The 144,179-nt window shown below is 45.6% G+C and overlaps 1 protein-coding gene across 1 annotated transcript; it reads left to right on the plus strand.

Moving 5' to 3' along the window:
• The first annotated feature begins 12,829 nt into the window (after positions 1-12,829).
• tespa1 (thymocyte expressed, positive selection associated 1) lies at positions 12,830-84,694 on the plus strand. Its single transcript, XM_080214704.1, has 10 exons — positions 12,830-12,950; positions 17,259-17,402; positions 28,359-28,401; positions 42,781-42,830; positions 54,686-54,745; positions 63,167-63,206; positions 65,658-65,708; positions 67,736-67,831; positions 81,859-82,067; positions 83,521-84,694. The coding sequence occupies exons 2-10, from the start codon at positions 17,270-17,272 to the stop codon at positions 84,264-84,266; spliced, it is 1,428 nt and encodes a 475-aa protein (XP_080070830.1). The 5' UTR covers positions 12,830-12,950; positions 17,259-17,269; the 3' UTR covers positions 84,267-84,694.
• Positions 84,695-144,179: the final 59,485 nt, after the last annotated feature.

Below are 144,179 nucleotides of genomic sequence, written 5' to 3' on the forward strand. Positions count from 1 at the left end.
GAGCTTGCAGGTGGTGGTGTTCCCATGTGTCTGCTGCTCTTGTCCTTCTAGGTGGTACAGGTCAGGGGTTTGGGGGGGTGACATTGAAGGAGCCTTGGCCAGTTGCTGCAGGGCAGTTTCACACCCTAGCAGAAGGGTTGTATGTTTAAGATAGTGAACAAAATGCCAGTCAAAGGGGTTACTTTGTTTTGGATGGTGTTAAGATTCTTGAATATTGCTATATGTCTAGACATAGAATCCCTATAGTGCAGAAAGGGGCCATTCAGCCCATTAAATCTGCACCAACTCTTCAACAAAGCATCTCATCAAGACCTATCCCTATAACCCCATTTATTTATCCTGCTAATCCTCCTAACCCTCACGTCTTGGGACACTAAGGGCCAATTTAGCATAGCCAATCTATGCAACTTGCACATTTTTGGACTGCGGGAGGAAGCAGTGCTGGCCACTGTGCCACCCAGAGATTGCAACCATCAAGGTCCTGCTTTTTAATCTACTGCCTAGATCCCTGAATTCTTGATGCAAGATCACATTCCTCACTTTGCCCATATCATTGGTACCAAAACGTACCACGACCTCTAACTCATCACCCTCCCCATTCAGGATGCAGCCATTCACGACATCCCTGACCCTAGCACTAGGGAGGCAACGCACCATCCTGGAGTCATGTCTTCAGCCACGGAAATTACATAAGAAATAAGAAATAGGAGCAGGAGTAGGCCATCTAGCCCCTCGAGCCTGCCCCGCCATTCAATAAGATCATGGCTGATCTGTCGTGGCTCAGTTCCACTTTCCCGCCCTCTCCCCATAACCCTCAATCCCTTCTCTTATCAAAAACCCATCAACCCGCTTCTTAAAAATATTTAGCGAGGCAGCCTCCACCACTTCAACGGGCAGAGAATTCCAGAGATTCACCACCCTTTGAGTGAAGAAGTTCCTCCTCAACTCCGTTCTAAACCGCCTCCCCTTTATCTTGAGGCTGTGCCCCCTAGTCCTACTGTCTTTTTTGAGCGGGAAGAGTCTCTCCACCTCTATCCTATCCATCCCATTCATCATCTTATACGTCTCAATGAGATCTCCCCTCATTCTTCTAAACTCTAACGAGTACAAGCCTAGTTTATTCAGCCTCTCCTCATAGCTCAATCCCCTCAACTCCGGTATCAGCCTAGTAAACCTCCTCTGCACTCCCTCCAGGGCCAAAATATCCTTGCGCAGGTGCGGCGCCCAAAACTGCACACAGTACTCCAGCTGCGGCCTCACCAATGCCCTATACAGCTGCAGCAAGACCTCCCTACTTTTATATTCAATCCCCCTCGCTATGAAGGCCAGCATCCCATTCGCCTTCCTGACCACCTGCTGCACCTGCAAGCTGGGTTTTTGCGACTCATGCACAAGGACCCCGAGGTCCCTCTGCACCGTCGCCTGCTGCAGTTTTTCGCCACGTAAGTAATAGTCCTTCCTACCATTCTTCCTACCAAAGTGGACCACCTCACACTTGCCAACATTAAATTCCATTTGCCATTTCCTGGCCCATTCGCCCAGCCTATCTAGATCCTTCTGCAGACTCTCCACACCCTCCGCACAATTTGCCGTTCCCCCAATCTTGGTGTCATCAGCAAATTTCGACACCCTGCACTCGGTTCCCTCCTCCAGATCATCTATATAAATGGTAAATAGCTGAGGCCCCAGCACCGACCCCTGAGGCACTCCACTAGTCACCATCCGCCAATCCGAATAGCACCCATTGACCCCCACTCTCTGCCTGCTATTTGACAACCAATCCTCTATCCACGCTAACACCCTACCCCCAACTCCATGTCCCCTGACCTTCTGCAATAACCTCTTGTGAGGTACCTTGTCAAACGCCTTCTGTTCCTGTCTGTTCTCCTGACAAATGAAACTTCCTATCACTATTGTGCATCCTCTAGTCCCTTGAGCTGCATTGTGAGCACCTCTCTAACCCTGCTATCCATGTAACTCTCAGCCTCACAGATACTCCATAGTGTCTCCAGCTCCTGCTCCGAATCCTGGAGTTCCAGCGTCTGCAGCTGGGAGCAGTTCCTGTACATGTGACATCCAGGATTCTGCACATGTGACAAGCTGCATGTTCCGATTGGCTGTCCTTACCTGATATGTCTTAAATTTACAATGAATGTCTTAGACTATGACAATCATAGAGATAGATAATAAATAACACTTTCCCAATAAATCATGCTGGAATTCTCCCAAAAAAATTCAAAGTTCCCAACGTGCAGGAAAATGGGAGTAAATCCTGCTTTTTTTTTAGTGTGATTTCCAGAATGAATCTCGATACTTTGTGCATCAGACCCTCAGTGGGAGTCACTCTGGAGAGTAGTGGGCCGAGAGGCCAGCTGCATAGCGCTGAGTGGGTCACTGCACCTGCGCCGATTTGTCAGCTTGGAAATTGGCGCATGCGCAATGGCCCCCCGTTGCCAGCCTGCAGACTGGCCAGCCCCATAATCCCCTCCACCCCCTGAGCGCTGGCCTCCCGACTTCCCAGGGCCAGCCATGACCCTTCCTCCCTCTCCCAGTGATTCCAATTAGAAAGTCGCTGTGGGTCCTCTCCCTCTGCCAATCGCACCACCGCCCCCCCATACCCAAGCAGGGCAGCAGACTGAGTGGATTGCCCCAATATGTTTCTTTTAGGTTCAGCTATCAGCTGTCCTTATTATCAGTTACTCACCAATCTGAGGGACTTATATAGAAGGTAAATGCACATGGGATACAGGGTAATTTTGATAAAGTGGATTTGCAATTGGCTCAGGGTAAATTGAGCTTGTGCCGATATGTGCCCTGTTTGTGAACACAACTCCCACTCACAACCGTTATGAGATTTCTTACTCAGTTGTAGGGCACAGAGAGTGAAGGCTGCTTTAGTGACTGGAAGCCAGTGTCCGGTGACATACCACAGGGATCTGTGATGGGCCCCCTGTTATTCGTCACTCATATATATGACATAGATGACTATGTGGGATAGGATTAGTAAGTTTGCTGATGACACAAAAATTGGACAGGTGGTTAACAGTGAGGCAGCATGTCCTGGGCTACAGGAAGATATAAACAGAACGGTCAAATAGGAAATAAGAGGAAGATGTAATTTAACCCTGGAAAGTTTGAGGTACTTGGAAGAAGCAACTTGACAATGAACAATAGGACACTAGGAAGTTCTGTGGAACAAAGAGGCCTTGGCATGTTTGCCCAAAGATCACTGAAGGCAGAAGGACTTGCTAATAAGTTGGTGACAAAGACATATGGGGTACTTGCCTTTATAATCAAGACATAGATTACAAAAGCAGTGAAGACCCTGTTGGAGTTGTAGAGAACTTTGGTGAGTCTTCAGCTAGAGTACTATGTGCAGTTCTGGTTGCCACATTATTGGAAGGATGTGGTTACGTTGGAGGGGGTGCAGAGGAAGTTCACCAGGATGCTACCTGGAATGGAACATTTACATTATGAAGAGAAGCTGGACAGGCTTGGGTTGTTTTCATTGGAGCCGAGAAGACTGAGATGGTGACCTGATCGAGGAGTACAAGAACAAGTACAAGTACAAGGACATGGACAGAGTGGATAAAGAGCAGCTGTTCCCTTAGTTAAAGGGTCAGTCACAAGGGGACACTAGTTCATTGTGAGGGTTAGGAGGCTTAGGAGGGATGTGAAGGAAAACATTTTTACCCAGAGGGTGGTTCAATGAGGGAGCCTCATCTGCTTCACTGGGCAGGGAATTCCACAGATTCACAACTCTTTGTGTGAAGAAGTTCCTCCTCAACTCAGTCCCAAATCTGTTTCCCCCTTACTTTGAGGCCGTGCCCCCTAGTTCTAGTTTTACCCTCCAATGGAAACAACTTCCTGCTTCTATCTTATCTATTCCCTTCATAATCTTATATGTTTCTATAAGATCTCCCCTCATTCTTCTGAATTCCAATGAGTATAGTCCCAGTCTACTCAGTCTCTCCTCATAAACCAAACCTCTCAACTCCAGAATCAACCTAGTGAATCTCCTCTGCACCCCCTCCAGTGCCTGTATATCCTTTCTCAAGTAAGGAGACCAAAACTGTACACAGTACTCTAGGTGTGGCCTCACCAGCACCTTATCCAGCTGCAACATAACCTCACTGTTTTTAAACTCCATCCCTCCAGCAATGAAGGACAAAATTCCATTTGCTTCTTAATTAGCGGCTGCACCTACAAACCAACTCCTTGTGATTCTTGTGCAACGACAGCCAGGTCCCTCTGCACAGCAGCATGCTGTAATTTTTTACCATTTAAATAATAATCCATTTTGCTGTTATTTCTACCAAAATCGATGACCTCACATTTACCAACGTTGTACTCCATCTGCCAGACCCTCGCCCACTCACTTCGACTATCTATATCCCTTTGCAGACTTTCAGCATCCTCTGCACACTTTGCTCTTCCACCCATCTTAGTGTCATCTGTGAATTTGGACACATTACACTTGGTCCCCATCTCCAAATCATCGATGTAAATCATAAACAATTGCGGTCCAATACTGACCCCTGAGGCACATCACTAGTCACTGATCGCCAACCAGAAAAACATCCATTTACCCCCACTGTTTACTTTCTGTAGTTAACTAATCCTCTATCCATGCTAATAACTTACTAACTTAATAACTTACTAACCTTATTGAGTTTTTTGAAAAAGTGACCAAAGAGGTGGATGGGGGTAAGGCAGTTGACGTGGTATATATGGACTTTAGTAAGGCGTTTGATAAGGTTCACCATGGTATGCTTCTGCAGAAAATGCAGATGTATGGGATTGGGGGTGATTTAGGTAATTGGATCAGGAATTGGCTAGCAGATAGGAGACAGAGGGTGGTGGTTGATGGGAAGTATTCGTCATGGAGTTCAGTTACGAGTGGTGTGCCTCAGGGATCTGTTTTGGGGCCACTGCTGTTTGTAATTTTTATAAATGATCTGGATGAGGGTATAGAAGGATGGATTAGTAAATTTGCTGATGACACCAAAGTCGGAGGAGTGGTAGATAGTGAAGAGGGGTATCATAGTTTACAGAGAGAGATATAGATAGGGTGGACAGTGATAGCCTTTTTCCTCGGATGGAGAAAGCTAGCATGAGGGGACATAGCTTTAAATTAAGGGGTGGTAGTTATAGGACGGATGTCAGAGGTAGGTTCTTTACCCAGAGGGTGGTGGGGGAATGGAATGCCCTGCCTGCTGCAGTTGTAGATGCGCCTAGTTTGGGGGCGTTTAAGAGGTCCGTGGATAGGTTTATGGATGGAAAGGGATTGGTTTAGGATAGAGGGTCATTGCTTCTCTCTTAATTGGTCCGCACAACATTGTGGGCCGAAGGGCCTGTTCTGCGCTGTAACGTTCTATGTTCTATGTTCTATGTTCTAATACATTACCCGTAACACTGCACCTTTATCTTATGTAGCAGTCTTTGGTGCAGCACTTTGTCAAATGCTTTCCTGAAATCCAGATACACCACATCCACAGGTTCCCCATTGTCCACTGCACATGTAATGTTCTCAAAGAATTCCACTAAATTAGTCAAACATGACCTGCCACATATTATGTACATGAATAGCAAAAAAATGCCCTGGAAGTGTCATTCAGTTCCAAGTGCTGGTATGCATGACTCACATCTAACTTGATATATTGTGGCTCCCCAGCCAACTTTGTGTACAAGTCCCCAGTTTTAATATAGGGAATCTGTCTAATTTCTCTGCCTGGTTTACTGTTATTTTGCAGTCCCTGTATATTTGAATAATCTTATCAGGTTTGACTACTGGCACAATGGGAGCTGCCCACCCTTCAAATTGCATGAGTTTTATGATGCCCAAATCTTCTAATTGTCTAAGTTCAGTCTCCATCTCTTTGTACAACAAATAAATCACAGGCCTATCTTATAGAATTTTGGTGCAGTTTCTGGATCCACATGAACTTTGGTTTCCAAGCCTCAGATTTTGCTCAATTCATCCTCTAATAAATCCTTATATCTTCTGAGGATTTTATGTGGACCATCCCCTCCCCCGTTATTAATTTTAAACATTTCTAACCAATAATATTTAATTTCCTGAAGCCAATCTCAGCCTATCAAGCTTGGCCCTTTGACACAACTGCAGTTAAAGGCTGTCTGTCTCTTATGGGGGCTATTGTTGTTCCAGCGATCCACATGGCCTTATTCATGCATGTAGCCAGCTTGATTTTAATCTCGATTGAAAACTTCCCTGTAGGTATCAATAAGTTTGTTCTCCCACAGAGTGCTTGACTGTTAACCCATCAGTATTATTGAGTGAGGGACTACTTTGCCAACTTAATATTATTCAACATACATGCAAATGGTTCTCCTTCAGAATTACTCTCCACAGCGTAAACTGAAGCTGGAATCTTGACCCTGCTGGCACCAAGCTGACCCTGCTTGACCCTACATCTGCTATGGACATTCCCCTTTCTGCCACAGGGATGACACACAGCTTCCTTCAACCTGGGGTGCTTTCCCCGACACTGATAACATCTCAACATCTCATTAAGGGAAGGCTCAAATCCACAATGTTCAGATATTTGCTTCAATCTCGCCACAAAATAAAGCTGCTGTTGTTTCCCTGGGTGTTCTTGCTGTTAAGCTGAAATTATATCTCTGTATGATTACTGAGAGCTTTGAGAGATAATGTCCTGGTATTATTACTACCAGCTTGTCTGAGGTTTTAAACTCGGGGAGATCCAGAGAAACAAAACTTATTATTAAATTGAATGTTTGGGAACTGCAGGCTGTTATCAGGATTGTTTTCCTCTTCTCCTCCCCCCATTCCATTTACTTTGAAAAAAATATTGTAATTGTTTGTTACATTGAACCCAAATCTCCAAATTAGGGTCAAAGGCCTCTAATTATCCTAATAAAGACATCACTGTAACTTATTGTAATAAGTCCACAGAAGTTTCTTCACCAAATTCCCTTTATTTACAATTCGAACAGCAGTCCATAAAGTGCTATTAGTTAACAACCTACAGAGGAACGATACTCTGGTTAAATACATAGAACATAGAACATAGAACATTACAGCGCAGAACAGGCCCTTCGGCCCACGATGTTGCGCCGACCAGTTACAAAAACAATGACCCACTAGCCTATACCAATCCCTTTTCGTCCGTAGACCTATCCATAGATCTCTTAAACAAAGACAAAGACTCCCTGATTAGCCCATCAGTTGGATCCTTAACTGGGGAATTCATACTCCAATGGGCCAACCTCAGTGGCCTGATTGGAATCTGTGTGGGGTTTGCACATTCTCCTCATGTCTGCATGGGTTTCCTCTGGGTGCTCCAGTTTCCTCCCACAGTCCAAAGATGTGTGGGTTAGATTGATTGGCCATGCTAAAATTGCCCCTTAGTGTCGTGAGATGTGTAGGTTAGATGGATTAGTGGGTAAATATGTAGGAGTATGGGGGTAGAGCCTGGGTGGGATTGTGGTCAGTGCAGACTTGATGGGCCAAATGGCCTCCTTCTGCATTGTAGAATTTCTATGACTTCTTTGACACTTATTGATCCTTGAATGGATCTGGCCTGAATGATTTACACATGAGGTCTGCTCTGTCTTTCTTTCTGGTAATTTGAAGGTGTTCCCTATACAGAGTGTACAGAGTGCAAGAAACGTGGTACCGACTGATTTGACTTTAGTGTCACACAGACAGGGAAAACCTGGGCTCAGCCCCGGATTCACATTCTTCAGCCCAATTGGCCTATTGGTTTACAATATTCCTTCTGAAACTTCACCCCTGAAAGCTTCTCGTTATTACAGTGATGGAATACTCACCGTTAGGGCAAAGCAGCTCACTTAATTGGTGCCTCATCCACCAGCTTAAACTCCCATTTCCTCCACCATGCCGTGCCTGCTGTGAGATGCAGTGATGCCACTTGCCACAGTTCCTCTCTCAGCAAATATGTAGCGTCTAGCACCTAGAAGGGCAAAGGCAGTAGATGCATGGGAACACTATCACCTGAAATCTTATTTCTGAGCCACACGCAATCCTAACTTGGAACAACAGGCTGAATTTTAGTCTACTTTGGGAGCAGTTTGGCAGGTGGGCAGGGATGTGAAATTGGGTGCAATGTTATGGATACTGTTCCTGGTGCCTACTCCAATCACACTCATAATGCTGCAATTTTACAAGCAGCAAGTCAGGTGATCAGTCAGGTGTGCTGAACAGATGATCAATCTCAGCCTCTTCGACAGTCCCCAGCATCACAGGTATCAGTTTTCAGCTAATCTGATTCACTCTGTGTGATATCAAGAAATAATTGAACTCAGTGGATACTGCAAAGGCTGTGGACTCTTACAATACTGTGCAGTCATATTGAAGACTAGTTCTTCAGTACTAATCGTGTCCCTAGTCATACAACATAGGACATAGAACATTACAGCGCAGTACAGGCCCTTCGGCCCTCGATGTTGCACCGACCAGTGGAACCAATCTAATGACCCTCCAACCTAAACTATCCCAATGTTATCCATATGCCTATCCACTGACCATTTGAACGCTCTTAAAGTTGGCGAGTCCACAACTGCTGCAGGCAGGGCATTCCACGCCCTTACTACCCTCTGAGTAAAGAACCTACCTCTGACATCCATCTTATAATTACCACCCCTCAATTTAAAGCTATGTCCCCTCATGCTAGCCATCACCATCCGAGGGAAAAGGCCCTCACTGTCCACCCTATCTAATCCTCTGATCATCTTGGATGCCTCAATTAGGTCACCTTTTAACCTTCTTCTCTCCAACAAAAACAACCTCAAGTCCCTCAGCCTTTCCTCATAAGACCTTCCCACCATACCAGGCAACATCCTGGTAAACCTCCTCTGCACCCTTTCCAATGCCTCCACATCTTTCTTATAATGCGGTGACCAGAACTGTACGCAATGCTCCAAGTCCAAAGATGTGCGGGTTAGGTTGATTGGCCATGCTAAAATTGCCCCTTAGTGTCCTGGGATGTGTAGGTTAGAGGGATTAGTGGGTAAATGTATGGGGATAGGGCCTGGGTGGGATTGTGGTTGGTGCAGACTCGACGGGCTGAAGGGCCTGTTTCTGCACTGTAGGGTTCTGAGTGCGGCCGCACCAGAGTTTTGTACAGTTGCAACATGACCTCATGGCTCCGAAATTCAATCCCTCTACCAATAAAAGCTAACACACCATACGCCTTCTTAACAACCTTATCAACCTGGGTGCCAACTTTCGGGGAGCTATGCACATGTACCCCGAGATCTCTCTGCTCGTCAACACTACCAAGAGGCCTTCCATTAGCCCTATATTCTGTACTCCTGTTACTCTTACCAAAGTGAATCACCTCACAAGTTTATGTATTAAACTCCATTTGCCACCTCTCAGCCCAGCTCTGCAGCTTATCTGTGTCCCTCTGCAAACTGTAACATCCATCCTCACTGTCTACAACTCCACCGACTTTAGTGTCGTCAGCAAATTTACTAATCCACCCTTCTACACCCTCATCTAGGTCACTTATAAAAATGACAAACAGCAGTGGCCCCAAAACAGATCCTTGAGGTACACCACTTGTAACTGAACTCCAGGTTGAATATTTCCCATCACCCACCACCCTCTGTCTTCTATCAGCTCGCCAACTCCTGATCCTAGTCAAGCTGTTCGAATACAGATACATCACTGGCATCTAACTGACATTGTGGGAAATTGTCCAGATGAGGCCTGTCCACAAAAAGCAGGACAGATCCTGAAGATGATCATTCATGTCCCCTCAGATATAGAAATATTACATGTCCATACGCAGCAAGACTTGGAGCAGATGCAGACTTGGGTTGCTAAGTTGCCAGTAACATTTGCACCAGACACGCTTTGTATTAGTTCAAAGGATATGACTGGGACTGGCTGGGCCAGCATTTTTGCCCATCCCTAATTGCTCACCTTCTCAGTAAGGGACGGACAGTAAATGTTAGCCTAGACACATCTTGTCAAAGAGTGAATTTTAAAAAGTCACATGTGTCACTGTGCAGTGGTAGAGCAGAGGACTTGCCAATGGAGTTTGTGTACTGACTGGAAGAAAGAGGCTCCCCTTTTCACAATGTTAGTCACAATGGTATCAGCTGAAAACTGGAGAGTGGGGAATACTGGGTGGGTCATAAGGGGAAATGATCAGTTGAGTGCAGTTAGATGGAATAGGTTATTATAGGAACTGTAATTAAATAGGATGAAATAACAAAGAGTGGGCAATGAGAATGAGACTAAGATTAGACAAGTTGAGATATTAAAGGGTGTTGGAAATTAGTGGGAGAGGAGGATTTGAATGTCAACGCCTGAAGCTGCTGATAAGACTGATTGAGTGATATCGGCAGGAAATACACGTCACTGCCCCAATAGCAGCAGATCTTAATTACCAATAATTCCTATTGGAAGGGCATCAGAGTGAGACCCAACCAGAGTGAGACCCAGCCAGAGTGAGACCCAACCAGAGTGAGACCCAGCCAGAGTGAGACCCAACCAGAGTGAGACCCAGCCAGAGTGAGACCCAACCAGAGTGAGACCCAACCAGAGTGAGACCCAACCAGAGTGAGACCCAGCCAGAGTGAGACCCAACCAGAGTGAGACCCAGCCAGAGTGAGACCCAACCAGAGTGAGACCCAACCAGAGTGAGACCCAACCAGAGTGAGACCCAGCCAGAGTGAGACCCAGCCAGAGTGAGACCCAGCCAGAGTGAGACCCAACCAGAGTGAGACCCAGCCAGAGTGAGACCCAACCAGAGTGAGACCCAGCCAGAGTGAGACCCAACCAGAGTGAGACCCAGCCAGGGTGAGTGTGTGTGTTTTTAGGGAATTTAAAGCACAGTGGAACCGGCTGCTGAATGGAAAGAGATGCTTTCTACTCTTTTTTGCCTTTCTAACTTTTTAACCTTCAGAGAGAGATGTTGCCCTGCTTCAGGAGTAGAGGCTACAAGGGAGAGAGCTGATTGGTAAGGAGAGGGTAAGTTCAGGTAAGTATTTACTACTTTTACAGTTTATAAAGTCTTTTGTAGTTTATAGTTTGTAAAGGCTGCATTCTATAGTAATGAGACTCCAGGATGGTTTGTTGCCTCCCTGATGCTGGGATCAAGGACGTCTCAGAGTGAATACAGGATATTATGGTGCGAAGGGTGAACAGCCAGTGGTCATGGCGCACAGGGGTCCAAATAATATCGATAAAAAAGTGATGAGGTTCTAAAAGCAGAATATGGGGAGCTCGGAAGTAAGTTGAAAAGTAGGACCTCAAATGTAGTGAACTATTCATCTGGAATGTACTGCCTGGGATGGTCGTGGAACTGGAATCCTTACAACCTTTACAAAGTATTTTGATGAATACCTGAGACATCAGAACATTCAAGGATATGGAATCTGTGTGCCGTATGCGGGAGTTATTGTTGGTGCAGATTCGATGGACTGACTCAGTGACTTTATTATGATCAATTCAATATCCTGAACCCACCTTCCCCCTATGTTTTTGGTCCCTTCACCTCAAGCACTGTATCTAATTCTTCCTTGAAAAGACACTCTGCGGGCAGTTTTACCTTTTCTTGTCTAATTGCTGAGTGGACCTGAAAGCAGACGAGTTTCAGATCCACCTTTTGGCTGTGTTTTCAGCCCCCCACCCACCAGCCCCCCCGCAATCACAGGGGCCCACAGCCTGAGATGCAGCCCCCACAGATCCTCTTCTCCCAGTCACCCAGACCAATCACAGACCCCCTCCCTTCCCCCATCGATCTGCTGCCTCCCCCTCCAACCCCAGAGTGCAGCAGGCCCCCTTTCCCTCCCCCCCCCACCAATCGCTGCAGAGTGCCCCCATTCGCCTCTCTCCCACTGACCCTGTCCCCATTGACACCACCCCCATTAACCCCACCCCCTGATGCTGCCCACTGGGTATTTCCTAGGTGCCAGTTTGATACTGCCCAAGGTCCAATTACCTTGCCTCCTTGGGGGGGGGCCTCAATGGTCTCTGGTTCTACCAGCGAGACCTAGTTGATGGCTCCCCATTCATAGGGAGCCTTGCCAATGTGAACCTTTCCCAAAGAGGTTTTAAGGGGGGGGGTGAGGCTGGACAGTTGAGCACCGAGCTCACTGAACGGATGTTAAGCAATATCAAAATAAAGTTCCGTACGTTAACCGTCTCTCACCCGAAGAGCGCAAAGCTGATCTCTTCAGAAATCCGGTGTTTGTGAAATGGCACTGGTTGTGAAAACCCGTGCCAATCGCGCTCATTGCTTTACACCCCACTTTATGGCTGTGTCACACCCGAAAACGGGCGCAGTGTAACAGTAAAATCACCCCCAGTATTTTAGCCTCAAATGTGGCAGCAAATTCCAGAGGCTGACCACTCTCTGGGTGGAGAAGTTTCTCCTCATCTGAGTCCCGTATCCTCAGACAATAATTCCGTGTCAGTCAGATTATGAAAAACACCAGCACAGTTTTGATGAGCGAGCAGAATGACGTCTTTTTGTCCCACTAAATTTAACAATTGGGCAGGAAAACGGCTTGATGTGTTTGAGCTCCGAGAAACTGAAACCAAAACACTGGCTGGTGCAAAGTGTCAGGCCAGTAACAGCAGATAACAGTTTTTTATTTGAGATATAATCCATAATTGATTTCCTCACCGACATGAAGACAATTCTTCAGCAGATCAATAAATGCCAAAGCACTCATGTTTGATCGGAATTGTGTGTATCGGTGTTGTACGTCACATCGAAGCTGGTATATACACAGGAAGTGGTTTAGCCGCAGTTAGACTGTTGAACTCACACAGCTTCCCCTTTCCCACTCACACTGTGAGAGTCTCAGGACTGAAATTAGTGTCTGTTAGAGCAAACCAATCACTGGACACCATGTCAGAGAGCTCGCGGCTCCGATTATTGAAATAAATGAGTCTGATTAATCGGTATGAGCATTGGAAACATTGGGTAAGTGGAACACTTGGTGTGAAATGCCGTGTATAAGGTCAGAAGTTAGACAGGCCTTTATCTGCTCAAACTAACATGGTGTAAAGAGGCCTGTATATCCTATATGTACAGAACTTACTGAGAAATGTTCTTTAAACTTTATTCCTTTTGGTCTCCAACTTTCTTTCCATCTGTCCTCATGTTGATTCTTTCTAATCTTTGTCTTTGTCCCATTTGACCAAATTGCTTATAATTTCTGTTTGAGAATCATTTTTTGTCTCTGCTCCTAATATATTGCATCGAGTTATAATTTGGTTTGATACAATCAGGGGAAGGAGTTTCAACCTGTCGGAAATCCCTGACATTGGGTGCAACGGAGGAAACCAATCAGAAAACGTTGGAGGAAAGTAGGCAAGCTGACTCCAATCGGCTGCCTCACAGTGCCAGGGACCCGGGTTCAATCGTAGTCTTGAGTTTGCACATTCTCCTCGTGACTGCGTGGGTTTCCTCCGGGTGCTCTGTGTTCCTCCCACATTAGGTGGATTGTGCGGGGTTATGGTGCAAGGTAGGGATGTTAGTCTGGGTAAGATGCTCTTTCGGTGCAGACTTGATGGGCTGAATGGCCTCTTCCTGTACTCTATAGGGATTCCACCCTTGTTTAATTTGAGTGGTCTGGGAACAGGGTTCTACATTTAATATCACACACATTGGTTTCATGAGATTCCTGAAACTCACTGTAAAAACATGAAGAAACCAATGGCAAAAGAGCGAGTCAATCAAATGGTCAGAACCACTGCAATAAATACTGAATATTAACAGGGGTTTTATTGCTGACTGGTGGGAAGATTTTGTTCACAGTAATCCTGAGTGTTTACTTGTGTTATATGTTAGATGTTTTGACCAGTAGTCTGAACAAGACAAAAGATGTGTGACACGGAGTACATAAAGTAGAGAGGTCGACACATGGCTCAGAGACGAGTGTGGGAGAAGTGAGTTTCAATTTGTGGGTGTAATAATCTGACCAAGTCTCCTGTCACCCGTTATTTATACTGATATCGGGATGCCATTCAGTGATTACAGAGTGCAGATTAGTCCCGTATCTATCGACTGCCACCTGAGTGCAGACATCTGGATTTAAACTTCCTGCTCCCCATTCCCTATTGGGAGAGCTTCCATTCACCTAATCAGGGAGCTTGTATTCAGCATGTGGCCATCGTAACATACCCCACCCCCACACCGTGTCCGTGTCTTCCCTGTACTATTGCTATGGGGGGGTGGCGGGAGGGTGGTGGGGGAGAGGTGAGGATCTTCTCCGCTGCATAGTGACCTGGGCTCGGCTGGAGGCAGGACTGGATCAGGCCTGTGAAGCGGGTGGGGACCTTTTCTTCTGAAGGAGGAGCTGTAAAGCCACTGACTCTGCTCCTTTGTACTGGCATTGGGTTCCCTACTCCTGAGATGGTCCAGGTGCTTCCTGACTACTTTCCCTTTGGACTTTATATGACATGGGCCTCATTTTCTCTGTTACGATCTCGGAGACCCACTGAGGCCATCCCGGAAGTCCCTCATGTGGACTGGGTTGCCGTTTTTGAATGTTGTGTCTGTCTTTACAGAATCATAGTTCTTCTGGTTCTCTTGTTCGGATTCCATCTTCTTGGCCAGGTTTGGGAACAGTCCGCTTAATCCTCCGTCCCATTAATAATTCTGCTGGGCAATTCCTGTCCTTTTGTGAGGGGTAGTCCTATAGTGGAATAAAACTCACACCAGTTTGGTTTCTATAGCTTTCTTCTACATATCGAGCTTAAAAGTCTGCGTTCAGCCCAGTAGGGGAGCTGATATTTAACAAAGCTCATGGAGAGATCTATTGATGGATTCAGCTAATGCTTTGATAACAGGAGACAGGGAGTTATCCTAATGTGTTAGATTCCAATGGAAAGCACGTAAGTCTGAAAATCAATGCCATTGTGGTGAGGGATTGGAATGCCCTGCCTGCTGCAGTTGTAAATGAGCCTAGTTTGGGGGCGTTTAAGAGATCCGTGGATAGGTTTATGGATGGAAAGGGTTTGGTTTAGGTTAGAGGGTCATTGCTTTTTAACTGGTCGGTGCAACATCGTGGGCCGAAGGGCCTGTTCTGTGCTGTAATGTTCTATGTTCTATTCTATGTTCTATGGTCAGAGACGAGGACTCCAAGTATCCCATGCGCGCAGAAAATTTGTCCTAGTTTCTCAATGGTAGTAAGGGAAGTGATGATGCTCACATGATGTGGCTCCAATAATTTGGAGAGCGCGTTGACCAAAATCAGGAACATGGAACCACAAAAAGCTTGGTGAAGTCTACCCAAGATATACAAGGCCATCCTATGATGTCAGGAGGCTGAGGGGGAGGGGATTTTTGATTCTCTTGGCACGGCTCACACTGTCTGTCCAAGTCGGTAATGTCTACATCAATACCACCATACGTAACTCCTGGCTAGCATTTTCAATCAAAATCCCAGGGTGGACATGGTATAATTTGGTAAGTAGTGGATGTCGCCCTGGGCGAGGGACAGTCAGAGATGGAGCATTTGAGGAATACAGTGAAAGTAGGAAGGAACTTAAATGTGGAATCAGGAGAGTGAAAAGGGATTATGAAATGTCTTTCGCAAATGATAAGAAGTCTCACAACACCAGGTTAAAGTTCAACAGGTTTATTTGGAATCACGGGCTTTCAGAGCACTGCTCCTTCATCAGGTGACCCACCTCAAGTCCAATGCTGGCACCTCCACATCTTTAGCAAACGGGGTGAAGGAGAATCCCAAAGCTTTTTATGCATATATTAGGAGCAAGAGGGTAGCATGAGCAAGAGAAAACTTGGCCCATTAAAGGACAATGGAGGGAGTTATGTATGGAGCTACAGGAAGTGGGTGAAATCATTAATGAGTACTTTGTATCGGTATTCAATGAGGAGAAGTATATGATGGATGTTGAGGTCAGGGATAGGTGTGTGAACATAGAATATAGAACAGTACAGCACAGTACAGGCCCTTCAGCCCTCGATGTTGTGCCAATCTTTGTCTGAAACTAAGATCAAGCTATCCCCTCCCTATCATTCTGGAGTGCTCCATGTGCCTATCCAATAACCGCTTGAAAGTTCCTAAAGTGTCCGACTCCACTATCACAGCAGGCAGTCCATTCCACACCCCATCCACTCTCTGAGTAAAGAATCTACCTCGGACATCCCTCCTATATCTCCCACCTTATAGTTATGCCCCCTAGTAACAGCTACATCCACCCGAGGAAATAGTCTCTACACATCCACTCTATTAATTCCTCTCATCATCTTATAAACCTCTATTAAGTCGCCTCTCCTTCTCCTCCACTCTAAAGAGAAAAGTCGTAGCTTTCCTCATAAGACCTACCCTCCAAACCAGGCAGCATCCTGGTAAACCTCCTCTGCACTCTCTCCAATGCTTCCACATCCTTCTTATAGTGAGGTGACCAGAACTGCACACAATATTCCAAATGTGCTCTCACCAAGGTCCTGTACAGTTGCAGCATAACCTCACAGCCCTTAAACTCAAACCCCCTGTTAATAAACGTTAACACACGATAGGCCTTCTTCACGGCTCTATCCACTTGAGTGGCAACCTTCAGAGATCTGTGGATACAACAGCCTACAACAGCCACTACTCCACCAACCTTGCTGGCATCTCTCTGTTCCTCCACATTCCTCAGAACCCTGCCATTGACCCTGTAGACTGACTCTGTTAGAATTATGTGAGTACAATGGGTATAGAGAGATATGGGCCAAATGTAGGCAATTGAGATTAGTTTAGAGGTTTAAAAAAACGGATGACATAGACAAGTTGGGCCGAATGGCCTGTTTCCATGTGACTGTATGAGACAGATAGGATTCTCAGGGGACTTGACAGGGTAGGTGCCGGGAGATTGTTTCCCCTTGTACGAGGGTCTAAGGCCAGAGGCCATAATCTCAGAATAAGGGATCACCCATTTAAGACGGAGATGAAGAGAAATTTCTTCTCTCAGTGGATCAGTGGAATTCTTTGCTGGAGAGGTTGGGTTGTTAAATATGTTCAAGGCTGAGATAGACAGATTTTTAATCAGGGATTGAAGGGTAATGGGGATAAGGCGGGGAAGTGGAGCTGAGGATGATCATATCAGATCAATCATGATCTCATTGAACGGTGGAGTAGATTTAATGGGCCAGATGGACTATTTCTGCTCTTATGATGTTATGCATTGTAAACGTGGCTGTTGTGAAGTTGTGCAAAGTGCTCTGGAGGTGGGAATTAATTGATTGTTTTTCCAAATTCCTTTCCCTGATGGTCTGTAGTGAGTGACAGGATGGAGCTTTCATCTCCTCAAAGCCTGTCTTGCTGGGAGAAGAGCTCATCTCGAAAACGCAGAGCGTGGGCCCGCAGCAGAGCTCAGTGGCAGACTGTGGATGAAAACCTCACAGATACAATCTCTCATTCAGGTAAGAGCTTTTCAGGTGGAAGTTACTCTCAATGCAGTAAGGTGCTTGGATTGTGCAGCTTCTGATGTTCCTGGATCTCTCTGCTCTTCCATTAAATCGATGTCAACTGAACAGAATCTCCCCTCTTCTTGAAATTCATCCACTTTCCAACCACTTCATCCTCCCCACAATCACCCCATTCCACCCCTCCCAATCACCCCATCCTCTCTCCTTTAACTTCATAAATATTGACTGGAGAAGCTATAGTTCAAGTACTTCTGGTCGTCTCACTGCAGGAAGGATGTGGAAGCTATTGAGAGGGTGCAGAGGAGATTTACAAGGATGTTGCCTGGATTAGGAGGCATGCCTTATGAAGATAGGTTGAGGGAGCTGGGACTCTTCTCCCTGGAGACACGAAGGTTGAGAGGTGACCTGATAGAGGTTTATAAAATGTTGAGAGGAATAGATAGGGTGGATTCTCGGAGGCTATTTCCCAGGGCTGAAATGGTCGCTACGAGAGGACACAGATTTAAGGTGCAGGGAAGCAAGTACAGAGGAGATGTCAGGGGTAAGTTTTTCACTCAGAGGGTGGTGAGTGAGTGGAATCGGCTGCCGTCGGTGGTGGTAGAGGCGAACTCGCTGGGGTCTTTTAAAAGACTTCTGGATGAGTATATGGGATTGGGAGTTATAAATAAGTCTGGTAGGTTGGGATATGATCGGTGCAGCTTGTGGACCGAAGGGCCTGTTTGTGCTGTAGAGTTCTATGTTCTATGTTCTACTTTAGAGGGGTCAGTTTTTGTCCAATGTGTACAGGAGGGTTTCCTGACACAGTGTGTAGATAGGCCAACAAGAGGCGAGGCCACATTGGATTTGGTACTGCGTAATGAACCAGGCCGGGTGTTAGATTTGGAGGTAGGCGAACACTTTGGTGATAGTGACCACAATTCAGTTACATTTACATTAGCAATGAAAAGGGATAGGTATATACTGCAGAGCAAGAGTTATAGCTGAGGGAAAGGAAATTATGATGCGATTAGGCAAGATTTAGGATGCATGGGATGTGGAAGGAAACTGCAGGGGATAGGCACAATTGAAATGTGGAGCTTGTTCAAGGAACAGCTGCTGTGTGTCCTTGATAAATATGTACCTGTCAGGCAGGGAGGAAGTGGTCGAGCGAGGAAAACATGGTGCTCTAAGGAAGTTGAATCTCTGGTGAAGAGGAAGAAGGAGACTTATGTCAAGGTGAGATGTGAAGGCTCAGTTAGGGCACTTGAGGGTTACAAGTTAGCCAGGAAGGAGCTAAAGAGAGAGTTAAGAAGAGCCAGAAGAGGACACGAGAAGTCTTTGGCGGATAGGATCAAGGAAAACTCTAAAACTTTCTACAGGTATGTCAGGAATAAAAGAATGATTACGGCAAGATTAGGGCCAGTCAGGGACAGTAGTGGGAAGTTGTGTGTGGTGTCCGGAGAGATAGGAGAGGCACTAAATGGATATTTTTCATCAGTATTCACACAGGAAAAAGACAACGTTGTCGAGGAGAATACTGAGATACAGCCTGTTAGACTAGATGGGATTGAGGTTCATAAGGAGAAGGTGTTAGCAATTCTGGAAAGTGTGAAAATAGATAAGTCCCCTGGGCCGGATGGGGTTTACCCTAGGATTCTCTGGGAGGCTAGGGAGGAAATTGCAGATTCTTTGGTTTTGATCTTTATGTCATCATTGTCTACAGGAATAGTGCCGGAAGACTGGAGGATAGCAAATGTTGTCCCCTTGTTCAAAAAGGGAAGTAGTGACCATCCTGGGAATTATAGACCAGTGAGCCTTACTTCTGTTGTGGGCAAAGTTTTGGAAAGGATTATAAGAGATAGGATTTATAAACATCTAGAAAGGAATAATTTGATTAGGGATAGTCAGCACGGTTTTGTGAAGGGTAGGTCATGCCTCACAAACCTTATCGAGTTTTTTGAAAAAGTGACCAAAGAGGTGGATAAGGGTTGACGTGGTGTATATGGATTTTAGCACAGCGTTTGATAAGGTTCTCCATGGTAGGCTACTGCAGAAAATACAGAGGCATCAGAGTGAGGGTGATTTAGCAGTTTGGATCAGGAATTTGCTAACTGATAGAACACGATGTGGGTATGCCGGCATGGGCGGCATGGGCCCAGGATCCCTGTTGAGACCGTCCTCATGTGTGCGGAACTGTTGTGAGTATATTATCAAATAAATAGGTTGGACTAAAACCTGGTGTTGTCAGACTTTTAACTGATAGAAGACAGAGGGTGCTGGTTGATGGGAAATATTCAACCTGGGGTTCAGTTACAAGTGGTGTACCTCAAAGATCTATTTTGGGGCCACTGCTGTTTGTCATTTTTATAAATGACCTAGATGAGGGCGTAGAAGGATGGGTTAGTAAATTTGTGGATGACACTTAAGTCGGTGGAATTGTGGACAGTGCAGAAGGAAGTTGCAGGTTACAGAGGGACATAGATAAGCTGCAGAGCTGGGCCAGGAGGTGGCAAATGGAGTTTAATGCGGAAAAGTATGAAGTGATTCACTTTGGAAGGAGTAACAGGAATACAGAGTACTGGTAAGGTACTTGGTAATGTGGATGAGCAGAGAGATCTTGGTGTGCATGTGCATAGATCTCTAGAAGTTGGCACTCAGGTTGACAAGGTTGTTAAGAAGGTGTACGGTGTGTTAGCTTTTATTGGTAGGGGAATTGAATTTCGGAGCCGTGAGGTCATGTTGCAGCTATACAAAACTCTGGTGCGGCCGCACTTGGAATATTGCGTACAACTCTGGTCGCTGCATTATAAGAAAGATGTGGAGGCATTGGAAAGGGTGCAGAGGAGGTTTACCAGGATGTTGCCTGGTATGGTGGGAAGGTCTTATGAGGAAAGGCTGAGGGACTCGAGGTTATTTTCATTAGAGTGAAGAAGGTTAAGAGGTGCCTTAATAGAGGCATACAAGATGATCAGAGGATTAGATAGGGTGGACAATGAGAGCCTTTTTCTTCAGATTGAGATGGCTAGCACGAGGGGACATAGTTTTAAACTGAGGGTTGATAGATATAGGACGGATGTCAGAGGTAGGTTCTTTACTCAGAGAGTAGTAAGGGCGTGGAATGCCCTGCCTGCAACAGTAGTGGAGTCATTAAAATTGGATAAAGATATGGATGATACTGGAATAGTGTAGGTTAGATGGGCTTTAAATTGGTTGCACAGGTCAGTGCAACATTAGTCGTCCCTCAATCTGGTTAAGGTTCCTTTATTGTGGAGTTCAATAGGCGTAGACAAAGGTCATGGGTAGAAGAGGGCACTCACAATGTTAAAATGGCGGCGTGGGCTCGTTGGGCCGAAGGGCCTGTTTCCTGGGTTGTGATGTTCTTTGTTCCTTTGTTTTGTAACATCGAGGGCTGAAGGGCCTGTACTGTGCTGGAATGTTCTATGTTCTATCCCCCGCTCCCCCCCCCCACCCCCATTCTCCCTCCTCCATCCTCACTGTTTCACCTTGTCTTCCCTGGAGATTACAGTCTCAACCTATTCAGTTTTTGCTGATGGGTGTAATTCCTTCGAACGTCTCGCCCAGAATCACAGAATGACACAGTGCAAAAGATGACTTTCACCCATGGAGTCTGCACCAAAAAACATGTGAGAGCAGCTAGCCTCCCCCCGAATCCTATTTACCAGCACGTGGAATGTTCTGACGTGCCAAGTGATCATCCAGATACCTTTTAAAGGATGTGAGGCAATCTGTCCTTACCACCCTCCTGGCAGCACATTCCAGATTTCTGGATAAAAATGATTTTTCTCACATCCCCCTAAACCCCTGCCCCTCACTTTGAACCCTTGTCCCCTTGTGACTGACCCTTCAACTAAGGGGAACAGCTCTTTAACCATTCTGCCATATCTCTCATAATCTTGTTCACCTCGATCAGGTCGCTCCTCAGTCTTCTCTGCTCCAACAAAGACAGTAAGAAGTCTCACAACATCGGGTTAAAGTCCAACAGGTTTATTTGGCAGCACAAGTTTTCAGAGTCTCAGCTCCTTCATCAGGTGAGTGGGACTTGTGTTCACAAACAGGGTATATAAAGACACAAACTCAATTTACAAGATAATGGTTGGAATGTGAGTCTTTACAGGTAATCAAATCTTTACAGGTACAGACAATATGAATGGAGAGAGGGTTAAGCACAGGTTAAAGAGATGAGTATTGTCACCAGCCAGAACAGTTAGTGAGATTTTGCACTGGGGAGACCATGCAGACACTACGACAGTGAATGAAAGAACATTACTCAACAATCCCCAGATAGGGGTGTTTCCTTCCAGTCGGGGAACACTTCAGTGGTCACGGGCATTCAGCCTCTGATCTTTGGGTAAGCGTTCTCCAAGGCGGCCTTCACGACACACAACAACGCAGAATCGTTGAGCAGAGACTGATAGCCAAGTTCCGCACACACGAGGACAGCCTCAACCGGGATCTTGGGTTCATGTCGCACTATCTGTAACCCCCGTGACTTGCCTGGACTTGCAAAATCTCATTAACTGTCCTGTCTGGAGACAATACACATCTCTTTAACCTGTGCTTAACCCTCTCTCCACTCACACTGTCTGTACTTTTAAGACTTGATTACCTGTAAAGACTCGCATTCCAACTATTATCTTGTAAATTGAGCTTGTATCTTTATATGCCCTCTTTGTGAACACAAGTCCTCGCTCACTGGATGAAGGAGAGAGACTCCAAAAGCTCGTGCTGCCAAATAAACCTGTCGGATTTAACCTGGTGTTTGTGAGACAACTTCTTGTCCTTACCCCAGTCCAACACCGGCATCTCCACATCATGGCCAACAAAAACAACCAGAGCTTCTCTTCATAATGTAAATGCTCGATCCCAGACAGCATGCCAGTGAATCTCCACTGTACCCGCTCCAGGGCAATCACATCTTTTCTATAATGTGGCAACCAGAACTGCACGCAGTGCTCCAGCTGTGGCCTCACCAAAGTTCCACACAACTCCAACATGACCTCCCTGCTTTTGTAGTCTGTGTCTTGATTGTTAAAGGCCCATATGCCTTTCTCTCCACCCTATTAACATTTCATTCTGCCTTCAGAGATCTGTGGACAAATTCTTCCTCACGTCCTACCATTCCATTGAGTACTTTCTTGCCAAATTACCTCTTCCAAAGTGTATCACCTCACACTTTTCAGGGTTAAATTCCATCTGCCATTTATCTGCCCGTTTGACCATTCTGTCTATATCTACTTGTAGCCCAAGACACTCTGCCAATCTCTATGTTATCCACAAAGTTACTGATCCTAATCCCCAAATAGTCATCAATGTCATTTATATAAATGACAAATAATAGGAGATCCCTGTGGCACACCACTGGACACTGGCTTCCAGTCACTTCCATCATCACTCCCTGTCTCCTACAACTGAGTCAATTTTGAATCCACTTTATCAAGTTCCCCTGGATCCCTTTTGTCTTCTTTGTAAGTCTCCCTGTCAAAGACTTTGCTGAACTCCATATAAACTGCATCAACTGCACTGTCCTCATCTACACAACTGGGTGGAACTCTCCCCTCCCCAGGAAAAATTCCAAATGTTGAATTTGTGTCAAAACTGGAGAAATTCACGTTTTTTTTCAGTGAGAGCTCCCACTGGACTCAATGAGGTAAGAGTCTCTCAGGTGAAGGTTGCTGTCAACACATTAAGGTGCTTGGATCGTGCTGTGGACAGTGTGCTTTGGGATCATTCTTGTGTACCTTTTATTTTGAGGAATTTGCTTGTTGTGTGATTTTCTCTGCTAGCTTCTGGTGTTCCTGGATCTCTCTGCTCTTCCATCAAATTGATGTCAGCTGAACAGAATCTTCCCGCTTCTTGAAATTCATCCGTTTCCCAACCACCCCATTTCCCCCCTCCCAAAATCACCCTGCCCCCACACACAACCACTCTGTCCTCCCCACAACCACCTCATCCCCTACAACCACTCCATTCCCCCCACCAAAATCACCTCCTCCCCCCCCCCCCCCCCACCCGCCCCCGCACAATCAGCCTGTCCTTTCACAATCTCCCACACTCTGTGTACTGCAGAGGTCACCAGTGTGAATAGCATTAAATTTCAGGGGGTGGGGCCTATTCCGACTGGAGAGGCTGAAACCAGTGCGCTGAGGGAGCCATTGTGCATGCGCCGATCTGTCAGTGTCGAGGTTGGTGCATGCGCAGTGGGCCTGCACTGATGGCCTTCCAATTGTTGGCCAGCCCTGTGACCCCGATGTTCTGATCGTTGGCCCCCCCAACCATTCCTGGGCCCAGGCCCCACCCCACAACAATAAACCGCATCCCCCCCCCAAGCAGGCTGACTGTACCCCGCCTCCTGTTAGCCTATCACCACCCCGATTGTTGGCCTCCCTCCTTCCCCCACTGATCCCTATGCAGATTTTTAGTGGGATTCCCCCACCTTCACTGATCATCCTCTTGGCACTGCTCCATGCCCGATGGGCAGTGTCAATGTGTCCCTGTGCATTGGCACTTTGCTCTTTAGGCAGTGCCAGGGGACCTGGGCTGGCACTGTCAATGTGGCAATGCCCAAGGGGCAACCCCCTGGTGTCTGACCTTCTGGGGTACCTTGATTAACCCCTCTTCACTCCAGAGGGTTTGGGCCATTATTTCCCCAAATGTGGGCAGCTACTGTAATCCCAGCTCAGATGATGAGTGGGCAGTGCTCTGAAAGCTTGTGTCTTGTGTTACCAAATAAACCTGTTGGATTTTAACCTGGTATTGTGAGACTTCTTACTGTGCCCACACCAGTCCAACACTGGCATCTCCACATCACAACTTGAAGACACAAGAAACTGGTGATTTATTGGCCAGTAAGTGCTCAGTTTAAAGGCTCTGTGTGAAAAACTCACATCTGAAATAAGGGAAAGTTAAGGCCAATATAGTAAGATAATACAAGTAATCCAAAATAGAAGAGTTCACACAGGTGGACTGAAGTTAAGACATGGCAGGGCAACTCAGTGGAGTGGAATGTGTGTCTTGTGAAGTCATGGGCACTATCGATGTCTGAGATGACCACGTGTGGGGGAAGTGCTCCCAGCTGCACAAACTGGAGCTCCGGATTTCAGAGCTGGAGCAGCACCTGGAGTCACTGTGGGTCATCCGTGGGGCTAACAGTTACGTGGACAGCACATTCAGCCCAGTGGTCACACCGCCTTCTCTGCCTGCAGCAGAGAAAATGGGTGATCACCAGGCAGACCAAGAGCACCAGGCAGATAGTTCAAAAATACCCTGAGGTCCCTCTCCGAAATCAGCTTTCTGTTTTGGAAGCTGGTGAAAGCTTTGGTTACTCAGAGAAGCGCAGTCAGAACCAGGTCTCCAGCACCACCAGAGACTGGACTGAACAGAAGGGGAGGAAGGAGAAGGGAAGAACAGTTGGTTAGTTAGAGGGGTAGACAGGTGTTTCCGTGGCTATATTGCTGTCACAGTGCAGCTGCAGGACATTCTTCTGGCGAGGGTGAACAGCCAGAGTCATGGCTCATATTGCTTCAAATGACTTAGCGAGGAAGGGGATGGGGGCTTGCAATTTGAATTTGGGGAGTTAGGTGGGCAATTAGCAAGCAGAACTTCAAATGTAGTGACCTCCAGATTGCTCCCAATGTCTCGTGAAAGTAAGTACAGAAATAGGAGGATAAGGAAGATGACTGTGTGGCTGAAAAGATGGTGCAGGAGGGAGGGCTTTACATTCTCGGGAAGCTGATACTGGCTCTGGGGAAGCCCTACCTGTACAAGCCGATGGATTGTGTCTGAACAGAGCTGGAACTGAGTTCCTTGTGGGGAGTTTTGCTGTTGGGAGGGTTTAGACTAACTCAACAGGGGGGTGGCAACCAAGAGGAAATATTGGATAGAAGTACCAGAATGGACAAAATACTGGGAGAGCCAGGAAGCACTAATAAGTGATAGTAAGTTAATCAATGAAATCGGAGTAAGGGAGAAAGTAATGATGTCTAAATCAGGATTATTGTGAGTGCACAGAGTAGAGTAACTAAGATTGGTGAGTTATAAGTGCAAATTGCAACATGGAAATATGTTGTGGTGATAAGAGAAACCAGGCTCAGGGAAGGTCAGGACAGGGTGTTAAATATACCTGGGTACAAGGTGTTCAGGAAAAGATAGAAACGGAATGAAAGGGGGTGGTATTGGTTAGGGAGAGCGTTGAAATGCTGGAGAAAGAGGATGTCCCAGGAGGTTCAAGGACAGAATCAATTTGGCTCGAGCTAAGGAACACAGAGTGAATTCACATTGCTCAGTGTGATCTATAGACTGCCCACTAGTGAGAAGGAAGAAGAAAAACCGGGAAAGTACAGAGATATAAACATTATAGAGTACTTATAATGGGGAACTTTAATTACCCAAATACCGACTGGACTGTGAAAGTGTAAAGGATGGAGAGGGGCAAACGTTCCAAGAATGTGTCCAGGAAAACAGCAGTATGTGTCCAGTCCAAGAAAGGAAGCTCTGTGGGATTTGGTTTTTGGAAATGAGGTGGGCCAAGTAGATGAAACGTCATTGGGGGAACATTTAGGAGACAGTGATCATTGCATTGTGAGATTTAGGATGATGATCAAAATGATTAACAGGCAATCCAGAATAAAAATAATTAACTGGGGGAGAGCTGACTTCAATGCGGCAGGAATGGAGCTGGGTTAGAGTGGGAGGAAAGGTTATGGGAAAAACTGTAATTGAACATATGGATAACATTGGAATAGTTTAGGTTAGAGGGTCATTAGATTGGTTCCACTGGTCGGCGCAACATCGAGGGCCGAAGGGCCTGTACTGCGCTGTAACGTTCTATGTTCTATGTTCTAACAATGGGCTACCTTCAAAACAGAAATGGTCTGGAAACAGCCCAGGTACATTCCTCAAAAAGGGAAAAGTAATGAAAACAAATCAAGAGCTTTCTGGTTGAAAAAGCAGATTGAAATTAAGAAAGGGAATAAAAAGTATGCATATGGTTTGTGTCAGATAGAAAATACAACTGAGAGCCAAGAGGAATCCAGGAGGTTCCGATGGGAGGTGAAAAAACGTACGGAAGCAAAAAGGGTAAAGACTGGCAGCCAACAAAAAGGTGGAGTCCCAAAGTCTTCGACAGGCAAATAAATAGTAAAAGGGCTCATTAGGGACCTAAAAGGGAATTTACACAGGGAGACGGGGGCATGGTGAGATATTAAATGAATACTTTTCATCTGTCTTTACTAAGGAAGTGGATGCTACCAAGGACATAGTGACAGCTGAGGAAATTCTGTTCTTGGAAAAGGTCAAAATTGATAAGGAGGAAGTGCTAAAAATACTGAACATTGGTCCAACGCAAGTTCTGGGACATTGGTATTGAAAGTTGACAAGACGCTGGAACTGAATGAGATGCATCCAAGGATGTTGAAGGAAGTGAGAATCCAAATATCACTCTTGACATTCAGTGGCATTACCATTGCTGAATCCCCTAGTATCAACATCCTGGGGGTTACCATTGACAGGAAACTGAACTGGACCAGCCATATAGATACTGCGGCTACAAGAATAGGTCAGAGGCTAGGAATCCTGAATAGTGTCACTTCCTGACTTCCCAAAGCTTGTCGGACACTTTAAGACTTGAACAGCAGGTTAGGTGTAAAGATTCGCATTCTAATCAGTAATCTGTAAATTGTCTGCGCTTTACATGCTCTGTCTGAGGCCAGAACTCTCCATTCACCTGACGAAGGGGCTAACCCGAAAGCTTGTGAGTTTACTATCAAATAAATCGGTTGGACTTAAACCTGGTGTTGTCAGACTTTTTACTGTGTTTCCCAAAGCTTACCCAATGCACAAGTGGGGAGTGTGATGGAATACACTCCACTGGCCTGGATGGGTGCAGCTCCAACAACACTCTAAAAACTCAACACCATCCAGGACAAAGCAGCCCATTGAATTGGCACAACATCTACAAATATCCACTCCCTCCACCAACGATGCTCAGTAGCAGCAGTGTGTACCATCTACACTGCAGCACCTCCCAAACCTGTGACCTCTATCGCAAAGAAAGACAAGAGCAGCAGATACCTGGGAACAGCCCCACCTGGAAGTTCCCCTCCAAATCACTCACCACCCTGACTTGGAAATATATCGCCACTCCTTCACTTTTGCCAGGTCAAGATCTTTGAACTCCCTCCCTAACAGCATTGTGGGTGGAGAGACGATGTAGGAGAGATTCCAAATCCTGGGACATTGGAACTGGTTCTGGGGAAAGTGGGACTGGAGCCAATGTCCTCGGGGCTGGGGGGGTGGTGGTGATATTTGCTCGTGCTGTCAGGGAAGGTTTAAACTAGAATGGCTTGGGAATGGGATGTTGAACCTAACTCTCAGGCACTCTATTCTAAGTTGCACTTCTTGCAGTAAGTATTACCAAAAACACCTCTTTGGACCAAATTCCCAATTTGAACCAAATTCCCAAATATAAACCAGAACTTTGTGGCTGTTCACTCCGATGGGATCTTCCAGTCCTGTTGATGGTGCACCCCTGGGATTTCCATAGCGAGGGGCAAAGTCAATGGGAAAACTTGTTGACAGTAGTAGGAACTTCTGGTGCCCCCGCTGGCCAGTGGCAGTCCGTCCACCTCCTGCCGCTGTGATGGGTAAATGCCAGCCTGGCCTCTGTCTCACCAAGGATGAAGTTTCTCCTCACTGATTGCTCCCTTTGTAGAATGTCCTGCATCTATTCAATAATAACAATCAGAATAAGTTGTTAATGTCGTGAAAACTGAACTGCTTATTTGGAATTTGTAAATCTTACAATGAACCAACACTGATCCAGAGGAATCTCAGGAGTATCCAAGACACAGGGAGCAAGGAGGAAGTAACTGAGCCTGAGGAATGGAGCAGGGGAGGTGATGGTCCACTGTTTTTCTGAAACTGGCTCTGACTGTTTCCTGTTTATTTTCACAGGATGTTCTGTTGATAAAATCAAGAGTTGGCTGGAGGATTGTGGGTAAGATGATGTTTGAATTCTGAAGCTTTTCCTGTTCTGAAATTGGAATAAATAAAAGCAGAAACTACTCAGCAAGTCTGGCATCTGTACAGAGAAAAGAGCAAACGTCTCTGGGTATTTTAGAACATCGCATACACTGTACTGGAGTTACTTTTGGCTTACACTGTCGAAAGGCGCCCATTGTCTCTGCTCGTTGAAAGAAGATCCAACTAATCCTTGTCACTTAGTTTCTGGGTAAACAGGCAAAGGTTTAAGAGATGTTGATGGGAAGCTCCCTTCTTCTGGCCAATCAGTCAGTAGTCATGATGTGGGTGTGCCGGCATTGGACTGGGGTAAACACAGTAAAAAGTCTTAAACCTGGTGTTGTCAGACTTTTTACAATCAGTCAGTAACCAGAGGTCATAGATTGAAAAATCTACGGGAAAAGATCTTGAGGGGAAATGAGGAATGTTTTTTCAGATATGTCAGGACTTTAACTGTGCTGCTTGAGCAAGGGTTCAAGGCAATTCCCTAAGTTATCCTGAAGGGAGTTGGACAGCTTCCTGAGATTGTGGACAAGTAGCAGAGATTTTGGATAAGGGACAACCAGTCTTTCAGAGCATCAACGCAGTACAAAGAAAGGAGAACAAAGAGTATTACAGACAGGAAAAGGCCCTTCAGCCTATCAAATCTACACTAACACAATACCTTCCTAAAGTGCTCCCAATTGCAGCTCCTTGCAGACCACGTGGATTGGTTGGAGCAGCAGTTGGACGCACTTAGGAGGATAAAGATGGCGGAAAGCATCTTAGATAAGAGCTTTAGAGATGTGGTCACACCCAAGATGCAGATAGATAGACCACCAGAAGGGGCAGGCAGGCAGTGTAGGAATCCCCTGTTGTCGTCCCCCTCTCTGACAAGTGTACCATTTTGGATACGGTTGGGGGGATTGGCCTATCAGGTGTTAAGAGCAGCAGCTGACTGGTTCTGTTGTTCAGCAGGGGGATCAAGGCACAGAAGAGCGATAGTTAGAGGGGACTCTATTGTCAGGGGCGCAGACTGGTGTTTCTGTGGCCTGGAAAGAGACTCCAGGATGGTATGTTGCCTCCCTGGTGCCAGGGCCCAGGAGGTCTCTGAACGGGCATGGGGCATTGTGAAAGGGGAGGGTGAACAGCCAGAGATCATGGTGCACATTGGTACTAATGACATAGGCAGGAAGAGTGAAAAGATCCTGCAATGGGAGTTCAGGGAATTAGGTAGTAAGTTAAAAAAAAGGACAAACTAGGCCTGTATTCTTAGGATTACTTCCTGTGCCACATGCCAATGAGGCTAGAAACAGGAAGATAGTGCAGCTCAACACATGCTAAAGAGCTGGTGTAGGAGAGAGGGGCTCAGATATCCTGATCATTGGGATCTCTTCCAGGAGAAGTGGAACCTGTACAAGAAGGACGGGTTGCACCTAAACCAATATCCCAGCGGGTAGATTTGCTAGAGTCACTCGGGAGGGTTTAAACTAGTGCGGCAGAGGAATGGAAAGCAGAGCAGTAGGTCAGAGGGAATTAAAACTGAGGGAGAGCTACAGAGTAAGGGCAGTAAGATGAAGAGGAAGAGCAGGCAGGGAATAGCTGTTGAACACAGCGGGACTGGTGGTCTTAGTGCATTTGTTTCAACGCCAGGAGTGTAACAGGTAAGACAGATGGCCTTAGAGCTTAGATTAGTATTTATATTAGTATGATGTTGTTGCTATTACAGAGACTTGGTTGAAAGAGGAAAAGATTGGCAACTAAACATTCCAGGATTTAGATGTTTCAGGCAGGATAAAGGGGGATGTAAAAGGGATGGGGGAGTTGTATGGCTGGTTAAGGAGAACATCACAGCTGTTCTGCTAGAGAACACTTTGGAGGGTTCAGGCAGCGAGGCAGTGTGTGTAGAGCTCAGGAACAAGCAGGGTGCAGTCACAATGTTGGGGGTTTATTACAGGCCACCCAACAGCCAGTGGGAGATAGAGGAGCAGATATACAGACAGATTTTGGAAAGATGCAAAAACAACAAGGTTGTTGTGGTGGGGATTTTAACTTTCCCGATATCGATTGGGACTCACTTACTGCGAGCGGCTCGGGTGGGGCAGAATTAGTAAGCAGCATCAGGAGGGTTTCTTGAAACAGTGTGTAAATAACTCAGGAAGGAGCCGTATTGGAGCTGGTATTGGGAAATGAGCCCAGCCAGGTGATTGAAATTTCTGTAGGAGAGGATTTTGGGAACAATAATCATAAATCCGTAAGTTTTAAGGTGATTGTGGATAAGGATAAGAGTGGTCCTCGGGCGAAGGTGTTAAATTGGGGGAAGACTGTCGTCTTAGGCAGGATCTGGTGAGTGTAGATTGGGGGAGGCTGTTTGAGGGGAAATTAACATCCAACATGTGGGAGTCTTTCAAATGTCAATTGATTGGAACTCAGGACCGGCATGTAACTGTTAGGATGAAGGATACGTGTGGCAAGTATCGGGAACCCTGGATAACAAGGGATATTATGAGCCTTGTCAAAAAGAGAAAGGAAGGATTTGTAACATCTAAAAGGCTTAGGACAGATGAAGCCTTTGAAGGAATATAAAGAACATAAGAAGGAACTTAAGGGAGGAGCTAGGAAGGTTAAAAGGAATCGTTGGCAAACAGGATTAAGGAAAGTTCTAAGGCATTTTATACGTATGTGAAGAGAGTAACCGGGGAAAGGGTTGGTCCACTGAAGGATAATGAAGGGAATCTATACACAAAACCAGAGGAAATGGGCAAGATACAAAATGACTATTTTGCCTCAGTATTCACCGAAGAGAGGGACTTGATGGATGAGGAGCTGAAGGTTGGGTGTGTAGATAATCTGGGTCATATCGATGTCAAAAAGGAGTGTCTTAAATAGCATTAAAGTAAATAAATAAAACCTTTAACAAGGTACCTCACAGTAGACTGGTATGAAAGGTGAAGTTACGCAGGATCAGAGGAGAGCTGGCAAAGTGGATACAGAACCGGCTTGGCCACAGAAGACAAGGTGTAGCCATCGAGGGAGGTTTTTCTGAATGGAAGGCTGTGACTCGCAGTGTTCCACAGGGATCAGTTCTGGGCCCTTTGTTGTTTGTAGTTTATATAAATGACTGGGAGGAAAATATAGCTGGTCTGATTGGTAAGTTTGTAGATGACACAAAAATTGCTGGAGTTGCAGCTAGTGAAGAGGATTGTCAGAGGATACAGCAAGATGTAGACCAATAAGAGACTTGGGTGGAGAAATGGCAGATGGAGTTTAATCCGGGCAAATGTGAGGTAATGCATTTTGGAAGGTCTAATGCATGTAGGAATTTTGCAGTAAATGGTAGAACCCTTAGGATAATTGACAGGCAGAGAGATCTAAGTGTACATGACCACCAATCACTGGGAGTGGCTATGCAGGTGGATAAAGTAGTCAAGAAGGCATACAGTATGCTTGTCTTCATCGATCGGGGCATTGAGTATAAAAATTGGCAGGTCATGCTGCAGCTGTGTAGAACCTTAGTTAGGCTCATTTAGAATATTGTGTACAATTCTGGTCACCACACCACCAGAAGGATGTGAATGCTTTGGAGAGGGTACAGAAGAGGTTTACTGGGATATTGCCTGGTCTGGAGGGTATGAGCTATGAGAAGAGGATGGATAAACTCAGTTTGTTCTCACTGGAACGACGGAGGTTGAGGGGAGACCTGATAGAAGTCTACAAGATTATGAGTGACATGGACAGAGTGGATAGTCCCTTCCTCTGGCAGCGCATTCCAGGCCCTTAACTCTGTCTGTGTAAAAAACCTGCCTCTCACATCTCCTTTAAACTTTCCCCCTTTTGCCTTAAACCTATGTCCTCTAGTAATTGACATTTCTATCCTGGGAAAAAGACTCCATCTATCCATCTACGTAGCCCCTCAACCTCCAATGTAAAAACAAACTAAGTTTGTCCAATCTCTCCTCATAGCTAATAGCCTTAAAACCTGAAAACATCTTCTCCAAAGCCTCCACATCCTTCTGGTGGTGAGGTGACCAAAACTGTACACAATATTCCAAAGTAGTCTAACTAAAGTTCTGTACAGCTGCAACATGACTTGCTAATTTTTATATTCTATACACTGACCAATGAAGATAAACATGCCACACTTATATTGCCTCTTTCCAGGAACTGTAAACCTGCATGCCTAGTTCCCTCTGTATGTTAATGCTTCTAAGGGTTCTACCATTTACTATATACTTCCCTCCTGCGTTAGACCTTCCAAAATGCATCACCTCACATTTTTCTGGATTAAATTCCATCTGCCATTTCTCTGCCCATGTCCCCAGCCTACCTATAGCCTGCTGTATCCCCCCACAATCCTCCTCACTATCCACAGCTCCCCCAATCTTTGTGTTATCCGCAAACTTACAAATCAAACCATCTACAGTCCCCTCTAGATCATTTATATATATGTTATCTGCAACATGGGTCCCACCACTCATCCCCGTGGAATATCACTGGTCACGGATCTCCAGTCCGAAGAACATCTTTCTGGCGCTACTCTCTGTCTTCTATGACCAAGCCCGTTCTGTATCCATCTTACCAGCTCACCACAGATCCCAGGTGACTTTACATTCTGTATCAGCCTGCCCTGGGGCACATGTGTTGGACATTGAGTTGAATGGCTCTTTGTTGCATTTTTCTATTTTTCTATTTATACAACTGAGGGATGAGCTCCCATCATCCTTTCAGGCACAATATTCCAGACCACACAAAAAAATAAGTAAATAAATTCTCAATACCCCTTTGTTTTTTAAAGAACAAAGAAAATTGCAGCACAGGAACAGGCCTTGAGCCCTCCAAGCCTGAAGCAACCAAGCTGTCCAACTGAACTGAAACCTTTTACCCTTCAATGGACAACATCTCTCTATTCCCATCTTATTCATGTATTTGTCCAGACGCCTCTTAAAACTCACTATCGTATTGGCTTCCACCACCTCTCCCAGCAACGAGTTCCAGATACCCAGTGCTCTCTGTGTAAAAAACTTGCCTCATACATTTTCTTTAAACCTTGCCCCACACACCTTATACCTGTGCCCCCCTGTAATTGACTCTTCCATCCTGGGAAAAAGCTTCTGACTATCCACTCTGTCCGTGCCTCTCATAATCCTATAGACTTCTATCAGGTCTCCCCTCGACTCCTCTCATTTCAATGAGAACAAACCAAGTTTCTCTAACCTCTCCTCTTAGCTAATGCCCTCCAAACCAGGCAACATCCTGGTAAATCTTTCCTGTACCCTCTTCAAAGCCTCCACAACTTTCTAATAGTGCGGTGACCAGAATTGAACACTATATTCCAAGTGCTGCCGAGCTAAGATTCTATAAAGCTGCAATATAGAACCAAAGAACCATCGAAAATTACAGCTCAGACACAGGCCTTTTGGCCCTTCTTGTCTGTACTGAACCATTTTTTGCCTAGTCCCACTGACCTGCACTTGAACCATATCCCTCCACACCCCTCTCATCCATGAACCCGTCCAAGTTTTTCTTAAATGTTAAAAGTGACCCCATATTTACCACTTTATCCAGCAGCTCATTCCACTCTCCCTCCACTCTCTGTGTGAAGAAGCCCCCCTAATATTCCCTTTAAATTTTTCTCCTTTCACCCTTAACCCATGCCCTCTGGTTTTTTTCTCCCCTAGCCTCAGTGGAAAAAGTCTGCTTGCATTCACTCTATCTATACCCATCAAAATCTTATACACCTCTATCAAATCTCCCCTCATTCTTCTACGCTCCAGGGAATAAAGTCCTAACCTATTCAATCTCTCTCTGTAACTCCGCTTCTCAAGTCCCGGCAACATCCTTGTGAACCTTCTCTGCACTCTTTCAACCTTATTTACATCCTTCCTGTAACTAGGTGACCAAAACTGTGCACAATACTCTAAATTCAGCCTCACCAATGCCTTATATAACCTTACCATAACACTCCAACTTTTATACTCGATATTCCGATTTATAAAGACCAATGTACCAAAAGCACCCTTTATGACCCTATCCACCTGTGGCATCAATGACTTGCCAATTTTTAAACTCAATGCCGTATGCCTTCTTGACTACCTTCTCCACCTGCGTTGCCACTTTCAGTGACCTGTGTACCTGTACACCCAGATCCCTCTGCCTATCAATACTGTTAAGGGTTCTGCCATTTACTGTGTATTTCCCATTTTGTATTAGTCCTTCCAAAATGTATCATCTCACATTTGTCAGATTAAAGACCATCTGCCATCTTTCTGCCCAAGTCTCCAACCGTTCTGTATCCTGCTGATCCTTTGATGGGCCTCATCAGTATCCACATATCCACCAACCTTTGTGTCGTCCACAAACTTACTAATCAAACCAGTTACAGTTTCCTCCAATATACATTACAAACAGCACTGATCCCTGAGGAATGCCGCTTGTCACAGCCCTCCATTCAGAAACACACCCTTCCACTGCCAGTTCTGTATTCATCTTGCCAGCTCATATCTGATCCCATGTAACTTCACCTTCTGCACCAGTCTGTCATGAGGGACCTTGTCAAAGGCCTTATGAAAGTCCATGTAGATCAATCATCTTCGTCACTTCCTCGAAAAACGCAATCAAGTTCGTGAGACACGACCTTCCCTTCACAAAACCATGTTGTCTCTTGCTAATACATCTACTTATTTCCAAATAGGAGTAAATTCTGTTTCAAAGAACAACAACAAAGAACAACACAGCACGGGAAACAGGCCCTTCGGCCCAACGAGCCCGCGCCGCCGTCCCATTGTCTCAGTGACCTATTCATGATTTTAGTCTACGCCTAATGTGCGAGGATCAGGGAGGTCCAATATAGGGACAATTTGTTACCCAATCAATCAGCCTAAAAGCGCATCTTTGGGATGCGGGAGGAAACCGGAGCACCCGGAGGAAACCCACGCAACCACGGGGAGAACGTGCAAACTCCCACAGACACAGGCCCAAATCCATGTGTCCGCACAGCAACAGAGATAGTCTCTGAGCTGTCATGTTGCTCTCGAGATGGTCCAGTTTAAGCACACTAACGACATGAAGCAATAGACAACTCCCGAAGCAACGTCCAAGAGCAGCCCACTACAACCTGCCACATGCATGCCCCTTGCTGGTCAACAAGGTGGACTTAAATGCCTGTGGAGACAAAAAATTCATTATTAAACAGGCAAAGACTGTAACATCCCTGAGGCAAAAACGTAATCCCAAGCCTACAATGTTTAGTAAGGCCTGCTATATCCCCCTATATGTAGCCCGCTCATGTGGCTGTCTAAGTGACTCTTAAACAACCCTAGCGTGCCTGCTTCCACCACCTTACTCGGCAGTGCATTCCACACCCCCACTACCCTTTGCGTGAAAAACTGCCCTCTAATATTTGTCTTATACCTAGCCCCCCTCACCCTAAGCCCGTGACCCCTCGTTCTATCCATTTCTAATAGCGGAAAAAGCTTACCACCATTTACTCTATCTATCCCCTTCATAATCTTATAAACCTCTATTAGATCCCCCCTCAGCCGACGTCTCTCAAGGGAAAACAGCCCAAGTTCGTTCAATCTTTCCTCGTAAGACAGCCCTTCCATACCAGGCAGCATCCTGGTAAATCTCCTCTGCACTCTCTCCAGGATCTCTACATCCTTCCGGTAGTACGGCGACCAGAACTGGACGCAGTACTCCAAGTGAGGCCTAACCAACGTTCTATACAACTGCAACATCAGACTCCTACTCTTATATTCTATACCCCTTCCTATGAAGGCTAACATACCATACGCTTTCCTCATCACATTCTGCACCTGCACCGACACCTTCAGGGACTTGTGCACCTGCACCCCCAGGTCTCTCTGCGTATCTATACTCCGGATAGTTCTACCTTTTATCGTATAACTCCCCTCCACATTATTCCGGCCAAAGTGCATCACCTCGCATTTCTCCGGATTAAATTCCATTTGCCATCTATCTGCCCAATCTACCAGCCTGTCTATGTCCTGTTGCATTGCCAGGCACTGCTCCTCAGTACCCGCCAATCCAACCATCTTAGTGTCATCAGCAAATTTGCTGATCACACCACCTACCCCCTCTTCCAAGTCATTAATATATACCACAAATAGAAGAGGTCCTAGTACCGAGCCCTGCGGCACACCACTGGTGACAGACCTCCAATTGGAAAAGGAGCCTTCCACTACTACCCGCTGTCTCCTCTTCCCAAGCCAGTTCTCCACCCATCTACATACCTGGCCTTGTATCCCATAAGCCTTCACCTTTTCTATCAGCCTACCATGAGGGACCTTGTCAAACGCCTTACTGAAATCCATATAGACGACATCAACGGCTTGTCCTTCGTCAACCGTTTTTGTCACCTCTTCAAAAAATTCCACTAGATTCGTAAGGCACGACCTCCCTGTAACGAAGCCATGCTGCGTATCCCTGATCAGATTGCAGCGCTCCAGATGTTCATACATCCTATCCTTGAGGATCCTCTCCATTAGCTTGCCTATAACTGAAGTCAAGCTCACCGGCCTATAATTCCCTGGGTTATCCCTCTGACTCTTTTTAAACAACGGTACTACATTTGCAATCCGCCAATCCTCTGGGACCTCACCTGTGTCCAAAGAAGAGACAAAGATTTGCATCAGAGGCCCAGCAATTTCATCCCTCACCTCCCTTAACAGCCTGGGATAGATGCCATCAGGCCCCGGAGATTTATCCGTCTTTATACTGTCTAAAAGTCCCAACACCTCTTCCCTCGTGATGACTATTTCCCTCAATGGATCCTCAAACTCCTCAAGCACAGCACCAGACATCAGGCCCCTCTCCTGCGTGAATACCGACGCAAAGTATTCATTCAAGATCTCCCCCATTCCCCCAGGCTCCAAGCATAGTTCCCCTCCTCTGTCCCTGAGAGGACCAATCTTCCCTCTAACCATCCTTTTGTTTCTAACATAGGAGTAAAATGCCTTAGGATTTTCCTTAATCCTACCCGCCAAAGCCATTTCGTGGCCCCTTTTTGCCTTTCTGATGCCCCTTTTAAGTTCTCTCCTACATTCTCTGTATTCTTCTAACGCTATCTCTGTCCTCAAATGCCTAGATCTAATGTACGCCTCCCTCTTCCTCCTGACCAGGTCCTCAATATCCCTAGTTACCCACGGCTCTCTAATCCTACCCTTCCCATCCTTCCTCTTGACCGGCACGTGTCTTTCCTGCAAAGATTTTAGTTTTCCCTTGAGAGACTCCCACATACCCAGCGTCGACCTGCCATCAAGCAGCTTACCCCAGTCCGTATCTTTAAGATCCTGCCTAATCCGGTTGTATCTAGCCCTCCCCCAGTTTAACACCCTCCCCTTAGGACAGGCTTCATCTTTATCCATTAATATCTTAAACCAGACAGAGTTGTGGTCACTGTTAGCCACATGCTCTCCTACTTCAATGTCAACCACCTGCCCAGGCTCATTCCCCAGAACCAAGTCCAGTATAGCCCCCTCTCTGGTTGGGCTATCCACATACTGCTCCAGGGATCCTTCCATTACACACTGTACAAATTCCTCCCCGTCAGCACCCTCTGATCTCGGCACCTTCCAATCTACCCCGGGGAGATTAAAATCTCCCACTACCACCACCCTATTCTTCCTGCACTTATCTAGAATGTCCCTGCTTATCCCTTCTTCCACAGCCCTCGGGCTGTTGGGCGGTCTGTAGTACACACCCAACATAGTAACATCTCCCTTCCTATTCCTCAACTCCACCCATAGCGACTCGATTCCTATATCCTCTATACCTCCCTCCCTCTGCACTGCTATGATGCAATCCTTAACTAACAACGCCACTCCCCCACCTCTCAGCGACCCACCCCTATCACGCCTGAAGCACTTATACCCAGGAACATTCAACTGCCAGTCCTGCCCTTTCTTTAACCAAGTCTCTGTCACCGCCACCACTTCCAACTTCCTTTCGAACATTAATGCCTTCAGTTCATCTGTTTTGCCAGTCACACTCCTAGCATTGAAACACACGCACCGAAGACCCTCAGAAACAATCCGATCCTTCTTCCTACCCTCCGGGCTTACCCTATCCCCAATCCCGGTTCTGTCCACCTCCCCACCCCCCCTCCATATTAGTTTAAACCCTGCCGAAACACTCCAGCTAACCTTCCAGCTAAGATATGCATGCCCTTCCCATCCCTCTTGTATATTTGCCCCTCTTTCATAAAGACTTCCCAGTGGTCTACGAATCTAAAACCCTCTGCCCTACACCAATCCTTCAACCACGCATTTAGTTGGAGTATCTCATTATTTCTAGCCCTGCTAGCCCCAGGCACCGGCAGCAGCCCAGAGAACGCCACCCTGGAGGCCCTACATTTCAGCCTAGCCCCCAACTCCCTGAACTGCCTACGTATGTCCCCCCTGCACTTTGTTCCTACATCCTTCTCTCCTACGTGCACTATCACATCAGACTCAGTCCCTCCACCCTTCAAAATTCCCTCTACCCTTTCTGAACCATCCTGTACCCCTGCTCCAGGGAGGCAGACTACCATCCTGGAGTCCCGCTTTTGCCCACAGAACCGCCTGTCAATCCCTTTGACTTTCCCATCCCCCACCACTATCTCACACCCTGCACTCTTCCCTTCCTCTGAGGTATTCTGATCTCCCTCCCTTGCCTTCTCTACCCCAGCTGTCACCCCACCCTTGATATTCCGGGGTAATTCCTCCGGGGCGGTCCTAGTGCCATGACTCCTTTTCTTTTCGCTCTTCCTAACTGTAACCCATCCATCTCTCCTCCTAGGTCCTGGTATCTGCTCAGTGTTACTGTCCCTATCCATTATTTCCTCATTTTCCCTAACTAAAAACATATCCTCCAGCCTCAGTTCCAGCTGCCTCACCCGGGCCCTTAATCGCTGCACCTCTAGACATTTCCCGCATATGTGGGCTTTCGGGAGATGTGCTGTCTCCAGAAATGTCCACATATGACAACGAACACAGTGAACCCGTGTAATCCTAGACCCTGCCATTATGTTTGCCCCCTTTTAAAGTGTCCTATTAATTCCTGTTACCGAGCCTGCGCTCGCCCAAGCCCAGTGAGCTTAAGCCCTTTTACCTCTCACTCTGCTTCCCGCCTCACTCCGCTGCCCGCTATCTACCTTGGCCGCCTTTTTATACTCCCGTGCTCCCTTCCCAGCAGCCCCCGCGCCTATCACCCGCTACGGAGCACCAAAATAAACAAAAACCCTCCCGAACTAGAATTAAGTCAAAATGCAGTAATTACAATGCAGCACACTCACCAAAAGGCAGCCACTCGTCGAAATCACAGCTCCAGAGAACAGTTTCCAATAATCCTCTCCAATAATTTCCCAACCACTGACGTAAGGATCACCGGCCTGTAATTACCTGGATTATTCTTGCGACCCTTCTTAAACAAAGAAACAACATTGGCTATTCTCCAATCCTCTGGGATCTCCCCTGTAGACAGTGAGGATACAAAGATCTGTCTCAAGGCCCCAGTAATTTCCTCCTTTGCCTCTCTCAGCATTCTGGGGTATGTCCCATCAGGCCCTGGGGACTTGTCGACTTTACTGTTTCTCATGAACTCCAATACTTTCTTCTTTTTGATCTCACCATGACCCAAACTATCTACACATCCTTTCCCAGATTCATCATCCACCAAGACCTTCTCTTTGGTGAATACTGACACAAAGTACTCGTTAATACTTCACCTATTTCCTCTGGCTCCACATATAGATTCCCTCCCCTGTCCTCAAGGATAACTTTTTCCCTGGCAACCTCTTACTCTTTATACGTAGCCTTGGGATTTTATAAAATCCTGCTGGCCAATGGTTGTTCCTGACCCCTATTAGCCCTTCTTACTCTAATCTAAATAATCACTTTAAATCTGTTTCCTTCCAGATTATGAAAACTGCTTTTCCTTATTTGCTCCATCAAAGTTCTCATTCTTTTGAACAGTTCTATTAGAGTCAGAGTCACATTGACCAGCCAATGCAAACCACTTCCTGCAGAGCAACTTAGTCAGTCTGATTTTCCTGCTCTATCCCTCTAACCCTGGAAATGTTAATTCAAGTTTCTTTTCAAATCATTAATTATCTCTGTTTCCTGCACCCATGTGGGTAGTGAGTTTTAATTCTTTACCACTCACTGTAGAACTTCTGTCTGACATCCTCCTCGTATCTCTTCTCAAAACTTTAACTCTACGTCTCTTTGTCTTCATACCATTGGCTAATGGTAATAGTTTCTCTCTGTTCCTCACTGTGTTGTAGATCCCAATCAAGTATCCTATTAGTCTCCTTTGCTCTAAGGAGAACATTCCAGATTTTCCAATCCAACCTTGTAACTAAAATCTCTCATCCCTGGTTCCATTCTGGTAAGTCTCCATCTGTATTCTCTCAAGACACTCACTTCCTTTCCAATGTGTGATGACAGAAACTGAACTAGCTCTGAACCTCAACAGAGTAAATAAAATAAAGGTTCAGTCAGACTTCCCTAATTTTGTACTCGGCGACCTTGATTTATGAAGCTAAAGATCCCACATGCTATGTGAAGTTTTCTCCCAGTATGTCCTGTCACTGTCAACAATCTGTGCACATTGACTCTGCACACATTCTAGAACCTGTGCCATAAAGTCTATGTTGCCTCTTCCTATTCTTTCTGCCAGTCAGTTCAAGGTAGCACCTTCCAAACACATGACCACTATCATCTCGAAGAACAAGATCAGCAGATACTTGGGAACACCACGACCTGGAGGTTCCCCTCCCATTTAATCACCATTCCGACTTGGAAATATATCACCGTTCCTTCACTGTCACTGGATCAACATCCTGGAATTGCCTCTCTAACAGCACTGTGGGTGTACCTTCACCTCGGACTGCAGCGGTTCAAGAAGGCAGCTCCTCACCACCTTCTGAAGGGTGATTAGGGATGCGCCCAGTCAGCAATGGTGACATCTCATTAATGAACTCTTGAGAATACTATCATCACCTCTCTTCATTCTGACTATGCAAATTATTTCACACTTGTTAAATCTGTGTTGAATTTTTTTATTCATTCATGGGATGTGAGTGTCACTGGCTGGGCCAACATTTGTTGCCCATCCTTGAGGGCAATAATTAGTCAATCACATTGCTGTGGCTCTGGAGTCAAATGTAGGCCAAACCCAGTAAATACACCAGATTTAATTCCCTTTTGTGAACCAGGCGGGTTTATATCATCAGCATTAGACTTTTAATTCCAGAATTTTTTATTGAATTCAAATATCACAATCTGCCGTGCTGGGATTTGAACCCAGGTCCCCAGAATATTCACCAGCCTATATCCTTCTGAAGTGTATTACTATCTTCCTCAATGCTTGCTGCACTTCCCAGTTTTGTGTCATCCAGGCATTTTGAAATTCCACCCTTTATATCCATTTCAGATCACTAATATATAATCCAAAAAAGCATTGGCCCGAACACTGACCCAGGGTAACGTGTCCTTTGCTCCAATCTGAAAAAGAAACTCTGGAAGAGTCACGACCTGAAACATTAACTTCTTTTCTTGACAGAAGCTGCCTGACCCGCTGGTTCTTATTACAAATTTCCAGCCACAGTAACATTCACTTTTGGATTCATGTCAACTTTCTGCTTCATGTTCTTTCTCCAATTTTACCAGTATCTCTTTAATTCCATAAACTTTTCATTTGCTAATATTATAATTTGTTGATGTTTTTTAAAAGTCAATTAATCACGTTGTTCTCATTAATTCTTTCCATTACTTCATCAAGAAATAAAATCTAATTAATCAAACTCTAGGCCTTGAAGGGCTGAATAACTTTCTTTGCCATAATGACACTAATGACTAACATTTTTTAACAAAGCTGTGTTGCTTTTAATTATTAAACCTAGATTTTTCCAAATTCTAATTAATTTACTACGGTGGTTAGCATCGCTGCCTCAAAGCACCAGGGTCCAGGGTTTGATTCCCGGCTCGGGTCACTGTCTGTGTGGAGTTTGCACGTTCTCCCAGAGAATGGGTGGGTTTCCTCAGGATGCTCCAGTTTCCTCCCACAGTCCAAAGATGTGCAGGTTGGGTGGATAGGCCATGCTAAATTGTCCCTTAGTATCCGAAGGTGTGTAGATTGTTGGGTAAATACATGGGGTTATGGGAATAGGGGAGGGGGTAAGCCATATGAAAGAGGCAATGCAGTTTTGATGGGCCAAATGCACTATAGGGATTCCCTCTGCACTGTTAGGGATTCCCTCTGCACTGTAGGGATTCTATGATCATTGTCTCTAAACATTTCCCGAAATTGATCTTAAGTTTGCAATTGCAAATATCTTGGGTGATTAATTGTGATTTTCACTATTTCTTTTATATAGGTCCCGTCAGCCCAGCCTACAGGAGGAGAACAACCCACCCGGATTAAATGGTATAATTTATCCCACGTGAGCTAATTCTTCATATAGTGTAGGCCTGTTCGCTAGTTCCTGTGTGTAATGTCTTCATTATTTTGGAGGTTGTGGGTCTTAAACAAATAGAATTGTGTTTTGTGCACCAAGATTCCAAATAACAACAGATTTATTGTGGGATTTGCTGCCTTTACATTGTAGAAAATTAAACTAAGACACCCCAATGTGTGAAGCAACCCAATGACATCATCATCAAATCATGCAACCTGCTCTTAAAGCAATCATGAAACCACTTAAATATTTAACATCCATTGAGTCGGAGAGGTTACAACATGCAAATTAAGCCTTTGGCCCAATTTGTCCATGCCACCCTTTTTTTAAACTCCTAATCTAATGCCAGTTGCCTACATTTGGCCCATATCCCTCTATACCCATCTTACCCATGTAACTGTCTAAATGCTTTTTAAAAGACAAATTTAAAAGACACCTCTACTACTGCCTCTGGCAGCTTGTTCCAGACACTCACCACCCTGTGTGTTAAACAGTTACCCTTCTGGATATCTTGTATCTCTCCCTTCTCACCTTAAACAGCCTTTAGCTTTAGACTCCCCTAGCTCTGGAAAAAGATATTGACTAATAGAACATAGAACATAGAACACTACAGCACAAACAGGCCCTTCGGCCCACAAGTTGCGCCGATCACATCACCTACCAACCTACAGACCTATCTATAACCCTCAATCTCATTAAACCCCATATACTCATCCAGAAGTCTTTTAAAAGACCCCAGCGAGTTCGCCTCCACCACCACTGACGGCAGCCGATTCCATTCACTCACCACCCTCTGAGTGAAAAACTTACCCCTAACATCACTTCTGAACCTCCCTCCCCGCACCTTAAATCTGTGTCCTCTCGTAGCAACCATTTCAAACCGGGGAAATAGCCTCTGAGAGTCCACCCTATCTATTCCTCTCAACATTTTGTAAACTTCTATCAGGTCGCCTCTCAACCTTCGTCTCTCCAGGGAAAAGAGTCCCAGCTCCCTCAACCTAACTTCATAAGGCATGCCTCCCAGTCCAGGCAACATCCTTGTAAATCTCCTCTGCACCCTCTCAATAGCTTCTACATCTTTCCTATAGTGAGGCGACCAGAACTGCGCACAATACTCCAAATGAGGCCTGACAAGGGTCTTATAAAGTTCCAGCATTACCTCCCGACTCCTAAACTCAATCCCTCGATTAATGAAGGCCAGTACACCATACGCCTTCTTGACCACCTCCTCCACCTGCGAGGCCGATTTAAGAGTCCTGTGGACCCGGACCCCAAGATCCTTCTGCTCCTCAACACTACTCAGACTTCTGCCCTTGATAGTGTACTCGTTCATCCCGTTGGTTCTGCCAAAATGGACGACTACACATTTATCCGCGTTGAAGTCCATCTGCCACTTCTCCGCCCAGTCCTGCATCCTATCTATGTCCTGCTGCAACTTTTGCCATCCTTCCAGATCATCCACAACACCACCGACCTTCGTGTCATCAGCGAACTTACTTACCCATCCCTCCACTTCCTCATCCAGGTCATTTATGAAAATGACAAACAACAAGGGTCCCAGAACAGATCCTTGAGGCACTCCGCTGGTGACTGACCTCCATTCAGAAAAAGCCCCATCCACAACCACTCTCTGCCTTCTGCAGGCAAGCCAGTTCTGGATCCACAAGGCCAAAGGCCCTTGGATCCCATGCCCTCTCACCTTCTCAAGAAGTCTTGCATGGGGGACCTTATCATAATCTCCATAAGAATTACGTGTGGTTAGACACAAGCAAATAAAGGTCTCATGGGTGAGCAGGGAGTTACTGTATCAGTTTGCTTAAGCAGAGGACACACAGTTGACACGATTTAACCTATGGTAAATACATTAAAATCCTGTGGGAGCAAAAACATTTAAATCTCTGGAATTTACATGGTGAGTACGAATGGGGAGCTTTATTGTTCTTCTAGCAAAGAAAGGTCCATTTTAGGTGGTTTTAAGTTTGAACAATCCTCATCTGTGCCCCTCATTATTTTATAGACCTCTATAAGATCACCCCTCAGCCTCCTACACTCCAGAGGAAAAAGTCCCAGTCTATTCAACCTCTGCTTCTAACTCAATCCATCAAGTCCCAGTAGCATCCTAGTAAATCTTTTCTACACTCTTTCTAGTTTAATAATATCCTTTCTATAATAGGGTGACCAGAACTGTACACAGTATTCCCCATTTACTTCAGTGATCATGACAGGAAATGACTATGAGATTATACATAGGATCAATAATACTCTAGATTCATTCTATGCACCATTCATCATTACGTACAGTCAGTTAGAAAGTTGATCAGATGGACACCTATTCCTCTTTGGTTATGTACAACATTCCAGTGGAACAAAAGCTATTGGTCATGATATATGAAACAACTGTGAAGTGTTGCAAAGCAAGCAGTAGCTTCAGATTCAAATGAACTTCAGATTTCTGCAAAGTATCTTTGACATCTGTGTATGTTTTCTTACAGCCTGTTGTCCAGTCTCATAACTGTTTCACACAGAGTAAATTATGCAATGGCTTCAATAATGTCACTAAGATAGGACCAAATTTGCTGTAATAACTTCCTAATCCTAGGAAGGACCCCAATTGCATCTTCAGACGCGTTCCTTCTAAAATATTGTCCATCATTTTAGGTGGTCTTTGTATGTCTTTACTAACATGTTGTTTATTTGGACAACAATTTAATAACAGGATCCATCAAAGAGGAACGTTCAGCCAATTTGGAAGCAATTTTGAAAAGATTCCAGAAGGCAGGTGTGCACCTAAAAAGAGAAAAGGTGCACCTTCTGAGGTGGCTTATCTTTGTTGCCAGGTCAATGCTCAAGGACTACCCCCAACGGAAGACAAAGTGAATGTGGTTACAGAGGCACCAGCCCCGAGGAACACCTCCAAACTCAGATCCTCCTTTCAGATGAATCGTAGAATCCCTAGTGCAGAAGGAGGCCATTCGGCCCATTGAGTGTACACCGACCACAATCCCATCTAGGCCTTATCCCCATAACCCCACTTATTTACTCTGCTAACCCTTGACACTAAGGGGCAATTTAGCATGGCCAGTCAACCTAATCCATAGGGGAGGAAACCGGAGCACCCAGAGGCGACCCACACAGACACGGGGAGAATGTGCAAACTCCACACAGACAGGGATCTGAGACCGAAATTGAACTCGGATCCCTGTCACTGTGAGGCAGTAGTGCTGAAGACTGTTCCACCATGCCACCCCTAAAATCAAATCCATCCTGACAGTAGATGGTTAACTATTTCAGACGGTTCCTCCCAAATCTATCAACGTTCCTAACACCATTACATGTGCTGTTAAAGAAACACCAGGGATGATGTTGGAAAATATCACAAAAAGAGGCTTTTAACCAAGTAAGCCTGTTTATTCGTGTATTTTGACAGCTCTGGGAAGATAGTACTTACATGCGATGCATCACCACATGGAGTTGGGCTGTGTTACCCACACAGTGGCGGCTCCCAGAGACCCATCGGATATGTATCAATAACCGTATCAGATGTGGAAAAAGGATACTCCCAGATAGAAAAAGACCCAGCTGCTTTCTTCAGCATTAAGAAGTTTCGTTAATACATTTATGGAGACATTCTGTGACCATCACGGACTATAAGACATGAACAGGGCTTTTCGAGCAGAACAGGGTGATTCCAATTGTTTCTGCCAGTATACAGAGATGGGCACTGTGTCAGCTTATTAATAAACCTTTGAACATTAGCCAGGGGTTCACTAGCTAACACAGACACTTTAAACCACCTTCTGTTACCACCAGAAAGCTGGCCAGCCCTTCTAATGCTGCAAGAGATTGTAATGGCCTTAAACTTTCTGGACTCAATGAATGGAGGTGTTGGTGTTGTGGTACTGTCTCTAGAATCCAGAAATCTAAAGTAATTTTCTGGGGATCCTGGTTCAAATCCTGCCACAACAGGTGGTGCAATTTAAATTCAAATTTTAAAAATTTGCAATTAGAAGTTTACTAACGACTAATTGTCGTTAAAAACACATCTGAATTTACTAATGTCGGGGATGAATTACTGTAGTCTACTGGACCAGCGATCAAGAGGCCAGGATAATATTCTGGGAACATGGGATCAAATCCCACTGTGGCACTTAGAAAGATAAATTAATTAATAAAATCTAGAATCTTCTAGCAGCATTTAAAATATTCAATAGCAGAATTTAGATGGAATTTTATTAACAGTGGTTAGCGCTGCTGCCTCACATTACCAGGGACCCGAGTTCAATTCCCGGTTTGGGTCAGTGTGTGGAGTTTACACATTCTCCCCATGGGTATCCTTCTGGTTGCTTCAGTTTCCTCCTGCAGTCCAAAAGATCTGCTGGTTAAATGCATTGGCCATTCTAAAAATTCTCCCTCGGCGTAACCCGGACAGGCACCGGAGTTTTGTGATTAGGGGATTTTCACAGTAACTTCATTGCAGTGCTAATGTAAGCCTATTTGTGACACTAAAAAATAAACTTAAAAACAATTTGGGCAGCAGAGTGGCACAATGGTTGGTACTGCTGCCTCACAGCACCTGGGTTTGATTCCCCGCCCAGGGCGTATTCTCCCTGTGTCTGCATGGGTTTCCTCCTGCTTCATCTCTTAGTACAAAGATGAGCAGGTTAGGCTGATTGGCTATGTTAAGTTGACTCGAGTGTCAGAGGGATTAGCAGGGTGAATATGTGGGAATAAGGCCTGACTGGGATTGTGGTCGGTACAGATTTGATGGGCCAAATGGCCTCCTTCTGCACTGCAGGATTCTATCCTATGAAATTAAGCACTGGACTAATAGACACCCACTGTTATTGAAGATTAAATATATGATACTGTGTGGATGGCAGAATGAGAGAACTTCAGAGGAAATGAAGCTTTAACATCTCCGGAGACCTGAGCTTGGTTGTGAGGCTGGTGTCAGCCTTTGAGGAGCAGGGGTGGTTGTCCTCACACACTGAGAGAGTTACTGCCTGAGGAATTACATCATGCCAATCCAGGCACAACAATGATGAAAGTGTTAATGAGAAGCTCTATCTGCTGGCTTCACATCAATACTGATGTAGAAAAGATTGTATAATAATGTGACCAGTGGCAGCGACAGCAGAAATTACCTACTCCAGCCCCCTTGAGAATGGTCAGGTTGGCCATGGGTGAGAGTTCACATTGTTTACATTGGCCCAATTTTGGGCAAAATGTCCCTTTTGTTAGTGGACACCCATTCAAAATGGATGGAGGTATTCAAAATGAAGTCCACAACTTCTTAGGCTATAGTTGATAAACTGCATCAATGTTTCTCCACCCACAGCGTACCAGAAGTACTCGTCTCAGACAATGGAATGGCATTCACAAGGGCCAAATTCCAGAAGTACATGGCATCTAATGAATAAAGCATATCTGAACAGTATCACATCACCACACTTCCAATGACTGCCAAGTGTACAGTGCAGACTTCCAAGGCTGGTCTGGAGAAACAGTAACCTGCATCACTAGAAACCAAAATAGTCTGGTTCCTGTTAGCTTATAGAACAACCCCACATACAACCACTCAAATATCTCCAGCCAAGCTGCTGATGGATCAATACTTGGGAATGTCAAAGATGGTTCAACTGAGTTCTTTAAGGACCACACAGACACATTCCTGTAAATCCAAGCAATAACATTTACTTGTACAAGGATTGGTTATCCTACTGACAGCAAGATTATTGAGACTCTAACTGCCAGCATGAGATGAGCAAAGGGCAAATACATATTCAGTATTTATACATATCTGGATAAATTCTGTTTGACAATTGGATCAGGCGATGGGCATGTGACACATAGTCACAAAATCATAACGAGATTTACAGAGAACTGAGCAAACAAGATGTGGTTACAAATGGAGTAACACCACACCGAGAAAAGGAACAAAGCTTGACCTAATGAGATTAAATTTCGACCCATTAAGTGTTCAGGTAAACAAGAACAATGATCACAGCTGCTTGGCTTCATGAAGTTACAATTTCAACCCATTAACCATTAGTTAACAGGATTGCTCCCACAGGAACCAGGTTGAACCTGGTAGCTCTGAATTTGGCGAGGAAGGTGGAGATAAAGTCAAGTTGTCAGAAAAGGAACCAAAATTCATCAAAAGTGGAAAGAAACTTTGAGATAAACAATCCAACTTCATAGAATCTACATTGCAGAAGGAGGCCATTTAGAATATAGAACCGTACAGCAAACTCCACACAGACAGTGACTCAAGCTGAGAACTGAACTCCGTTCCCTAGCACTGCGAGGCAACAGTGCCAACCACTGTGTTACTCTATAAGGAATTTTGGAAGCAGACCAAGTTGGGTCCCAGAGATCATTGAAGCCAGGGCAAGACGACTGTCCTATGAATTGAGTGCAGAACAAGTTAACTGGGGGAGTCTGGGGGAAGGCTAAGGGGTGTCTGATAAGTGATACACTTTCAAAGGTGTGTTAACCGGGGTTCAGAGTAAACACATTCCTCTAAGAGTGAAGGACAAGACTGGGCAGAAGTAGGCAACCCTGGATGACTCGGGATATTGAGGCCCTGGTCAAGAAGGAGAAGGAGGCAGATATCATGCATAGGCAGCTGGGATCAAGTGAATCCTTGAAAAATACAGGGAGTGTAGGAGTAGAGTTAAGAGAGAAATCAGGAGGGAGAAAAGGGGACACAAAATTGTTTTGGCAGATAAGACAAAGGAGAATCCAAAGAACTTCTACAAATACATAAAGGGCAAAAGGGAGAGAGTAGGGCCTCTTAAGGATCAACAAGGTCATCTATGTGTGGACCCACAAGAGATGAGTGAGATCCTAAATGACTATTTCTCAACAGTATTTACAGTTGAGAAAATCATAGATGTTAGGAAACTTGGGGAAATTAATATCTTGAGAAGTATACATATTACAGAGAAGGAGTGCTGGAAGTCTTAAAGCACATCAAGGTAGATAAATCCCTGGAGGACCTGATGGAGTGTATCGCAGGACATTGTGGGAGGCTAGGGCAAAAATTGCGGGTCCCCGAGCGAGATATTTGAATTATTGATAAACATGGGTGGGGTGCCTGAAGATTGGAGAGTGGAAACTGTTGTGCCTTTGTTTAAAAAGGGCTGCAGGGAAAAGCCTGGGAACTACCGGCCAGTGAGCCTCACATCTGTGGTGGGTAAATTGTTGGAACGTAAATCTCACGGATCCAGGGTGAGTTAACTAAATGGAATCAAAATTGGCCTGATGACAGAAGCCAGAGGGTGGCTGTAGAGGGTTGTTTTTCAAACTGGAGGCCTGTGACCAGCGGTGTGCTTCAGGGATCAGTGCTGGGTTCACTGTCATTTGTCATTTATATTAATGATTTGGATGAGAATATAGGGGGAATGGTTGATAAGTTTGCAGATGACACCAAGATTGGTGGCATAGTGGACAGTGAAGAAAGTTATCTCCAATTGCAACTGGATCTTGATCAATTGGGCCAGTGAGCTGACGAATGGCAGATGGAGTTTAATTTAGATAAATGTGAGGTGATGCATTTTGGTAGATTGAACCAGGGCAGGACTTACTCAGTTAATGGTAGGGCGTTGGAGAGAGTTACAGAACAAAGAGATCTAGGGGTACAGGTTCATAGATCCTTGAAAGTGGAGTCACAGGTGGACAGAGTGGTGAAGAAGGCATTCAGCATGCTTGGTTTCATCGGTCAGAACATTGAATACAGGAGTTGGGACGTCTTGTTGAAGTTGTACAAGACCACTTGGAATACTGTGTACAGTTGTGGTCACCCTATTATAGGAAGGATATTATTAAACTAGAAAGATTTACTAGGATGCAACCGGGACTTGATGGATTGAGTTATAAGGAGAGGCTGGATAGACTGGGACGTTTTTCCTCTGGAGCGTAGGAGGCTGAGGGGTGATCATATTGTGATCTATAAAATAATGACGGGCACAGATCAGCTCAATAGTCAACATCTTTTCCCAAAGGTAGGGGAGTCTAAACCTAGAGGGCATAAGTTTAAGGTGAGAGGGGAGAGATACAAAAGTGTCCAGAGGGGCAATTTTTTCCACACAGAGGGCAGTGAGTGTCTGGAACAAGCTGCCAGAGCTAGTAGTAGAGGTGGGAACAATTCTGCCTTTTAAAAAGCATGTAGATAGTTACGTGGGTACAAAGGGCATCGAGGGAGATGGGCCGAATGCAGGCAACTGTGACTAGCCTAGGGGTTTAAAAAAAGGACAGCAGGGACAAGTTGGGCTGAAGGGTCTGTTTCCATGCTATAAACTTCTATGACTCTATGACTCAAAGTTTCTATTGAAACAGATGAATCATTTGTGGTGACAGAGCCATCTCTGATCCAATTTGTACTGTGGTGTTGTTTGTCTGATCAGCCAATGGCAGTCCAAGGTGCTGCTCCCAGTGAAAGTGAGGAGGTGGTGGGGAGTGATGTGCTGGAACCAGGAAAGAGTGCGAGTAAAGTGAGTCCAACCCAAAACACCTCTACGGTTCAACCTCATCCAGTTGAGCTGCATCACACACAATAGCAGGACACCAGGAATGGTTCAATTAAGCAGATGCAGCATGGATTCATAAAGGGAAAGTCATGTTTGATGAATTTACTGGATTTTTATGAAGATGTAGTGAGTGTGGTAGACAGAGAGGAACCAGTGGATGTGGTGTTTTTAGATTTCCAGAAGGCATTCGATAAGGTGCCTCACAAAAGGTTGCTGCATAAGGTTAAGGTACGTGGAGTTGGGGGTGAAGTGTTAGCGTGGATTGAGGATTGGTTATCGAACAGAAAGCAGAGAGTCGGAATAAATGGGTGCTTTTCTGTTTGGCAGTTGGTGACGAGTGGTGTGCCGCAGGGCTGGGGCCTCAACTGTTTACCATTTATATAGACAATCTGGAGGAGGGGACCGAGTGTAGGGTAACAAAATTTGCGGATGACATGAAAGATAAGTGGGAAAGTGAATTGCATGGAGGATGCAGAAAGTCTGCAGAAAGATTTGGATAGGGCAAAGATCTGGTAGATGGAGTATAACGTTGGCAAGTGTGAGGTTATCCACTTTGGAAGGAATAATAGTAAAATGGGCTATTACTTAAATAGTGAAAAATTACAACATGCTACAGTGCAGAGGGACCTGGGGGTCCTTGTGCACGAGTCGCAAAAACCCAGTCTGCAGGTGCAGCAGGTGATCAAGAAGGCGAATGGAATGTTGGCCTTTATAGCGAGGGGGATTGAATATAAAAGCAGGGAGGTCTTGCTGCAACTGTACAGGGTACTGGTGAGGCTGCAACTGGAGTACTGTGTGCAGTTTTGGTCCCCTTATTTGAGAAAGGAAATATTGGCCTTGGAGGGAGTACAGAGAAGGTTCACCAGGTTGATTCCAGAGATGACGGGGTTAGCTCACAAGGAGAGATTGAGTAGATTGGGCCTGTACTCGTTGGAGTTTAGAAGGTGAGGGGAGATCTTATACAGACATATAAGATCATGAAGGGGCTCGACAGAGTAGAAACAGAGAGATTGTTTCCACTTAGAATGGAAACAAGAACTAGGGGGCACAGCTTCAAAATAAGGGAGAGTCAATTTAGAACAGAGTCGATGAGGAACTTCTTCTCCCAGAGGGTAGTGAATCTTTGGAATTCTCTGCCTATTGAAGCAGTGGAGGCTGCCTCGTTAAATGTGTTTAAGTCACAGATAGATAGATTTTTGATCAATAAGGGAATTAAGGGTTATGGGGAGCAGCCATGACCTTATTGAATGGCGGGGCAGGCTCGAAGGGGCTAGATGGCCTACTCCTGCTCCTAGTTCTTTTGTTCTAATGTTCCCTGCTGGACCTGTCCTGCCAGTAGGACAGGATATATCCAGAGATGGTAATGGTGGTGTCTGGAGGATGACTATGTCAGGCCGTTGTTTGACTAGTCTGTGAGATAGCTCTCCCAGTTTTGGCATGAGCCCCCAGATGATAGTAAGGAGGACTTTGCAGTGTTAACAGGACTTTGCTGTTTGCTTTGTCATTATCTTTTCCCGTGCCTCGGTCGATGCCGGGTGGTCTGCCTGGTTAATTTCTTTGCTGAGACTTTGTAGCGATCGTTACATTTCAGAGGGCAGTTGAGAGTCACCCACATTGCTGTGGCTCTGGAGACACACGTAGGCCAGACCGGGTAAGGACGGCAGATTTCCTTCCCTAAAGGACATCAGTGAACCAGATGGGTTTTTCAGACAATCAACAACAGTTTCATGTAGATTCTTAATTCCAGATATTTTTTATTGAATTCAAACTCCACCATCTGCCATGGCGGGATTCGAACCCGGGTCCCCAGAACATTATCTAGGTTTCTGGATTAATAGTGGAGTGATAATACCACTAGACCATCACCTCCCCATGTTAATGATCTATGCTGTATACACCAGGTCATATTTGGAATCAAATGCCAACAATGGGTGCCATAATTGTACTCGGACCTTTCCAGATTCTTTGGTCAATTGATCGGTGAATCCTGAAAGGAAATAAAATAACAGGCGCAACTGAGTGGAAGGTTGAAGAACAAGGACAGGATGGAGGATAATGGGCCCAGAGACAGGAGAAGCAGCAGGGTACAGGATTTCTCAGCCTGGCCTGGTGGGTGCTGGTCAGTCACCGACACCGCAAACTGTCGGCTCTAAGTGGAGACGATCTCCAAGAAGATTGCGCATATCGACACAGGCATCAAGTTTTCACAAAGGTGCAAGAAAGCAGACTATCAAATAAACTTGTTGGACTTTATTCTGGTGCTGTGAGACTTCTTACTGGATACTGGTCAGGTCAGAGAGCCTCAGCTGGTAGGACTTGTCAGGTTGTGTCTTCAGAGTCAAGTAGTTATGGGGGGAGAGGGGGGATATACTTGACTGCCACTCAGAGTTTCTTGGAGGGAACAGGGAAATTGCTTATTGGAGGTTCAAAGATCCCAGGCAATTCCAAGGAGTCAGGAAGTTAAGACTTCCAAGAAGTTCCACAGTGTGTCTTTGGGATATATCCAGAGTCTGGGAAATCTGGGCCATTGTCTCTGATCTCCATTATCATCTTTTCTCCCCCCCGACACTGACTATCCTTCTCACTGACTGAGGCCGGACCACATTATTTGGAATCTTGGTGTTTTGCTTGTAGAGCAAGACAAGAATCAATATATTCATGTCACCAGGAACTGGTTCAGCGCTTCCCATAAGCTCTGAGGCACTGTGTATAAAAGGTATTTATTAAGTTGTGTAATACAGTGCAGGGTTCTTTATTTTAACCAAAATATAGTGGCATAGTGTTCAGCATTACTGCCTCACAGCTCCAAGAACCTGGGATCAATTCTAGCCTTGGGTGACTATCTGTGTGGAGTTTGCAAGTTCTCCCTGTGTCTGCATGGGTTTCCTCTGGGTACTCCAGTTTCCTCCCACAGTCCAAAGGTGTGCAGTTTAGGTGGTTTGGCTATGTTAAATTGCCCCTTTGTGTCCCAAGATGTGTAGGTTAAGGGGGTAGGTGGGATGAATGTGTGGGGTTACGGGAATGGGCTGGAGGTGGGCCCGGGTAAGATGCTCTATTGGAGAGTCAGTGCAGGTTTGATGGCCGAATGGCCTCTTTATGCACTGTAGGGATTCTATAATTTGATTTTATCCTAAGGCTGAGCCCCTCCTTGAGTAATCATGCTGATATCTCCATATCCCATAATATCATTAAAGAACTTGTGGGAAAGCACTGGGAGATTTTTTCTGTCTTAAAGGTGTAGAAATACACATTGGAGTTGTATTCAATTGAAAGTCTATCCCTGTTTTTTTCAGACACCATTGGTTTGAGTGCTGGGAACAGTTTTGAGGATGACCTGAGTCTTGGGGCTGAGGGTAAGTTGACATTTTCCTTTTTGCTGAAGAGTTTGAATCTGTAGCTCGGTGAATCCACATTCCTCACTCCTCCACCTAAATCTAAGGTTTGTGTTGAGTCCAACTCAAGCTGGAGAAAATAGTGAAGGCTCAGATTTATAAAATAAACAAGTCTCCATCTTTCTCTTAACATCAACCAGTACCATACTCACAAAGACTGTTCCCATGACTCCTGAGCTGCAGTTATACTGCAAAAAACCTTGGAATGTTATTGCTTTTGTTCCTTTAATTTCCTTTCCCATTTTAATTCATCCAGTGCCTTTTCTGAGAAACTCTATCCTGTATCATGCTGCTACTGCTGCCTCTCTAACTGTGAATCATATTTCTTAAAACTACCAGAACTGGGACAATGACAAATCACAAAATACTCAAACCTGATTCTTACATATTGCAACAATCTGTATTTAAGAATCTCCAATATCATATGAAGGTGTTTCAATCTGGAAGATCTGGCTTCCACATCAGCAGAGTTCATGCTAATCAAACAGTTCTTTGGGATTAGCATTTACTGGGAATATGGTGGTACATTCAGACATAGTGTTCCAAATACCACGTTAGTCTGGAGGTATTATTTACAGTTGTAAAGTTTGCACAGCAATTCAATGTCAAGGCAAATCATTGAACTGAATCAATGTGATAACCATTGTGCCTGATGATTTCTGCCATCTCTTCACCACTGGAAGAGTCAGCATCTCATCAATGTCAGGATTGCAGGGCTGTATTTACTCGGGTCAAACTCAAAGACTCCATGGAATGCTGGGAGACAAGGTTTGGCAGCATTTCTGCAAATTTGTTAATCCCCTTTACCTCACATGGTAACCTGGTAGAAATATTTGGCAATGTGTTAACTGTTCTTAAGTAATGTTTAGATTCATTAACACAAGGCCTGAATAATTAACAAGGTGAGGTATCTTATTTAAATAACTAGGAAATTTAACTAAACATATAACATTTTAACTAAGGTCTGTTTCGACTGAAACACTGTTCGAATAATACAAGGAATGTTCATTACCAGAACAGTAATAATGGAAGAATAATATATACCCGGGTCTGATAGCATTCAGAAGCCTTGAAGTTCTTTGGTAGTTTCCGCTGTCTGTAAGGTCTTTCTGACTCAATACCCTTCTGTTATCTATATCCAGACAGCTGGATAATTCTCTTAAGAGATGTTTAAACCGGCAGAGGGGGACAGCTACTCTTACAGATGAATGTTGGTGTTTTTTGATTGGCTGTCCTGATCTCTGGAGATGTTTTTCGAAGATGTTCTCCCAAGATGTTCTTATAGAGCCATAGAGGTTTATAGCATAGAAACAGGCCCTTCGGCCCAGCTTGTCCATGCAGCCCTTTTTTTTTAAACGCTTAAGCTTATCCCAGTTGCCCACATTTAGAACATAGAACATAGAACATTACAGCACAGAACAGGCCCTTCGGCCCACGATGTTGCGCCGACCAGGTACAAAACAATGACCCACTAACCTAAACCAATCCCTTTTCGTCCATAAACCTATCCACGGATCTCTTAAACGCCCCCAAACTAGGCGCATTTACAACTGCAGCAGGCAGGGCATTCCAATCCCTCACCACCCTCTGGGTAAAGAACCTATCCCTGACATCCGTCCTATAACTACCCCCCCTTAATTTAAAGCCATGCCCCCTCGTGCTAGATTTCTCCATCAGAGGAAAAAGGCTATCACTGTCCACCCTATCTAAACCTCTAATCATCTTATATGTTTCAATAAGATCCCCTCTTAGCCGCCTTCTTTCCAGCGAAAACAACCCCAAATCCCTCAGCCTCTCCTCATAGGACCTCCCCTCCATACCAGGCAACATCCTGGTAAACCTCCTCTGCACCCTCTCCAAAGCCTCCACGTCCTTCCTGTAATGTGGGGACCAGAACTGCACACAATACTCCAAGTGCGGCCGCACCAGAGTTGTGTACAGTTGCAACATGACGCTGCGACTCCTAAATTCAATCCCCCTACCAATAAACGCCAAGACACCGTATGCCTTCTTAACAACCTTATCTACTTGATTCCCAACTTTCAGGGATCTATGTACACATACACCTAGATCCCTCTGCTCATCCACACTATTCAAAGTCCTCCCGTTAGCCCTATACTCGACACATCTGTTATTCCTACCAAAGTGAATTACCTCACACTTCTCCGCATTAAACTCCATCTGCCACCTCTCGGCCCAGCTCTGCAACCTGTCTAAGTCTTCCTGCAAACTATGACACCCTTCCTCACTATCTACCACACCTCCGACTTTGGTGTCATCAGCAAATTTACTAATCCACCCAACTATACCCTCATCCAGATCATTAATAAAAATTACAAACAGCAGTGGCCCCAAAACAGATCCCTGAGGCACATCACTCGTAACCGAACTCCATGATGAATATTTACCATCAACCACCACCCTCTGTCTCCTATCCGCTAGCCAATTCCTGATCCAATTCCCTAGATCACCCCCAATCCCATACATCTGCATTTTCTGCAGAAGCCTACCATGGTGAACCTTATCAAACGCCTTACTAAAATCCATATACACCACGTCCACTGCCTTACCCCCATCCACCTCTTTGGTCACTTTCTCAAAAAACTCAATAAGGTTAGTAAGGCACGACCTACCGGCTACAAAACCATGCTGACTATCTCCAATCAATTCATTACTCTCCAAATAACTATAAATCCTATCCCTAATAATTTTTTCTAAAACCTTGCCCACAACAGAAGTGAGACTCACCGGTCTATAATTCCCGGGGAAGTCTCTGTTCCCCTTCTTAAACAATGGGACAACATTCGCTATCCTCCAATCTTCCGGTACTATACCAGAGGCCAACGACGACCTAAAGATCAGAGCCAGAGGCTCTGCAATCACTTCTCTTGCCTCCCAGAGAATCCTGGGGTAAATCCCATCCGGACCAGGGGACTTATCTATTTTCAGACCCTCCAGAATATCCAGCACATCCTCCTTATCAACTGTAACACTGTCAATTCTACTCCCCTGCAACCCAGTGTCCTCCTCAGCTATATCCATGTCCCCCTGCGTGAACACCGAAGAGAAATATTGGTTCAATGCCTCTCCAACCTCCTCCGGTTCCACACATAACTTCCCTCTGCTGTCTATAACTGGCCCTAATCTTGCCCTAACCAACCTTCTGTTCTTGACATACCTATAGAACGCTTTAGGATTCTCCTTAACCCTATCAGCCAAAGTCTTCTCATGTCCTCTTTTAGCCCTTCTTAGCTCACTCTTCAACTCCCTCCTAGCCAATCTAAAGCTTTCTAATGCACTACCCGAGCCCTCACGTCTCATCTGAACATAAGCCTCCTTTTTCCTCTTAACCAACGAAACTACTTTTTTGGTGCACCACGGTTCCCTAGCCCTACCAATTCCTCCTTGCCTGACAGGGACATACCTATCATGGACTCGCAGTAGCTGCTCCTTGAAAAAACTCCACATTTCGGACGTTCCCAGTCCCTGTAATCTCCTAGTCCAACCTATGCTTCCTAATTCTCTCCTAATAGCCTCATAATTACCCTTCCCCCAGCTAAAACCACTGGCCCGAGATTCATGCCTATCCCTTTCCATCACTAAGGTGAATGTAACCGAATTGTGGTCACTATCACCAAAATGCACACCAACTTCCAAGTCTAGCACCTGGTCCGGCTCATTTCCCAGCACCAAATCCAATATAGCCTCACCTCTAGTTGGCCTATCTACATACTGAGTCAAAAAACCCTCCTGCACACTTTGAACAAAAACTGACCCCTCTAATGAGCTAGAGCTATAACAATTCCAATCAATATTAGTAAAGTTAAAATCCCCCATAACAATTACCCTATTATTTTCACTCCTAACCAGGATCGTCTCCGCAATCCTTTCCTCATATCCTTGGCCCATATCCTTCTAGAACCATCTTGGTATCGAGCTTCTTGAGTGTTGTTGAAGCTGCATCCAACCAGGCGAGTGAGGAGTATCCCATCACACTCCTGATTGTGCCTGTAGATGGTGGACAGGCTCTGGGCAGTCAGGAAGTGAGTTACTCGCCGCAGTATCCCAGCCTCTGACCTGCTCTTGTAGCCACTGTGTTTATGTGATGAGTCCAGTTGAGTTTCTGGTCAATGGTAACTCCCAGCATGTTGACAGTGAGGAATTCAGTGATGGTAACACCATTGAATGTCAAGGAGTGGTGGTTAGAATGTTATTGGTGATGGTCATTACCTGGCATTTGTGCGACATGAGTGTTATTTAGCACTTGTCAGCCCAAACCTGGATATTGCCCAGATCTTGTTGCATTTGACCATGGACCGCTTCAGTATCTGAGGAGTCCCGAATGGTGCTGAACATTGGAACAATTTTACTTTGATTACGCAATGTGAATGAAGTATTTGTTTAACACCTTTACCATTTCCTGGTTCCTCATTATTTCCCCAGTCTCATTCTCTAAGAGGCCAATGTTCACTTTGGCCCCTCTTCTTCTTTTTATATATTTAACAAAGCTCTTTCTTTCTGCTTTAATATTACTTACTGGTTTATCCTCACACTTCGTCTTCTCCATCTTTATTTTTGGTCTTTGTTGGTTTTTAAAACTTTCCTAATCTTATGGTTTTCTGCTAATCTTTGCCACATTTTATGCTTTTTCTTTCAGCTTAACATAATCTTTAACTTTCTCAGTTAAGGAAGGTTGATTTATCCCCTTCCTAGAAATATCCTTGTTGTGAATCATGAACTAATTTCAGAAACGTCTGCCATTGTTGATCAATCACCTTTCCTGCTAAATTCCTTTCCCAGCCCACTTTGGCCAACTCTGTTCCCATTCCTTTATAATTATCCTTATTTAAATGTAGTACAATTGTTTCTGATCCAAGTTTCAAACTGCATGCTAAATTTTACCATGTTATGGACATGGTTTCCAAGGGAATCTTTTACTCTGAGGTTGTTTATGAAACCTGCCTCACACATTACCACAAAACCATCTGACCCAGGGTGGGACCCACACCATATTGATCTAGGAAATTGTCCTGAAAACATGTCTATTCCTTACTCCTGGCTACCTCTGCCAGTTTGATTTTCCCAATCTGCATGAAGGTTAAATCACCCATGATTAATGTATTGCCTTTTTAAAATGACCTTATTGTCTTCTGACTTATTCTCTGTCCTGCACTATAATTCCTGTTAGGGACCTAAAGATCACTCCCACCAGTGTCTTCTTCCCCTTGTTATTTCTTACCTCCACCCCTATGGATTATACATTTTCTGATTCAAGATCATTTCTTGCCCCCGTACTTACTGTATCTCACATTATCAAAGCTATCCCACCATTCTCTCCTTCCTGCTAGCCCTTACAGAAAATCACGTAATCCTGAATATTTAGTTCCCAGTTTCGATTTCCTTGTAGCCATGCCTGTATAATGGCAATAACATCATGCCCATTAGCCCAATTAGTGTGGTTAATTCATTTATTTTGTGCTGAATACTACGTGCATTTAAGTAGAGTCATTAATTTTGCCTTGCCATGATTTCCCCTTTGACCCTGTTTGTTGCTGTTTTTAATGTTTGTGTGCTCTGTATCTTCCCATCACACTCTGGGTATCATTGTGTAAATAGCTGCCTTGTAATGCTGCCATATCCTTTTGCTTTGTAAGCCTACTTATCCCATCTCCAGAACCTTCCCCCACTATATTTCGTTTAAAGCCCTCTCTATTTCCCCAGTGATGTGGTTTGTAGGAACACTGGTCCCAACATGGTTCAGGTATAGGCCATCCCAACGGTACAGCCCCCAATTTTCCCCAGTACTGAGACCAGTGCCCCACAAACCCAAACCCATTTCCCCCACACCAGTCTCAGAGCCCTGATTTCATCTCTCTAATTTTCTGCACCCGATGCTAATTCACATGCGGCTCAGGTAATAATCCAGAGATTATATCCTTGGAGATTCTGTTGTTTAATCTAGTGCAAAGCTTCTCAAACTCTCTCTGCAGAAACTCTTTCCTCATTCTCCCACGACAATGGGATCCTGCCCCCCCGCACTGCAAGTTCCCCTTCCACCTGGAGCAGATGTCCCAAACCCTGGCATCGAACAGGGAACACAGCCTGTGGGACTCTCAAATCTTCCCAGAGAGCAGTGTCTATTCCCCTAACTGTGCCACTTCCACCTACTTTCCACCCCCCCCACCCCCCACCCCGAGTGGCTCCCTGTATCACGGTTCTGGGGTCAGTTTGCTCATTTTCCCTACAGCGTTCCACTCTCACCCACACAGGGAACAAGAATCTCAAACCTTTTGGACAAGGGCAGGGGCTGAGATTCCTGCAGTGTTACCTGTTGGATTCCTCTACCTGCCTCACTCATAGTCACTCCCTCCTCTCCCTGACCACTGGCCAAGTTAAAGGTTGTTAATCCAAGGGGCGTGACTGCCTTTTGAAACGCAGCATCCAGGGAACTCTGCCCCTCTCTGATGTATCACAATGCCTGAAGCTCAGATTCCAGCTTATTGACTCTGAACCAAAGTTCCGATAATCATCTCAGAACTCAGAGCAGGAATGGGCCATCTGGCCCCTCGAGCCTGCTCCGCCTTTCAATAAAATCATGGCTGGCCTTTTTGTGGACTCAGCTCCACTTACCCGTTCACCATAACCCTTAATTCCTTTACTGTTCAAAAATTTATCTATCTTTGCCTTAAAAACATTTAATGAGGGAGCCTCAACTGCTTCACTGGGCAGGGAATTCCACAGATTCACAACCCTTTGTGTGAAGAGATTCCTCCTCAACTCAGTCCTAAATCTGCTTCCCCTTATTTTGAGGCCATGACCCTTAGTTCTAGTTTCATGTGCCAGTGGAAACAACTTCCCTGCTTCTATCTTATCTATTCCCTTCATAATCGCATATGTTTCTGTAAGATCTCCCCTCATTCTTCTGAGTTCCAATGAGTATAGCCCCCAGTCTACTCAGTCTCTCCTCATAAACCGATCTTCTCAACTTCAGAATCAACCGAGTGAATCTCCTCTGCACCCCCTCCAGTGCCAATATATCCTTTCTCAGGTAAAGAGACCAGAACTGTACACAGCACTCCAGCTGTGGCTTCATCAGCACCTTATCCAGCTGCAGCATAACCTCACTGTTTTTAAACTCCATCCCTCTGGCAATGAAGGACAAAATTCCATTTGCTTCTTAATTACCTGCTGTACCTGCAAACCAACTCCTTCTGATTCCTGCACAAGGACACCCAGGTCCCTCTGCACAGAAGCATGCTGCAATTTTTTACCGTTTAAATAATTGTTCATTTTGTTGTTATTTCACCCAAAATGGATGACCTCACACTTACCAACATTGTACTCCATCTGCCAGACCCTCGCCCACTCACTTCGACTATCTATATCCCTTTGCAGACTTTCAGCATCCTCTGCACACTTTGCTCTGCCGCCCATCTTAATGTCACTATGCCACATACGGCATGCTTACCTTCATCAGCCAGGGTATTGAGTTTTAAAATTGGCAAGTCATGTTGCAGCTTTATAGAACCTTAGTGAGGCCGCATTTGGAATATAGAGTTCAATTCTGGTCGCCCACACTAACAGAAGGATGTGGAGGCTTTGGAAAGGGTACAGAAAAGATTTACCAGGATGTTGCCCTGGTACGGAGGGCATTAGCTATGAGGAGAGGTTGGAGAAACTCGGTTTGTTCTCACTGGAGCGACAGAGGTTGAGGGGAGACCTGGTTGAAGTCTACAAGATTATGAGGGACATGGACAGAGTGGATAGTCAGAAGCTTTTTCCCAGGGTGGAAAAGTCAATTACTAGGGTGCACAGGTTTAAGGGAGGTGTACGAGACAAGCTTTTCACACAGAGAATGGTGAGTGCCTGGAACTTGCTGCCAGAGGAGGTAGTGGAAGCGGATACAGTAGTGACTTTTAAGGGGCATCTGGACAAACATATGAATAAGATGGGAATAGAGGGATATGTTGCCAGACAGGTAGGGGGTTTTAGTTCACTTGGACAGCATGGTTGGTGCAGGCTTGGAGGGCTGAAGGGTCTGTAATTTTCTTTTTTTGTTGTTCTGGGAAATCACAAATTTCCAAATCAAGCAGAAAAACTCATATTTTATTTCAAACATAATGATTTGGATGCTTGAAATGTGTACTAAAAGCAGATATTTCTGGGAATCTATAGCAGGTCAGGTAGCTCCTGTGCATGGAGAACGGCTGGAATTTTACCACCTAGCCTGCCCTCGAATTGGGCAGAATGGAATTCTCCGCTGACCTCGGGTGGGATTTTACAAGCCGTGCCCAAGCAATTTCATAGTTTCATGTCTGTGATCTTTCATCTGAATGTTTCTCTCCAAAAGTATTGAATAATGTTGTTCTTTCTCATCCCTAGCTATCCTGCTGGAGAGTCCAACCCAGCCAGTCTCATCACCGTAAGTACCTGCAGCTCTGCTCTCACACTGCACACTCTGTACAGCTGGGAACTCATTCGAGCTGCAGTTATATTGGCTGCTGCTTATTCTGTATGGTTATTACAAGGCTGAGTGAAGAAACAGAGGAACATAGAAATTAGGGGCAGAAGTTGGCAAATTCAGTCCTTCAAGCCTGCTCCACCGTTCAATCAGATCATTGCTGTTCGCTCCCTGGTCTCAAACTCACCTCCCCAGCTGTCCCATTTATCTGATTTTTATCAGACATACATCTGTCCGCTTCTTGAAACCATTCAGTGATTCAAACTCCACCGCGCTATGGGGCAGTGAGTCCCACTGTGAGAAGTAATCCCTCCTCATCTCAGTTTTAAATCTACCGCCTCTCACCCTATACCTGTGACCTTCTTGTTCTAGATTGCCCCATAAATGGAAACATTCAGTCTATCAATCCCTTTTAAAATTTTATAAACCTCAGTTAGATCCCCTCTCATTCTTCTAAACTCCAGCCAGTAAAAGCCCAAACTGTTCCATCTCGCCTCATACGTCAACCCTGTAAGAAGAAATGTGGGCTAAGTGTTGAAGATTTAACAATAGGAGATCTTTATTGAAGGTATGTCCTGTTCCAAAGTCAATCCTCGACTGACTCCCTGTAACCCCTGAGGTCACATGGCCCTCACTCTTAAATGGCGGCACACAATCTGTCAAACTCAAATTATCACTGGGACTCAGAAACAATTAGCTGTCAACCCTACCATTGTAGGCACTAAACATGTCTGAATCAAACGGACCAGGGCGTCAGTGCTGAGGGAGCGCTGCACTGTCAGAGGGTCAGTGCTGAGGGAGTGCCGCACTGTCAGAGGGTCAGTGCTGAGGGAGCGCCGCACTGTCAGAGGGTCAGTGCTGAGGGAGTGCCGCACTGTTAGAGGGTCAGTGCTGAGGGAGTGCCACACTGTCAGAGGGTCAGTGCTGAGGGAGTGCCGCACTGTCAGAGGGTCAGTGCTGAGGGAGCGCCGCACTGTCAGAGGGTCAGTGCTGAGGGAGTGCCGCACTGTCAGAGGGTCAATGCTGAGGGAGTGCCACACTGTCAGAGGGTCAGTGCTGAGGGAGTGACACACTGTCAGAGGGTCAATGCTGAGGGAGTGCCGCACTGTCAGAGGGTCAGTGCTGAGGGAGCGCCGCACTGTCAGAGGGTCAGTACTGAGGGAGTGCCGCACTGTCAGAGGGTCAATGCTGAGGGAGTGCCGCACTGTCAGAGGGTCAGTACTGAGGGAGTGCCGCACTGTCAGAGGGTCAGTACTGAGGGAGTGCCGCATTGTCAGAGGGTCAGTGCTGAGGGAGTGCCGCACTGTTAGAGGGTCAGTGCTGAGGGAGTGCCGCATTGTCAGAGGGTCAGTGCTGAGGGAGCGCCGCACTGTCAGAGGGTCAGTACTGAGGGAGTGCCGCACTGTCAGAGGGTCAATGCTGAGGGAGTGCCGCACTGTCAGAGGGTCAGTGCTGAGGGAGCGCCGCACTGTCAGAGGGTCAGTACTGAGGGAGTGCCGCACTGTCAGAGGGTCAGTGCTGAGGGAGTGCCGCACTGTCAGAGGGTCAGTGCTGAGGGAGCGCCGCACTGTCAGAGGGTCAGTGCTGAGGGAGTGCCGCACTGTCAGAGGGTCAGTGCTGAGGGAGCGCCGCACTGTCAGAGGGTCAGTACTGAGGGAGTGCCGCACTGTCAGAGGGTCAGTGCTGAGGGAGTGCCGCACTGTCAGAGGGTCAGTACTGAGGGAGTGCCGCATTGTCAGAGGGTCAGTGCTGAGGGAGTGCCGCACTGTTAGAGGGTCAGTGCTGAGGGAGTGCCGCATTGTCAGAGGGTCAGTGCTGAGGGAGCGCCGCACTGTCAGAGGGTCAGTACTGAGGGAGTGCCGCACTGTCAGAGGGTCAATGCTGAGGGAGTGCCGCACTGTCAGAGGGTCAGTGCTGAGGGAGCGCCGCACTGTCAGAGGGTCAGTACTGAGGGAGTGCCGCACTGTCAGAGGGTCAATGCTGAGGGAGTGCCGCACTGTCAGAGGGTCAGTGCTGAGGGAGCGCCGCACTGTCAGAGGGTCAGTACTGAGGGAGTGCCGCACTGTCAGAGGGTCAGTGCTGACGGAGTGCCGCACTGTTAGAGGGTCAGTACTGAGGGAGTGCCGCATTGTCAGAGGGTCAGTGCTGAGGGAGTGCCGCACTGTTAGAGGGTCAGTGCTGAGGGAGTGCCGCATTGTCAGAGGGTCAGTGCTGAGGGAGTGCCGCACTGTTAGAGGGTCAGTGCTGAGGGAGTGCCGCATTGTCAGAGGGTCAGTACTGAGGGAGTGCCGCATTGTCAGAGGGTCAGTATTTTGGGATGATGCACTGTGGTTGTAATGAAAATAATTTTTTAATGATTCTGCATGTTTCTGAGCATTGGTCTCATTTCACCCATTCTCCTGTTGTTTATAGGATTGAGGAAAGTACAAGGCCATTAAGAGGCCTCAGGCATTCAAACTCCAGGTATGAATGTTGGGAGAAATTCCAATCTTCATGATTCACGTACTGACTCTGTGTACACACACTGACTCTGTATACACACACTGACTCTGTGTACACACACTGACTCTGTACACACACTGACTCTGTTTACACACACTGACTCTGTTTACACACACTGACTCTGTGTACACACACTGACTCTGTACACACACTGACTCTGTAAACACACACTGACTCTGTGTACACACACTGACTCTGTATACACACACTGACTCTGTGTACACACACTGACTCTGTGTACACACACTGACTCTGTACACACACTGACTCTGTATACACACACTGACTCTGTGTGCACACGCTGACTCTGTATACACACACTGACTCTGTACACACACTGACTCTGTTTACACACACTGACTCTGTTTACACACACTGACTCTGTGTACACACACTGACTCTGTACACACACTGACTCTGTAAACACACACTGACTCTGTGTACACACACTGACTCTGTATACACACACTGACTCTGTGTACACACACTGACTCTGTGTACACACACTGACTCTGTACACACACTGACTCTGTGTACACACACTGACTCTGCGTGCACACGCTGACTCTGTATACACACACTGACTCTGTACACACACTGACTCTGTTTATACACACTGACTCTGTGTACACACACTGACTCTGTACACACACTGACTCTGTAAACACACACTGACTCTGTGTACACACACTGACTCTGTATACACACACCGATGTATACACACACTGACTCTGTGTACACACACTGACCCTGTATACACACACTCACTCTGTATACACACACTTACTCTGTGTGCACACACTGACTCTGTGTACACACACACTGACTCTGTATACACACACTGACTGTATACAAACACTCACTCTGTGTACGCACACTCACTCTGTATACACAAACTGACTCTGTGTACACACACTCACTCTGTATACACACACTGACTCTGTGTACACACACTCACTCTGTATACACAAACTGACTCTGTGTACACACACTCACTCTGTATACACACACTGACTCCATCTGTATAATCATGGTTTGGAGATGCTGGCATTCGACTGGGGTAAATACAGTAAGAAGTCTCACAACACCATATAGAGTTGTGATCACAACTCCCCACTAACATGATGAAGGGGCAGAGCCCCGAAAGCTAGGGGTTTTGCTACCAAATAAATTTCATAGAAATCCACAGCACAGAAAGAGGCCATTCAGCCCATCGTGTCTGCACCGACCACAGGCCCTGCCCCCATATCCCTACATATTTACGCACTAATCCCTCTAACTTATGCATCTCAGGACACTAAGGGGCAATATTTTAAGCACGGCCAATCAACCTAACCTGCACAGCTTTGGACTGTGGGAGGAAACTGGAGCACCCGGAGGAAACCCACACAGACACAGGGAGAATGTGCAATTTCCACACAGACAGCGACTCAAGCTGGGAATCAAACCCAGGTCCCTGGAGCTGTGAAGCAGCAGTGCTAACCACTGTGCTACCATGCCACCCCTGTTGGACTTTAACCTGTTGTTGTGAGGCTTCTTACTCCATCTGTATACACACACAGACTCTATCTGTATACACACACAGACTCTATCTGTATACACACACAGACTCTATCTGTATACACACACAGACTCTATCTGTGTACACACACAGACTCTATCTGTATACACACACAGACTCTATCTGTGAGCACACACTGATTCCATCTACATGTACACTCTGCCTCCATCTGCATGCACGGTGGCACAGTGGTTAGTACTGCTGCCTCACAGCGCCAGGGACCCAGGTTCGATTTCCAGCTTGGGTCACTGTGTGGAGTTTGCATGTTCTGTGTGGCACACACTGACTCTATCTTTGTACACACACTGACTCTATCTTTGTACACACACTGACTCTATGTACACACACTGACTCTATGTACACACACTGACTCTATGTACACACACTGACTCTATCTATGTACTGATCGACTCTCTACATTACGCAGGAGTTCCCAAGGCAACAAAGAGCAGCAGATCTTTCACCTGGGGAGAAGCAAGGCCTCCACCAGTGTTTCCGAAGGGACAGTTGGAACGGTTTCTAGGTAGGAGAATGTTACTCATCATTTGCATGCAATTTAGATTCATAATATGTAACAACCCTAAAATCATCTAATGCTTTAACAACAATGATGATAACACAGATTTGAGCCTGTGCAGGAATACCACTGGATAAGTCAGTAAATTTTGCATGGCCAATCCATCAACGTGCACATCCTTGGAGTGTGGGAGAAACAGGAGCGTGCGGAAGAAATCCATGCAGACACGGGGAGAATGTACAAACTCCACACAGTCATCCAAGCCAGGAATTGAACCCAGGTCCTTGGTGCTCTGAGGCAGCTTGGTGCTAACCTGGAGCTGCACTCATCCATGCAAGCAGAGACTATTTCAAGAGACTCCTGACTTGTGCCAAGTAGATGGTGAAAAGATTTTTGTTGCATTTGTGCTTCCTGTGTCATGTCAATCTGAGTGTGAGTGACAGTGAGTGAGGGACAGTCTGACAATGATCACTCCTCAGCCTTTTGTGTAGGATCAAGGCTAAGGGATCGGATTTTGCAAAGAGCTACTGGATTTCAATGTGATCATGGATTGAAAAAACAGAAGACACAAAAAGATAACCCTGAGTTCTGCTACTGTTGATGGATCTTCTGCTGATTTAAGTCTCTGGTTTGGACCTAACGCTGGTACAGCTCGTTTCGGTGTTTGAGCTATGGCTACAGCTGCTGGCCCAGCACCAGGCCAAGGAATATCGAACACTGTGGTGGTGAAGACTTTGGGGGCAGTCTTGCCTATGGATTGGGGCTACTTTGTGAAGTGAATGCTGATGAAGTGCTGCAGAATTGAAGCAACAGACATCTCCAGCCTACAAGGCATCCCCAGCAGTGAGTGTTTTGACATGACCTTCAAGAGCATTGCTGAATGGATCAAGCTTTTCAGGCCCTGGTCAAGAAGGAGGCACACAACATGTACAGGCAGCTGGGATCAAGTGGATCCCTTTAAGAGTCTCAGGGTGTAGGAGGAGAGTTAAGAGAGAAATCAGGAGGGCAAAAAGGGGACACGAGATTGTTTTGGCAGATAAGGCAAAGGAGAATCCAAAGAGCTTCTACAAATACATAAAGGGCAAAAGGATAACAAGGGAGAGAGTAGGGCATCATAAAGATCAACAAGGTCATCTATGTGTGGATCCACAAGAGATGGGTGAGATCCTAAATGAATATTTCTCATCAGCATTCACTGTTGAGAAAAGCATGGATGTTAGGGAACTTGGGGAAATAAATGGTGATGTCTTGAGGAGTGTACATATTACAGAGAAGGAGGTGCTGGAGGTCTTAAAGTGCATCAAGGTAGATAATCCCCGGGAGCTGATGATACGTATCCCAGGACATTGTGAGAGGCTAGGAAGGAAATTGTGGGTCCCCTAGCAGAGATATTTCAATCATCGATAGTCACGGGTGAGGGGCCTGAAGGTTGGAGAGTAGCAAATGTTGTGCCTTTGTTTAAAAAGAGCTGGGAACTACAGGCCAGTGAGCTTCACATCTGTGGTGGGTAAATTGTTGGAAAGTATTTTGAGACTCGGCATGCAAGTACTGGGACTTGTCAGCATGGCTTTGTGAGGGGAAAATCATGTTCCAAAAATTTAATTGAGTTTTTTGAAGGGGTAACCAAAAAGGTAGATGAGGGCAATGCAGTTGACGTTGTCTACATGGACTTTAGCAAGGCCTTTGACAAGGTACCGCATGGTAGGTTGTTGCATTAGGTTAAATCTCACGGATCCAGGGTGAGGTATCTAAATGGATACAAAATTGGCTTCTTGACAGAAGCCAGAGGGGGTTGGATGTGACCAGCGGTGTGCCTCAGGGGCCCACTGTTATTTGTCATTTATATTAATGATTTGGATGAGAATATAGGAGACATGGTTAGTAAGTTTGCAGATGACACCAAGATTGGTGGAATAGTGGACAGTGAAGAAGGTTATCTCAGATTGCAAAGGGATCTCGATCAATTGGACAGTGGGCTGACAAAAGGCAGATGGAGTTTAATTTAGATAAATGCAAGGTGATGCATTTTGGTCGATTGAACCAGGGCAGGACTTACTCAGTTAATGGTAAGGCGTTGGGGAGAGTTACAGAATAAAGAGATCTTTGGGGACATGTTCATAGCTCCTTGAAAGTGGAGTCACAGGTGGACAGAGTGATAAAGAAAGCTTTCAGCATGCTTAGTTTCATCGGTTAGAACATTGAATACAGGAGTTGGGACGTCTTGCTGAAGTTGTACAAGACATTGGTAAGGCCACACTTGGGATACTGTGTACAGTTCTGGTTGCCTTATTATAGAAAGGATATTATTAAACTAGAAAGAGTGCAGAAGAGATTTACTAGGATGCTACCAGTACTTGATGGATTGAGTTATTAGGAGAGGCTGGATAGATTGGGATTTTTTTCTCTGGAGCGTAGGAGGCTGAGGGGTGATCTTATAGAGGTCTATAAAATAATGAGGGGCACAGATCAGCTAGATAGTCAATATCTTTTCCCAAAGGTAGGTGAGTCTAAAACTAGAGGGCTTAAGTTGAGGTTTAATGAGAGAGGAGAGAGATACACAAGTATCCAGAGGGGCAATTTTTTCACACAGAGGGTGGTGAGTGTCTGGAACAAGCTGCCAGAGGTAGTAGTAGAGGCGGGAACAATTTTGTCTTTTAAAAAGCATTTTAGACAGTTACATGGGTAAGATAGAGGGATATGGGCCAAATGGAGGCAATTGGGATTACCTTAGGGGTTCAAAAAGAAAGGGTGGTGTGGACAAGTTTGGCTGAAGAGCCTGTTTCCCCGCTCTAACTCTGATTCTATGACTTTCGAAGGTCCTCAAGGGAAAAGGAAACCAGGGGTCCCTGTCCACCCTGACTGTGTAACCTGTGTTTACAATCCTGTCAGACTGGGACCAGGTTATCACCGTACATATGTACAACTCCTACATCCCTGTGATGGATGTGCTCATGTTCCTCACCAGGTACGTCGAGGTGGAGGGAGAGAGCATGGATGTGATGGACAAATTTGACATCTGGACATGCAAATGATAGATCAAAGTGACTCTGAAAACAGATCCCAATGGGGGCCTCCTGCATCCTCACTCCAAGTTTGCAATCTGAGAGAATCAAGGCTTTCACGGGGCAGCCATGAGTGTGCCACATCTGCAGGAAAACCAGCTGTTTTGCTGCTCGCTGTAGCACCAGCTTCTGCAGGAACTGCTAATGGGAAGGACACACGACCAACGAGTGCAAGGAAAGCAGCCTGTGCAGGGAGGATCATCGAGTCTACGAGATCTGCCCCAAACCAGGTTCACATACACTCAGATCACCAGTGGCTGAGCAAGACCAGCACAGAGGTGGCTCTTTTCCCTCCAAGAACAAAGACACACAGCGCACAGGAAGCTGGCAAAATGAAAGTTTCTGAATCAGAGGTGGATGGCCCAGCACAGCAGGACGACACCCGCCCCCAACCTTCATCAGAAGATGTAGATCCCATGCAACAGGAGGAGGGAGACCACAAAGGGCTCTGGATAAACGTGATCAACAAAAATCGAAAGCTTGAAGGCCCCAGTGGACAACAAGTGGCTCAGCATCAAGGTGGCATGGGAACCACAGAAAGCCAGACCACCTACAACAAAACATTTTAAGGCAAGGATAGATACATTTTTGATTAAGAAAGGAATTAAGAGTTATGGTGAGCGGGTGGGTAAGTGGAGCTGAGTCCATGAAAAGATCAGCCATGATCTTATTGAATGGCAGAGGGGCTGGACGGTCTTCTCCTGCTCCTAGTTCTTATGTTCTTATCTGGGGAACATCTAGTCAATTGGAGCAGCAGCGCGATCAAGGCTCCCCAGGCCCTGGAAACTACAAGCAAAAACACCAAGAGCAGCAACATCCCAGATCAGCCTGCTACCCCGACACCAACTGAGGGCTACAAACCCCGCAATGTCACCCAGTCGAGGTTATGGACCCGATGCAAAGCCAGACAACTTCTTCAGCCCAGCAACCTTGAAGAAATCTTTCAGCGCCGCAGGAATGTAGCAACTTGAGGCAGATATGTGAAAGACTCGGGACTTTTGAGACTGGTAAAACTATTTAACTTAAAATGGAGTTAAAAATAGCATCAATTAATGTGCAAAAGTAATAAAGACACTTTGAGATGTGCGACCAACCTGACCTTCCCGGCCAATATCAAGGCTGACCCGCTGTTCCTGCAGGACTGTGGGAAACCCCACCCCAGCAGCTACAGGCGCTGGGCGAGTGTGTGGTCCCACGGACCGTCCATCTGGTCAGGCGGGAACGACTGCTGTTCCTCCGGCCTAGACATTCTGCTGCGAGGGAACAACTTCACCATCTCCGAAGTTAGGGAGGTGGTGGGAGGCCGCCTCCTGGTGGCAGACGTCACCTTCAGGAGCCGCCATCTCAGGCTGGTTAATGTGGATGCTCCGGGCCGTCAGGACCGAGAGGCTGAGCAGCTGCTGCTGCCGCTCACCACCTCCAGGCCGATCACCCTGGGTGGGGATTTTAACTGTGTTATAGACACAGCCGGCCGATCCAGCAGGGCCGAAAACAAACTGGACCCTACGTCCAGACTCCTGCTGGAGACGGTCAAAGATACCAAGCTGCTCGACGTCTTCAGCAACCCAGCAGACGGAGCGCGGCGCAGATACACGTGGTCACAGCCAGACGGGTCTGTCTGCTCCAGGATTGACCTCCTGTTTGTGTTCCACGTGCTCACGGTCAGGTCCATTGATTCTTCTCTAACTACTGCCTCCTACTGGTCAACTATCACCCACAGGAAAATCAGAATGTGGCCAGAGGACGCTTTTATATTAATTTGTTGGGACACGGGCGTTGCTGGCCAGCCAGCATTTATTGCCCCCAGTTGCCCTTGAGAAGGTGGTGGTGAGCTGCCTTCTTGAATCGCTGCAGTCCACAAGCGGTGGGTTGACTTACCATCTGGGAGGGAATTCCAGGATGTTGATCCATTGACAGCAAAGGAATGGTGATATATTTCCAAGTCAGGACGTGAGTGACTTGGAGGGGAACTTGCAAGGGGTGGTGTTCCCATGTATCTGCTGTCCTTGCCCTTCTCGATGGAAGTGGCCTTGGGTTTGGAAGGTGCTGCCTATGGCTCTTTGGTGAGTTGCTGCAGTGCACCTTGTAGATAGTACACACTGCTGTAACTGAGCGTCGGTGATGGAGGGAGTGGATATCTGTAGATGTAGTGCCAAGCAAATGGGCTGCTTTGTCCTGGATGGTGTCAAGCTTCTTGAGTGTTGTTGGAGCTGCACCCATCCAGACAGGTGGGGAGTATTTCATCACATTCCTGATTTGTGCCTTGTAGATGGTGGACAGGCTTTGGGGAGTCAGGAGGAGAGTTACTCACCACAGTATTCCTAGCCTCTGATCTGCTGTTGTGGCCATTGTGTTTGTACAGAGAGTCCAGTTGAGTTTCTGCTCAATGGTAACTCCAAGATGGGAGATTCAGTGATGGTTACACCATTGACTGTCAAGTGTCAGTAGTTTGAGTATCTCTTATTGGTGATGGTCATTGCCTGGCATTGGTGTGGCACGAATGTTATTTGCCACTTGTCCCCCCCAAGCCTGGATATTGTCCAGGTGTTGTTGTATTTGAACATGGACTGATTCAGTATGTGATGAATGGTGCTGAACATTATGCAAACATCCCCTTACGGTGGAGGAAAGGTCATTGATGAGCAGTGAAGATTGGTGGACCTAGGACTCTACCCTGAGGGACTCCTGCAGAGATGTCCTGGAGCTGAAATGACTGACCCTCCATAGCCACCTTCCTATGTACCAGATATAGAAACATAGAACATTACAGCACAGTACAGGCCCTTTGGCCCTCAATGTTGTGCCGAGCTATGTCTAAACCCAAGATCAGTCTATCCCCTCCCTATCATTCTGGTGTGCTCCATGTGCCTATCCAGTAACCGCTTGAAAGTTCCTAAAGTGTCCGACTCCACTATCACAGCAGGCAGTCTATTCCACACCCCAACCACTCTCTGAGTAAAGAAACTACCTCGGACATCCCTCCTATATCTCCCACCATGAACCTTATAGTTATGCCCCCTAGTAACAGCTACATCCACCCGAGGAAATAGTCTCTGCACGTTCACTCTATCTATCCCCCTCATCATCTTATAAACCTCTATTAAGTCACCTCTCATCCTCCTCTGCTCTAAAGAGAAAAGCCCCAACTCCCTCAACATTTCCTCATAAGACCTACCCTCCAAACCAGGCAGCATCCTGGTAAATCTCCTCTGCACTCTCTCCAATGCTTCCACATCCTTCTTACAGTGAGGTGACCAGAACTGAACACAATATTCCAAATGTGGTCTCACCAAGGTCCTGTATAGTGCAGCATAACCCCACGGCTCTTAAACTCAAACCCCCTGTATGATTCCACCTCCCCCCTCCCCATTGATTCCAGTTTTGCGAGGGCCAAGTGATGCCACACTTGGTTGAATATGGCCTCGCTGTCAAGGGCTGTCACTCTCACCTCTGGAATTCAGCTCTTTTGTCCATGTTTGAACATAGAATCTGGATGTAAAACTCTTGAGAGAACAGAGAACTTCAAGGAACTCTAAAAGGTTGGAGAACTGTAAAACCCTTCTTTGACTCTCCATCGTTCTGGTGGGAAGAAATCAAGGGGAGCATCTAAAGGTTCTTCATCCATAAAGGGGTTCAGATAGTGAGAGAGAAAAGAGGGGAAATGTCCCAACTCCAGGAAAGAATGCTGAATCTGCTCCAAGTACAGTCGATGGGTGTGGGGGGGCATCAATGTCAAGGAAGATCTCCGGGAGGTGAAGAGCCAGCAAGCCTTGTTCTTTGCCTCAGAGGCCTCCAAGGTTATCTTCTGATCCAGAGTCCGCTCGTGTTTCTTCGTCTGTGATCAGCAGCCGAAAGGAAGGAGACGGCTCTGGAAAGTCATCGCAGTCTGACATTCTAAGGATTTGCAAATCCTTCTATGCCGGACTGTGTGACCTGAAGCCAACAGACAGCACGGCCTCCTTTCCTATTGTCTATCATGACAGTCTTAGACAACGGCGAGCGGGAGAGCCTGGAGAGACCGGTATCTCTGGATGAGCTAACAAAGTCCGTTGAGTCCTTTCAGACAAGTAAAACTCCACAAAGTGACGGCTTACCAGCCGAATTGTAGTCAGTGTCGTGGGACTGGATCACCCTAGACATGCTGGAAGTAACGGAGAGCATGCTTCCAGCTAGCAGCATGCCAGAGTCATGAGGAAAGACATCATTACCCTCAGCTACAAGCAGAAGGAGGAAGGGAAGAAATTAGTAATGGGCGACCCATTTCACTGCTAAATGTTGACGATAAAATTCTAACCAACATCATCGCCAATCCGGTCAGGTCTGCTCGGATCAGTCCTGCTCTATTCCCAGCAGGAAGACCTCACATTACTCAGGGATAAGATTGTCTGTGTGCAGGACAGGGGTGTGGATGCTTGACTCGTCAGCAAGGACCAGAAGAAGGCGTTTGACAGAACATCACACATAATAGATGTGCTCTCCAAAATGGATTTTGGGGAGGGAATCGGCAATTGGATCCAACCGCTCCTCAGTGTTAATCAATGGGTGGGAATCAGAGAGGTTTCACATCAGGTCTGGAGTCAGGTAGAGCTGCCCTCGCTCCTCCATTCTTTTTGTGTGTTGCATTGAACCCTTTGCCCAGTCCATCTGAAAGGACCCAGGCATTAAGGGGTTACAAACCCAGGCAGCAGAGGCTCGCAGGTCAAAGCTTCCCTGTACATGGATTCTGCTCAGAACTGTTATCTGTTTGAAGGCTTCCCCAAGACCATCAGTTCAAAATGGCCTTGGGAGGCAAGAGAGAAGCTTCGGGAACTGGACTGACAGATCCTTTGTCCCTTTCACCATCAGGGCATTTGACCTTAAGATCTGGAGATATGGTTTGGAGCGGTGAGGGCATGTGCCAAAAACTGGGAAGAGCGCATCACCAAAGTAAGGCAAATATTGGGCATGTAGGAGCAACCTTATCACCGGTAAAATCCGAGTTATCCAGTGAGGTTCTCTGTCTTGCTAAATGTAGCGCAGGTTTGGCCAATACCCAGCAGGAATCGGCCAATCAGCTCTTCGAACCTGCTCCACCATTCATTTTGATCGTGGCTGATCATCAAATTTGACGGTACAGTGGGTTACAGCGCCAGGGACCCGGGTTCCATTCCCGGTGACACAGTGGGTTAGCACTGCTGCCTCACAGCGCCAGGGACCCAGGTTCCATTCCTGGTGACACAGTGGGTTAGCACTGCTGCCTCACAGCGCCAGGGACCCGGGTTCCACTCCCAGTGACACAGTGGGTTAGCACTGCTGCCTCACAGCGCCAGGGACCCGGGTTTCATTCCCGGTGACACAGTGGGTTAGCACTGCTGTCTCACAGCACCAGGGACCCGGGTTCTATTCCCAGTGACACAGTGTGTTAGCGCTGCTGTCTCACAGCACCAGGGACCCGGGTTTGATTCCTGGCTTGGGCCACTGTCTGTGTGGAGTTTGCACATTCTCCTCGTGTCTATGTGGCTTTCCTCTGGGTACTCCGGTTTTCTCCCACAGTCTGAAAGATGTGCTGGTTAGGTGCATTGGCTGCGCTAAATTCTCTCTCAGTGTGCCCAAACAGGCACCTGAGTGTGGTTAGTAGAAAATTTTCACAGTCATTTCATTGCAGTGTGAATGTAAGCTGACTTGTGACTAATAAGTAAACTTTATTTTAACCTCATTTCACCGCCCCCCCTCCTCCTATATCCCTTGATTCCTTTAGTCCCAAGAGCTACATTTAATTTCTCCTTGAGCTCAGACAAAGTTCTGACCTCAACAACATCCTGTGGTAAAAAAGCAAATTGCTGCAGATGCTGGAATCTGAGACCAAAAGAGAAAATGCTGGAAAATGTCAGCAGGTCTGGCAGCATCTGTAAGGAGAGAAAAGAGCTGATGTTTCGAGTCCAGGTGATCCTTTGTCAAAGCTAAAGAACAAAGAACAAAATCAGCCCAGGAAACAGGCCGTTTGGCCCAACGAGCCCGCGCCGCCATCTCAACACCACCAGTCCCCCCTCTCCCCCCATGACCCCTGTCTAATGTTTTATGGCCATCCAGATTGAGGGAAACTGATTTAGGGACAATTTATTCCTGCCAATCAGCCTAACAGCACATCTTTGGGGTGTGGGAGGAAACCGGAGCACCCGGAGAAAACCCACTCAAGCACGGGGAGAATGCGCAAACTCCCACAGACACCGGCCCAAATCCATGTGTCCGCACAGCAATCAGTGATAGTCACTGAGCTGTCGTCTTGCCCAGTATCTGGTCCAGTTTAGGCACACACTAACGACATGAAGCACTAGGCCAATCCTGAACAACCAAGAGCAGCCCAAGTACGACCCATCGCGTGTAGGCTGAGAAACTGGGAGATATTTATACTGCAGGGGGAGGGAATGAAAGATGAGTCATAGCCACAGAAACCAGGGGAAAGGCTGCTAATGGCAGCCTGTGGGAGTGAATTCCACACATTCACTACCCTCTGGTTAAAGAAATTTCTCCTCACTTCAGTTCTAAATGATTCACTGCTTATCCTCAAACTATGACCTCTAGTTCTGGACTCCTCTACCAGTGAGAACATTCTTTCTGAATTTACCCTGTCTAACCCTGATAGAACTGTATAAATTTGTATGAGATTCCCTCTCACTCTCTTAAACTCCAGTGAATATAACCCTAACCAATTTAGTCTCTCCTCATGTGACAGACCTGCCATCTCAGGAATCAGCCTGGTAAACCTTCACTGTACTCCCTCTGTAGCAAGGACATCCTTCCTCAGATAAGGACACCAAAACTCCATACAATACTCCAGATGTCCTCACCAATGCTCTATACAATTGTAGCAAAACATCCCTAACCCTATACTCAAATTGTCTCAGTATGAAGGCCAACATACCATTTGCCTTCTTTACTGCCTGCTGTACCTGTGTGCTTACTTTCAGTGACTGATGCATGAGGACACCAAGGTCTCGCTGAGTGTCCGCCTCTCTCAATTTACACCCACTCCAGTAATAATCTGTCTTCCTATTATTGCCACCAACGTGGATAACCTCACATTTATCCACATTATACTGCATCTGCCATGTAGATACCCACACACTCAGCCTGTCCAAATCACACTGAAACATCTCTGTATCCTCCTCACAGCTCATCCGCCCACCCAACTTTATATCGTCTGTAAATTTGAAGATAATACATTCAATTCCTTCTTCCAAATCACTAATATATAATGTTAGCAGTTGGGCTCCGAGCACAGATCCCTGTGGAACCCCACTAGTCACTGACTGCCAATCAGAAAATGAACATTTATGCCAATTCTTTGCTTCCTATCTGCTAACCAGCTTTTGATTCATCTCAAGACTTTACCTGCAATCACATCTGCTTTAACTTTACATAATAGTCTGTTGTGTGAGACCTTTCGAAAGCCTTCTGAAAGTCTAAATAAACCACATCCACTGGTTCTCCTTGGTCAACCCTACTAGTTATAGAATCATAGAAATCATAGAAACCCTACAGTGCAGAAAGAGGCCCTTCAGCCCATCGAGTCTGCACCAAACACAATCCCACCCAGGCCCTACCCCCATATCCCTACATATTATACCCAATAATCCCTCTAACCTACACATCCTTGGACACTCAGGGGAATTTCTTAGCACGGCCAATCAACCTAACCCGCACATCTTTGGACTGTGGGAGGAAACCGGAGTACCTGGAGGAAACCCACACAGACACAAGGAGAATGTGCAAACTCCACACAGACAGTGACCCGAGCCGGGAATCGAACACAGGACCCTGGAGCTGTGAAGCAGCAGTGCTAACCACTATGCTACCGTGCCGCCCAAAAAATATATCCTCAAAAAACTCCAATATATTTGTCAAGCATGATTTCCCTTTTGATTTTGATTTGATTTGATTTATTATTGTCACATGTATTAACATACAGTGAAAAGTATTGTTTTTTGTGTGCTATACAGAGAATGCATACCATTCATAGAGGAGAAAATGAGACAATGCAGAATATAGTGTTACAGTTATAGTTAAGGTGTCAAGAAAGATCAACTTAATGCAAGGTAGGTCCATTCAAACATCAGACAGCAGCAGGGAAGAAGCTGTTCTTGAGTCAGTTGGTATGTGGCCTCAGACTTTTATATCTTTTTCCCAATGGAAGAAGGTGGAAGAGAGAATGTCCAGGGTGTGTGGGGTCCTTGATTATGTTGGTTGCTTTGCTGAGGCAGCAGGAAGTGTAGACAGAGTCAGTGGATGGGAGGCTGGTTTGTGTGATGGATTGGGCTACATTCACAACCTTTTGTAGTTCCTTGTAAATCCTTAGTAAATCCGTGCTGACTGACTATCCCATTGCCTTCCAAATGCCGAGTTATGAATTCCTTGATAAGGAACTCGAGCAACTTCTCCAGAACTGACGTCAGGCTCGCTGGTCTATAGTTCCCTATTTTCTCTCTACCTCATTTTTTGTATAGCAGGATTACATCAGCTACCCTCTGATCTGGAACTATTCCAGAATCCAAAGAATTTTGGAAAATAACAACCAATGGATCTAGTATTTCCAGGGCCACTTCCTTAAGTACTCTGGGATGAAGATTATCAGGACCTGGAGATTTATCCACCTTCAATCCCATCAATTTCCCCAAAACCATTTATCTATTAATGCTGATTTCCTTCAGCTTCTCACTAAAACATGTTTCTCTCAGCACCCTCTGGAACATTATTCATGCCTTCCTTTGTGAAGACTGAAGCAAAGTATAAATTTAATTCCTCGGCCATTTCTTTATTCCCCATTATGAATTCTCCTGTTTCTGACTGTAAGGGGCCTACATTCATTTTTGTCAATCTTTTTCTCTTTACATACCTATAGAAACTTTTACAGTCAGTTTTTCTGTTCCCTGCTGGCTTACTTTCATTCTCTATTTGTCCTTTCTTAATCAATCCCTTGGTCATCCTTTGCTGAATTTTAAACTGCTCCCAATTCTCAAAGCATTTTCTTTCTAATTTGTTTGCTTCTTCCTTGAATCTGATACTATCTCTAATTTCCCTTGTCAGCCATGGTTTGACCCCAACTCCCTGACCATTCTTGTGCCAACAGGAATAAACAACTTCTGGAGTTCACCTATTTGTTCTCTAAATGCCTGCCATTGCCTGTCCACTGTCTCTTCTTTTAATAATGTTTTCAGTTTGTCATGGCCAATTCATGCCTCATATCATCATAGATACTTTAATTAAGATTCAAGACCCTGGTCTCAGAATCAACTACATCATTATCCACCTTGACAAAGAATTCTACCATATTATTGTCACTCATCCCCAAGTGTTCTCTTAGAACTAGATTGCCAACTAATCCTTTCTCATTACACAACACCCAATCCAAGATGGCCTGCTCCCTTGTTGGTTCCTCAACATTCTGCTCCAGAAATTCCTCCTCTATTGTCAATACCTTTGAGGTCCTAATTTTCAGCTTGCTTCCTAGCTCCCTTTTATGACCTCATCCCTTTTCTTAACCACATCATCATCTTGAAAGCTGCAACTTGTCCATCAGTGATCATTTTCAGAAGGCGTTTGACAAGGTGCCTCACAAGAGGTTATTGCAGAAGGTCAGGGGGCATGGAGTTGGGGGTAGGGTGTTAGCGTGGATAAAGGATTGGCTGTCAAATAGGAGGCAGAGAGTGGGGGTCAATGGGTGCTATTCGGATTGGCGGATGGTGACTAGTGGAGTGCCCCAGGGGTCGGTGCTGGGGCCTCAGCTATTTACCATTTATATAGATGATCTGGAGGAGGGAACCGAGTGTAGGGTGTCGAAATTTGCTGATGACACCAAGATTGGTGGAACGGCAAATTGTGCGGAGGGTGTGGAGAGTCTGCAGAAGGATCTAGATAGGCTGGGCGAATGGGCCAGGAAATGGCAAATGGAATTTAATATTGGCAAGTGCGAGGTGGTCCACTTTGGTAGGAATAATGGTAGGAAGGACTATTACTTACGTGGCGAAAAACTGCAGCAGGCGACGGTGCAGAGGGACCTCGGGGTCCTTGTGCATGAGTCGTAAAAACCCAGTCTGCAGGTGCAGCAGGTGGTCAGGAAGGCAAATGGGATGCTGGCCTTCATAGCGAGGGGGATTGAATATAAAAGTAGGGAGGTCTTGCCGCAGCTGTATAGGGCACTGGTGAGGCCGCAGCTGGAGTACTGTGTGCAGTTTTGGTCGCCGCACTTACGCAAGGATATTTTGACCTTGGAGGGAGTGCAGAGGAGGTTTACTAGGCTGATTCCGGAGTTGAGGGGGTTGAGCTATGAGGAGAGACTGAATAAACTAGGCTTGTACTCGTTAGAGTTTAGAAGAATGAGGGGAGATCTCATTGAGACGTATAAGATGTTGAATGGGATGGATAGGATAGAGGTGGAGAGGCTCTTCCCGCTCAGAAAGCACAGTAAGACTAGGGGGCACAGCCTCAAGATAAAGGGGGGCGGTTTAGAACGGAGTTGAGGAGGAACTTCTTCACTCAAAGGGTGGCGAATCTCTGGAATTCTCTGCCCGTTGAAGTGGTGAAGGCTGCCTCGCTCAATATTTTTAAGACACGAGTTAATGGGTTTTTGATAGGCAAGGGGATTAAGTGTTATGGGGAGAAAGCGGGAAAGTGGAACTGAGACACGACAGATCAGCCATGACCTTATTCAATGGCGGGGCAGGCTCGAAAGGCTAGATGGCCTACTCCTGCTCCTATTTCTTATGTTCTTATGTTTATGGAGCAGAAACAAGACCAGCATTTCATTGATTTCATTCAGATGCCAGAATGGCAATTTAATTTCTGACTGTGAAGGTTTCCTGATCACTGGGTTCAGGGTTATATTTACATCAAATGAATTTGTGTGATTATCCACCAAGCCACACACACACTCTCTTATTCTCCTTCACACCTGTTGAATTGTATTTGCTCAGTTTGAATATTCTTTGTTCACAGTGTCTCTGAAATTTTGGATATGTACAAAGAAGATCCCGAGGAGATTCTATATAACCTCGGCTTTGGAATGGAAGAGCCCAATATTACAGCAAAAATTCCATCCCGCTTTTTCAGCTATGCATCTTGTGCCAATGGAATTAACTTCAGAGTTTTCCTAGAAGCTCAGGTGAAGAGACTAGGAGAGGAAAATCCCAGTTACACACTGGCAAGTAAGTTACAATCTAGAACTAAGAATGGGAAAAGCAGTTTGGCCTATCAAAGGCCAATCTTCCTGTACCTTAAACCTCCAAATGAAATCTATCTCTCTAACATTTTTAAACATTTCTTCAAAGTTCTCAACACTCTATAAGTTTTTTTATTGATTTGTGGGACATGGGCATCGCTGGCTGGCCAGCATTTATTGCCCATCCCTAGTTGCCCTTGAAACTGAGGGGCTTGTGAGGCCATTTCAGAGACCATTGCTGTGGCTCTGGAGTCACATGTAGGCCAGACCAGGTAAAGATGACAGATTTCCTTCCCTAAAGGACATTAGTGAACCAGGTGGGTTTTCTGGAAATCAACAATGGTTTCATAATCATCAGTGGATTCTTAATTCCAGATTTTCTTTTTATTGAATTCAAATTCTACCATCTACCCGGATTCGACCCGAGTTCCCAGTACATTATCTGTGTTTCTCGATTAATAATCTAGTGATAATACCACTAGGTCATTGCCTCCCCAGATTGAGATCCTTCACTAAAATTTCAGTAACAGCAATAGAAAATAATCAAACACATCGATAGAATGTTGGTCTTATCTCCATAGAGGATTAAAATGCAGGGATAGAAGTCGTGCTTCAGCTAAACAAAGCTTTGGCGAGGCTTCAGTTCTGGGGAACACACCTTTAAGAGGCTTTAGAGAGAGTTCAGTAAACCAGAATGCTACCTGGATTCAAAGTGTTAAATTACAAGGAAAGATTACATAAAAAAAGCTTGTATTCCCTAAAAGGCTAAGGGATGACCTGATCAAAGTTTCTTGTTACTAAACTTGAAACAAACCATTTTTACTAACTGGGGAGTCTCAAATTGTGAGGGAAGGAGGAGAAGGAGGGGGGTGCATAATCTAAAAATTAAAGCCAGACATTTCTGGATTACACACCAAGTGTGGTAAATATTTGGAACTCTCTTCTGCAAAGAGCAATTGATGCCAGATATATTGTTAATTTTAAACCTGTTACCATAGTATGAATAGATATATGGGTATGTATGGAGTTAGGTCAGTTGGCAGTCATGATATTGTATAGTGGAACAGGCTCAAGATGTTAAGTAGCTGAGTCCTATATTCTTATGTTCTAATTCTCCTGTCAACCCCAATTCCTATTGTATCTCCCAAGATCTCAGCATTCCTCCAATTTTGGCTCCAGCATGGACAGCTGAGCCTCCAGTTGTCCAGTCCTGACTTTCTCACTTTCTTGTCCCCCAGGAAGAATTTCCTTTTGACCAAAGGTTTGGTCAGCTGTCATGCTAATTCCTTAGTTTGTTCTGTGTAGTTTGTCAAATAATAATTGCTGTGAAGTGTCTGACAGATTTTTTTATGGAATTAAAGACATTATCAATATGAAAATTGTGCTGCAGAATTGGACAGAGGATTCTGTTTGTCTGATACGTTTGATCACCTTTGCAGGTCGGTTCCGACAAATCGAGGTTCTGACAACGATGGCAAATGCTCTGACCTCTTTGTACTCTCACGTTTCTAAGACCCCAGTGCAGAAGATCGGACCTGCCCACCAGTTTTCTTTCAGTCCTGACAAATGCATTGGAGGTGCTTCTAACAACCTGCAAGAAAGGAAGCAGCCAGCTGGAAAAGCAGTTCTGAAACTGAGAAAAACAATTACAAAGTTATGTTTATATGGAGCATCCCGGGAGTTGGAGTCTCCAAAACAAAAGACAGGGTCTCCAAGCCAAAAGAGCCCAGGACTGGAACTGTCAGGTGACCCCAGTCTTAAGACCGACTCTGCGAAAACTGAGGTGGAAAGTTCAGGAACAGTGTGTAAAGAAGCTTTCAATTCAGGAGATAGTGGTTCTCCTCATCCTGAGCTCAAAGGTGAAGGAGATCTACAAACTAATGCTGCAGTGACCAAGCTGATGTGGAGGGAGGACACTGGACGGTCCAGGCTGTATGGTTTCAGTACAGACTCTGACCAATCCTGGGAAGATATCTTTCAAGATAACCAACCGTTTTCGAATCCTACACCAATTAATTCTTCAGACACTGTTTGGAACTATGGGAAGCAATCTATTGATGTACAGGAAATTAAAACCATCTCATTGTTTCAATGGAACAGCCAGAGCAGCTCAGAAGAAAGTGAAGCTTTGAAACATGATTTGAATCTCCAAAACATTCTGCAAAGAGACCCAGAAAAACATTGACCAAAATACAAAGAATGGTGTGGAACAGCACAGAACCTCAAAGACACACCTGAGGAGGAACTGAGGCAGGTACTGACTGCGTTTACGTCAACACAGAAAGGCGACAGCTCACTACATTAAAGAAATTTGCATCTCCTTGGACTGAGAACTATTTTTTGCAGCATAAAGACATGAGAGCAGATTTGGACATGGAAATAACAGGCATTGTTAACCAACAAACCAACCATTCACAATGAACATTTTTTTGCCAGATGGATACTCAATGAAAGGGTTTCTGAATGGAACGTGGACTGAAGTCACTGTTTCCCATGTGGTAAATAGATTCAGGAGCACTTACAGGATCATATTCCTGCACAAGAGGAGGCTGTTTGGCCCATCAAGTTGTCACTAGTTGTTTTGAACAGCAATTGAATTTGTCCATTCTTCACTTATTTCACATATCGTCCATTAAATATTTATCCAATTCCAGATTGAAGGTTATTATTGAACCTATGGCCACCTGCCGATCAGTCATTCCCAACGGAACCACTCACTGTATGAAAACATTTATCCTCATAGTTCTTTTGCCAATCAAGTGGAGCCTTCAAACATTAGAACCGTCACAGAATCCCTACAGTGCAGAAGGAGGCCATTTGGCCCATCGAGTCTGCACCAACCACAATCCCATCCAGCCCTTATCACCGTAGCTCCACGTATTTACCCTGCTAGTACCCCTGACACTAAGGGGCATGGCCAATCAACCTAACCTTCACATCTTTGGAATGTGGGAGGAAACCAGAGCACCCAGAGGAAACCCACACAGACATGGGGAGTACATGCAGACTCTGCAGATTCACCCAACCCGGTCCCTGGCGCTGTGAGGTAGCAGTGCTAACCACTGTGCCACTGTACCACCAAACATAGAACCACAGAAAAGTTATAGCACAGAAGGAGACCATTTAAGAACAAAGAACAAAAACAGCCCGGGAAACAGGCCCTTCAGCCCAACGAGCCCGCGCCACCATTTTAACATTACCGGTCCCCCCCTCCATCCATGACCCTTATCTATTGTTTTTATGGCTGTCCAGATTGAGGGAAACTAATTTACGGACAATTTATTTCTTCCAATCAGCCTAACAGCACATCTTTGGGGTGTGGGAGGAAACCGGAGCACCCGGAGAAAGCCCACGCAAGCACGGGGAGAATGTGCAAACCCCCACAGACACCGGCCCAAATCCATGTATCTGCACAGCAATCAGTGATAGTCACTGAGCTGTCGTCTTGCCCAGTATCTGATCCAGTTTAAGCACACTAATGATTTGGCCTATCTTGTCCATGCCAGCCCGAGGACACACAGGTGCCTTTTCTAATCCCACCTTCCTGCATTCAACCCACAGCCCTGCAGCTAACAGCACCCAAGGTGCAGGTTAAGCTATTTTTTAAAAGAGTTTAGGATCTCTGCCTCCAACACTAATACCACCAAATCATTTTTCATGCCACCTTATTCATTTCCTTATTTCCTTTATTACTTTGTTCCTGTCTATGTTTGTCTAGGCTGTCTAATGTTTGAAGGCTCCAACTGATTGGCAGTTCTTTGCGCTATTATACACTTTCATTTTCCGTTTGATCTTTGCCTGTATTTTTCTAGACAACAAGGGTGGTCCAGATTTGGCAGTACCACTCCTATTTTTCGAGGGGACATGTCTACTTTGTACATTTAGGATCTGCTTTACAGTGCTTCCCACTGATTTATCCCCTCTCAGTCCACTTTAGCCAAATCCCTTCTCATTCCTGCAAACGTTGCTCTCCCCAATTCCAACCTCATCTCTGTCCTTTTCCGTAGTAAAGCTAACTGAATTGCAATCACTATCCTCGACTTGGTTGCCAAATGTCACTTCATCCATTTGCCCTTTTCCATTTCCCAAGACGAGGTCGGGAATTGCATCTCCTCTCTTGGATTATCACTAATTGGTTGAAAACATTTTTCCGGGACACACTGCATGAATTCTTCTCCTGCAGTTCCTCTTATTGTTTGAATCCAGTTGATATTATTGCCCTCTTGTTCTTACAGGCAGAAATTTCCCTACTTATTTGTTCTTCTATCTCCCTTTCACCATCTGTAGCCTATTCCCAGTAGTGTGACTGCCCCTTTTTTATTTCTAAGTTCATTGTTTAAAGCCTTGTTTGTTGACCTGTTTGGTTTATTATCCCTTCTCACAACTGACTTGATTCTTTAACCATTAACAGTGCCCTCCTTCTTTATCTCCCATTCTATTGTGACTGAAAACTCTATAACCAAGAATATTGAGCGGTCAATTTTGTCCCAGGTTTTGTTTATAGAAATGACATCATACTACCATGGATCTACCTGAGCCCTTGTTTGTAAAACTCCTTGCATTGAAATATAAATGATAAGAGAGGGGATTAAGGGTTATGGGGAGAGGGCGGGAAAGTGGAACTGAGCCACAACAGATCAGCCATGATCTTATTGAATGGCGGGGCAGGCTCGAAGGGCTAGATGGTCTACTCCTGCTCCTATTTCTTATGTTCTTATGTTCTTATGTTCTTAAAAAGTTTAATTCCATCAATTTCCCTTGCTGGACATTTTAGAACATAGAACATTACAGCACAGTATAGGCCCTTCAGCCCTCGATGTTGTGCCGAGCTATGTCCAAACCCAAGATCAAGCTATCCCACTCCCTATCATTCTGGTGTGCTCCATGTGCCTATCCAATAACCGCTTGAAAGTTCCCAAAGTGTCCGACTCCACTATCACAGCAGGCAGTACATTCCACACCCCAACCACTCTCTGAGTAAAGAATCTACTTCGGACATCCCTCCTCTATCTCCCACTATGAACCTTATAGTTATGCCCCTAGTAACAGCTACATCCACCCAAGGAAATAGTCTCTGCACATCCACTCTATCAATCCCTCTCATCATCTTATAAACCTCTATTACGTCACCTCTCATCCTCCTCTGCTCTAAAAGGAAAAGCTCCAGCTCCCTCAACCTTTCCTTGTAAGACCTACCCTCCAAACCAGGCAGCATCCTGGTAAATCTCCTCTGCACTCTCGCCAATGCTTCCACATCCTTCTCATAGTGAGGTGACCAGAACTGGGCACAATATTCCAAATGTGGTCTCACCAACATCCGGTATAGTTGCAGCATAACCCCACGGCTCTTAAACTCAAACCCCCTGTTAATATCCATTATCCACTTGAAGGCAACTTTCAGAAATCTGTGGATATGAACCCCAAGATCTCCCTGTTCCTCCACATTCCTCAGAACCCTGCCATTGACCCTGTAATCTGCATCCAAGTTTGTCCTACCAAAGTGAATCACCTCACACTAATCAGGGTTAAGCTCCATCTGCCACTTTTCGGCCCAGCTCTGCATCCTTTGGATGCTTTTCTGGTTGGGAGTTGGTGAATAGTAGAGTGCCGCAGGGATCGGTGCTGGGGCCTCAACTGTTTACCATTTACATAGGCGATCTGGAGGAGACGGCTGAGTGTAGGGTAACAAAATTTGCTGATGACACGAAGATGAGTGGAAAAGCAAATTGCGTGGAGGGTGTGGAAAGTCTGCAGAGGGATCTGGATAGGCTGAGTGAGTGGGCGAGGACCTGGCAGATGGAGTATAACGTTAACAAGTGTGAGGTTATCCACTTTGATAGAAATAATAGAAGGAGGGATTATTATTTAAAAGGCGAAAAGCTGCAGCATGCTACGGTGCAGAGGGACCTGGGGGTCCTTGTGCACGAATCGCCAAACCCAGTCTGCAGGTGCAGCAGGTGATCAGGAAGGCAAATGGAATGTTGGCCTTTATAGCGAGGGGGATCGAATATAAAAGTAGGGCGATCTTGCTGCAACTGTACAGGGCACTGGTGAGGCTGCAGCTGGAGTACTGTGTGCAGTTTTGTTCCCTGCATTTGTGAAAGGATATTTTGGCCTTGGAGGGAGTGCAGAGCAGGTTCACCAGGCTGATACCGGAGATGAGGGGGTTAGCTTATGAGGAGAGATTAAATAGACTGAGTCTGTACTCGTTGGAGTTTAGAAGGCTGAGGGGGGATCTTATAGAGACTTACAAGATAATGAAGGGGATGGATAGGGTAGAGGTAGAGAGATTCTTCCCGCTTAGAAAGAAAACCAGAACTAGCGGACATAGCCTCAAGATAAGGGGGGGGGGCAGTTTAGATCGGAGTTGAGGAGGAACTTCTTCACTCAAAGGGTGGTGAATCTCTGGAATTCTCTGCCCATTGAAGTGGTGGAGGCTGCCTCACTAAATATATTTAAGTCACGGGTAGATAGGTTTTTGGTAGACAAGGGAATTAAGGGTTATGGGGAGAAAGCGGGAAAGTGGAACTGATCCACTTCAGATCAGCCATGATCTTATTGAATGGTGGGGCAGGCTCAAAGGGCCAGATGGCCTACTCCTGCTCCTATTTCTTATGTTCTTATGTTCCTATCCTATCAATGTCTCTTTGTGGCCTACAAGATCCCTCCACCTCATCCACTACTCCACCAATCTTGGTGTCACTTTTTAGTCAAGTCCACCACTACATCTTTTGCATGACTAGTTGGTGTTCTCCCTCCATTTTCCTGATCAGAATCTGACCTATCGTGTGATGGATATTGCACTGTCCCAAAATTCACTTTAGAATAAGGACATATATAAGCAGCAAAGGTTAATATAGCAAGTGTTTTAATTCAAAGTGGAATAAAACCATTTCAGCAGACAGGTCATTTAAAAGTCAGTATCAGTTTAAGAAACTATAGATGACCCAGGATTCTGACGTAACTAAAAGCAGGGTTTGAAGATTCTTGAGAATTGACAGCCCATAAATTCTTCTAATGACCTTCTTGCAATTACAACTATTAACTAGAGAGCAAAAGAATATCTACAGATAACAAGCAAAGAACAAAATAAGCAAACTTCTTAACCATTGGCATTTAAGGTATCGCCATTTGGAATAGTGGTTATTCGGGCATCTATATATTAAAGAATGTTGACACATTGAAAATAGACAAAAGTAGAGATGTGTTCCTAACAAACTTCCTGTCTGACTACATACCTTAGATATCTGACATTCAAGCAGACTCTAAGATTAAATCACATGCTTGGTGATAATTTTGCCACAGAACATTACTCAACACAAACAATAAATGAAGAAAGAGATCTAAGGTACCAAGTGAGTAAGAAATATGTATGTAAACAGGCAGAATCTACAGACTTGTCACTCACCCTATCTCCTGCAGTCAAAGGAATTTTGTTCTGCAAACCTGTTTCATCAACAAAGACCCTGGTGGTTTTTGTAAGTCTGTTTCCATTAAACTTAGAAATGTATTAGAAATTGATATGAGATACTTTAAGATTCTGCATGCTTATTATGAAAGTTAGTTTGTTAACAGTTAACAAAGGCCTGTTAATCAATTTATACTCTTAACTCTGCAATTCTGTATGTGTCAGCTGAGAGTATTTTACAAAATACTATTAGAAATAAACTCTGTAGCCTTAATTATTGGATAGACACATGGAGCACTCCAGAATTATAGGGAGGGGATAGCTTGATCTTGGGATTGGACATAGATCAGCACAACATTGAGGGCCGAAGGGCCTGTACTGTGCTGTAATGTTCTGTGTTTCTATGTATGTTTAATCTCACAAGTCCTAGACACACGTGACAAGGATTCACGACCGACGGAGGTAGAGATAACATGTCATGAGTGACAAATCCAAATATTGCCCATTAGAAAGTAACTGAAATGCTGTTTAACTGTTTGAGGCACAGAAGAGTTATCTCCCCTTGTGAGAGCTATTCTGAGTCTTAGCAGAGAAATAAATTTCCCCCTTTTGGTGGCTTAGCCTGAAATAGGCTTGTAAAATAGTCCCTGTGGATCTGGAAGACCTAAACCATCCAATCCTACTCCAGGGATCCCAACCCCCTGCCACACTAGTTTAAATACTCCCCACAAAAGCCCCCCACAAACACATTGATCCCAGCTCTGCCTGGGTGCAGCCTGTGCAAATTGCACTAGTCACAGTGCCTCCAAATCTGGATCAGTCCTGGCTAAACCTGCTTCAGAAAAGCAGCCAGCATAATCAAGGAACCCACACTCCGCAGAAATACTCTCTTCCACCTTCTTCCATCGGGAAAAAGATACATGAGCCTGAGGACACGTGTTTTGTCTGTACAGCATGCAAGAAACAATACTTTTTGCCGGATACTAATACATGTAACAATAACAAATCAAATCAAATCAGGTTTTTGATTTATGTTTGTGGCCACGGAAATGTCTATCCGTGCCCCTAACTATTGAATCCCCTATCATTACAGCCCTGCCATTTGTTTGCCTCCCGCTCCTCTAAGCAGTAGAGCCACCCACAGTATGATGAACTTGGTTGTAACTGCTTTCCCCTGAGAAGCCATCTCCCAACAGTATTCAAAGCAGTGTATCTATTTGAGAGAAGGATGACAACAAGGAATTCCTACACCTCCTTCCTGAGTCTTTTATTGTTCCTAATGATCACCTATTCCCTACGTGCCTGTTCAAACCTCACTTGTGGTGTGACCACCTCGCTAAAAGTGCTACCCATGACATGATTAGCATCGTGGATGGTCCACACAGAATCCACCCTCAGCTTCAGCTCTGAAATCCAGTAAGCTACAAGTTGTATTTAGATACAGGGTCATCAGGGATAATCTGCAGGAGGAGCCAATAATGATTCTGAGGCCTCCTACCTTGATGTTTTTCTTGATTAGACTCACAGAGACATACAGCACAGAAACAGGCCCTTCAACCCAACTCATCCATGCCAACCAGATTTCCTTAAGTTAACTAGTGCCATTTGCCTGCATTTGGCCCATATCCCTCTAAACCTTTCCCATCCCTGTACCTGTCTAAATATCTTTTAAATGTTCTAATTGTACTTGCCTCTACCACCTCCTCTGGCAGCTCATTCAATTTACGCAGCACCTTCTGTGAAAATGTCGCCCTTCATGTCCCTTTGAAATCTTTCTCCTCTCACCTTAAACCTATGCCCTCTACTTATGGACTCCCCTACCCTGGGGAAAAGACATTGACTATTCACCTTATCTATGCCTCTCATGATTTTATAAACCTCAACATGGTCACCCCTCATCCTCCTATGCTCCAGGATATAAAGTCCCAGCTTATCCAGCCTCTCCTTATAATTCAAACTTTCCAATCCTGATAACAACCATGTAAATCTTATTTGCATCTTTTCCATTTTAATAACATCCTGTCAATAGCTAGTTACTCACTTAAAAAATTAGTTATTTGATTTGATTTAATTTATTATAGAGTGAAAGTTGTTGTTTCTATACGGACACAGCATACCATTCATAGAGAAGGAAAGGAGACAGTGCAGAATGTAGTGTTACAGTCATAGCTAGGGTACAAAGAAAGACCAACAAAATGCAAGATAGGTCTGTTCAAAAGTCTGATGGCAGCAGGGAAGAAGCTGTTCTTGAGTCGGTTGGCACACAACCTCAGACTATGTATCTTTTTCCTGACAGAAGGAGATGGAAGAGAGAATGTCCGGGGTGCGTAGGGTCCTTAATTACGCTGGCAGTTTTGCCAAGGCATCGGGAAGTGTAGACAGAGTCAATGGATGGGAGGCTGGTTTGCGTGATGGATTGGGCTACATTTACTGGGGATAGTGTAGGGGGAGCTTCACTCTGTAGCTAACCTTGTGCTGTACCTATTCTGGAAGTGTTTGATGTGGAGTCTGTAGAAAGAGCATTACATTGTACTTAACCCCATGTTGCCTTCCAAGTGTGACTCACTCTATTATACATTAAAATTCAACCTTTTGTCAGCAGAGTTAAAGTTTGAGTTTAGAGTTAAAGGCAAGGCTGACAGATGCAGGGAAGCCTGGATGACTCGGGATATTGAGGCCCTGGTCAAGAAGAAGAAAGAGGCACATGGCTGTTTAGGCAGCTGGGATCAAGTGAATCGCTTGAAGAGTATAGAGGGTGTAGGAATAGAGTTAAGAGAGAAATCAGGAGGGCAAAAAGGGGACACGAGATTGTTTTGGCAGATAAGGCAAAGGAGAATCCAAAGAGGTTCTACAAATACATAAAGGACAAAAGAGTAACTAGGGAGAGAGTAGGGCCTCTTAAGGATCAACAAGGTCATCTGTGTATGGATCCACAAGAGATGGGTGAGATCCTAAATAAATATTTCTCATCATATTACAGAGAAGGAGGTACTGGAAGTCTTAAAGCACATCAAGGTAGATAAATTGTCGGGACCTGATGAAGTGTATCCCAGGACATTGTGGGAAGTTAGGGAGGAAATTGCAAGTTGTTGGAAGTTATTTTGAGAGACAGGATCTACAGGCATTTAAAGATACAAGGACTGATTAGGGACATTCAGCATGGCTTTGAGTGAAAAATCATGTCTCACAAATTTGATGAGTTTTTTGAAGGGGTAACCAAGAAGAGAGATGAGGGCAGTGCAGTTGATGTTCTCTACATGGACTTTAACAAGGACTTTGACAAGGTAGGTTAAATCCCATGGAATCCAGAGTGAGATATCTAAATGGATACAAAATTGGCTTCTTGACAGAAGCCAGAGGATGGTTGTAGAAAGTTGTTTTTTCAAACTGGGGGCCTATGACCAGCACTGTGCCTCAGGGATCAGTGCTGGGCCCACTGTTATTTGTCATTTATATTAATGATTTGGATGAGAATATTGGAGGCATGGTTAGTAAGTTGGCAGATGACACCAAGATTGGTGGCATAATGGATAGCGAAGAAAGTTACTATAAACTATAAACGCGCAAATAAATGCAGCATGCGGGAATGGAACGGCCATAATTATGGGGGATTTCAATCTACATATTGATTGGTCGACCCATGTTGGACGCGGTGGGCTTGAGGAAGAGTCCTTGGAATGCTGCCAGGATAGTTTCCTTGAACAGTGTGTGCTGGAGCCAACAAGGGAGTGAGCTATCTTGGATCTGGTGTTAAGTAATAAGGCAGGTAGAATTAGAGACCTTGTTGTGAGGGATCCTCTTGGGAAGAGTGATCATTGTATGGTGGAGTTTCTGATGCAGATGGAGGAGGAGAAAGTAGGATCCCGGACCTGTGTCCTTTGTTTGAACAGAGGGGAGTACGATAGGATGAGAGAGGAATTGGCAAATGTAGATTGGGGGCACAGATTGGTCGGTAGGTCTGCTGAGGAACAGTGGAGGATCTTTAAGGAGATCTTTCTTGGTATTCGGCAGAAATTTATTCCAATGGTAAAGAAGGATCGTAGGAGAACAGATAATCAGCCGTGGATAACGAAGGAGGTAAAGGAGAGTATTAAATTAAAAGCGGATGCGTTTAGAGTGGCAAAAAGTTGTGGGCGAGAAGAGGATTGGGAGAGGTTTAAAAATCAACAAAGAATGACGAAAAAGTTGATAAAGAAAGGAAGGATAGACTCTGAAGCTGGGCTAGCGCTAAATATAAAAAAGGATAGTAAGAGTTTTTATAAATATATAAAAAGGAGAAGGCTGGCTAGGGTGAATGTTGGACCCTTAGAGGATGAGAGGGGGGATTTAGTGGTGGGAGATGAGGAAATGGCTGAGGTCTTGAATAAGTTTTTTGTTTCGGTCTTCACGGAGGAGGACGCGAATAGTTTGCCGGGTGTTAACGATGGAAAGATGGTAGGAGTGGAGGGCCTGAATGAGATCATTGTCACTAGAGAGGCGGTGCTCGACCGACTAGTGGGACTGATGGTGGACAAGTCCCCAGGACTGGATGGAATGCATCCGAGGGTTCTGAAGGAAATGGCAGAGGTGATAGTGGATGCCTTGGTGATTATTTTCCAAACCTCGCTGGATTCCGGGGAAGTGCCGGAGGATTGGAAAACGGCTAATGTTACGCCGCTGTTTAAAAAGGGTTGCAGGCAAAAGACAGGGAATTATAGGCTGGTTAGTTTAACGTCTGTTGTAGGAAAAATGCTTGAATCCATCATCAAAGAGGAAGTAGCAAGGCATCTTGAGAAGAATTGTTTGATAGAGCAGACGCAGCACAGATTCGTTAAGGGGAAGTCGTGTCTGACAAATTTATTGGAATTCTGTGAGGATGTGTCTAGTGCGGTGGATAGAGGGGAACCGGTGGATGCGGTGTTTCTCGATTTTCAGAAGGCATTTGATAAGGTGCCGCACAAAAGGTTGTTACAGAAGGTTAGGGGGCATGGAGTTGGGGGTAAGGTGTTAGCGTGGATAGGGGATTGGCTGTCAAATAGGAGGCAGAGAGTGGGTGTCAATGGGTGCTATTCGGATTGGCGGTTGGTGACTAGTGGAGTGCCGCAGGGGTCGGTGCTGGGGCCTCAGCTATTTACCATTTATATAGATGATCTGGAGGAGGGAGCTGAGTGTATGGTGTATGGTGAAATTTGCTGATGACACAAAGATAAGTGGAACAGCAAATTGTGCGGAGGGTGTGGAAAGTCTGCAGAGGGATCTGGATAGGCTGAGCGAGTGGGCGAGGACCTGGCAGATGGAGTACAATGTTGGCAAGTGTGAGGTTATCCACTTTGGTAGGAATAATAGTAGGAAGGACTACTACTTACAGGGTGAAAAGCTGCAGCATGCTACGGTGCAGAGGGACCTCGGGGTCCTTGTGCATGAGTCGCAAAAACCCAGTCTGCAGGTGCAGCAGGTGGTCAGGAAGGCGAATGGGATGCTGGCCTTCATAGCAAGGGGGATTGAATATAAAAGTAGGGAGGTCTTGCTACAGCTGAATAGGGCACTGGTGAGGCCGCAGCTGGAGTACTGTGTGCAGTTTTGGTCACCGCACTTGCGGAAGGATATTTTGGCCTTGAAGGAAGTGCAGAGGAGGTTTACTAGGCTGATACCAGGAATGAGGGGATTGGACTATGAAGAGAGACTAAACAGACTGGGTCTGTACTCGTTGGAGTTTAGAAGGATGAAGGGAGATCTTATAGAGACGTATAAGATAATGAAAGTGATGGATAGGGTAGAGGTAGAGAGATTCTTCCCGCTTGGAAAGGATAGCAGGACTAGAGGGCACAGCCTCAAGATAAGGGGAGGCGGTTTAGAACGGAGTTGAGGAGGAGCTTCTTCACTCAAAGGGTGGTGAATCTCTGGAATTCTCTGCCCGTTGAAGTGGTGGAGGCTACCTCGCTAAATATATTTAAGTCACGGGTAGATAGATTTTTGACAGACAGAGGAATTAAGGGTTATGGGGAGAGGGCGGGAAAGTGGAACTGATCCACTTCAGATCAGCCATGATCTTATTGAATGGTGGGGCAGGCTCGAATGGCTAGATGGCCTACTCCTGCTCCTATTTTTTATGTTCTTATGGAGTCGAGGCAATTTTGTCTTTTAAAAAACATTTAGGTAGTTACATGGGTATGATGGGTATAGAGAGATATGGGCCAAATGCGGGCAATTGGGATTAGCTTAGGGGTTTGAAGAAAAAGAGTAGCATGGACAAGATGGCTTGAAGAGCCTGTTTCCAAGCTGTAAACCTCTATGACTCTATGACATGGAAAGACCGGTGGAATGGAATAAAGTAGGTTAGTTCTTTCCAAGAACGGATACACGCACAATTCAACAAGTGGCCTTCTGTGCTGTTCCCTAACTGAGATCTGACACTGGGAGAGAGAAGACACCTTCCCCAGGGGGAAGGGCTGGCTGCCCAGCTACTGTGGATGGAAGGATGAGGAAATGTTTACTGGAGGTCGGAGTAGAAATAAGCAACCAACAGGAGGACAGAAATTTAAAAAGGGTCAACAATTAAATACAAAATAATTTTCTGTTTCCTTAAGAGGCAAGTTTTGTGTTTATTCATTATTCAACTAAATAGTTCCTTTAGCAACCACACCAACAACAATAATTCTATTAAATTCAAATACATAATATCATGTAAAGAAAATAGCACTCTGTAACACTAGTAACAATAACATTGGGCTGAATTTTCCTGTCCCTTTGAAGATTGATTGGGAGATGAGAGGGATGGGAGAGGGAGTAGGAATATTGGAAGGAATGGGGAAAGAGATGGGCATAAGGTGGGAGAAGGCAATAGAAGGAGAACCAGAGCTATTTATCCAGCATTGGGAACCTAAGTAATGTGGCTGCTGTGCCAACTTAACCACTTAAGTGGCCAAGTAAGGGTTTCTTCCTGCCCTACCAGTATTATACCAATGTCTGGTGGGCTTATTGCAATCTAAGGTAAACTCTGGCAGTCTCCTAATCGGTTATGTGGCTGGGGGCCCTTTTTCAATGGACACTCCCTGACCCTTGGCCTCATTGTGCCTTTCCAGTAGCAATGGCACCACCAGTGTATTGTAACCCCCTTCCAATTGCCAGTATCCTGCCATAAGGCCCTGGTTAGTCCCACCAAAGTTCACCATTCTTTGAGGGTGTCTCAATGCAATGAGTGCCCTCTGCCCAGAGCTGAATCCTCAGCAATAGCCAACACCAATGGCTGTTTTGAGTAATGGCCACTGTCCAACCCAGCGGCCATTTCTCAATAGGCTGGTCCAGCCAGATGCCATCAAGGTTCCTGTTCCTCCACTGGAGTGGGGTCAGCTCCCGTTTTCACATCTGGCTGCGGCACTTAACCATCAGCCCATTAATTCACCCACTACAATGAGGACAGGCATTTCAATATGACCTTTCAGTTAGAAATCTTGCAGTAGTCCTTGGGTTTTAAGAGCCACTGAAGCTGAGTGATTGGGAAAGGGTGGATTCCATTAAAAAAAGACCAATAACTTCATTTTCCTGAACAATAAATATCCATTACCTTCCAGGTGCTTTGCTCTGCTCTGAATGTATAGTCCAAAATAAATGGATGCAGCCACTTTACCCACATCTGATCTGAGGGGAATTGTGGACACAATAAAGATACTCATTTCTCTTATCCAAAAGGTGATGTTGGGGGATCCCATCTTGCAAGGTTATTAAAAAAAGTCTTATCATTAAAAGTATCACTTTCTCTAAAGAGAGCAAGCTAGATGAATTTAAATCTTCCAATCCTGTGATTGACTGACCAATAAAATTTAATGGTCTTATGATAAGTTTGTGAATCAGGCTGAGAGTGCGTAGAAAGATCGAGTCAGAGAGAAATACACAGCATGGAAACAGGCCTTTAGCCCAACTTATCCAACTGACCAGGTGTCCTGACCTAAACTAGTCCCATTTGCCTGCATTTGGCCGAAAGATGTTTGAAATGCTGCTATTAGGACTGGAAGTGGGAAGTAACCCCATGGTAATCAGGGGCAAGATGCTGGTGCATCAATTTGCCAGTGGTAGCTTAGCCCTGGGGCAATCATTGCTTCAGGAGGTTCTCTGTAGCATATGCAGCAACTACTCAGAATGGTACCTAGCCCTGGAAACTGCAGGACCACGTTTCGATCCACCTTGTGAGTGTCCACACAGTGGTTGCCTTTCCTGTTATGACAAAGATTTTGTTGCATTGTAGAGCTGGCCCTCACCAGGATATCTAATTGCCTCAGTTGTCTGCCTGGTGAATACCTGCATCACTTCCCTGGTGGTGGGATTTCTCACACTCTCTTGACAATGCATTCCTCCAGCCTCTCATCTCCCAGCTCATCTACAAAGTGTTGTTAAGATTCAGCCCAGTGATTCAAATGGTCATAGTATCTGAACTACGTATTAAGAAGACTAATTGCCAACAGCTAGGTGAGAGAATCAATTAAAGATCATTTGCAAACTTAAAATCTGTTGCAGAAGTACGGAAATTGGTGAAATCAAAATGACCATCCTTTTGCTTAGCAGTGAATCTCCTGATGATGAGAGAGCCAGGAGCTCTGTCAATGTTCAGCAGATTTGCCATCATATCGATGCTGCAGTTCTCAGTGATGGTTTAGACTTGCTGACCCTGAAATGGAGAAATAATTGGTCAAATTTTCAATAGGTCAGTTTAAAGTCTGCTCACAATTCAGTGAAATGATACAAGTAGATTTGTTAACATAAGGGAAGGGCAGCCCTGCATACCCCTTGTTCCAAACCCACTGAATGCATTAAATTCTGCAAATTTTGCCCAGGTTGTATCCTTCTCAAGCTGGCAGGTTGGTAATCAATGATAGAGAAAAGAAGGAACATCTTAATCCAAATAAACTCCAAGAATGTTGGAATGAGAATGTGTAAGGTTTGATAGTTTGTGAGTGGGTCCATCACTTTCTAACAATGTGAACAGCCCTTCTCAAGAGTAGCATTTCAGTGGAGAAATAGAAAACTGTTTTCAGCATACTTCACTGACAATTTCACTAATAAATCCACTTCAGTTCTCTATAATTCAGTAGTGGATAAGTATCCTTGGACATATAGGCAGCATCGTGGGACAATGGTTACGACTGCTGCCTCACAGCGCCAGGGACCAGGGTTCAATTCCAGCCTTGGGTGACTGTGTGGAGTTTACATGTTCTCCCCATGTCTCCATGGGGTTCCTCTGGGTGACTTGGTTTCTTCCCACACTCCAAAGATGTGCAAGTTGGGTAGATTGACCATGTTCAATTGTCCTTAGTGTCCCAAAGTGTTTAGCTTAGGGGGATTAGCAGGGTAAATATATGGGGTTATAGGGACAGAGTCTGGATAAGATGTTCTGTCAGAGAGTCGGTGCACACGATGGGCTGAATGGCCTGTTTCTGCACTGTAGGGAGTTTATGATTCTATTATTTCAATGATTCTATGATTGTGTGATTATGTGTAATACAATATGTGTTCTTTGTTCTCTTTGCGTCTGTGTGCATTTCCTCTGGGTGCTCCATTTTCCTCCCACAGTCAGTGCAGGGTAGGTGGATCGGCCATGCTGAATTGTTGCTTGGTGTCCAAAGATGTGTAGGTTAGAGAAATTAATGGAATAAGTAAGTGGGGCAATGGGGATAGGGCCTGGGTGGAATGCTCTTTCTGGTTTTGTGAAGGGTAGGTCGTGCCTCACCAAGCTTATCGAGTTTTTTGAAAAGGCGACCAAAGAGGTGGATAAGGGTAAGGCAGTTGACGTGGTGTATATGGATTTTAGTAAAGTGTTTGATAAGGTTCCCCATGGTAGGCTACTGCAGGAAATGCAGAGGCATCAGATTGAGGGTGATTTAGCAGTTTGGATCAGGAATTGGCTAGCTGATAGAAGACAGAGGGTGGTGGGTGATGGGAAATATTCAACCTGGAGTTCAGTTACAAGTGGTGTACCTCAGGGATCTATTTTGGGGCCACTGCTGTTTGTCATTTTTATAAATGACCTAGATGAGGGTGTAGAAGGATGGATTAGTAAATTTGCTGACGACACCAAAGTTGGAGGAGTTGTAGACAGTGAGGATGGATGTTACAGTTTGCAGAGGGACATAGATAAGCTGCAGAGCTGGGCCGAGAGGTGGCAGATGGAGTTTAATGCGGAGAAGTGTGAGGTGATTCACTTTGGTAAGAGTAACAGGAGTACAGAATATAGGGCTAATGGAAGGACTCATTTGTGTTGACGAGCAGAGAGATCTCGGGGTACATGTGCATAGATCCCTGAAAGTTGGCACCCACGTTGATAAGGTTGTTAAGAAGGCGTACGGTGTGTTAGCTTTTATTGGTAGAGGGATTGAATTTCAGAGCCATGCGGTCATGTTACAACTGTACAAAACTCTGGTGCGGCCGCACTTGGAGTATTGCGTACGGTTCTGGTCGCTGCATTATAAGAAAGATGTGGAGGCATTGGAAAGGGTGCAGAGGAGGTTTACCAGGATGTTGCCTGGTATGGTGGGAAGGTCTTGAAGAAAGGCTGAGGGACTTGAGTTTATTTTCATTAGAGAGAAGGTTGAGAGGTGACCTAATTGAGGCATACAAAATGATCAGAGGGTTAGATAGGGTGGACAGTGAGGGCCTTTTTCCTCGGATGGTGATGGCTAACACAAGGGGACATAGCTTTAAATTAAGGGGTGGTAATTATAGGACGGATGTCAGAGGTAGGTTCTTTACTCAGAGGGTAGTAAGGGTGTGGAATGCCCTGCCTGCAGCAGTTGTGGACTCGCCAACTTTAAGGGTGTTCAAATGGTCAGTGGATAGGCATATGGATAACATTGGGATAGTTTAGGTTAGAGGATCATTAGATTGGTTCCACTGGTCGAAGGAACACTGCACTGTAACGTTCTATGTTCTATGACAGTCGGAGCAAGCTCACTGGGCCAAATGGCCTCCTCCTGCACTGTAGAGATTCTATAATCTATGGATTCTGTTAGTTCCACTCACAGTTAGCAAACTGTTCTTTCTCTTCATCACCTGTAAGGATGTTCAGATTGAGAAATGCAATCATGTACTAGGTCAGATCCTTCCTGGCTTGCCACACTCATGAGAACCCTGCATTCACATGTGGCACACTAACTGGATTCAAAGAGCAAAGTCTTACCAGTAGCAATGTCATCTTTGAGCACATAGAACAAAGAGCAACACAGCACGGGAAACAGGCCCTTCAGCCCAACGAGCCCACGCCGCCATCTTAACAATGTGCTTTTCCTCCTCCACCCTTGACCCAAGTCTATGCTTATGGTACCCCCACTGGAAACCAGATTAAGGAGAGAATAATTTAGGGACAATTTGTTACACCAATCAGCCTAAGAGCACATCTTTGGGGTGTGGGAGGAAACCGGATCATCCAGAGGAATTCCTCGCAACCACAGGGAGAATGCGCAAACTCCCACAGACACCGGCCCAAATCCATGTGTCTGCACAGCAAACAGTGATAGTCACTGAGCTGTCGTGGTGCCCGTCTGCTGGTCCAGTTTTAAGCATACACAAACGACGCGAAGTACTAGGCCACTCTCGAAACATCCAAAAGCAGCCCACGCACGACCCACCGTGTGCATGCCCCTCGTTAGACAACAAGGTGGACCGATGCACCTGCGGAGTAAAAGAGACAAAACATCAACACATGCAGCGTTAGATTTCCAGGAACGTCCCGAGGCTCTGATCCTTATTTAAAACCATCTCCTAAAACCCTCCATCCCTATTTCGCTCATGTGTCTATCTAAGTAAACCTTAAACAAGTCCAGCGTGCCTGCCTCCACCACCTTACTTGGCAGTGCATTCCATACCCCCACGACCCTCTGTGTGAAAAACCTCCCTCTAGCATCCAAATTATACTTCTCCCCCCTCACCCTAAGCTCGTGGGCCCTCGTGATATTTGTCTCCAATCGAGGAAAAAGCCTGCCACTGTTTACTCTATCTATACCCTTCATTATTTCATACACCTCTATCAGATCCCCCCTTAATCTCTGTCTTTCTAAGGAAAAGAGCCCCAGTTTACCCAACCTTTCCTCATAACCCAGTCCTTCCATACCAGGCAGCATCCTGGTAAACCTCTTCTGCACTCTCTCCAGGGTCTCCACGTCCTTCCGGTAGTAAGGTGACCAGAACTGGACGCAGTACTCCAAATGCAGTCTAACCAACGTTCTGTACAACTGTAGCATTAGACGCCAGCTCTTGCACTCTATACCCTTTCCTATAAAGGCTAGCATACCGTAAGCTTTCTTTGCAACCTTCTCCACCTGTGTTGCCACCTTCAAAGACTTGTGCACTTGCACTCCCAGGTCCCTCTGCATTTCTATACTCTTAATAGGTCTACCCTTTATCATGTAACTCCTCCCTGCATTATTCCTTCCAAAATGCATCACCTCACATTTATCAGGATTAAATTCCATCTGCCATTTATCTGCCCAATATACCAGCCCAATATATCCTGCTGTGTCACCTGACAGTTCTCCTCACTGTCCGCCAATCCTGCCACCTTTGTGTCATCTGCAAACTTGCTGATCACACCATGTACGCCCTCTTCCAAGTCATTTATATATATTACGAACAGAAGAGGTCCCAGTACTGAGCCCTGCGGCACACCACTGGTGACAGACCTCCAGCTAGAAAAGGACCCTTCCACTACTACTCTCTGTCTCCTGTGGCCTAGCCAGTTCTCAATCCATCCAGATACCTGTCCTTGTATCCCATGAGCCTTAATCTTTTCAACCAGCCTACCGTGAGGGACTTTGTCAAACGCCTTACTGAAATCCATATAGACGACATCAACGGCTCGTCCTTCGTCAACCATTTTTGTCACCTCCTCAAAAAATTCTACCAGATTCGTAAGGCAAGACTTCCCCTTAACAAAGCCATGTTGCGTATCCCTAATCAGATCGCAACGCTCCAAATGCTTATACGTTCTATCCCTAAGAATTTTTTCCAACAACTTTCCTACCACTGACGTCAAACTCACTGGTCTATAATTATCAGGGTTATCCCTACTGCCCTTTTTAAACAGCAGTACCACATTAGCTACCCTCCAGTCCTCTGGGACCTCACCTGTGTCCAAAGAAGAGACAAAGATTTGCATCAGAGGCCCAGCAATCTCATCTCTCGCCTCCCTAAGCAGTCTGGGATAAATACCATCAGGCCCTGGAGATTTATCAGTTTTTATGCTGCCTAAAATCTCTAACACTTCCTCCCTCGTAATGGATATTTCCTTCAACTGGTCTACAGCTCCCTCCAAGACATTACAAGACACCAAACCCCTCTCCTTTGTGAATACCGATGCAAAGTAAGGCATTTGATAAGGTTCGCCATGGTATGCTTCTGCAGAAAATGCAGATGTATGGGATTGAGGGTGATTTAGGTAATTGGATCAGGAATTGGCTGGCGGATAGGAGACAGAGGGTGGTGGTTGATGGTAAGTATTCGACATGGAGTTCAGTTACGAGTGGTGTGCCTCAGGGATCTGTTTTGGGGCCACTGCTGTTTGTAATTTTTATAAATGATCTGGATGAGGGTATAGCTGGGTGGATTAGTAAATTTGCTGATGACACCAAAGTCGGAGGTGGGGTAGATAGTGAGGAAGGGTGTCATAGTTTACAGGGAGACTTGGACAAGTTGCAGAGCTGGGCCGAGAGGTGGCGGATGGAGTTTAATGTGGAAAAGTGTGAGGTAATTCACTTTGGCAGGAATAACGGATGTGTCGAGTATAGGGCTAACGGTAGGACTCTGAATAGTGTGGATGAACAGAGGGATCTAGGTGTATGTGTACATAGATCCCTGAAAGTTGGGAATCAAGTAGATAGGGTTGTTAGGAAGGCATACGGTGTCTTGGCGTTTATTGGTAGGGGGATTGAATTTAGGAGCCGCAGCGTCATGTTGCAACTGTACAAAACTCTGGTGCGGTGGGCCGAAGGGCCTGTTCTGCGCTGTAATGTTCTATGTTCTATGTTCTATCAAGTATTCATTCAGGATCTCCCCCATTCCCTCAGACTCAATGCATAGTTCCCTTCCTCCGTCCCTAAGAGGACCAATTTTCCCTCTAACCACCCTTTTGTTCCTCATATAAGAGTAAAATGCCTTTGGATTTTCCTTAATCCTATCAGTCAAAGCCATTTCATGCCCCCTTTTCGCCCTTCTAACTCCCCTTTTGAGCTCCCTCCTGCTCTCTCTATATTCCTCCAGCGCTGTCTCCGTTCCCAGTTGCTTAGACCTAACATACGCCTCTCTCTTCTTCCTGACCAAGTCCTCAATATCCCCTGTAATCCACGGCTCTCTAATCCTGCCTTTCCCATCCTTCCTCTTTACCGGCACATGTCTTCCCTGCAACATTATCAGTTTGCCCTTGAAAGCCTCCCACTTGCCGAATGTGGACTTACCCGCAAACAGCCTCTCCCAGTCAGTGTCCTTCAGCTCCTTCCTAATCCAGCTATAGCTCGCCTTCCCTCCTCTTGCCAACCCTCCTCTGTTGGGCCTAAAACACTTATACCCAGGAATATTCAGCTGCCAGTCCTGCCCTTCCTTTAATCGCGACTCTGTCACTGCCACCACATCTAAATTCCTCACGAACATCAAGGCCCTCAGCTCATCCGTTTTACCCGTTACACTCCTCGCATAAAAACAGACGCAATCCAACCCTCCAGGCCCACTCGGATCCTCCTCCCCCCGGATAATTTTCCTCTCAAACCAAACCTACCCTGTCACCCAACTGGCTCCCAATCCCAGTGCCTGCTGAGCTATCGGTCTCAATGTCAGGAGCAGAGCTGAGTTGCTTGAGGTTTGAAAAGCCGGGGAGAAGCCACAGCTACTGACGCACGAGCAAAAGGAACACACATTTCTCAAACTTACTAAAAGCTGCTGAAACAGCCACTGAAAGCCACTGATAAGAAAAGGTAAACAAAAGCCAAAGGTTGCAACAAAATCACTGAGTGAGTCAAAAATGTTAATTTTCCTCTTGCAGCTCCTATTGAAATGATGTGTAGCAGAACTGGCAGGTTTTCCACTTGTAATGCCAAAACTATGAGATTGCAACAAATTGAATGAATGAAGCAAGTTGATGTGGAGAACAACAGCTTTAAAAACTGCTGGGACCCAAAATCCTGTCTTCCCCTGTTTCACCCTGTATTCCACCCAAAGTCTCTCTGAAAGACAGGAGAAAATAGACAGCAGAAATCTTGAGAGCCTTGAAAGATGCTTTGAACCTTAGCTGAATGGAACTTCCATCCACTCTGGGTGGGTTTTTCAATGGCCCTGCTGCTATTTGCAGCTGTGTTTGTGCTGCAGAGTGATCAGTCCCACTGATATCATCGCTCACAGGCCATGCCACCAGGGAAGAACCTGCTACTGGGGAACCAATAGGAAGGGCCAGAAAATTTGGCCCAATGCATTCAACACGAGGTGTGAAATTTTCCCATCCAATCACAAGGTCCATTGACCTTGGATGGGATTTTCTGGCCTTGGGGCAAATGTGGGTGGAAAATCCTACCCCTGGGACTCGATATATTGATGAGTCTGTAACGGCACAAAAATGTTTACAGAACCCTCTGAATTTGGACAATTAAAAGACGATCTCATGGAATCATAGAATCTCTACAGTGCAGAAGGAGGCCATTCAGCCCATTGAGTCTGCACTGAGAACAATCCCTGTAACCCCATGTATTTACCCTGCTAATCTCCCTGACACTAAGGGCAATTTATCACAGCCAATTCCACACATCTTTGGGCTGCGGAGAGAAAGCTGGAGCATCCGGAGGAAACCCACACAGACACGGGGAGAATGTGCAAAGTTCACACAGTGACTTGAGGCTGGAATTGACACTAGATTCCTAGCACTGTGAGGCAGCAGTGCTAACTATTGTGCCATCATTATAGGATTGTTTTAGACATAATAGACTCTGGTATGAGAATAAGTATACTGAGAGAAGAGAAACTTACAAGTAAGTTACAAGTATGATAGGCATGCAGAGGTGGAGAAACATCAGATAAAGCATATCTATGTCAGAACAGACCAGGAAGTACATTACACAAGGCTGAAAAGCAGAATTATTTTGGACCAAGGGCCCTGTGCAGATACTGTGGAGGACGTCACACAAAGGAAACAAACAGATGGCACAGTGCCAAAGTGGTTAGCACTGCTGCCTCACTGTGCCAGGGGCTTGGGTTCAATCCCAGCTTGTTATTGATTACTGTGGTGGTTTTATGATAGGGTGCAGGCCTTGAAGGGTCAAACAAAGAGCTTTATTGAAACGACGTTAACACTACAAGCTACTGAGATCCAAACAACTGTCTGATAACATCATCCATGACATCATGTGATCAGTCTCTTAAAGTGCCCCTGTTCCACTGCAAAGCTGACAGTGAGGAAGCACTAGAAATAACAAGAATACACAACATATTTCCCACCCTATAAATCAAAGATTCCTGACACCAATAACAGCGTAATGTTAACAATCAAAATTAGCAATACGAACATTAATCAATAGCTCAGATGTTTCAGAGGCTCTCATTCTCTGTGTGTTTGTTGGTTGAATCTCAGCTGGTCTGCTCTCAATGCTTGCTGCAACCTCTGGTGTCCTCGGCCCAATCCGAACATTGTCAATGATTGTCCTAACTGGAGTCGCCGTAGCATTTTGAGGTTGACTCGGTCTTGAAGTGTTCACAACTGAAGCACTGACTTCTCCAACTGCTTCGGGTAGTGTTAGGTATATCTTCTATAAACTCTCCATCCTTTGGTTCTCGATCCTGAACCACATCTTTTGCATTATGCTGAGCCATTGTCGTCTTGGACCCAGTGATGCTAGCCTGAACCTCAGCCACAGGTGCTTTTAAAGCTTTCTCAGCAGCTGTTACTTAGGCTTTAGGTTGGGCCTGCTTTGTCTATCATGGGCCCAGTTTAATCTGCTCTTTTCCAGCCTGGTTCTTCCCATTGGCACTGGATAGTTTCCTTTAAGAGATTCATAGAATTGTGGACAGCAATGAGGATCTTCAGAGGACACAGCAGGATATAGATCAGTGGAGACTTGGACGGAGAGATGGCAGATGGAGTTTAATCCGGACAAATGTGAGGTAATGCATTTTGGAAGGTCTAATACAGATAGGAAACATACAGTAAATGGCAGAGTATTGATAGGCAAAGGGATCTGGGTGTCCAGGTACACAGGGCCACTGAAAGTGGCAATGCAGGTGGAGAAAGTAGTCAAGAAGGCACGTGGCATGCTTGCCTTCATCGACAGGGTACTGAGTTTAAAAAATGGGCAAATCATGTTGCAGCTTTATAGAACCTTAGTTAAGGCCACCTGTCTACCAGACAGCATAAAGAGAAAGTAATAGGAGCCAATTCCACAATCAATGGATCAGATCTAAACTCTGAAGTCCTGCCACATTCAGCCATGGATGTTGATGGATAGCTAAACAACTCACTGGAGGAAGCAGTTCCACAAATATCCCCATTCCTAAATGATGGAGGAGCCCAACACATCAGTGCAAAAATCCATCTTGGTCTTCTCTGGAGGTCCCCAGCTCACAGATGTCAGTATTCAACCAATTCACTCCATGTGATATCAAGAATGCTGAAGTCACTGGATGTTGCAAAGGCATTGGATCCTGACAATATTCTGGCAATAATCCTGAAGCTCCAGAGCTTGCTGCTCCCCTAGCCAAACTCTTTCAGTACAGTTACAACACTGGCATCTATCCAACAGTGTGGAAAATTGCCCACATGTGTCCTGTACACAAAAAGCAGGACAAATCCAACCCAGCCAATTACTGCCCAGTCTAGTCTCGATCATCCGTAAATTGACGGAAGGGATCAACCACGGTGCTGTCAAACGGCACTAGCTCAGCAATAACCTGCTCAGTGACGCTCAGTTTGGGTTCTGCCAAGGGGTCACTCAGCTCCTGATCTCATTATAGCCTTGGTTCAAGCATGGATAAAAGAGCTGAATCCCAGCGGTGAGGTGAGAATGACAGCCTTGACATCAAGACACCATTTGACTGAGAGCAGCATCAAGGGGCCCTAGCAAAACTGGAGCCAATGGGAATCAGGGGAAAACCCTCTGTTGACCGGAGTCATACCTGGCACAAAGAACTGTTATAATCCTCCGGACGTACATTGGGAATGCCTGCGGGTCTCATGGAATAGGAGTTCCCATGGTAATCGATGTTTCCTGAGCCCTTGACCTGGTGGACCCCTGAGCAGGTCAACTGCACTACTGTCCTCGATGGGCCAGATGTGTCCACACCACATGTTATGATTTAACTTTTGATTGAAGAATAAAGCTTGGTGTCTGAGTTATTGTAGGTACCATTTATAACGCTTCAGATACTGAAGCATTCCAAAGATGTGCAGGTTAGATTGATTGGCCATGGTAAATTGCCTGTTAGTGTCAGGGAGATTAGCAGGGTATAGATATGCGGTTATGGGCTTGGAAGGGAATTTTGTTGGTGCAAGCTTAATGGATTGAAAGGCCTCCTTCTGCACTGTAGGGAATCTATTATTCTATGCCCAAATGCAGCAAGACCTGGACAATATCAAAGCTTTGGCTGACAAGTGGCAATTAACATTCATGCCACACAGTGGGAGGGGAACTATTAGACAAACTTCTGAAGGAGAGCATCTACCTCCACTTGGAAAGACAAAGCTTGATCAGAAATAGCATGGCTTTGTCACAGACAGGTCATGCCTAACAAATTTAATTGAATTTTTTGAGGAGATGATCAGGCATATCGATGAGAGTGGTGCGGTCAATGTAATTTATATGGATTTCAACAAATTCTTTGATAACTTCACATGGAATGCAGGGTAATTTGTTAAAGTGGATTCAAAATTGGCTCAGTTGTAGGAGACAGAGGGTGATGACAGAAGGCTGCTTTAGTGACTAGAAGCTAGTATCCACACGGATTTGTGTTGGACCTCCTATTATTCTTCATTTATATAAATGATATTGACCATATGGGGGGTAGGATTACTGGGAGGGCATGTTAGTAGGCTGGTATATGGGACACTTGCCTTTATCAATCAGGGTATAGATTACAAAAGCAGGGAAGTCATGTTGGATAAAAGCAAATTGCTGCAGATGCTGGAATCTTGTGTGGATCATTTTACTGAGCACATTCGGCCTGTGCACAATCAGGACCCTGACCTTCCTGTTGCTTGCCATTTTAACACACGACCCTGCTCCCACGCCCACATGTCTGTCCTTGGCCTGCTGCAATGGTCCAGTGAAGTTCAATGCAAACTGGAGGAACAGCATCTCATCTTCCGGCTCGGCACTTTACAGCCTTCCAACCTCAACATTGAATTCAACAATTTCAGATGATGAACCCTGCCCCACCTAGATCCCTTTGTTTCCATTTTATTTAATTTTTTACTGTTTTCTATCTTTTATTTCTTTATTGTCTTTCTTTATATTTCTTCTCCCGCACTCTTTCCCTTACTTTATCCCCAGCTTCCCTTACTTCTTCTGCCCCTTTGCTTCCCCTCTCTTCCTTTTCCTAATTTTACCTCTCTTCCACCCATTCCTCCACTCCCACCCCCCCTTCTGTCACAGCTCACCCTCTGATTTCAGTTTCTCTGCCGTTTGGCCATTCACACCCTTTATTCTCTCTATGGACTGCCATTAGCAGCCTTTCCCTGGGTTTTGTATGGCAATGACTCCTCTTTCATTCCCTTACAATGCAGTAGAAGTACCTCCCACTTTCTATGCATTTTAGTTTTGACAAAGGATCATCTGGATTTGAAACATCAGCTCTTTTCTCTCCTCATAGGTGCTGCCAGACCTGCTGAGATTTTCCAGCATTTTGTCTTTTGGAGTCATGTTGGAGTTATATAGAACTTTGGTGAGGCCACAGTTAGAATACTGTGTGCAGTTCTGGTCATCACATTATTGGAAGGATGTGGTTGCAGTGGACGGGGTGCAGAGGAGATGTACCAGGATGCTGCCTGGGATGGAACATTTAATTTATGGAGAGGTTGGTTAGACTTGGGATGTTTTTATTGGAGCAGAGAAGACTGAGGAGCGACTTGATCGAGGTGAACAAGATTATGAGACAGGGACAGAGTGGGTAAGGAGCAGCTGTTCTCCTTAGTTGAAGAATTAGTCATGAGGAGACAAAGGTTCAAGGTGAGGGGCAGGAGGTTTGGGGCGATGTGACTTTTTTATCCAGAATTCTGGAATGCACTGCCTCAGAGGGCGGTAGAGGCCGGTTGCCTCACATCCTTTAAAAAGTATCCGGATGAGCATTTGGCACATCATAACATTCAGGGCTATGGGGTCAAGTGCTGGCAGATGGGATTAGGTGGGAGTTCAGGTGTTTCTAATGTGTTGGTGCTGACTCGATAGAGTCATAGAGCCATTGAATCATACAGATAGGAAACAGGCCCTTTGGCCCAACTTGTCCACATCAACCTTTTTCTTTAACCACTAGACTAATCCCAACTTCCCATATTTAACCCATATACCTCGATACCCATCTTAATTGTCGACAAGCTTTTTAGAAGACAAAATTGTACCTCTTCTACTACTGCCTCTGGCAGCTCATTCCAGATACTCACCATCCTCTGAGTGAAACAAAATGCCTCTTTAGACCCTTTTGTACCCCTCCCCTCTCACATTAAAACTATTCCCTCTAGTTTTAGACTCCCTTACCTTTGGGAAAAGATGTTGACTATCTAGCTGATCTGTGCCCTTATTATTTTATTGTTCAAACCATCAAGTCCTGGTAGCATCCTAGTAAATTTTTTTCTGCACTCTTTCTTATTTAATAATATCCTTTCCATAATAGGGTGACAGAACTGTACACAGTATACTGAGTGTGGCTTTACCAATGTCTTATACAACTTCAACAAGGCATCCCAACTCCCACTTTTCAATGTTCTGACCAATGGAACCAATGATGCCAAACACTTTCTTCACCACCCTGTCCACCTGTGATTCCACTTTCAAGGAGCTGTGAACCTATACCCTGAGATCTCTTTGTTCTATAACTCTCCCCAACACCCTACCGTTAACTGAGTAAGTCCTGCCCTGGTTCAATCTATCCAAAAATGTGTCACCTTGCATTTATGTAAATTAAACTCTATCAGCCAATTGACAAGATCCCATTGCAATTCGAGATAACCTTCTTCACTGTCCACTATGCCACCAATCTTGGTGTCATCTGCAAACTTACAACCATGCTTCCTAAATTCTCATCCAAATAATTAATATAAGTGACAAATAACGCGGACTCTGAATCACTCAATGAGGCACACCGCTAGTAAGAGGCCTCCAGTTTGAAAAACAACCCTCTACAAGGACCTTCTATCTTCTGTCAACAAGCCAATTTTGTATCCATTTGGCGACCTCACCCTGGATCCCGTGAGCTTTAACCGAAGGCAACTAACTGCCATATAGTAGGCCTTATCAAAGGCCTTGCTAAAGTCCCTGTAGACATGGGCCTCTTCTGCACTTAATATGTTTCTATGACTAATACCATGAAGATGAGGAGAGATGCTGATACACATTCATGTGAGCCAGGAAACAACTCACAGAATCACAGTTTTTACGGTGCAGCCGGGCATAATTTGGTCCAATGAATTTGCACTGGCTCTCTGAAAAAGCATCCAACTTAATCCCAGCCCGCTTGCCTTACATCCAAAACAAAATTATACAATGCAGAAGAGGCCCTTCAGCCCATCAAGGTTGCACTGACACATGAGTGACATGTGACCTGCCTATGAAATCCTATTTACCAGCACATGGCCCACAGCCCTGGATGTTATGGTGTGCCAAGTGCCCATCCAGATACTTTCTAAAGGACGTGAAGCTTCCACCATCCTCAGACTGTCATCAACCCAATGCGTAAAAAGGTTTTTCTTCACATCCCTCTGAAACCTCCAGCTCCTCACCTTGAACTTGTATCCGCTCATGACTAACCCTTCCAGTAAACAGAGCAGCTGCATCTTATCCACTCTGTCCTTCAGAATCTTGGGCTTGTTTGGCCAAACATGAACAATGAAATGGCTGGTATGGTGGCACAGTGGTTAGCACTGCTGCCTCACAACACCATGGACCTGGGTCTAATACCGGCATCAGATAACTGTCTGTGTGGAGTCTGCGTGGGTTTCCTCCGGGTGCTCTGGTTACCTCCCTCAGTCCAAAGACATGCGAGTTAGGTTGATTGGCCATGCTCCATTGCTCCTTTGTGCTGGGGAACCAGCAGGATGAATACACGGGTTATGAGGAGAGGGCCTGGGTTGGAGTGTTGTCGGTGCAGACTCGATGGGCTGAATGGCCACCGACTGCACTGTAGGGATTCTATGGACAATGAAATTAAGGACCAAGTTTTTTGGTGTGGGACTTGCCATCAGTGAAGAGTGACGAGCAACAAGTTAGTGAATAGCTCATGATTCATGACAACAGGACATGGATGAAGTTGAGATTAGGACTCTTTGCTCGAACAGAACTGAATGATCTTGTCACCATAGACAACAAGTTTAACTAACTAGAGAAAGATGAGCAATGATTGCTGGTGAGATAGTCAGATCCCTGAAAATTCAGTTGTTAAGTCAGTCCAGAGATTATGATGATTGATAAAGGCACTCACATTGTGAATGAAGAATCCAGAATGAATCGAAAATGAGGAATTCATACAGGATTGGAAATTCAACATCAGACATCATCGCCAACAACTCCCATATTAGACATCATCCCCAACAACTCCCACATCAGACATCATCCCCAACAACGCCAACATCAGACATCATCTCCAACTCCAACATCAGACATCATCTCCAACAAAACCAACATCACACATCATCTCCAACAATTCCAACATCAGATATGATCCCAACAATTCCAACATCAGACATCATCTCCAACAACTTCAACATCAGACATCATCACCAACAACTCCAACCTCAGACAGCATCCCCAACAACTCCAATGTCAGACATCATCACCAACAACTCCCACATTAGACATCATCCCCAACAACTCCCACATCAGACATCATCTCCAACTCCAACATCAGACATCATCTCCAACAACACCAACATCACACATAGAACATAGAACATAGAACATAGAACATTACAGCGCGGAACAGGCCCTTCGGCCCACAATGTTGCGCCGACCAGTCTTATTTTTTAAAAAAAAACATTGACCCACTAATCTAAACCAATCCCTTTTCGTCCATAAACCTATCCACCAATCTCTTAAACGCCCCCAAACTAGGCGCATTTACAACTGCAGCAGGCAGGGCATTCCAGTCCCTCACCACCCTCTGGGTAAAGAACATGCCCCTGACATCCGTCCTATAACTACCCCCCCTTAATTTAAAGCCATGCCCCCTCATGCTAGCTTTCTCCATCCGAGGAAACAGGCTATCACCATCCACCCTATCTAAACCTCTAATCATCTTATATGTTTCTATAAGATCCCCTCTTAGCCGCCTTCTTTCCAGTGAAAACAACCCCAAATCCCTCAGTCTCTCCTCATAGGACCTCCCCTGCATACCAGGCAACATCCTGGTAAACCTCCTCTGCACCCTCTCCAAAGCCTCCACATCCCTCCTGTAATGTGGGGACCAGAACTGCACACAGTACTCCAAGTGCGGCCGCACCAGAGTTGTGTACAGTTGCAAAATGACGCTGCGACTCCTAAATTCAATCCCCCTACCAATAAACGCCAAGACACCGTACGCCTTCTTAACAACCTTATCTACTTGATTCCCAACTTTCAGGGATCTATGTACACATACACCTAGATCCCTCTGCTCATCCACACTATTCAAAGTCCTCCAGTTAGCCCTATACTCAACACATCTGTTATTCCTACCGAAATGGATTACCTCACACTTCTCCGCATTAAACTCCATCCGCCACCTCGCGGCCCAGCTCTGCAACCTGTCCAAGTCACCCTGCAAACTTCGACACCCTTCCTCACAATCTACCACACCTCCAACTTTGGTGTCATCAGCAAACTTACTAATCCACCCAACTATACCCTCATCCAGATCATTAATAAAGATTACAAACAGCAGTGGCCCCAAAACAGATCCCTGAGGCACACCACTCGTAACCGAACTCCATGATGAATAATTACCATCAACCACCACCCTCTGTCTCCTATCCGCTAACCAATTCCTGATCCAAGTGCCTAAATTACCACCAATCCCATACATCTGCATTTTCTGCAGAAGCATACCATGGTGAACCTTATCAAACGCCTTACTAAAAGCCATATATACCACGTCTACTGCCTTACCCCTATCCACCTCTTTGGTCACCTTCTCAAAGAACTCAATAAGGTTAGTAAGGCACGACCTTCCCGCTACAAAACCATGCTGACTACCATCTCCAACAATTCCAACATCAGACATCGTCACCAACAATTCCAACATCAGACATCATCTCCAACAACTTCAACATCAGACAGCATCCCCAACAACTCCAATGTCAGACATCATCACCAACAACTCCAACATCAGACATCATCTCCAACGAGTCCAACATCAGACGTCATCTCCAACAACTCCAACATCAGACATCATCACCAACAACTCCAACCTCAGACAGCATCCCCAACAACTCCAACATCAGACATCATCATCAACAACTCCAACATCAGACATCATCTCCAGCAATTCCAACGTCAGACATCATCTCCAACAACACCAACATCAGACATCATCTCCAACAACTCCAACATCAGACATCATCTCCAACAACACCAACATCAGACATCATCTCCAACAACTCCAACATCAGACATCATCTCCAACAACACCAACATCAGACATCATCTCCAACAATTCCAACATCAGACATCATCCCCAACAATTCCAACATCAGACATCATCTCCAACAACTCCAACATCAGGCATCATACACAACAACTCCAACATCAGACATCAATCCCAACAACTCCAACATCAGACATCATCTCCAACAATTCCAACATCAGACATCATCCCCAACAACGCCAACATCAGACATCATCTCCAACTCCAACATCAGACATCATCAACAACAACTCCAACATCAGACATCATCTCCAACAACTCAAACATCAGACATCATCTCCAACAACTCCAACATCAGACATCATCTCCAACCACTCCAACATCAGACATCATCTCCAACAACTCCAACGTCAGACATCATCACCAACAACTCCAACATCGCGCATCATCCCCAACAACTCCAACATCAGACATCATACCAAACAACACCAACATCAGACATCATCTACAACAATTCCAACATCAGACATCATCTCCAACAACTCCAACATCAGACATCATTCCCAACAACTCCAACCTCAGACGTCATACCCAACAATTCCAACGTCAGACATCATCCCCAACAACTCCAACATCAAACATCATCTCCAACAACTCCAACATCAGACATCATCTCCAACAACTCCAACATCAGACATCATCTCCAACAACTCCAACATCGCACATCATCCCCAACAACTCCAACATCAGACATCATACCAAACAACACCAACATCAGACATCATCTACAACAATTCCAACATCAGACATCATCTCCAACAACTCCAACATCAGACATCATTCCCAACAACTCCAACCTCAGACGTCATACCCAACAATTCCAACGTCAGACATCATCCCCAACAACTCCAACATCAAACATCATCTCCAACAACTCCAACTTCAGACATCATCTCCAACAACTCCAACACCTGACATCATCTCCAACAACTCCAACATCAGACATCATCTCCAACAACTCCAACAGCAGACGTCATCTGCAACAACTCCAACATCAGTCATCATCCCCAACAACTCCAACATCAGACATCATCACCAACAACTCCAACATCAGACATCATCTCCAACACCTCCAACATTAGACGTCATCTCCAAAAACTCCAACATCATGCATCATACCAAACAACACCAACATCAGACATCATCTACAACAATTCCAACATCAGACATCATCCCCAACAACTCCAACGTCAGACATCATACCCAACAATTCCAACGTCAGACATCATCACCAACAACTCCAACATCAGACATCATCCCCAACAACTCCAACATCAGACATCATATCCAACAACTCCAACGTCAGACATCATCTCCAACAACTCCAACAGCAGACTTCATCTGCAACAACTCCAACAACAGTCATCATCTCCAACAACTCCAACATCAGACATCATCCCCAACAGCTCCAACATCAGACATCATCACCAACAACTCCAACATCAGACATCATCTCCAACACCTCCAACATTTGACGTCATCTCCAAAAACTCCAACATCATGCATCATAACAAAGAACTCCAACATCAGACATTATCTACAACAATTCCAACACGAGACATCATTCCCAATAACTCCAACATCAGACATCATCTCCAATAACTCCAACATCAGACATCATCTCCAAAAACTCCAACCTCATGCATCATACCAAACAACTCCAACATCAGACATCATCTACAACAATTCCAACATCAGACATCACCCCCAACAACTCCAACCTCAGACATCATCTACAACAATTCCAACATCAGACATCACCCCCAACAACTCCAACATCAGACATCATCTCCAACAACTCCAACATCAGACATCGTCCCCAACAACTCCAACATCAGAAATCATCTCCAACAACTCCAACATCAGACATCATCCCCAACAACTCCAACAACAGAAATCATCACCAACAACTCCAACATCAGACATCATCCCCCACAACTCCAACATCAAACATCAACCCCAACAACTCCAACATCAGACATCAAGGCCAACCACTCCAAATCAGACATCTCCAACAACTCCAACATCAGACATCATCCCGAACAACAACAACATCTGACATCATCCCCAACAACTCCAACCTCAGACATTATACCCAACAACTCCAACGTCAGACATCATCACCAACAACTCCAACATCAGACATCATATCCAACAACTCCAACATCAGACATCATCTCCAACAACTCCAACAACAGACGTCATCTGCAACAACTCCAACATCAGTCATCATCTCCAACAACTCCAACATCACACATCATCCCCAACAACTCCAACATCAGACATCATCACCAACCACTCCAACATCAGACATCATCTCCAACACCTCCAACATTAGACGTCATCTCCAAAAGCTCCAACATCATGCATCATACCAAACAACTCAAACATCAGACATCACCTACAACAATTCCAACATGAGACATCATTCCCAACAACTCCAATATCAGACATCATCCCCAACAACGCCAACATCAGACATCACCTCCAACAACTCCAACATCAGACATCATCTCCAACAACTCCAACATCAGACATAATCACCAACAACTGAAACATCAGACATCATCCCCAACAACTCCAACATCAGACATCATCTCCAACACCTCTACCATTAGACGTCATCTCCAAAAACTCCAACATCATGCCTCATACCAAACAACTCCAACATCAGACATCATCTACAACAATTCCAACATCAGACATCATCTCCAATAACTCCAACATCAGACATCATCCCCAACAACTCCAACATCAGACATCATCTACAACAATTCCAACATGCGACCTCATTCCCAACAACTCCAACGTCAGACATCATCACCAACAACTCCAACATCTGACATCATCCCCAGCAACTCCAACATCAGACATCATCTCCAACAACTCCAACATCAGACATTATCTCCAAGAGCTCCAACATCAGACATCATTTCCAACACCTCCAACATCAGACATCATCTCCAACAACTCCAACATCAGACATCATCGCTAACAACTCCAACATCAGACATCATCTCCAACACCTCCAACATTAGACGTCATCTCCAAAAACTCCAACATCAGACATCATCCCCAACAACTCCAACATCAGACATCATCTCCAATAACTCCAACAGCATGCATCATACCAAACAACTCCAACATCAGACATCATCTACAACAACTCCAACATCAGACATCATCCCCAACAACTCCAACCTCAGATATCATACCCAACAATTCCAATGTCAGACATTATCACCAACAACTCCAACATCAATCATCATCTCCAACAACTCCATCATCAGACATCATCCCCAACAGCTCCAACATCAGTCATCATCACCAACAACTCCAACATCAGACGTCATCACCAACCACTCCAACGTCAGACATCATCTGCAACACCTCCAACATTAGACGTCATCTCCAAAAGCTCCAACATCATGCATCATACCAAACAACTCAAACATCAGACATCACCTACAACAATTCCAACATGAGACATCATTCCCAACAACTCCGATATCAGACATCATCCCCAACAACGCCAACATCAGACATCACCTCCAACAACTCCAACATCAGACATCATCTCCAACAACTCCAACATCAGACATAATCACCAACAACTGAAACATCAGACATCATCCCCAACAACTCCAACATCAGACATAATCACCAACAATTGAAACATCAGACATCATCCCCACCAACTCCAACATCAGACATCATCTCCAACACCTCCACCATTAGACGTCATCTCCAAAAACTCCAACATCCTGCCTCATACCAAACAACTCCAACATCAGACATCATCTACAACAATTCCAACATCAGACATCATCTCCAATAACTCCAACATCAGACATCATCCCCAACAACTCCAACATCAGACATCATCTACAACAATTCCAACATGCGACCTCATTCCCAACAACTCCAACGTCAGACATCATCACCAACAACTCCAACATCTGACATCATCCCCAGCAACTCCAACATCAGACATCATCTCCAACAACTCCAACATCAGACATTATCTCCAAGAGCGCCAACATCAGACATCATTTCCAACACCTCCAACATCAGGCATCATCTCCAACAACTCCAACATCAGACATCATCGCTAACAACTCCAACATCAGACATCATCTCGAACAAATCCAACATCAGACATCATTTCCAACAACTCCAACATCAGACATCATCTCCAACAACTCCAACATCAGACATCATTTCCAACAACTACAACATAAGGCATCATCTCCAACAATTCCAACATCAGACATCATCTCCAACAACTCCAACATCAGACATCACATCCAACAGCTCCAACATCAGACATCATCACCAACGACTCCAACATCAGACATCATCTCCAACAACTGCAACTTCAGAAATCATCTCCAACAACTGCAACATCAGACATCAACCACAACATCTCCAAAATCAGACTTCATGTTCAATGACTCCAACATCAGACATCATCCCCATCAACTCCAACATCAGACTTCATCTCCAACAACTCCGATATCAGACATCATCTCCAACAACTCCAACATCAGACGTCATCTCCAACAACTGAAACATCAGACATCATCCCCAACAACTCCAACATCAGACATCACCTCCAACAACTCCAACATCAGACATCATCTCCAACAACTCCAACATCAGACATAATCACCAACAACTGAAACATCAGACATCATCCCCAACAACTCCAACATCAGACATAATCACCAACAATTGAAACATCAGACATCATCCCCACCAACTCCAACATCAGACATCATCTCCAACACCTCCACCATTAGACGTCATCTCCAAAAACTCCAACATCCTGCCTCATACCAAACAACTCCAACATCAGACATCATCTACAACAATTCCAACATCAGACATCATCTCCAATAACTCCAACATCAGACATCATCCCCAACAACTCCAACATCAGACATCATCTACAACAATTCCAACATGCGACCTCATTCCCAACAACTCCAACGTCAGACATCATCACCAACAACTCCAACATCTGACATCATCCCCAGCAACTCCAACATCAGACATCATCTCCAACAACTCCAACATCAGACATTATCTCCAAGAGCGCCAACATCAGACATCATTTCCAACACCTCCAACATCAGGCATCATCTCCAACAACTCCAACATCAGACATCATCGCTAACAACTCCAACATCAGACATCATCTCGAACAAATCCAACATCAGACATCATTTCCAACAACTCCAACATCAGACATCATCTCCAACAACTCCAACATCAGACATCATTTCCAACAACTACAACATAAGGCATCATCTCCAACAATTCCAACATCAGACATCATCTCCAACAACTCCAACATCAGACATCACATCCAACAGCTCCAACATCAGACATCATCACCAACGACGCCAACATCAGACATCATCTCCAACAACTGCAACTTCAGAAATCATCTCCAACAACTGCAACATCAGACATCAACCACAACATCTCCAAAATCAGACTTCATGTTCAATGACTCCAACATCAGACATCATCCCCATCAACTCCAACATCAGACTTCATCTCCAACAACTCCGATATCAGACATCATCTCCAACAACTCCAACATCAGACGTCATCTCCAACAACTCCAACATCAGACATGATCTCCAAGAACTCCAACATCAGACATCATCTCCAACAATTCCAACATCAGACGTCATCTCCAACAACTCCAACATCAGACATGATCTCCAAAAACTCCAACATCAGACATCAGCCCCTACAACTCCAATATCAGACATCATCCCCAACAAACGCAAACATCAGACATCATCTCCAACTCCAACATCAGACATCATCCTCAAGACCTCCAACATCAGACATCATTAACAACAACTCCAACATCAGATATCATCACCAACAACAGCAACATCAGACATCATCTCCAACTCCGACAGCAGACATCATCCTCAAGACCTCCAACATCAGACATCATTAACAACAACTCCAACATCAGACATCATCACCAACAACTCCAACATCAGACATCATCTCCAACAACTCCAACATCAGACATCATCCCCAACAACTCCAACATCAGACATCATCCCCACAACTCCAACATCAGACATCATCTCCAACAATTCCAACATCAGACATCATCTCCAACAACTCGACATCAGACATCATCCCCAACAACTCCAACATGAGACATCATCTCCAACAACTCCAACATCAGACATCATCCCCAACAACGCCAACATCAGACATCATCTCCAACTCCAACATCAGACATCATCCCCACAACTCCAACATCAGACATCATCTCCAACAATTCCAACATCAGACATCATCTCCAACAACTCGAACATCAGACATCATCCCCAACAACTCCAACATCAGACATCATCCCCAACAACTCCAACATCAGACATCATCTCCAACAATTCCAACATCAGACATCATCTCCAACAACTCCAACATTTCATATCATCTCCAACAAACCCAACATCAGACATCATCCCCAACAACTCCGAGATCAGACATCATCACCAAAAACTCCAACATCAGACATCATCACCAACAACTCCAACATCAGACATCATCTCCAACAACTCCAACATCAGACATCATCCCCAACAACTCCAACATCAGACATCATCTCCAACAACTCCAACATCAGACATCATCTCCAACAACTCCAACATCAGACATCATCTCCAACTCCAACATCAGACATCATCCCCACAACTCCATCATCAGACATCATCCCCAACAACTCCAACATCAGACATCATATCCAACAACTCCAACATCAGACATCATCTCCAACTCCAACATCAGACATCATCCCCACAACTCCATCATCAGACATCATCCCCAACAACTCCAACATCAGACATCATATCCAACAACTCCAACATCAGACATCATCTCCAACTCCAACATCAGACATCATCCCCACAACTCCATCATCAGACATCATCACCAACAACTCCAACATCAGACATCATATCCAACAACTCCAACATCAGACATCATCTCCAACAACTCCAACATCAGACATCATCACCAACAACTCCAACATCAGACATCATCTCCAACTCCAACATCAGACATCATCCCCAACAACTCCATCATCAGACATCATCCCCAACAACTCCAACATCAGACATCATCTCCAACTCCATCATCAGACATCATCCCCCCAACTCCAACATCAGACATCATCCCCACAACTGCAACATCAGACATCATCCCCAACAACTCCAACATCAGACATCATCCCCAACAACTCCAACATCAGACATCATCTCCAACTCCATCATCAGACATCATCCCCCCAACTCCAACATCAGACATCATCCCCACAACTGCAACATCAGACATCATCCCCAACAACTCCAACATCAGACATCATCCCCAACAACTCGAACATCAGACATCATCTCCAACTCCAACATCAGACATCATCTCCAACAACTCCAACATCAGACATCAACCCAACAACTCCAACATCAGACATCATCTACAACAACTCCAACATCAGACAGACATCATCCCCAACAACTCCAACATCAGACATCATCCCCACAACTCCAACATCAGACATCAACCCAACAACTCCAACATCAGACATCATCCCCAACAACTCGAACATCAGACATCATCTCCAACTCCAACATCAGACATCATCTCCAACAACTCCAACATCAGACATCAACCCAACAACTCCAACATCAGACATCATCTACAACAACTCCAACATCAGACAGACATCATCCCCAACAACTCCAACATCAGACATCATCTACAACAACTCCAACATCAGACAGACATCATCCCCAACAACTCCAACATCAGACATCATCTCCAACAACTCCAACATCAGACATCAACCCAACAACTCCAACATCAGACATCATCTCCAACAACTCCAACATCAGGCACCATACCAAACAACTCCAACATCAGACATCATCTCCAACAGCTCCAACATCAGACATCATCTCCAACAACTCCAACATCAGGCACCATATCAAACAACTCCAACATCAGACTTCATCTCCAACAACTCCAACATCAGACATCATCTCCAACTCCAACATCAGACATCATCCCCAACAACATCAACATCAGACATCATCTCCAACAACTCCAACATCAGGCACCATACCAAACAACTCCAACATCAGACGTCATCCCCAACAACTCCAACATCAGACATCATCCCCAGCAACTCCAACATCAGACATCATCTACAACTCCAACATCAGACAGACATCATCCACAGCAACTCCAACATCAGACACCACCAAATCCAACATCAGACATCATCCCCAAGTCCAACATCAGACATCATTTCCAACAACTCCAACATCAGACATCATCCCCAACAACTCCAACATCAGACATCATCTCCAACTCCAACATCAGACATCATCCCCACAACTCCAACATCAGACATCAACCCAACAACTCCAACATCAGAAATCATCTCCAACAACTCCAACATCAGACATCATCCCCAACAACTCCAACATCAGACATCATCCCCAACAACTCCAACATCAGACATCATCCCCAACAACTCCAACATCAGACATCAACCCAACAACTCCAACATCAGACATCATCTCCAACAACTCCAACATCAGGCACCATACCAAACAACTCCAACATCAGACTTCATCTCCAACAACTCCAACATCAGACTTCATCTCCAACAACTCCAACATCAGACTTCATCTACAACAACTCCAACATCAGACAGACATCATCCCCAACAACTCCAACATCAGACATCATCTACAACAACTCCAACATCAGACAGACATCATCCCCAACAACTCCAACATCAGACACCACCAAATCCAACATCAGACATCATCCCCAAGTCCAACATCAGACATCATTTCCAACAACTCCAACATCAGACATCATCCCCAACAACTCCAACATCAGACATCATCTCCAACAACTCCAACATCAGACATCATCTCCAATAACTCGAACATCAGACATCTTCCCAACAACTCCAACATAAGACTTCATCTCCAACAACTCCAACATCAGGCATCATCCCCTACAACGCCAACATCAGACATCATCTCCAACTCCAACATCAGACATCATCCCCAACAACGTCAACATCAGACATCATCTCCAACTCCAACATCAGACATCATCCCCACAACTCCAACATCAGACATCATCCCCAAGAACGCCAACATCAGACATCATCCCCAACAACTCCAACATCAGACATCATCCCCAACAACTCCAACATCAGACTTCATCACCAACAACTCCAACATCAGAGATCATCCCCTACAACGCCAACATCAGACATCATCTCCAACTCCAACATCAGACATCATCCCCAACAACGTCAACATCAGACATCATCTCCAACTCCAACATCAGACATCATCCCCACAACTCCAACATCAGACATCATCCCCAAGAACGCCAACATCAGACATCATCCCCAACAACTCCAACATCAGACATCATCCCCAACAACTCCAACATCAGACTTCATCACCAACAACTCCAACATCAGAGATCATCCCCTACAACGCCAACATCAGACATCATCTCCAACTCCAACATCAGACATCATCCCAACAACGTCAACATCAGACATCATCTCCAACTCCAACATCAGACATCATCCCCACAACTCCAACATCAGACATCATCCCCAAGAACGCCAACATCAGACATCATCCCCAACAACTCCAGCATCAGACATCATCCCCAACAACTCCAACATCAGACTTCATCACCAACAACTCCAACATCAGAGATCATCTCCAACAGTTCCAACATGAGACATCATCTCCAACAACTCCAACATCAGACATCATCTCCAATAACTCAAACATCAGACATCATCCCCAACAACTCCAACATCAGACATCATCTTCAACACCACCAACATCAGACATCATCTCCAACAACTCCAACATCAGACATCTTCCCAACAACTCCAACATAAGACTTCATCTCCAACAACTCCAACATCAGACATCACACCCGGCAACTCCAATATCAGACATCATCCCCTACAACACCAACATCAGACATCATCTCCAACTCCAACATCAGACATCATCGCCACCAAATCCACCATCAGACATCATCCCCAACAACTCCAACATTTGACATCATCCCCAACAATTCCAACATCAGACATCATCCCCAACAATTCCAACATCAGACATCATTCCCAACAACTCGAACATCAGACATCATCGCCAACAACTCCAACATCAGACATCATCCCCAAGTCCAACATCAGACATCATTTCCAACAACTCCAACATCTGACATCACCTCCAACTGTACTGCCCTCATCTACCTTCTTGGTTGCCCCTTCAAAAAACTTTGTGAGACATGATTTTCCACTCACAACACCGTGCTGACTATCCCTAATCAGTTCTTGCATCTCTCAATGCCTGTAAATCCTGTCTCTCAAAATACCTTCGAACAATTTACCCACCACAGGCTCACTGGCCTGTAGTTCCCAGGCTTTTCCCTGCAACCCTTTTGAAACAAAGCCACAACATTTGCCACTCTCCAATCTTCAGGCACCTCACCCGTGACGATCGATGATTTAAATATCTATTCTAGGGGACCTGCAATTTCCTCCCTCGTCTCTCACGTCCTGGGATACACTTCACCAGGTCCTGGGGAGTTATCTACCTTGATGCACTTTAAGACTTCCAGCACCTCCTTCTCTGTAATATGTACACTCCTCAAGATATCGCTATTTATTTTCCACATTCCCTAACATCCATGCTTTTCTCAACAGTAAATACTGATGAGAAATATTCATTTAGGATCTCACCCATCTCTTGTGGATCTGCACATGGATGACCTTATTGTCCCTTAAGAGGCCCTACTCTCTCCCTTGTTACTCTTTTGGCCTTTATGTTTTTGTAGAAGCTCTTTGGATTCTCCTTTGCCTTCTCTGCCAAAACAATTTTGTGTCCCCTTTTGCCCTCCTGATTTCTCTCTTAACTCTATTCCTACACCCTCTATATTCTCCAAGGGATTCACTTGATTCCAGCTGCCTATGCATGTCATGTGCATCCTTCTTCTTCTTGACCAGGGCCTCAATATCCTGAGTTATCCAGGGTTCCCAACTTCTGCCAGCCTTGCCTTTCATTCTGAGAGGAAGGTGTTTACCCTGAACCCTGGGTAACACACTTTTGAAAGCGTGCCACTTACCAGACGTCCCTTTTCCTTCCCACAGACTCCCCCAATTAACTTTTGAAAGCCCTGCCTGACACCATCAAAATTGGCCTTGCCCCAATTTAGAATTTTAACTTTTGGGCCAGACCTATCATTCTCCATAGCTATCTTAAATCTAATAGACTTATGGTCACTGGCCCCAAAGTGATCCCTCACTAACACTTCTGTCACCTGCCCTTCCTTATTTCCCAAGAGGAGGTCAAGTTTTGCCCCCTCTCTAGTCAGGCCATCCACAAACTGAATGAGAAATTCCTCCTGAATACACTCAACAAATTTCTCTCCATCCGACTGCCTAATACCATGACTGTTTCAGTCAATGTTGGGAAAGTTAAAATCCCCACTGTTACCACTATTTTTCTCAGAGCTATCTGTCATCTCCTTACATATTTGCTCCTCAATTTCCCACTGACTATTTGGGGGCCTATAATACAACCCTATCAAAGTGATTTCCCCCTTCTTATTTCTCAGTTCTATCCATACAGACTCAGTGGGTGAACCCTCGGGTATATCCCCTTCAGTTCGGCTGTGATATTTTCCCTAATCAAAAGTGCAACTCCCCCTCCTCTCTTACTTGCTGTTTTATCTTTATACAGCATCTGTACCCTGGAACATTGAGCTGTCAGTCCCGCCTTAAACATGTTTCAGTAATTGCTATAATATCCCAGTCCCATGTACCCATCCATACCCTGCCTTGCCCATCGGGCCTCTTGCATTGAAATAAATGCAGTTTAATCTGGATTTTCCTTGCTCTCTGTCTTGCTTTTGCCTGATCTGTCTGGTACTGGGATTACTGACACTCCCTTTGCTAATTAATGTGCTCTCTTTTACTTCTGCGCTGTCCTCAAATTTCTCTTCTGTCTCCCTACTGCTTTGGATCCCACCCCCTGCAAAACTAGTTTAACCCCTCCCGAATGGCTCTAGCAAATCTCTCCGCCAGGATATTAGACCCCCTCCACCTCACTGTCCCTCTTGAACAGGTCAGCCCCTCCCCAGAAAAGATCCCAATGATCCAAAAATCTAAATCCCTGCACCCTGCATCCAGCTCTCAAGCCAGGCATTCACCTGCCTCATCCTCCTGTTCCGACTCTCACTGATACATGGTACCAGTAGTAGTTCAGAAACTACTTTCAAGGTTCTGCACTTTAGCCTTCTGCCTAACTCTCTACATTCATACTTCAGGACTTCATCCCTTTTCCTACCTATTTTGTTGGTACCAATATGTACAACAACCTCTGGCTGCTCACCCTCCTCTTTAAGGATGTCCTGCAACCGCTTAGAGATGTCCTTGACCCTGGCATCAGGGAAGCAACACACAATCCTGGACTTCTGATTACAGCCACAGAAACACCCGTCTGTGCCTCTAACCAGCGAGTCCCCGATTGAGGAGGAGAAAGTGGGTTCCCGGACACGCGTCCTTTGTTTGAATAGAGGGGAGTACGGTAGGATGAGAGAAGAATTGGCGAATGTGGACTGGGGGAGCACGTTGGAAGGTAGGGTCTGCTGAGGAGCAGTGGAGGATCTTTAAGGAGATCTTTCTTGGTGCTCAGCGGAAATTTATTCCGATGGTCAAAAAGGATAGTAGGAGGAGAGGTAATAAGCCGTGGATAACGAAGGAGGTGAAGGAAAGTGTTAAACTAAAAGCAGAGGAATTTAGAGTAGCTAAGAGTAGTGGGCGAGAAGAGGATTGGGAGAGGTTTAAATATCAACAAAGATTGACAAAGAAGTTGATAAAGAAGGGTAGGAGAAACTATAAAGCTGGGCTAGCGCTTAATATAAAAAAGGATAGCAAGAGTTTTTATAAATATATAAAAAGGAAGAGGCTGGCTAGGGTGAACGTTGGACCCTTAGAGGATGAGAAAGGGGACCTAGTGGTAGGGGATGGGGATATGGCTAAGGTATTGAATAACTTTTTTGTTTCTGTCTTCACGGAGGAGGACGTGAATAACTTGCCGGGTGTTAGAGATGGAAAGGTGGTAGGACTGGAGGGTCTTAATGACATTACTGTTACTAGAGAGGCGGTGCTTGACAGACTGGAGGGGCTGATTGTGGACAAGTCCCCAGGACCGGATAGAATGCATCCGAGGGTTCTGAAAGAAATGGCGGAGGTGATAGTGGATGCCTTGGTGGTTATTTTCCAAACGTCGCTGGATTCCAGGGAAGTGCCGGATGATTGGAAAACGGCTAATGTTACGCCGTTGTTTAAGAAGGGTGCCAGGCAAAAGGCGGGGAATTATAGGCCGGTTAGTTTAACGTCTGTGGTAGGTAAAATGTTAGAATCTGTCATTAATGAGGAAATTGCGAGGCATCTTGAAGGGAATTGCTTGATAGAGCAGACGCAGCACGGTTTCATTAAAGGGAAGTCGTGTCTGACAAATTTACTGGAGTTCTATGAGGATGTGTCTAGGGCGGTGGATAGAGGAGAGCCGGTGGATGTGGTCTTTCTAGATTTTCAGAAGGCGTTTGACAAAGTGCCTCACAAGAGGTTATTGCAGAAGGTCGAGGGACATGGAGTTGGGGGTAGGGTGTTAGCATGGATATAGGATTGGTTGTCAAAGGTTGTCAAGGTTTGGTATAGGATATAGGATTGGTTGTCAAGGCGACGGTGCAGAGGGACCTCGGGGTCCTTGTGCATGAGTCGCAAAAACCCAGCCTGCAAGTGCAGCAGGTGGTCAGGAAGGCGAATGGGATGCTGGCCTTCATAGCGAGGGGGATTGAATATAAAAGTAGGGAGGTCTTGCTGCAGCTGTATAGGGCATTGGTGAGGCCGCAGCTGGAGTACTGTGTGCAGTTTTGGGCGCCGCACCTGCGCAAGGATATTTTGGCCCTGGAGGGAGTGCAGAGGAGGTTTACTAGGCTGATACCGGAGTTGAGGGGGTTGAGCTATGAGGAGAGGCTGAATAAACTAGGCTTGTACTCGTTAGAGTTTAGAAGAATGAGGGGAGATCTCATTGAGACGTATAAGATGATGAATGGGATGGATAGGATAGAGGTGGAAAGACTCTTCCCGCTCAAAAAAGACAGTAGGACTAGGGGGCACAGCCTCAAGATAAAGGGGGGGCGGTTCAGAACGGAGTTGAGGAGGAACTTCTTCACTCAAAGGGTGGTGAATCTCTGGAATTCTCTGCCCGTTGAAGTGGTGGAGGCTGCCTCGCTAAATATTTTTAAGAAGCGGGTTGATGGGTTTTTGATAAGAGAGGGGATTAAGGGTTATGGGGAGAGGGCGGGAAAGTGGAACTGAGCCACGACAGATCAGCCATGATCTTATTGAATGGCGGGGCAGGCTCGAAGGGCCAGATGGCCTACTCCTGCTCCTATTTCTTATGTTCTTATGTTCTTATGTTCAAATAGGAGGCAGAGAGTGGGGGTCAACGGGTGCTATTCGGATTGGCGGATGGTGACTAGTGGAGTGCCCCAGGGGTCGGTGCTGGGGCCTCAGCTTTTTACCATTTATATAGATGATCTGGAGGAGGGAACCGAGTGTAGAGTGTCGAAATTTGCTGATGACACCAAGATTGGGGGAACAGCAAATTGTGCGGAGGGTGTGGAGATTCTACAGAAGGATCTAGATAGGCTGGGCGAATGGGCCAGGAAATGGCAAATGGAATTTAATGTTGGCAAGTGTGAGGTGGTCCACTTTGGTAGGAAGAATGGTAGGAAGGACTATTACTTACGGGGCGAAAAACTGCAGCAGGCGACGGTGCAGAGGGACCTCGGGGTCCTTGTGCATGAGTCGCAAAAACCCAGCTTGCAGGTGCAGCAAGTGGTCAGGAAGGCTAATGGGATGCTGGCCTTCATAGCGAGGGGGATTGAATATAAAAGTAGGGAGGTCTTGCTGCGGCTGTATAGGGCATTGGTGAGGCCGCAGCTGGAGTACTGTGTGCAGTTTTGGGCGCCGCACCTGCGCAAAGATATTTTGGCCGTGGAGGGAGTGCAGAGGAGGTTTACTAGGCTGATACCAGAGTTGAGGGGGTTGAGCTATGAGGAGAGGCTGAATAAACTGGGCTTGTACTCGTTAGAGTTTAGAAGAATGAGGGGAGATCTCATTGAGACGTATAAGATGATGAATGGGATGGATAGGATAGAGGTGGAAAGACTCTTCCCGCTCAAAAAAGACAGTAGGACTAGGGGGCACAGCCTCAAGATAAAGGGGGGCGGTTTAGAATGGAGTTGAGGAAGAACTTCTTCACTCAAAGGGTGGTGAATCTCTGGAATTCTCTGCCCGTTGAAGTGGTGGAGGCTGCCTCGCTAAATATTTTTAAGACGCGGGTTGATGGGTTTTTGATAAGAGAGGGGATTAAGGGTTATGGGGAGAGGGCGGGAACGTGGAACTGAGCCACGACAGATCAGCCATGATCTTATTGAATGGCGGGGCAGGCTCGAAGGGCTAGTTGGCCTACTCCTGCTCCTATTTCTTATGCTTATGCTCTTATTACTGCTCACATTCTCTTTGCCCGACCCTGCTCTCCAGCAGAACCAGGTGTGGTGCCACAGGCCGGGCTGCTGCTGGTATCTCCCCCTGACAGACTACCCCCCTCAATGTATCCAAAATAGTACACCTGGGTGAAAGGAGAATAGCCACACCTGCACCACCTGCCTTCCTCTCCTCGTAGTCATCCATCAACCTGATTGAATCTGAGGTGTGACAACCTCCCTGTAACTTGTGTCTATCACACTCTGTGCCTCCAGTATGCTCCACAGGGCATCCAGCTGATGTTCCAACCAAATAATGCAATTTGTGAGGAGCTGCAACTGAACACACTTCCTGCAGACAAAGTTGTCAGGGAGACTTGATTGCTCCCTAATTTCCCACACCTGACAGGGAGCATACGACTGCTCTCGTTTCTTTACCACCCATACACAGGTAAAAGGATAAAAAAACTCAACTCACCTCTCTCTTGCTTTGATCCTCCATCAACTTGCGGCGGACTGAAAAGATTGAGTATGTGGACGTTAAGGAAGAGGATGTGTTGGAACTTTTAAATTCTATCAAGATAGATAAGTCACCGGGACCGGATGGGATGTACCCCAGGTTGCTGTGGGAGGTGAGGGAGGTGATTGCAGAGCCTCTGGCGATGATCCTTGCGTCGTCGATGGAGACGGGAGAGGTTCCGGAGGATTGGAGGATTGTGGATGTGGTTCCTATTTTCAAGAAAGGGAACAGGGATAGCCCGGGAAATTACCGACCAGTGAGTCTGACCTCAGTGGTTGGTAAGTTGATGGAGAGGATCCTGAGGAACAGGATTTATGAGCATTTAGAGAAGTTTAATATGATCAAAAGTAGTCAGCACGGCTTTGTCAAAGGCAAGTCATGCCTTACGAGCCGAGTTGAGTTCTTTGAAAATGTGACTGAACACATTGACAAAGGAAGAGCAGTGGGTGTGGTTTATATGGACTTCAGCAAGAACATAAGAACATAAGAAATAGGAGCAGGAGTAGGCCATCCAGCCCTTCGAGCCTGCCCCGCCATTCAATAAGATCATGGCTGATCTGTCGTGGCTCAGTTCCACCTTCCCGCCCTCTCCCCTTAATCCCCTCTCTTATCAAAAACCCATCAACCCACGCCTTAAAAATATTTAGCGAGGCAGCCTCCACCACTTCAACGGACAGAGAATTCCAGAGATTCACCACCCATTGAGTGAAGAAGTTCCTCCTCAACTCCGTTCTAAACCGTCCCCCCCCTTTATCTTGAGGCTGTGCCCCCTAGTCCTATTGTCTTTTTTGAGCGGGAAGAGTCTTTCCACCTCTATCCTATCCATCCCATTCATCATCTTATACGTCTCAATGAGATCTTCCCTCATTCTTCTAAACTCTAACGAGTACAAGCCTAGTTTATTCAGCCTCTCCTCATAGCTCAACCCCCTCAACTCCAGTATCAGCCTAGTAAACCTCCTCTGCACTCCCTCCAAGGCCAAAATATCTTTGCGCAGGTGCGGCGCCCAAAACTGCACACAGTACTCCAGCTGCGGCCTCACCAATGCCCTATACAGCTGCAGCAAGACCTCCCTACTTTTATATTCAATCCCCCTCGCTATGAAGGCCAGCATCCCATTCGCCTTCCTGACCACCTGCTGCACCTGCAAGCTGGGTTTTTGCGACTCATGCACAAGGACCCCGAGGTCCCTCTGCACCGTCGCCTGCTGCAGTTTTTCGCCGCAAGGCGTTCGATAAGGTCCCCCATGCAAGACTTCTTGAGAAAGTGAGAGGGTGTTAGCGCGAATGGGCGAACACGACAATTATGGACTCAGGGTCAGGTTCAACAGTGGTACAGCTTTATTTTTACATCGACAGAGCTGCAGTCAGGGCATACAATCCAAACTGTCCCGAAAGCACTCTAAAGACCCGCCACAATGGGTTACAGTTATACCTGAACTTGATACATTGTACAATTCAAATGTTAATGTTTTGTTCACAGTATTCGACTCTGACCATCCTGTTTCAATGTCTTTAAGCATTGTAACGATGTTTTCGAGTATGTGTTACTCGTTTCTGTCTGATGGGTTTATCAATGATTTAGAATCTCCGGGGTTTGAACAATGGGTGTTTGGCTGGTTTGTGGGGCCAGGGATGCTTCCTTAGTTATGCTAATCCTTAGGTTTCTCCATAGAGGGTTGCTTGATTAGAGCAGAGGTGCTGATTTGGTTGGATGGGGGTGTACTTTTTAATTTAGTCCTGTAGGTGCCATCCTGTCCGGTTCCCTTTGTGTGCGAGCCCTCATTTGCATTCTAAAAGCATGTCCTTGCCTGCGAGTCTGTGTCTGTTCCCTTGTGACCTTTAGTGGGGAGGCTCTGAGTGCAACTTTAGTCTCCTTCCATATTGTGTACCCAATTTCAGAAAATTTGTTGTCCGATAACAAGGGCATGGGATCCAAGGGGGCTTTGGCCTTGTGGATCCAGAACTGGCTTGCCTGCAGAAGGCAGAGAGTGGTTGTGGATGGGTCTTTTTCTGCATGGAGGTCGGTCACCAGTGGAGTGCCCCAGGGATCTGTTCTCGGACTCTTGCTGTTTGTCATTTTCATAAATGACCTGGATGAGGAAGTGGAGGGATGGGTTAGTAAGTTCTCCGACGATACGAAGGTTGGTGGTGTTGTGGATAGTCTGGAGGGATGTCAGAAGTTGCAGCGTGACATAGATAGGATGCAAGACTGGGCGGAGAAGTGGCAGATGGACTTCAACACAGATAAATGTGTAGTGGCCCATTTTGGCAGGACCAACGGGATGCAGGAGTACAATATCAAGGGTAGGAGGCTTAGCTGTGTTGAAGAGCAGAAGGATCTTGGGGTCCGGGTCCATAGGACTCTTAAATCGGCCTCGCAGGTGGAGGATGTGGTCAAGAAGGCGTATGGTGTACTGGCCTTCATTAATCAAGGGATTGAGTTTCGGAGTCGGGAGGTAATGCTGCAACTTTATAAGTCCCTTGTCAGACCCCACTTGGAGTACTGTGCGCAGTTCTGGTCACCTCACTACAGGAAGGATGTGGAAGCTATTGAGAGGGTGCAGAGGAGATTTACAAGGATGTTGCCTGGATTGGGAGGCATGCCTTATGAAGATAGGTTGAGGGAGCTGGGACACTTCTCCCTGGAGAGACGAAGGTTGAGAGGCGACCTGATAGAGGTTTATAAAATGTTGAGAGGAATAGGTAGGGTGGATTCTCGGAGGCTATTTCCCAGGGCTGAAATGGTCGCTACGAGAGGACACAGGTTTAAGGTGCTGGGAAGCAAGTACAGAGGTAAGTTTTTCACTCAGAGGGTGGTGAGTGAGTGGAATCGGCTGCCATCGGTGGTGGAGGCGAACTTGTTGGGGTCTTTTAAGAGACTTCTGGCTGAGTATATGGGATTTAATGGGATTGAGGGTTATAGATAGGCCTGGTAGGTAGGGATATGATCGACACAACTTCTGGGCCGAAGGGTCTGTTTGTGTTGTAGTGTTCTATGTTCTATGTTAACTTTTTTTTTGGTTAGAGGTGGAGGCAGGGAGGGAAAGACTGAAATAGTATTTGGGGTTTAACTGTCCCTTCACAGCAGCTCCTCCACAAACCAACCTTCTGGTTGCAGTGACTACACCTATGCAAACGTTACCTACAACCACTAATCACCTAACCTGCTCTGTTACCCTCACCTGGACTTATTATTTGAATGGTTGTAAGTTGAAAGAGATGGATACTCAGCAAGACCTTAGTGTCCTTGTGCATCAGTTGCTGACAGTAAGTGTGCAGGTTCAGCAGGCAGTAAAGAAGACAAATGGTATGTTGGCCTTCATAGCGAGAGAGTTTGACTATGGGGATATGGATGTTTTGCTGAAATCATACAGGGTGTTGATGAGGCCACACCTGGAGTGGTGTGTTGCAGTTGTAGTGTCCTTATCTGAAGAAGAATGTCCTTGCTTTGGAGGGAGTGCAGTGATGGTTTGCCAGGCTGATTCCTGGATGGCAGATCTGTCTCAAGGACAGACCATTGTGTTCACACCAACACATGCGGAACGCCTGACCACCCACTAGATCCCATTTATCCGCAGTTGGCCCATAGCTCTGAATGTTATATTGTGCCAACTGCTCCTCCAGATAGTTTTTAAAGGGTGTGAGGCAGCCCACCTCTCCCACCCTCCCAGGCGGCGCATTCCAGACTGTCACCACCCCCTGGGTAAAAAACTTTTTCCTCACATCCCTTCTAAATCTCGAACCCATGTCGCCTTGTGACTGATCCTTCAAATAAGGGGAACAGCTGCTCCTTATCCACTCTGTCTATCTCCCTCATAACCTGACCTGCCTCAATCAAGTCATCCCTCAGCCTTCTCTGCACTAAAGAAAACAATCCAAGCTTATCTAGTCCCTCCTTATACCTCAATGTTTCATCTCAGGCAGCATCCTGGTTAATCCCCCTCCAGTGCAATCACATCCTTCCGATAACACGGCGACCAGAACTGCACACAGTGCTCCAGCTGTGGCCTCACCAAAGTTCTCTACAACTCCAACATGACCTCCCTACTTTTGTAATTTATGCCTCGATTGATAAAGACAAGCATCCCATGTTCCTTTTTCACCATACTGCTAACTTCCCTTCAGAGATCTGTGGACAAACTCACCAAACCTCCACCTTAAAAGTGTTCAGTGACCTCACCTCCACCACCTCCTGAGGTAGAGAGTTGCACGACCCTCTGAGGAAAAAAATCCAAATGTTTGTCTACAAAGGACAAGCTCTAATTTTAGAACAGCATATCCTAGTTCTGGACTCACCCACAAGAGGAAACACCTTTTCCATGTCCATCTTGGCAAATCACGTTGCAACTATATAAAACCTTGGAATATTGCGTGCAGTTCTGGTCACCACACTACCAAAAGGACATGGAAGCTTTGGAGAGAGTGCAAATGGAGGTGGTTCACCAGGATGTTGCCTGGTCTCAAGGCACTGGCTATGAGGAGACCTGCCAGGAGAATAAACTAGAATTGTTTTCATTGGAAAGGAGACCTGATAAATGTCTACAAAACTATGAAAGGCAGGGTGGATAGTCAAAGTTTTTTTCCAGGATGGAACTGTTAATTACAAGGCGGCACAAGTTCAAGGTGAGAAGGGGAAAGTTTAAGGGAGATGTGCAGGGGGAGTCGTTCATGCAGAGAGTGGTGGATGTCTGGAAGACGCTGCCAGAGGATGTGGTAGAAGCAAACACATTAGCAACATTTAAGAGGTATGTGGATGGATACATGAATAGGGAGAGAATAGAACGATACAGACCAAGAAAACTTTTTATTTTAGTTTAGTTATGGCATCGTGATTGGTACAGGCTTGGAGGGCTGAAAGGCCTGTTCCTTGCTGTACTTTTCTTTATTTTTTGTTCACTTTGTCAATACTTTCCAGGATCTTATTGACTTCAATCAAATCACCTCTCACTCTTCTGTACTCCAGTGGAAACAAGCCCAATCTTTTCAGCCTTTCTTTGGAAGACAATCTGTTCATTCCAGGTATCAATCCAGTAAACCTCCCCTGAACACTTCACATGGAGCTTCATTCAATGAGGAGATCAAAACTATACACAGTATTCAAGGTGTGATCTCACAAATATCATGTAATATATTCACTCTTATGTCCAATTCCTTTTGTGATAAAGGATAGCATTTTTTTTGCCATACTTTGCCTCCATCTTTCCAATGAAAACAATCCTCAATTATTCAACCTCTTCTCGTAGCCAATGCCTTGAGACCTGTGTACTAACATTGTGTGACTGATAGACAAGAGCACCTAAATATCTTTCATCTTGGTATTCTGCAGTCATTCTCCATTTAAGCCATTTAAGCTGTTCACAGTGCACTTTGATTTTCTAGACATGAATGTGGGGGTTATGATCAGTACGTAAGTTTGTAGATGACTTAGAATGACTTAGAATCTCCACCGTACAGAAAGAGGCCATTCGGCCCATCGAGTCTGCACTAAACACAATCCCACCCAGGAACTACCCCCATATCCCTATATATTTACCCACCAATCTCTCTAACCTATGCATCTCAGGACACTATGGGCAATTTTAGCATGGCCAATCAACCTAACCCACACATCTTTGGACTGTGGGAGGAAACCGGAGCACCTGGAGGAAACCCACACAGACATGAGGAGAATGTGCAAACTCCACACAGACAGTGACCCAAGCTGGGAATCGAACCCAGGTCCCTGGAGCTGTGAAGCAGCTGTGCTGCTAAGAACATAAGAAATAGGAGCAGGAGTAGGCCTTCTAGCCCTTCGAGCCTGCCCCACCATTCAATAAGATCATGGCTGATCTGAAGTGGATCAGTTCCACTTTCCCGCCTTCTCCCCATAACCCTTAATTCCTCTGTCTATCAGAAATCTATCTACCTGTGACTTAAATATATTCAGCGAGGTAGCCTCCACCACTTCAATGGGTAGAGAATTCCAGAGATTCACCACTCTTTGAGTGAAGAAGTTCCTCCTCAACTCTGTTCTAAACTGCTCCCCGCTTTATTTTGAGGCTGTGCCCTCTAGTTCTGTTATCCTTTCTAAGCGGGAAGAATCTCTTTACCTCTACCCTATCTAGCCCCTTCATTGTCTTATATGTCTCTATAAGATTCCCCCTCAGCCTTCTAAACTCCAACGAGTACAGACCCAGTCTATTCAATCTCTCTTCAGAAGCTAACCCCCTCATCTCCAATATCAGCCTGGTGAACCTTCTTTGTACTCCCTCAAGGCCAATATATCCTTATGCAAATATGGGGACCAAAACTGCACACAGTACTCCAGCTGCGGCCTCACCAGTGCCCTGTACAGTTGCAGCAAGACCTCCCTGCTTTTATATTCTATCCCCCTCGCTATAAAGGCCAACATTCTATTCGCCTTCTTGATCACCTGCTGCACCTGCAGACTGGGTTTGGCGATTCGTGCACAAGGACCCCCAGGTCCCTCTGCACCGTAGCATGCTGCAGCTTTTCACCCTTTAAATAATAATCCCTCCTACTATTATTTCTACCAAAGTGGATAACCTCACATTTGCTAACATTATACTCCATCTGCCAGGTCCTCGTCCACTCACTCAGCCTATCCAGATCCCTCTGCAGACTTTCTGCGCCCTCTGCGCAATTTGCTTTTCCACTCATCTTCGTGTCATCAACAAATTTTGTGACCCTACACTCAGCCGTCTCCTCCAGATTGTCTATGTAAAGGGTAAACAGTTGAGGCCCCAGCACCGATCCCTGCGGCACTCCACTAGTCACCAACTGCCAACCAGAAAAGCATCTGTGCTACTCAAAATGACAAGAAAATTATTGGCATGTTAAATAGCAAGGAGGAAAGCCTTAGATTACAGGACGGTATGGACAAGCTGGTCAGATAGACAGAACAGTGGCAACTTGTGAAGTGATGTACTTTGAGAAGTTTTTGAGTTGTGATGTTTGAGTTATAAGGAGAGGCTGGACAGACTGGGAGTTTTTTCTCTGGAGGACAGGAGGCTTAGAGCTGATCTTACAGAGGTTATAAAATAATGAAGGGCATAGATCAGCTAGATAGTTAACATCTTTTTCCAAAGGTAGGGGAGTCAAAAGTAGAGGGCATAGGTTTAAGGTGAGAGGGGAGAGATACAAAAGAGTCCAGAGGGGCAATTTTTCCATAGAGAGGGTGGTGTCTGGAAAAGCTACCAGAAATAGTAGTAGAGGTGAGTACAATTTTGTCTTTTAAAAAGTGTTCAGATAGTTACATGGGTAAGGTGGGTATAGAGGCAATTGGGGCTAGCTTAGGGGTTAAAAAAAGGGGTGGCATGAGCAAGTTGGAATGAAGGGCCTGTTTCAATGCTGTAAACTTCTAAGACTCTATAACTCTCTGACTTTAAGACCAGAGGGGATCTTGGGGAGCATGGCCATAGATTCCTGCAGGCAGCAGGACAGCTAGACAATGTTGTTAAGAATGGGATATTTGCTTTTATTAGCTGAGGCATAGAACATAAGAGCAGGGAGGTAACGATGGAGTTTATTAAACACTCGTTAGGTCACTGCTGGGGTACGGTGTGCAGTTCTGGTCACCTCATTATAGCAATGAAGTGACTGCACTAGAGAGAGGGTAGAGGAGATTCATTGGGAATGCTGCCTGGGGCGGAATGTTTCAGACATGTGGAGAGGCCTCATGAGAGGTTCTTTTACAGCAGAGAAGGCTGGTGTGGGGGGGGTCCTGATTGAACCATCCAAAATTATGAGTGAAACCAAGAAATAAGAAAAAACATTCCCACTTAGTAGAGAGGTCAATAACCATGGAGCAATGATTTAAAGTTAGGGCAGGACGTTTAGAGGGGTTTTGTGGAAAATCCAGATCTCACTGCCTGAAAGGGTGGGAGAGGTGGGAATCCTCACAACATTTAAGATGCATTTGGATGAGCACGTGAAATGCCCAAGCTTACAAGGCTGTGGAACAACTGTGAGAAAATGTGTTTAACATTCTGTCACTGTTTCACTGCATCTTGAAACATGATTGAATCTGACGATTATTAAGATACAGGGCAGGACAATTGTAATGCGATAAAACAGCAAGGTGATCCTGAGAAAATGCAATGTCATACTTGACAAACCTTTCTAGTGGCATGAAGGAATGAAATAACATTTAACATGAATGATAAGAAAGTAAGTTTTTGCTACTTGTAACTTACGTTGTTTCCCCGTTGTCTGTTGGTAAGTTGAGGACAGTGTCTAACTAAAATAAAACACAGGGAAGAATGCAAGAAAGATTTCAATACTTCAATCCTTTTATTCTTTCACAAAGTTGTTCTATTTCTATTGTTTATCTTTCCTTGCAAAGAGGTTTGGTTAAATTGCCATTTGATAAGCTAAATTTGCAAAGCGCTACTTCCTTGACATCCACCAATCTATCTCCAATTTCCCTTGGAAGTAAATGTTGGTTTACGCAAACCATTTCCTCTCCTTTTGAAATGGATGGGATGACCTCTGGAACTGGAAGGATATTCAGGCAGATCACAAATGTAGTATAACCACTTTTTGAGTTTCTCTGTGTTTGTTTAATTGCAATAAAATAAAAGGGAAGGTCGTCTCAAAATAGAGAAGCTTTGCTAAAGCTACGCAAGACACCAGTTCAACCATATTTGACAAACTGCAAACAGTTTTAGTCCCTTTATCTAAGGAAAGATACATTGGCATTGGAGAGAGTCCAGAGAAGGTTCACCAGGTTGATCCTGGGAATGAAGTGATTTTCTTATGAGGAGATAGGGCACTGTTTACCCAGCCCACTCCGCTGGCCCAGAGAGCCAGGAAATCTCAGCAGGACCTCAAAAATCGGATTCCTGCCCAATGTCTGGCAGATCGCGATATTCCTAGGCCAATTTTTATGACATGATGAGTCTCAGATTTAAGTATTTATGACGTCATTTACATCTGTTCAGTGATCTCTGGACACTATTGTCTTAGATTTCTGACCTTGGTGAAGGTTCTCACCAGTGAGGATCACAGCTGGTCCCCAGCAACAGCCAGCAGACAAGGTGGCCTCCACTGGTGAAACCAGAGACCACTGAGGCTCCTGGGAGATGGAGGCTGGGATGGGGGTGGGGAATAGTGCCAGCCTGGCATCCTGGCACTGCCCACTGAGGGGGAAGGGGAACTCTGCATCAGGGGTGGGGGGCGATTGGGAGGCCAGCAATCAGTGACAGTGGCGATCGGGGGCGGGGGGGGGTTGTTCTGTGGGGAGGTATATGAGGACAGTATGTGAGGGGGTATGCGGGGGTATGTATGTAGGCAGGAGTGTCTATGGGGGAGGCAGGTGGGCAATATCCATGGGGGGGGAGAATTGTAAGGAAAAAGATTGAGTGGCCTGAATCTGTGACACCACCCGCTCCGCCCACTAACCTGCCCCCCCACTTCCCGCACTGGAATAAGGGAGCTGATCCCACCTCCCAAGTGTGTGTGGGAGTGTTGAAATGGGTGTGAGCATTAGTGTGTATTGTTGTATTTGTGGGGGTGGACGTGAAAGGGGACAGAATTGGGTATGTGTGTGTGTGTGTGTGTGTGTGTGTGTGCGTCTGTGTGTGTGGGGGGTGTGTGTGTGTGTGTGTGGGTGTGTGGGGGTGTGTGTGGGTGTGTGTGTGGGTGTGTGTGTGGGTGTGTGTGTGGGTGTGTGGGGGTGGGTGTATGTGTGTGTGTGTGGGTGTGCGTGTGTGTGTGTGTGTGTGTGGGTGTGTGTGTGGGTGTGTGTGTGGGTGTGTGGGGGTGGGTGTATGTGTGTGTGTGTGGGTGTGCGTGTGTGTGTGTGTGTGTGTGGGTGTGCGTGTGTGTGTGTGGGTGTGTGTGTGGGTGTGTGGGGGTGGGTGTATGTGTGTGTGTGTGGGTGTGCGTGTGTGTGTGTGTGTGTGTGTGGGTGTGTGTGTGGGTGTGTGAGGGTGGGTGTATGTGTGTGTGTGGGTGTGCGTGTGTGTGTGTGGGTGTGTGTGTGGGTGTGTGGGGGTGGGTGTATGTGTGTGTGTGTGTGTGGCTGTGCGTGTGTGTGTGTGGGTGTGTGGGGGTGGGTGTATGTGTGTGTGTGTGTGTGTGTGTGTGTGTGTGGGTGTGGGTGTATGTGTGTGTGTGTGGGTGTGCGTGTGTGTGTGGGTGTGTGGGGGTGGGTGTATGTGTGTGTGTGTGTGTGGCTGTGCGTGTGTGTGTGTGGGTGTGTGGGGGTGGGTGTATGTGTCTGGGTGTGTTTTGAGGCATGTTGAACCATTACAGACTAGAAGGAGGAGAGACTGAGGGATTTAGGGTTGTTTTCGTTGGAAAGAAGGCGGCTAAGAGGGGATCTTATAGAAACATATAAGATGATTAGAGGTTTAGATAGGGTGGATAGTGATAGCCTGTTTCCTCGGATGGAGAAATCTAGCACGAGGGGGCATGGCTTTAAATTAAGGGGGGGTAGTTATAGGACGGATGTCAGGGGCAGGTTCTTTACCCAGAGGGTGGTGAGGGACTGGAATGCCCTGCCTGCTGCAGTTGTAAATGCGCCTAGTTTGGGGGCGTTTAAGAGATTGGTGGATAGGTTTATGGACGAAAAGGGATTGGTTTAGATTAGTGGGTCAATGTTTTTTTTTAAAAATAAGACTGGTCGGCGCAACATTGTGGGCCGAAGGGCCTGTTCCGCGCTGTAATGTTCTATGTTCTATGTTCTATTTGGCCCACCTTGTTCATGCCAGCCTGAGTGCACCCATGTGCCCTTTCCAATTCCACCTTCCTTTACCTGGCCCATAGTCCTGTAGCTAACAGCACTTTAGGTGCAGATCCAGGCACTTCTTAAAACAGTTTAGGGTCTCCACCTTCACCACCACCTCAGGTAATGAATTCCAGACACCAAAGTGTGGTGACACTTTGCGTAAGAAAGTTCTTCCTCATGTCCTCTCGACAGCTACTGCCACTTATCTTGAATCTATGTGCCCTCCTTCTAGAATTCTCCATTGAACCATAGAAAATTACAGCTCAGAAACAGGCCTTTTGGCCCTTCTTGCCTGTGCCGAACCATTTTTTTGCCTAGTCCCACTGACCTGCACTTGGACCATATCCCTCCACACCCCTCTCATCCATGAACCCGTCCAAGTTTTTCTTAAATGTTAAAATCCATTAAAGGAAACAATTTTAACCTGTCCACTCTATCTCTTCCCCCCATAATTTTGCACACCTCAATCAAGTCACCCCTCAACCCTTTTTTTCAAGGAAAATAACTCAAACTCCAGGATGATGTGTTGCCCCCTCGTGTCACAATCAGGGACGTCAGAGAACAGCTGCAGAGCATCCTGAAGGGAGAGTGACTGACTTAGAGGTCGTGATACACGTTGGTAGCAATGATATGGACAAAGTGAGGAATGAGGACTTGCATCAAGAATTCAGGGAGCTAGGCAGCCGATTAAAAAGCAGAACCTCGATGGTTATAATCTCTGGATTACTCTGGGTGCCACACACTCAGGAGTATAGAAACAGGAAAACTGGGCAGATGAATGTGTGGCTTAAGAATTGGTGCAAGAGGGAGGGTTTTACATTCCTGGATCATGGGACCATTTCTGGGGAAGATGGGACATGCACAAATGTGATGGGCCAACATCCTTGCAGGTAGGTTTCCTGCTGGAAGGAGTTTAAACTAGTCTAGCAGGGGGAGGGCTGAATATTGGTGAAATAGAGAGACATCATGCTTCAGTAAAGGAAGCAAATCAGAGTGAGTTCAGCTGTGTTCTATGGTAAGAGAGTATGGCAAGGCTGGGTGGTCTTTAATGCTAGGAGTGTAATAGGTAAGACTGATGTGTTAAAGGTTGGATTGACAGATGTAAGTGTGACATTGTTACCATCACAGAAACATGGTTGAAGGAAGAGCAGGTCAGGCAACTCAACATTCAGGTATAGGGTCTTTAGGTGAGGCACTGGAGGGTGTAAAAAGGGAGATGGTGTAGCATTATTACTTAAGGAGATTGATTGAGAAGTTTAAAGCACACGGAATTCAGGAAAACTTGGTGTGTTAGATCAGAAACTTGCTTAGTAACAGAACACAAAGGATAGTTGTAGAAGGCCGTTTGAGTGACTGGATGCCAGTGCCCAGTGGTGTATCACAAGGATCAGTACTGGGAGCCTAATTGGTTGTTGTGTAGATAAACAATATAATTGGTAAATGGAGGGGAATGTTAAACAAGTTTGCAGATGACATCAAGATTGGGAGTGAAGATAGTTGTAATTTACAGGAAGCCAGTGCAAAGCTCACAGCGTCAAAACATTGTCAGAGTGTGGGAAGACCACAGTATCGACCACACCCAAAAAATCAGTGTGGAACACTCTCATTTTCAAACTTTTATGACACTTATGGCATAATTTCCCAAAAAAAGGTCTAAGGGCACGAACGTACCAGCTTGCAAAATGAAAAATCAGATTCAGGCCAGGTTTTACACTGCATGCAGAGTTACCGGCACTGATTTATAGATTGATTACATGTTTAGCATCTCACTGATGTGTCCTGCACAGCATCTTCGGGTCTCACCCATACTTATTCCATTGCCAGTTGGACATCACACCAGTGAGAATTACTGCTGGTTTCCATCAGCAGGTATCGGACATGATGGCCTCATTGGGAGGATCACAGTCCATTGAAACCCCTGGGTGGTTGGGGGCATGGTCTGGCAGTGTCCATTGGGCACCATAACTGTGGAACCTGAGCGGGAATGCAGGGAGGCAATGGGAAAGCTCTGCAGAGTGGAAAGCAAGGATGGGAGCTCGGCACACGGGTGGCCGGGGTGGGGGAGGGGTTGATCGGCTGGTGGAGGTAAGATAAAGGGGGGTGATCAGCAGGGGTGCAGGGTACGCATGGCGGGATGGGTAATCCGGAGGGTGGTGGGGGAGAGACCGGCAAAAGAGTGATGGGCAGATATAGAAACATAGAAGGTGAGGCAGGAGGAGGCCATTTGGCCCTTCGAACCTGCTGCACTATTCATTTTGATCATGTCTGATCATCAAATTCAATATCCTGATACCCCCTTATCCCCATATCCCACAATCCCTTTAACCCAAAGAGCTATACTTAATTTCTTCTTGAAATCACACAGTGTTTTGGCCCCAACTACTTCATGTGGGAGTGAATTCCACACATTCACCACCCTCTGGGTGAAGAAATTTCATCTCACCTCAGTTCTAAAAATTCCCCCACTATTCTTTCTGAATCTACCCTATCTAACTACGTTAGAATTTTTTTAAGTTTCAGTAAGATCTCCTCTCACTTTTCTAAACTCCAATGAATGTAATCCTAATTTTACCAGGAATCAGCCTGGTAAACCTTTGCTGCACTCTCTCGATAGCAATGACATCCTTCCTCAGATAAGGACACCAAAACTACACACAATACTCTAACTGTGACCCCACCAACACTCTACACAATTGCAGCAAAACATCCCTATTCCTGTACTCAAATCCTCTCACTATGAAGAAGATGAAGACGCTATCTGCCTTCTTTACTGCCTACACACTTACTTTTAACAACTGATGCACTAGGCTGACTATCCACCTCTCTCAATTTACACCCATTCAAATAATAAGCTGCCTTCCTATTATTGTTTCTGAAGTAGATAACGTTACATTTATCATAGAATCCTATGGTGCAGAAGGAGGCCATTTGGCCCATTGAGTCTTCACCGATGACAATCC

The sequence above is a fragment of the Carcharhinus amblyrhynchos genome, chromosome 29 (genome assembly GCF_965287045.1).
Source record: "Carcharhinus amblyrhynchos chromosome 29, sCarAmb.v2.hapA, whole genome shotgun sequence".
NCBI lineage: Eukaryota > Metazoa > Chordata > Chondrichthyes > Carcharhiniformes > Carcharhinidae > Carcharhinus > Carcharhinus amblyrhynchos.

Coding starts and splice junctions, on each gene's coding strand:
- tespa1 (XM_080214704.1), top strand. CDS start 17,270: ATGGAGCTTTCATCTCCTCAAAGCCTGTCTTGCTGGGAGAAGAGCTCA. Junction 63,207..65,657: donor ACCCAGCCAGTCTCATCACC/GTAAGTACCTGC, acceptor TGTTGTTTATAG/GATTGAGGAAAGTACAAGGC. Junction 65,709..67,735: donor CTCAGGCATTCAAACTCCAG/GTATGAATGTTG, acceptor TACATTACGCAG/GAGTTCCCAAGGCAACAAAG.